General features: G+C 40.8%; 4 protein-coding genes across 4 annotated transcripts; all 4 read right to left on the minus strand.

Moving 5' to 3' along the window:
* Window positions 1-2986: 2986 nt before the first annotated feature.
* Window positions 2987-16724, minus strand: stra6l (STRA6-like). Its single transcript, XM_034238575.1, has 18 exons — window positions 16528-16724; window positions 10444-10516; window positions 9924-10024; window positions 9587-9717; window positions 9212-9332; window positions 9002-9047; window positions 8749-8871; window positions 8437-8510; window positions 8111-8219; window positions 7844-7997; window positions 7589-7664; window positions 7426-7507; window positions 7270-7318; window positions 6893-7010; window positions 6687-6806; window positions 6374-6537; window positions 5972-6115; window positions 2987-3762 (listed from the first exon to the last, which is right to left on the minus strand). Exons 1-18 carry the CDS (start codon window positions 16551-16553, stop codon window positions 3524-3526), a joined length of 1950 nt encoding a protein of 649 aa, XP_034094466.1. The 5' UTR covers window positions 16554-16724; the 3' UTR covers window positions 2987-3523.
* Window positions 16725-17029: 305 nt separating this feature from the next.
* spink4 (serine peptidase inhibitor, Kazal type 4) lies at window positions 17030-21490 on the minus strand. Its single transcript, XM_034238576.1, has 4 exons — window positions 21253-21490; window positions 20705-20736; window positions 19851-19963; window positions 17030-17293 (listed from the first exon to the last, which is right to left on the minus strand). The coding sequence occupies exons 1-4, from the start codon at window positions 21302-21304 to the stop codon at window positions 17248-17250; spliced, it is 243 nt and encodes an 80-aa protein (XP_034094467.1). The 5' UTR covers window positions 21305-21490; the 3' UTR covers window positions 17030-17247.
* Window positions 21491-21651: 161 nt separating this feature from the next.
* Window positions 21652-63554, minus strand: LOC117561276 (phospholipid-transporting ATPase ABCA1-like). The gene is given in 50 exon segments (XM_034238574.1): window positions 21652-24309; window positions 24403-24646; window positions 24761-24853; window positions 24964-25067; window positions 25198-25332; window positions 25510-25651; window positions 25874-25980; window positions 26161-26344; window positions 26479-26608; window positions 26721-26844; window positions 26958-27102; window positions 27212-27327; window positions 27434-27611; window positions 27734-27903; window positions 28406-28480; window positions 28746-28851; window positions 28958-28990; window positions 29080-29174; window positions 29290-29479; window positions 29602-29700; window positions 30168-30292; window positions 30444-30592; window positions 30821-30925; window positions 31021-31072; window positions 31193-31395; window positions 31510-31543; window positions 31545-31583; window positions 31697-31926; window positions 32036-32173; window positions 32297-32436; window positions 32526-32657; window positions 32751-32922; window positions 33104-33217; window positions 33349-33553; window positions 33661-33882; window positions 34061-34283; window positions 34376-34552; window positions 34651-34859; window positions 36219-36413; window positions 37519-37635; window positions 37730-37869; window positions 37984-38227; window positions 46186-46275; window positions 47772-47963; window positions 49548-49669; window positions 56060-56178; window positions 56401-56542; window positions 57606-57699; window positions 58971-59079; window positions 63389-63554. Coding segments are annotated over 49 exon segments (6804 nt in total). The 5' UTR covers window positions 59037-59079; window positions 63389-63554; the 3' UTR covers window positions 21652-24165.
* A 33406-nt stretch (window positions 63555-96960) lies between these two features.
* LOC117561293 (galactosylceramide sulfotransferase-like) lies at window positions 96961-101473 on the minus strand. Its single transcript, XM_034238589.1, has 2 exons — window positions 101349-101473; window positions 96961-98107 (listed from the first exon to the last, which is right to left on the minus strand). The coding sequence occupies exons 1-2, from the start codon at window positions 101471-101473 to the stop codon at window positions 96961-96963; spliced, it is 1272 nt and encodes a 423-aa protein (XP_034094480.1).
* Between the last annotated feature and the right edge of the window lie 42706 nt (window positions 101474-144179).

Consider the following 144179-nt stretch of genomic DNA (forward strand, 5'->3'; position numbering starts at 1 on the left):
TCCATTGAACGACAGGTTGAGATTTGTACCATTACCGGGGCCAGTTTTGCAATGCTCTCCCCCGAAGGTGCTCTTTAAGAGAGGTTTTGAAGGTAAGTATAGTTTTACTTTCCTTTACAGTTGTGGGAAGAGCGTTCCACCTTGATGTGGCATAATTGCGAAACGTGTATTCCCCCTTTTTTGTGCCAAATCTGGGTTTCACATGATTTGTGGAGCTCCCTCTGGTGTTATGATCATGGTATTCCTTGACCTTTGGGGAGAATTTTGACATGTACATGGGTACCATAGAGGTGTAGTGGATCTTGTAGACCAGGCCCATTGCAAGTAGCTGTACTCTGTCGTCTACTCTAAGCCATCCTAGGTTGTCAAAGTGGGCAGAGGTGAGGTGGGTTCTTGATGAAAGGTCAAGCAGTAGTCTGACCAGTTTATTTTGCGATGTTTGAAGTTTTATTTTTAGCGCCTTGGAGGTGCTATGGTACCATGACGTGCAAGCATAGTCATAGTACCCTTGAATGAGTGCTCCTGCCAGAGTTTTCAGGGTGTTTTTGTTTACCAGAGAGGAGATCCGGTATAGGAATCTAGTTCTTTGATTGACTTTTTTTATTACATTGGATGCCATTTTGTCACAGGAGAGGTTTGCCTCAAGAATAGATCCTAGGTATGTAATTTCCTTCTTACTTGTGACAATAATGTCGCCCACTGCAACTGAGAAGTCGTCGGATTTTCTGAGATTATGTTTCGAACCGAAGAGAATGGACTCTGTTTACCCAGGTGTAATGATAATTTATTATCGGCGAGCCAGGTGCAGATTCTGCCGAGCTCGGAGCTGAGGGTTTTTTCAACCTGCAACCTGTTCCTGTCAGAGACCAGCAGGGCTGAGTCGTCCGCGAACAGGAACAAGTTGCAGTCACATGCTGATGACATGTCATTTACATAAATTAGGAACAGTAACGGACCTAATATGCTTCCTTGTGGAACACCACAGCTCACTGGGAGGGGGGGACAGAGTACCGTTTACCTCCACCATCTGTTCTCTCCCCTCCAGGTAGGATTGCATCCAGCTCACCGATAGTTTATCAAAACCAATTGCTTTTAGCTTGTCAATCAGAATGGGGTGATTGACAGTGTCGAAAGCCTTTTGTAGGTCCAGCATCACCATGCCGCAGTACTTGCCCTCGTCCACCTCTTGTTTGATGTGGTCGCTCAAATAAAGAAGGCATGTGTCAGTGGAGTGGGATGTTCTAAAGCCAGATTGAAATTCATAGATTAGTTTATTTTCCGCGAGGTACTTTTCGACCTGTTCATATACTATTTTTTCCATGACTTTCGAGATGGAGGTAAGTATAGAAACAGGGCGGTAGTTGCCTGGGTCCAATTTGCTGCCCTTTTTGTGCAGGGGGGTTACTCTTGCAATTTTGAAGTCTTTGGGTACTTTTCCCTGTTTTATGGAGAGGTTAATTATGTGAGCTATGACTGGTGAGATGGCGGTTGCTGTGTCTCTGAGGAATTTGGAGGGGATATTGTCGTGGCCAGTGGCCTTGTTAGGTTGGAGGGCGCTCAGTTTAATGAGTACCTCTGCTGTTGTTACCCTTGCTAGACTGAAATCATCTTTGCGTACCCCTAGGTTTTTGTAGTAGGTCATGATGTGATCTACTCCAAAAAGCCCTGAGTGGGAGGGTAATTTATTTACAAGAGTTGTGGCTATGTTTGTGAAAAAAATGTTCAAGTACTTGGCCACATCCAGTTTGTCTGCGATGAGCCTGTTATCTGTCTTTATGTTTAAGTTAGAAAATCTCGTTTTGAGTTTTTTACTGCAGCCAAGCTGGTTATTCTGGTTATCTTCGTAATAACAAGCAAACTAAAGATCATGTGCATCCACTGCACACATAATCTGAAATAACAACTCATATTTCTCGCATCAAATGACATCAAAATGCATTTTAATGGCCAAACTAACTTTAAAATAGGCATTTTATACCGAGAATAAAACGAAGTTCGGCCATGTTTTTTTTTTCTGCAGGGAGAAATTAGAAGATCACGTGACATAGACGCCTACCATTGGAATGAATGGTGAAAAAAACGTAGGGATCTTACAATTTCAGAGGCGTTTTTGTAGAAATACTACGTCCTACGTTGTGGACCAACGAAGTTATTACACGTTTTTTTGTGAGACTGGGTTGGAATGCACCTGCCAATTACCTGAGCAAGTTAGATGCTGCGTATCACAGTGCACTGAGATTTTTGACAAATTGTAAAGCACTTACGCATCACTGTACCCTGTATACCAAGGCGGGTATGCCATCACTTACTGTACGGAGGCTCAGTCACTGGTACTTTTTCATTTACAAAGCCATGTTGGATAAACTACCATCTTATATCTGCTCCTTGATCTCTCTGCGAATTGAAAGTACTTATTGCCTGAGATCGCATGCTGTGGTTTTATTAAATGTGCCAAGTGCTAGGACTGTCTTAGGGAAGACAGCTTTTAGATGTGCAGCTCCACTAACATGGAACAGTCTGCAAAAAGAATGGAAAATTACCAAGCTAGTACCACTACATGTTTTTAAAGCTCGGTTGGATGCTACAAAATCAGATGCTGTTGGTACCTGTACATGTGGTTAAATATGTAAATTGTAATCCCTGTACATTTTGCTGTATGATGTCCTTTTGTTGTTCTGTTGTTTATGTTTTTATGTCTTCTTGTGGAACCTACTGCTGCAGGTCTCCCTTGAAAAAGAGATCATTGATCTCAATGGGATTTTACCTGGATAAATAAAGGTTTTGAATTGAATTGAATTGAATTGATATTATGTGTTTGAACAAGAATTAGTATCTCTAGGGCTCTGGCTAAATGTAGAAAGTATGCTGCTTTTAAGTACCGTGGGAAATCTTAGGATTCAATGTTAGGACAGTGAATTCAACAATAAAGGTAGCAACCTGAATGTTTCTCAACATAAATTAAAGTACTTTAATCATCATCAACATGCATGGTTCACAATTAGTTTTTTATTTCCAACTCAAAACTTTTGTTTGTACAGTAACCAAATATTTACAACCACAGAATCAGTATACAGTACAGAGGCTATGCAAAAACATTTAAAAACATTTCGTATGACACTTGGTAATATTATATTATATAAATATAGTGTACGTTATTAGGATATTAACACAAATATTAGACAGAAATACTGTACAGCAGTTCAAAGCTGAGCTTCACTTAAAAACACTCAATCTCTGTATAGGTTTTCGATAAATCCAACATGAGTAAATCCTTAAGAATGAAGACTCCTTCTGTGCTGATAGAAAAGTTGACCTAATCTAATTTAGTAATATTAACAAAATTAACATGCTTTCTAAACAAAAGCTTTTGAAAATGACCATTTGAAAACACCACAGAATTACTTCTAGAACTTGTGGATCCACCATTAAACTTATCTTAATTTAAAATGATATAAACAACATTGTTTGACTGATACATGTGTATTTTTTAAATATGATACTAATCTATAGAATTGTTCCTTCATCAGTCCTCTGTTGGTGTGACTATGACCACTGGTGGTGACTGTGACTCTGCTTGGCAGCTCTTTGATTGAGAAGCCATGACGCAAGCCTGCACCACCATGTCTGAGTGTGGAGATGATGATGTGTGCACTGATGAAGATGAGCAGAGGTGGTGTTTTCTTAGCAGAATTAAATGAGGGTTCCTCAGTAAGGTATAAAACAATATCCAACGCCTCCTGGCCCGGCTGTTCACAGGGGATTCTAGAAAAAAATAATGAAAAGTTAATGAACTGGAAAGAAGAAGGAAATTAAGTAATGATGAAACAAAACGGAAAAAGATCAATATTGCTAAAACATGTGAATATGTGCACACAAAAACAGTGAATTTTAAAGGTAATTTGAAGAACATAGGCTAGTTTAGTCTGTTACGACCCTGGGTCGTTAGGTCATGTGTGTGGACATTTTTCCCTCCTGTGTCTGTGAGTGTGTGTGTGTGTGTGTGAGCAACAGGTGGTGCCCGTTAAGCTGATTAGCTACCTTCAGCCTGCTGATTGGTCCACCTGAAGAAGAGAGGATATTTAACTGCAGCCGTGCAGTTCCCCCCGGCCTCTCTCCTATTAGACTAGACTTCTCCTACTCCCAACACACATCTGCGCTGCGATGTCTGTCCTGTTACACTGATTGCTTATTTATACCGTATGCCGGTCCTTTCTCTCGTGTTGTGAGACTGTGTAGAAAAGCTACTAAACCTGTCTTTGTTAGACACGCTTTATTTATTTTGCTTAGGAGTGCAAAACTCTTTCTTTTTTTTCCTTCTGGATAATTTGTTTTCTCCTGTTTTTTGCATTAGAGTAGGTATGATTTTTGTACGTTTATTTTTCTCATTTGATAGGTAAGATTTTGTGTTAAAAGTAGTGATGGCGAGATGAAGCCTTATGAAGCTTTGAAGCTTTCCAGCCAATTGGTTCGCAAAAGGGTTCATCTCATGAGGCTTCATCATGGGCTTCATTTGAACACAAACCCCCTGTTGGTCAAAGTGTGTAAAACAGGCAGATTGGACATCTCAACAGTGTGCTCTATCTCATACCGAGTTCCCAATGAGTAAAGCCTTAGAATACATCTAAACAACGAACATAACATCATATTTTCATGTTAACACTATTGTTTTTATTCCAGTTGAATGATTGTGATTGAAAAGCCTAAGGAGGCTGGTAAACATTACAAATAGGGATTTGTATTCCTTAATAATATTCATAAACGTAACCATGTTGTAGCCTGAGAAAGGCTAAACCATATCAAAGAATACATTTATTAACTACATTATCTCATTTAGCTGTAGCTTTTATAAACAACAAAAAAGACATATTGACGAGTCGTTGAACCAGGAACCCTGCGATCGTGAGTCAACTGCTTTCCAGCTGAGCCACAGCACACACGCTGAATCTCCCTGAAAATACTGTAACATATTTATTCCTGTATTTATTCATTCATGTTTTTTTTCCTACATTTATTTATGCTTGTATCTATTTATACTTATGACATGTTCCGACCTCTATATAGGTGAGGTTTTGAGCTCTTTTAATTCCATCGTGTCACCAGCGGGCCCGGGTACAGGAGGGGTAATATGGTTCTTATTATACATCCATGGGTATTATGAGCGTTGTGGTTCAACGGTTCAACCGATCTGAATCGCTTCGTGAAGCAGTCACGTGGTATCGACAGGCAGCGAGGCTTCGTTTGTCATCGATGACGTCACTGGCCCAAAACGATACAAGCCTCGATACATGCTTCACAAAAAGCTTCGGGGATTACTCGACACACGCTCCGAAGCCTCGGCGCAATACGTAACATCACTAGTTAAAAGCTTTCTTTGTTTTGTGGTTTTGCTACTCCGGTGTGTAATAATTTTGGGTAAATACATTTACTAAACTCTTTCTCTGTTTTGGCGTTCTTGGGAGTGGGGAGAGTGCATTTTATGCTGCGCCTAGGTTCCCCTAGGTCTGGGCGTAACATAATTGGGGGCTCGTTCATCCGGTCTTTCTGTTCTTGTCATCGGGTCGGGTAAGCATAGCTATTTCCTATTCTCGTACATTCTATGTTTCTGGTTGACAGTTTGTCTGTTTGAAATTCACAATGGAGTCAATTACAATTGTTTACTCTGGAACCTTCCATTGAGATGCTAGATAACTGCACAGTAGCAGATTTAGTGTTAATTGCACAGTACTATGATGTGTTTGTGCCTACAAAAACAGGAGTTAAAAGACCTGTTGTATGCAAAACTAGTCGAAAAGGGTGTGTTTGGCGTCCGTGTTCTTGGGAGTGGGGAGAGTGCATTTTATGCTGCGCCTAGGTTCCCCTAGGTCTTGGCGTAACAAGTCACTTGTTGCATTCTAGTTTTCAGACAGATGGAGATAGTGGTTTATATATAATATACTTGTTTATACAAGAACTACACGCTCACACTACTGACCTGATTGCACGTTGCTGAATGTGGAGTATGCAGACGCAGTGTGTCTCTCCCATGTGTTGGAGACCAGCAGCTGGCAGAAACACACCATGACTGGATTGTTATGATAGTGGTCAGCAAAGATCATCCCAATCCAAGTAGCATAGCCTGAAACATGCAAGAAATACTGTCATCTCTACACACCATAATGAGAGATAAACAATATATGCTTTGTGAAATTCTACCATCTACTGAAATAAATAAACCCCACCCCCAAGTAATGTCAAAGTTACAGTTGTGGTTCTCACCTACCATAGTGTATAAACAAATAGAACTTTAGCTGTGATGTTTTATTGTAAAAAAATAAACTTACACTAACATTGTACTTTTGTCTCACACACGTATCTCTGTTGAACTTAAGCTTACCGGGATCCATGGTTTCATATCCTCTCTGCATAATGGTTCGGTCTATGCGGGACACCAGCCATGTTCCCACCACAATGCTGCACAGCAGCCTCATAATGCAGTTACCGATCCCCATCACCACGTTGTAGAAAAAGAAGAAGTAGTTGAAGCAATGGAACGCCTTTCTGAAGAGGGGGTAGAGAAACTGGAACTTCAAGCTACAGATTTACTTTTGAAGTATGCCAAAAATATAAGTCCATAAATGCTCATTTCTAACAGTCAGGGTTTTCTGGCAAATAAAAGACTTGATGTTCTTATATTAAAATATACTCACCTGTTATTGATAGCTAGAGGTTTTTGTTTATCAGTTGGAGACATTTTGTCCTGAAGGAAGAAGATCTGAACCAGAACTACCTGGAGAATGACCAGGGAGATGACCAGACTCATGGTCAGACTGAAGGACACACGAAAAATCAATCAACCAATGTGTCCATTCAAAAGCCACCACATATCCACAACCACAGGGAAAACATGCCTTACACTATAATTCCCAGGTTGTGGAGCATGCTCAGTGCTCTTCCGTGCATTAGAGGAAGAATCAGCCCATAGACCAAAAGCAGAGCAAACAGGAAGTGGACAAAATGGACAATCACGTAGCCTGGAGAGAAAATACGAATGAGACATTCAAATATTTCACATAATCTCTTCACACACATGTTGATTATGTTCTTATTAAGCTCATAAAGAAGGACTATGTTATTGTTACACGCTACTGTTGTTTTATTAGGTTTCTAGGTTGTCTAAGGCTTTGCTGGGATGTAGGTTTTCATTTTGGGTTCAGTCGTACATCAAAATAGCCTATGTAATTGCTGTTGATTTTGTTTTGAAAGCATTTAGTGATGAGGTGAAAAAGTTACCCCACAGTGTAAATGCTATTTGCCAACCAGAGTATCTTGCAATGGAAGCCTGTAAACAAATTGAAACAGAAAAATGTGTCGATAGCACACTTTGACATTCACATTGTGACCTGAAACAGATTAACAGCCAATGTTAAACTTGTGTGTGTTACTTACGACGCTGACAGCAGAGCTAGGGTTGTGAAACTTTTCAGGAAGAAAACCCTTCTGCCCTTTCCACAGCCTCTTCAAGTGTTTCCTATGATGAATCATGTCAATTATTGTTTATCATAACTTAAAATACATTTTCATATTTAGTTTTTTTTTTTAGGTCTCTTACCTGTAACATGCCAAGACATGGAGACAGTAGGCTACAGAGTTGAGACTAGCAAAGATGTTGGTGGCCAACCAAGCCTCTGGAATTAAAGAAATAACAACAACTTTACTCTGTTTAATTGATCAGGCCACAGTGTATCAATGTGGAGCTGTTTTTTTTTTCCTTTTCTTAAACCAGAACTATGAAGAAGTAAGGAAGCAATGCATATTTAGTGTAAATGTACCCATATATGGCATTAATAACAGTTAAATAACTCACTCCTAGACACGTCAATGAACTCTTCCAGCTGTGTTATCATGAATCCTAGAGCTTCAGTGTCATTACAAGAAATAACCAGGTGTTTAAGTGTATCCTTCCACCTGCCAACTTGGTCAAAAGCCAAATCACTGACACTGTAGTCTGCCAGAGTCATCTAGAGAAAAATTAAGCGGATGCACAGATGAGGTGCTTTGTGTTTCCATAACAAAGTTTGTAGATGAGAGAAGTTGTTTTCCATAATTAAACATGAGAGCTGTCCTGCTGTACCATGTATAGGCCTATAAGAGATATAATGACGGTGCCGATGATCCTGTTGGGGAACTTGAAGTAAGGGTCCCACTCATACACTCTTCTCTGGAACCAGCTGAGAGGCTTACTGCAAAAGAGAGACTACTATGTTATTGAAATGTTGAATAGTGAGAAGCTGACATTTTTAAAAATGTGTAAAAAGTGTTTTTGAAAACGGTTGACATTTCCGAGATCTCGTTTTTTTTTTGGAAAACTGGTTCAAACAGCAGAACTAGTAAATCCCATTTGTTCAGGGTCCGCTTGACAGTAGCACCAGTGCAGGTGTGCGTTGATGTGTGTTCTACCTGTGAACAGGTGTTTTGCACAACAGTCTTTTAACATGCTGCACCTGGTGTTGCTCAGTCAGCTCCTCAGTGCCCTGGCAACAGATTCAGAGTATGTCACACAGAGTTTATTATACATAATGTTCAGAAAAAAACTGATAATCACTGCAGACATAACTGTGAAGGAGAATAGAATACAGCATAGAATACAATTATATACCATTATTTTAATAAATGTGACAATAAAATCACATAAGCTGTAGATTACTATTAGCTTATGGAAAATACACAGCAAAAATAAGATCAAAGGTTTTATTCATGAGGGATACTGACCTGTTCCACTTGCAGGTGTATACGAACTGCTTTTACTAGTATGTAGACAAATCGTCCCAAGAGGAAGATGAGGGAAAGGATGCAGGGCCACTGGATAATTAACTTCTGGTATTTACCCAAGATCTTTAAAACCACACACAAAAAGCGAGTTATTTCAACAAACCAACAGGAAACACTGTTTGGGAAGGGACTGGATCCTTGGTGAAAGCCAGACTGCAACATAGCTTTTATAATGGATCTAGTACTCACTTACCATGCCATCTGGACAGGTGAATGTATCCCAGAGTGTGACCATTATCCTAAAAACCAAGCATCAAGACATGATTACATACTTATGACATCATTAATTTGTCTAACAGGCCAACTTGTTGGATGCTTTTACAATGTTGAGTAACATAAAAAACACACCAGTGAAAGAAACCCTTTGCTGTACTAATCCACATTTTGAGACATAGATATTTACCAGGACAGAGAGTAGAGTATTCCCAGCACTGCACCAGTTGTTCTGAAGGGTGTGGATAGACAGGCAAAGAAAGGAAAATAGACCAGGCCCACCTCTAAAGCTCCAACCAGATACACTATAGCTGAGGAGAAGAATCAGAAAACATCACATCAATCAACGTCATTTTTTAAAGTTGTGTCTAGATGGTTACCTCAAAGCTGTGAAGATTTAGCATGGGTAAGGTTTGGCATTGTACTTGAATGGTATAGACTGCTGGGCAGCAACTCTTCCAATAGTTTTCTGGGGTCAACACCTAGAAAATCTTTATTTCCTTTAGTAGCAAAGTAAATAGGTTTAAAATTAAGCCTGGATAAAAATATCAAACAGTGGGAGTACCTCTGGCCCAGGAAGGCACACTGAAAGGGATGTAACTTTCAGAGAAGAGTAGCATGACGCTCGAGGACACAGCACCAAATGCAAACCCATAGGACCAGCGATTGCTCAGGCTTCCTATAGTATCCAAAGGCCTAGGACACAATAGTGACAGAAACACAAATTAATATTGCTGATTTGGCTGCTTAAATTAACCTGTTTAGTGTCTAAAAAATATGGGTACATGTTAAATAACTCTGTTGCCTATAACATCCATGGTGCTATATGTTAAATACTTTAGTTGTGATATTGAAACATTGCTTCTAACTTATTTTCATCCTAGTTGTTGTTGTTGACTTACACCACAATAGCAAAACGTCCCCCCAGAAAGGGCAGTCTGTGATCAATGGCCAGTCTGTGGGCCCTCTTCTGGAGGAATGACAGCACCCCTGCAATCAACACCTAGAAGACAATAAATCAATACATTATACACTTTGGTTTTGAACAATATGCTTAAGTATCTGCTTATTCATTGGATGTAGTAATGGTACTAAAGATTTCACTATTTAATTTGGTTATTCTGGTTTCCTAGAAATTCTCCATTTGTTTATATGGTGAACGCATAACAAGGCCAACTCTTTAATTGTAAAAGCAAGTACTACAAGATCTCTGTTCTCATCCTGTGAAATCATGTATCTCCATATTTGTGATATATGATTTTTCATGGTTACATGTTTCTCACAAGACGGCCACCCGAAAAAAAAGACAAAATAAATAATTGGATTGGTAGTAAGCTATGGAAAGTGTATTAGTATGTCACCCTCTCTGGAGAAATAAAGCAAACATATTGATATTTGGGGCTAAATAGATTGACAACTTACTGCTGGTATGAGTGAAAGATGCAGGAAGATCTCCATAGAGATTCCATTTTGACAATCCTGCACTGTGGAGAGCCTGGAGAAACAGTGACAGCACAAACAGAGTGTAGCAGGATTGAGTAGAGGGAAACACAATGAAACCAAACAGAAATAAATAACTCAAGTGTTGGAAACAGGATGACAGGATCCTTTTGATGTATTTAGCTAATGAACCTGGGTGTGGACAGGCCTAAAGGACATTACAACTACAAGAGACCATCAACCCCTGAGGTGATCCTCTGGTGACTCTTCTGTTCTGGGATGTCACCGACACATTTCAACATTTTTACAATTGACTCATCAGTTTGTCTTGTGCGGTGTTGGTCATTGTTCATATGTATTTCTTTAAACGTACTTAAGGAGCAACACAAATAAATAATAATTTCCTAATTTATGTACACAAACCTGGCCAATAAAGTTGAGTCTACTTCCTATCAGAGGTGGGACCAAGTCATTGTTTTGTAAGTCCGAGTCAAGTCTCAAGTCTTTGCGCTCAAGTCAGAGTCAAGTCTCAAGTCTTTGCGCTCAAGTCCAAGTCAAGTCAGGATGGGCAAGTTCAATTTAAGTCCAAGTCCTAAACTTTGACAAAACGAGTCTTAAACAAGTCATTATATGCTTTTCATCAAATGTAATGACATCGATCAACAGAATAATACTTAATTATCAAACTGCTCTTTATTAGTCACATTAATAATTTAATAATCCATTTTCTCTCTGCTGGTAAAGTAACGTGGGTTTTTCTAATTTAAGAGGGATCAGTAAGGTAAGGCTACCGTGATGGTTTGATTCAGAAGGAGTTTAATTGATAAGATCGCTGATGTTGAGGTAACCAGAATGTTTATTTCCACTGTGTACATGTTATAATGGACCCACAATCTATCTGTATGCAAGGGATAATGTGCAGCGAGGCGGTCTCTATGGGGAAGAGAACACCTGCATCTAGATCCCTCTGCAGGTGGTACTTTAACTATGTTTTGATGCTAATACTTTTCTACTTTTACTTGTAAAATTTTGAATGCAGGACTTTTTATTGTACAGTGTTCCTGCAGGTTTCGCCAACTCAAATGTAAGACTTTTTAACACCTTTTTAAGACCACTTTGAATAGAATTTAAGACCTATTTCACGGCAATAAAGTATGAAGGAAAATTGATATGAAAGAAGAAATACGTCCCATAATCACTTACAAAGTAAATGTATTCATGTTCAACATAAGAACAGTGACTGAACATAACAGCATAACAGTACAGAACTGTGTTAGCGTGTTAGACAAAAAGTGTGTATGTGTGTGTGTGTGTGTGTTAGGGCTGTGCAATTAATCATATTTTAATCGTAATTACGATTTTGGCCTGCCACAATTACGAAAACAACATAATCGAAAAAAACGATTATTTTGCTTTGCTAGGTTGTGACAGTGCACTACAACATATTTGATCTAATTAATTTTTTAGTAATGTATCATTTATTTAATTAATTTTTGTATTGGTTTTTCAGTTGAATTATACGTTCAGGGTGATCAGCAGTTAAAAAGATACTGTTCAAATGGTTATTTGTTTTAAAGTTCAATAAATGGATGTTTTCAAAGTCAATGAATAATCGTATTTAATAATCGTGATATTAATTATTGACCAACATAATCTTGATTATTGCCATAATCGAGCAGCCCTAGTGTGAGAGAGAGAGAGAGAGAGAGAGAGAGAGAGAGAGAGAGAGAGAGAGAGAGAGAGAGAGAGAGAGAGAGAGAGAGAGAGAGAGAGAGAGAGAGATGCCTTGGCTACACTATTTCATCGTTGCTGTTGTATGATTGGTGTTTAGCTACGGTATTTAGCGTCTACAGTACCTCCGCTTTTAGGGTTGACGTAGACCCAAACTTCGCCCGGAGGTCCCTCGGTGTTGTTGCGGGAGCTGCTGCACTAGCTAACGCTACATTAGCTGCTGCACTAGCTAACGCTACATTAGCTGCTGCTGCACTAGCTAACGCTACATTAGCAAAACAAACGCTAATTTATTTTGCAAAAGGTGCAGCGGGCTTCAAACACGTTCCCTCCACTGGTTTCAACCAAGCACTAAATTAGATGTTTTCCAACCAAATACGGTTGAACTTACACTTCCCCATATTTATTTGTAAGTAGATTCGAAGATAGGCTACATCAGAGCCATATAATAATAATGTTACCACTTCCCCCCCCCCCCCCCCCCCAACAAAAGTTGTAAATCACACAAGTGAAGTACATGCTATGTTATAAAGCCGTGGAGGGCTGGAGTTTATAAACCAAAGAGTAACCGCACAGAATAAATCTGAGGGCAGAAAAAATCTGTAAGCAGCAATATATCTGAGTGCAAGCGTACAGTTTGAGCACAAGCAGAGCACATATAAGTGCAAGCAGGCACTATTTGAGTGCGAGGACAGGGTTTGAGGGAAATAAATACATAAAGTATGCTCTCAAATTTAAATGCCACGCTCTTGAATAAAGATAGGGAATAACCCCCATATAGGAGCGGCTGCCGGCTGAAGATTCTGCTCTCCCCAACGGGAGTCTGCTCTTCTAACGGCAGCTCGCGATCGGCGTGTTGGAGACCTCTGAATTAAAGTATCAAGTCACCTTAAGTCAGAAGGCTCAAGTCCAAGTCAAGTCCCGAGTCATTGGTGTTCAAGTCCAAGTCGAGTCGCAAGTGTTTTGTGATGTTGTCAAGTCGAGTCTCAAGTCATCAAATTTGTGACTCGAGTCCAAGTCATGTGACTCGAGTCCACACCTCTGCTTCCTATTAATGGTCCTTCATAATTCCAGTAGATTTCAAAATCAAATATTACACGTTTAATTCAATAACACTTGCGTAACTAATCTAGTTGCTGTGCAGAAACAGAAGATACTATTCTTGATCCTTTTGGAGTAATTTAATAGTTGGCAGAATAGCTAGCTGCAGCGTGATATAATTATCCAAAAGTAGGAACCAATAACCAGAGGTGTGGACTCGAGTCACATGACTTGGACTCGAGTCAGACTCGAGTCACACATTTTATGACTTGAGACTCGACTTGACAACATCACAAAATACTTGCGACTCGACTTGGACTTGAACACCAATGACTCGGGACTTGACTTGGACTTGAGCCTTCTGACTTGAGGTGACTTGCTACTTTAATTCAGAGGTCTCCAACACGCCGATCGCGAGCTGCCGTTAGAAGAGCAGAATCCGGTCGGGGAAAGCAGAATCTTCAGCCGCTCCTACTCTTGCTGAGAATCCTTGCAGGCAGGGGCGGGTCTTTATTTAGCTGGGCCACCATGCGGCCAATCATATGCGAGGACACACTAGGATCATACCATTATGTGAAAGAAGGGTGGGTGCACAGCATGTGCAGAGCGACGGGGAGACGGGGAGCCGGATTTAAATGCAAGCGCGTCGGAAAAAGTCAAGAAATGAGCGAAAACCGAAAAAAGAAGCAGCCTCTGGCTGCTTTTCAATGATATTGGAGAAAGCAAAGCTGAGTGCAGGATTTGTAAAATGAAAATAACCTTCAGAGCAGGGTAAACACTCAGGATTTATTGTCAGAGGTGGGAGAAGTTCAGACAATTAAACAAAGTTACAATCAGGGTTCCCGCGGGGTCTTAACAAGTCTTAAAAAGTCTTAAATTTGATAATCAGAATTTAAGGCCTTAAAAAGGTCTTAAATATGATTCAGAAGGTCTTAAAAATTATCGGATTTGAAAGGTACTTCTGTGTTGCGATAGCGTCTAAATGTGTTTTGGGGGAAATGTCCGGGCTGCAAAGTAACCAGTACGGTAATAGCCTTTCAGTTCCCCCCAACAATTTGTATTGAATTAAATCAACATGGAACCAGTAATCACTAACTTTGTTTCCCCCGGCCCCTTATTGGAGAACACCCAGCTAGTAACCTAGCAACCAAGCTTCAGCTCATGTAGCCTATCTTCGAATCTACTTACAAATAAATATGGGGAAGTGTAAGTTCAACCGTATTTGGTTGGAAAACATCTAATTTAGTGCTTGGTTGAAACCAGTGGAGGGAACGTGTTTGAAGCCCGCTGCACCTTTTGCAAAATAAATTAGTGTTTGTTTTGCTAATGTAGCGTTAGCTAGTGGAGTGTTAGCTAGTGGAGCAGCAGCTAGTGCAGCGTTAGCTAGTGCAGCAGCAGCTAGTGCAGCGTTAGCTAGTGCAGCAGCTCCCGCAACAACACCTGGGGACCTCCGGGCGAAGTTTGGGTCTACGTCAACCCTAAAAGCGGAGGTGCTGTAGACGCTAAATACCGTAGCTAAACACCAATCATACAACAGCAACGATGAAATAGTGTAGCCAAGGCAGCAGAGCTCAGTCTGAATATAGCTCTTGTCACTCTCTCTCAGAGACACACACACACACACACACACCACACACACACACACACACACACACACACACACACACACACACACACACACACACACACACACACACACACACACACACACACACACACACACACACACACACACACACACACACACACACACACTAGGGCTGCTCGATTATGGCAATAATCAAGATTATGTTGGTCAATAATTAATATCACGATTATTAAATATGATTATTCATTGACTTTGAAAACATCCATTTATTGAACTTTAAAACAGATAATAATTTGAACAGTATCTTTTTAACTGTTGATTACCCTGAACGTATAATTCAACTGAAAAACCAATACAAAAATTAATTAAATAAATGATACATTACTAAAAAAATCATTAGATCAAATATGTTGTGGTGCACTGTCACAACCTAGCAAAGCAAAATAATCGTTTTTTCCGATTATGTTGTTTTCGTAATTGTGGCAGGCCAAAATCGTAATTGCGATTAAAATATGATTAATTGCACAGCCCTAACACACACACACACACACACACTCAAGCACACACACACACACACACACACACACACACACACACACACACACACCACACACACACCACACACACACACACACACACACACACACACACACACACGCACACACTAGGGCTGCTCGATTATGGCAATAATCAAGATTATGTTGGTCAATAATTAATATCACGATTATTAAATATGATTATTCATTGACTTTGAAAACATCCATTTATTGAACTTTAAAACAGATAATAATTTGAACAGTATCTTTTTAACTGTTGATTACCCTGAACGTATAATTCAACTGAAAAACCAATACAAAAATTAATTAAATAAATGATACATTACTAAAAAAATCATTAGATCAAATATGTTGTGGTGCACTGTCACAACCTAGCAAAGCAAAATAATCGTTTTTTCCGATTATGTTGTTTTCGTAATTGTGGCAGGCCAAAATCGTAATTGCGATTAAAATATGATTAATTGCACAGCCCTAACACACACACACACACACTCAAGCGCACACACATACACACTTTTTGTCTAACACGCTAACACAGTTCTGTACTGTTATGCTGTTGTGTTCAGTCATTGTTCTTATGTTGAACATGAATACATTTACTTTGTAAGTGATTATTGGACGTATTTCTTCTTTATATACATTTTCCTTCATACTTTATTGCCGTGAAATAGGTCTTAAATTCTATTCAAAGTGGTCTTAAAAAGGTGTTAAAAAGTCTTAAATTTGAGTTGGCGAAACCTGCAGGAACCCTGTACAATAAAAAGTCCTGCATTCAAAATGTTACAAGTAAAAGTACAAAAGTATTAGCATCAATATATACTTAAACTATATACTAACCCTAACCCTAACCCTAACCCAATAAACAAAATTAAAAGTATTAAAGTATTAAAAGTCATTTTTTGAATGTAGAACCTTTTGAAAATTATTATGTATACATTGTTAAATAGCTACATTATTTTGAGTAAAAGATCTTTAAAACTTCATAATATGAGTTCTCATTCATCATGAAGTTCAAGTGCATGTTAACTGTTACCCATCTTGATTTGGTTATATCAGGTTGTTACTCCTAAAGTCAGTGTTACATTATGACCGGCTAACAGCTGGTAGTGAAAGTAAAGAGAGGTAGCAGAGAGCAGTTGGCATACTTACAAGTCTTCCACTTGGTTTCTTATCATCCTTGATAAGTCGATTCACTGAAATCCAAAAAGCTTTGTTCCTGCTCTGCTGTAAAGATGAGGGAAGTCACTGGATTCATATCAAAACTCTTCATTTCCTGGTTTCGAGCATGTGACTCACACAGTGACCCTTGACCTCAGAATTCAATGATTTGTTTAATTATATTTTTGTGTGTGGCTTTTTGTCGATGCATCTGCTCAAACTCTCTCTGTCTTTATCATGCTTACACACACACACACGCACGCACAAACACACAAACACACGGCCAGTATTGACCTATATGTTACTCAGTATAAGGAGTGTAAACATGTGGCTCTCACAGAGATAAGCAACCGATCATTCACCTCCCGCTTTCACTATACAAAGGAATTTGGTCAGATGATATAAATCCATTATTTCTCTCCTTTACTTCACTTCCATCACGAAACACACACAAAAGAAAAATGTATAGCTTCCTCTTCTTGATTTTAGTTTTTAGCATCTGTGTTTGTCCTTCTATAAACATAATCAATAATTATTTGTGGTATAATGTATTCATAAGAAATGAACAGAAATGAGTTTAATGCTGCAATACATGTATTGGTCATTGCAATGACACAAACATTGAGGAAATGTTGTTTCCCAGATCCACAGGATGTTCCATAATCAGATCCTGATTGGTTCCCTGAGCGATGACATCATCCCCTGCTTAGTTCAGCAGCCCTCCTCTTTAGCAATCAAAATGTTCATCTTGGTTGTTCTGCAGAGAGGATCATAACAAGACATGGCTGTGAATCACTCAACTTTTGTCTGATGGGATTTAGGTACATTTCCTATCAATGTTGGTTGGAGTAAACCAAAATAGGGGTGGGATTCTGTTGGAGTGGGCGGGGGATGGGGTGTTGTGTTATTTGGAATGTAATACTGTATTTCACTGATCATTGTATCTGTTGTGTCCTTAAAACCAATAAAAATACCATGATCAAAAAAAAGAAATGTTCAACTGTTCAAAGAATCTGCTCAATTGTTTTGCCAGGATCTTTTTAACTCCAGAATAAAATATTTAATGCACGAATAATCTTTTGACTTTTGGCGTTTCTTAGAATTGTTCAGGAAAAAATAGTATCAAAAATGTACCATAGGCTTATTCCCTTTTAGGACTAAAAAGGTGAATAATAGAAAGAACTGTAAAGCTTCTCAGTCATTTTAACCAGGACCTGCTGTTATCCAATCAGGAGTCAGTACTGTGACTGCAGTCTTAACATTTCTCCACCAGCAGAGGGCGTCTCCATCACCTCCACATTCATGTTGGATGATGTGGAGTTAGTGCAGTGTTTCTCAAAGTGGGGGGTGCAGAGGCATGACAGAGCGCGAGAGACCAGGAGGAAAATTGGTTATTACAAAATATAATAAAAATAATAAAAAATCATAATTTGAAAAATTATTGATTCGAAAATAATATGATACAGTACAATTACGTCTGGGTCTCTGTGTTTCATTCAAGCTCGGCTCTGTGTGTGTGTGGAACGAGCCATTTTGTGTGCGTGCGCGCGCGCGAGAGAGAGAGAGAGAGCCGGTATCGGAGATCGTTGTTGTTAGCTTCTGGTGCTAGTGTGATAAAGCTACCTTATATTCTAACGGATATAAGGAGCTTTTTCAACAACAAGGTGGAGGAGAGTCCTCTCCTGTCAGACTGAGAGGCTCAGTGAACTAAAGGACTCTCTGAGTGTTTAGATAGTAAACTTTAGTCTAAGCAGTGGCGGTTCTAGACCATTTTGACTGGGGGGGCCAGTTATTTTCTGAGGGGGGCACAATAAATGCAGGACGAAAAAGAGAACTAGACAGTATGAAGTAATTGCGCATAAGAAAACAATGCAATACAGTTATTGGTATTTGTTTCAGTACACTTATTTATTTCAGATAGATCTTATACTGTTAACTTCAGCTTAAGTTATAGTGCAATGTTTGCACTAACACCATATTTATATAAAAATAAAGGCAATGAACAGCTACATCTCTACTTTACATAAGGGTGTCTGCACAATCTCACATTACAGCAACAAAATCCTGCGGTTTTTGGCAAACCGAGTACCAGAAAATATACATTTAGGGGGGCCACAGGGGGGTCAGAGGTCAGTGTTAGGGGGGCACTGCCCCCCCCCTAGAACCGCCCCTGACTCTAAGTTATCTCAGTGGGTGCCAAACGGTTTGGTCACCATTTAGGCCTGTAAACAATTATTTCCGAGGCACACGTTTGTATGATCATTATAGTTATAAAAAAATAAGAGAATAAATGGAAAACAGGTATGAAATACCATATGACAGTAAAAAAAGAATACAGTTTAAAAGGGTGATTTGTAAAATATCCATAAAGAAAAGGTAAATCTGTTTCCAGTTCTGTTTGAAATGGGTGTTGAGAGATGTATCCATAGATCTCTCATGTTGCTCTCAAAGTGCACCAGATTGATGCTTTTAACTTCAATATTTAAAAAAAAAATTGAAGTTTAAAAAAAAAAAATATATATATATATATGCCCACGCACCCCCCTAGAGGAGGCTAGGTCCACACACCACCTATAAAAATAGCACTTTACCCCTGCTTACACCTATATGCCTCGAGCCTTCATTGTAACTGTCACACTGTGTATGTGCGTGGGGAGTGTTGCAGTAGATAATTCCACTGTAGCGCCCGGTACATTAATGGGAAACCCTAAATGTTTGCGCACCCTCTATGAAACGTCAAGCTACCCCACAGCATCCCCTGGAGAAAATCTCTGGCGCCGCCACTGAGCCTGCAACCCCGTTTTGAAGAAATGTGCAGTACAAAACAGGCTCATTAAAGCCACTAATGATAAGACACACTTTTTTGCCAAATATCAGCATTTTCTTTCTTTTCATTTTTTTGCAGAGATTGCAAAGTGGCAAAGTATTATAACTTATTGTTCTAGCAAAGGGATTGCACAATTGTATTATGTTTTTTTTTTTGACCACACAGAATTATGGAGCATTGTTTTATTATCACTGTTCAAGCAAAGTGATTTTTTTTTTTTTTGTAAAGGAATGCTCACGTTCATATTGATGGATTTGAATAAATGTTAACATGGCCCATTACGTGACTATTTGTGTTGGGGGGGCCTGACTTTTTTTTTTCTCCAAAGGGGGAGCCTGACAGAAAAAGTTTGAGAACCACTGAGTGTGAAGGCCCTGAGAGTGGAGCAGCTGTGTGTGTGTGTGTGTGTGTGTGTGTGTGTGTGTGTGTGTGTGTGTGTGTGTGTGTGTGTGTGTGTGTGTGTGTGTGTGTGTGTGTGTACACTCACTGCCTCTGGACACACAGGGTACACTCGTTGGCATAAGTGTTCCCGTCGCTGCCGCACACAGGAGCGAGGTTCAGGGGGCATGCCATGATCTCCTCCGTGTCAGGACAGGAGGGCTGGCGGGAAGAAAAACACAGGATCTGGGGTGACTTGCTGCAGAGAAAACTTGACCTTCACGTGTTAAAACATGTTTTGTCACTTAATGTATCTATATTTATTTAGATGTTATGTTTTATTAATGTATTCTTATTATGTATTGTATAGTGTTTAATGGTAAAGTGATGCTTTGTTTATATTCCTTTAACAATCTAATAAATCATTTTTTCACTGCATTCTTCTTTTATTTGTCTTGTTTATGTCTGTTCATATATGATAATGTTTCTTGAACATCAAATAAATAAAGTGTGAACATATGCACATTTTTAACTCCATTATTATTATTTTATCTGATACATATTTTTATTTATAATCTAATACAAAACGTAGGAAAAACTAAGGCCATTACTTTTTTATCTTGCGCATGTTTGAATATTGACACAGTTATGCTTCATTTGCACACACACACACACACACACACACACACACACCACACACACACAACACACACACACACACACACACACACACACAAAACACACAACACACACAACACACACACACACATCACACCCCACAACACACACACACAACACACACACACACACACACACACACACACACACACACACAAAAACACACACACACACACACACACACCACACACACACACACACCACACACACACACACACACACACACACCACACACACACACACACACACACACACACACACCACACACACACACACACACACCACCTTTCTCAGGAGTCCATAGTCCTCCTCAGCATCTGTAAAGAAGGAAATAATTGACTGCATTTGTGATAAATACCTGTGCAAAAGCAAGTTCATAAACAACTCACAAAGCATAAAAAAGATCGATAGCATGTAGAATGACACCAATAGACTATAAATGACATGAATTTATGTTGGAATGAAGAAAGCGTAGTATTCTACCTGTGAAGAATTGTAACATAGCTAATGTTAATGATATTACAGTATAGAGTAGAGTATATTCTTGGGTAACTATTTTACTATACTGTAAAGTGGCTATAAACAGTCTGCAAAGTATTTTTTATTTTATATTTCTCTCATTTTTACTTAAATATCTGTTTTCTCTTTGACAACAATATGTCGTTTTTGTAGTTGTTCAATGTAAAAAAACTACTTTAATTTAAAGCTTTTAATCCTTTTATTTTTCATTCTTTGCTATTCAAACCAAAATCCCTCTGTGAGGACATAAAGATTCATCTAGAACATCCTTCAAATGCAAATAATACCTCAAATAATGTGTTTCTCTCTGTTACCTGCAGCCACGCAGATGAGCAGGAGTCCCAGAAAAACAAGTCTTCCAATCATGATGCTGGTCGATGTATAAAGAGTGACAGAAACTTCTGAACCTGTCGCTGTTTTACTGGCAACATAATTGTGTGTGGGAACACAGCAGGTGCAAATACACACACACAAACACACTCTAGAAACATACAGTGATCCACACACACACACACACACACACACACACACACACACACACACACACACACACACACACACACACACACACACACACACACACACACACACACACACACACACACACACACACACACACACACACACACACACACACACACACACACACACACACACAAGCTTTTTGTGAGAGCGCACACAGATCAGACAAACAAAATGCAAAACAATCAGGATTTTTTTCAAAATGTATGAATTTTTTATTTCACAATGTAAAGAGTAACTATACACAATGCGTAACAGACTCAAACAGCTGTTTAATACTTAAAAATGTAAACAAATAATAATATTGAGCACGAGAAGAGAAAAATCACCACTGTAGTTTTGTCATGCTTGTCTCTACTCTGCGTTTCGCTGTTCCACTTATATTCTCATTAACATATAAGCCTTCGTTCTCGATTTCAAGTTTCAAACTAAATGTTCCTAATGCAGTGGTGTAGCATCATTGCGTCTGGATTATACCTGTGTTCCAGTTCAGAGATTTGTTTTAAAATGCCTAATTTAACATACCCAAATCCCTACTTTTACATCTTTGACAAAACAGGCTATGAAGTCTATAAAGTGCTCACATTTAGATGAGGATTTTGGTACGTTCCGAGATTTGTATATGACACAGATGACCCGTAATGACAATCTGTCATTAATGGAAACCCTGGATACGATTTTTTTTTGGACTATAAAGCATTACAAGCACAACTCTAACTCACATGGTCCCTGTTTATGTGTAGCCTGGCTTCTTTAATATAGCATTGGAAACAACATTTGTTTGAAGTAGCTCAACCTCAAGCCTGAACATTTGAGTTGTTGACAGTACAGTAATAGCAGTGTGGCAGCTTATTAATGAGGACAGTTTAGAATTTGGCAACATGACGAATAGATAGAAAAACGGATAGAGTTGTACGATGGAGCACACATTGGACATAATATGTGCTTTCTGTATCGAGCTGCTGACAATGGATAGAGAACTTAAATCAAAGCACAACTTAATCTTTACAAAATAGTCGCATCCTCCATGTTATGCTGGTTGATCAAAGATATATATATATATATATATATATATATATATATATATATATATATATATATATATATAGCTCCATTTGGCACAGATACTGTTTGTTCACTCCACTGGTAAAACATTTTTCTGACTTGACATCACAAAGTTGCTTCTGTACATAATATCCACATCGGTGCTGGCTCAGGTCTGAAATGCTGCCATGCTGCCGTCACACAGACAAGCATGAAAGCCTCAGTTACCATCTTTAGATCTTAGACAAGTCGAGTAGCAGTGAAGCCACATTTTGATACAGACTTTTCTATTTCTCTTTTACAACAGATTTTTGGATTCAGACTCTATATGTGCCAGTAATCTCACAACAATGAAGCACAATTCAGTTGTTACCCGTCCATTTACAAGCTGATCCCACAACATGCTCCGGCACACACACAGAAGTACTGATAGTCTAGTGTGTGGCCCAGTGGAAAGCATGCAGTATAATATTTCCAAGGAACTTTCCATAACCAGTTCACATTTCCTTTCAACTTTCTCTTGAACTGCAAGTTTGTGATGGTCATCTTGCATCGACTCTGTTTAGCATTCAGTTCTTTCGAAGAGAGCAGGGCGAGTAAAAACAAGCCAGTGCAGCAGACTGCACATCTTGTACAGACATTAAGCAACCACATTATATTTTTTGTTTTTGAACAGTCAAGCATCATTCATCATCTTCACAAAAAGCCCCTTTTTTGTGCATCGATGCCTGTTGGTATCGGTCTTATACATTCCTGGGCAGTCTACATACATTGTTGTTGTTGTTGTTGTTGTTTTAATGGAGTGCTCAGATTTCTCTCTCCACCATGGTACAGTATAGGCACTGTTCTGGACAATGTCAAGGACACAAATTAAAACAAATTAAAAAGACAACTTGGTTATCAATCTTAATTATTATCCAAGAAAGGTTACATTTGTCTATTAGAATTACATTATTTTCAATAACAGAATTAGCAAAAATGTATATGATTGAAAGTAATTGGATTGTGATTTTTTTCCCATAATTTTCAAGATAAAAACAACTGCACTTGGTAATAAAGAGAGACCGAGAGAGCTTTGACCCTGAATATAAAAATAGTCATTCCGTCTTTTTAGCCGTTGGCAGTGAATGATCTGAAATTTGTTTTTTGTCGTGTATTCATGACAGCGTTAAACGGCACATACACACAGTTCCACGGACTACTGCTAACAACTTTTAGGAACGGAGATACAAAACCTAGAGATATTTCCTTCCTTCATCCCACATGCCGTGTCCACTGAGGGACCAGCGTGGCTCCAAGCCTTCAGTCCTGCGCAGCATTTCAATCCTGCTGTCGCTTCAAGTGTTTCTTTCTGTCCATCTAGTGAAGGAGAAGCACCGGTCTCCGACCCTCACAGGAATATCTTCTTAAATATATTCATATATATTTCTTGCATTGATTTGCATTGTTTCAGTGTCACAATACCTGCAGTCTCTGCCTTTGTTAAGAGGCTGTGCGCTGAAGTGCAGGTCCACTGAGAATTGATAACAATTAAAAAAGACTAAAAAATAGAAATAAAAAATGAACAAAGTTCTCCTCCCCCCTGCAGGTTAGTGGTCAATGTTTGCTGGGAGGGGGGAGGGTGGGCAAAGCGTAGCAACTTCCCCTGATGGTATGTGGAATCAGACGCAGCTCTCCTTGGTCGTGTTGTCCTTTAGGAAAGTGTTCAGCTGTGAAATGTCCACTACCACAGCATCCCGTTTGTGTAGAAGGCCGTCTTTCAAATGGTCCTCATCACTTTGGTCCTTGGCGAAATTTACAAACACCTGCAGGAAGGAGAGAAGAGGGAGGAGAAATTAGACTCAGCCTAAACTAAAGTCACCATCCAGTTGTAGACAGAGCATTGGGTGAACTCTTACTTGGTCTAAAGTTGTCTGTGAGACGGAGTAGTCCTCTATGCTCAGGGTGTCCTTGTTCTGAGAGAGCAGGGAGAAGATGCGGGCGAGCGAGGTGAGGGAGGTGGGCAGCTGGTACTGCAGCATGTTTCTGTGTTTCTCCTTCAGATTGCTGCCTGGGAGCTCCCGCTCGATGAACTCCATCACCGGCCGGAGGTCCGGGTCTGGGCCCGCCACCCGCAGGATGATGGTGTAGCCATCCCCAAACCTGATGAGAACACAACAAAACACATTTAATTAAACTGAACTGTTTAAGTGCTAATCTTAAAAAGCTGGTATTATATTCTTAGATATGTGTTAGTCTGGCATCATGTGTTCCTACCTGTTTTTGAGATGCTGCACACTGCCCAGACAGCGGAACCTGCCGTTGACCATGATGGCCATTCTGGTGCAAAGCGCTTCACACTCCTCCATGCTGCAAAGAAACACACCAGGATGAGTTTTGTCATGTTGAGGTAAACTCACAACAACAGTATAAAGTTCACATATTTGAGAATATGTCAAATTCAGATGCTATAATCTAACCTATGAGAGGTCAGGACTACAGATCGTCCCTCCTTGACGATGTTCAGGATGGCGTTCCACAGAGCGCGCCGTGCTTTAGGATCCATGCCTGTCGTTGGTTCATCCTGTGAAAAGAAAGAAACAGATGATCAGATGCTGCTGCTGTTGAACACACACTGGCTTCAGTAACTTTGGATCACACTACTTCACTGCAAATTCATTCAGAAGTATTTTTTAGAATGAACATTTACTCACCAAAAAGACTACAGGCGGTCCTCCTATGAGAGCGATGGCAGTAGACAGTTTCCTCATGTTGCCTCCACTGTAGCTGCCTGCTGACTTGTCCACATATTTGACCAAACCCAGTTTACGGATGCCCCACTCTGCCACCTAGTGGACATAATGAAGATGTCATGAGTGTCCACCATTTTCTTTTTCTTTTGTTCAATGATGTATTATTTGATTTGAAATATATTTGAAAGTGTGATATAATTGATCAACTAATACAATATGTCATAATAAATGGAGCGGGTCCATGTGTGTTAATGACATTAGTTAGTAACTGACCTCGCAGACTTCCTTCTCGGGCACTCCCCTCAGGATGGCGTAAAACTCGAGGTGCTCTCTGCCGGTCAGCAGGTCGTTGATGGCATCAAACTGAGGACAGTAGCCCATGTTCTGATGCACCTCGTCTATCTCTGAAGTCACACTGGAGGGAGATGAGCACATAAAGAAGAGCGTTATTACGTTTCATACAAAGCATAACAAAATGTTGCCCTGTTTGGACGTTTTCTGGAAAATAAAATAAATATTCCAATTGCAAATCAAAATTAGACAAGAAAAATATGACTGTACTTTTATCCAATCAGGCTTATATACATTATAATGAAAAGGATTGGATGTGCATATTTTGAGGTTAGAGGTGTCTCACCTCTTGCCAGCCAGGTAGGCCTCTCCCCCGGTGACTGTGGAGTCTCCTGTCAGCATTTTAAAGATGCTGGTTTTCCCTGCCCCATTCACTCCTAGCAATCCAAAACACTGCAGGAAAAAAGGGAAAACTAATGTTTATTATCACAGGAATATAGAGATTTGGGAACCAAGTTTACCACATAAACATTAGAACAACACATAACTGTTTATCTGTATGTAAAGTTTTCCTGGTGGCCCTGTGTTAACATCAAGTGTGTATCAGGTGCATGCTGTCTGTCTGTGTCATACCTCTCCGGGGGGGATGCCAACACACAGCCGATCCACTGCCGGCTTCTGTTTCCTCTTGTAGATCTTGGTGAGCTCTTTGATCTCCAGGATGTCTGAATGTCCTCCTCCGTTCAGGATCCTCTGCCGCTCTCTGGCCACGTCCTCGTCTTCCTCTCCAATAGGCTTCAGATGACTGGTGGAAGACCTGCAGCACAGGAGGCAGGAAGACAAGAGGTCACACTCAGGACAGAGATATTTTAAATCCAAGTTGTTATAGAGAAACTAAAAGTTTTGTATGGACACTTTGTGAGGGTCACACGTGTTAAAGGCTTCACCCACCTGGCCTTGAAGAAGAAGTGGTACTGAATGAGGACGGTGATGGTGAAGAAGATCACTCCCTGTATAGCCATTGCAAACAAGTTCTTGCCCACCATGTCCCAGGCCAGAGGGGAGCGGAACCGGTTTTCACCTACAGAGACACAACCACAATCCATTAAAACATGTCTAAACAATGTGTATACTTATTTCTCTTGTCAGGATTCAAAAAAGGATTTAATAAAAAAAAAGTTGGCAGTAATTACCAAATCTCTCCAAAGCGTCGGCCATTGCTTGATTCTTCACCATGTCGATCAGTCCTCTGCCCAGACAGAAGTGAGGGAAGATGAGGAACACGTTCTTCAGGATGTCGTTGATGCCACCGATTTCCTTCAATAGGAAGTAAATATTAGAAGTTAGTATTGATTTTGATAGTCATTCAAAAGCCTATTTTTTCTACACAATCGTTCACTTCTTTAACTATCTGAATCAAAATGGCTTACATTGCTTCCAAATAGCTCCAGTACAAATGTGGAGACGCTGCCATTGATTCCTATCAGTATGTTCACGCTGGTCAGAACCACGTAGGCCGTGCTGGGGATCTTAAAGAAGAACGAGGCCGGGTACATCAGAGGGGTGATCGACCATCTGGAAAAGAGATACAAAGATCAGGTTAGAGGGGAGAAAAGGATACACACATTGAGAAAATAAGGAAAGAAGAAGCTAAAAGATGTATTTATTTTTAGAGTCAATGTACCCGTAGAGCAGCAGCAGCAGCGCCAGCACGGGCAGATTGGTGGAGGAGACGTAGGAGTCTTGTTGGAAACACATGAAGATAATGATGACCAGTGTCGCTGGGACGACGTAGTTACACTGCAAAAGAGAGAGAAACATATGCTTTAGTAAATTCTATCACTCTTTCCTCATTGTATTTCATCTAGATTGAGCTAATGAATCCAAGGGGTTTGAGATGTCTTACCATATCCCAGACAAAGTTGGCCAGCCAGTAAAGTAGAGGCTGCACTCCGCTGATGAACTGCATGTGCTTGGCTTTGTTGACTCTCTCTTGGATAAGGAAGACCACAAAACTGGCAGGGACAAAGGACATGGCGAAGATCACGCAGATGGAAACCAGCACGTCCACTGATGTCGTCATCCTGAGGGAGGGAGGACACAGAGACAGAAGACGTGAGAATTACAAGTGATGTCTTAGAAAGGGTCAAAGAGATGTTGATTCCCAAGTGTACTCTGGTATAGACACTTAAACAGTTGTACTCACAATGCGACCTGGGACAGCTGCTCCTTGGTGAGGTTGAGCGGGTGATTGGAGGCAGTGATGCCAAACTTAGTGGGGTCTTTGTCGGATGGCAGATTGGCCCGCAGGATGCCATTGTTCATCACATTGAGGAAAGAACCGATGCTGTGCCAGCCCTTGTTGTTGAACCAGATCTGGACATAGAGAGGCATGTTAGTGTGTGTTAGCTCAGAGTAAATAGAGAGCAGTCTGTGAGTCAATTAGAAACTTGGTGATCAGGTGAGTGCCACAAATCTGCATTGGAATAAAAATGACGGTATGTCTTGGTGACCTCAAATCTGTTTCCTTATATAGCCATCGTGTTTTTCTGTCCAAAATACTTGATCAATGAAGAGAAATACATTATGCATAATTCATACATAGGGGAAAAGAAGAACAAGAAATGTATTGAATGTGTGGAGGTGAAGCTTTAGATCTTTTATTCTGCCACAAAGCAGGAACCAATTATAGAGTAATCAAGTCACACAGAATGAATAGAGTGAAAGAAGCCCATTGTGTCTACTTTGGATAATGTGGTGAGGGAGGCTTGAAGGTAACCGGCAGGGCCACGTGTTGTTGTATAACCACTGTGTGTGTGTGTGTGTGTGTGTGTGTGTGTGTGTGTGTGTGTGTGTGTGTGTGTGTGCGTTTGCTAACCTTGACGTTGTTCTTGGTGTCCAACCCTTGCATAAAATTGGAGAGACTGTGAAAGAAACGATCCGCTGCAGTTCCCTGGAGGGTGGGAGAGGGAGGAAGTCTTCTTTAACACATGGGTAAATAGACAATGTTTAAACCTGCTAAATATATAATAGACTATACCATCTAGCTACACTACAGCCATTATTATAAAAACATACAAATTAAATGAGTCAATCTCCTCAGCAGTTAGCCTTAACTTGACTAACTAAAACAAGCTCAGTACAGTTGACCTCATTAGTGTCTACTTTGGCATGAGCTTAGTGCAGTTTATAAATAATCATAGAATTAAATCTCTTACTCTCTCCAGGCGGAAACGTCTCTTCAGCTGAGCGATCGCTTCATCAACCTGATCTGCATGGGATGAAAGCTGAGAACCCCTGGCGCCCAGCGAGAACCCACCGTATCTGTGAAGAGCACACATAATGTTAATATCAGCGAAGAGCAGAGAGGCATTCAGTTTGATATTATCGACAAATTAGCTCAAAGTGGGTCATGTCTATGACAATTTACCTGAACTCGTTGACCCAAATCTTGTTCCTTAGGCTGAAAAAGAAACAAAAGAAAAGATTAAGTTCAATGAAACATAATACAACAGGACAAGAACTAATTAAGACATGTAAGATGAGTGTTACCTCTTGCCAATGATCTGAGCGTAGGTTTTAACCAGATAGTCTGAGATGTTCCTGCCAGTCAAGTTCTGAAGAGTGTCCGTCTCACTGATCTTCATCTGGATACACAAACAGACAAAATATGTATTAACATTTGTGTAACTGGTCTTAATTTGTAATTTTACATTGGTTTACACTTCAGTTTGGACTTTCTAATGATGTGATGTCACCAACCTCTGGTGGTGGAAGCCCCCCGGCCCCAGCGGGACACTCGGGGAGCATCCTCTTGCGTCCTTCACAGCTGCACTCACACATGGGGGAGGGATTCTCCATAGACCAGTTGCCATTGTCGAACATTTCCTTCACACTTTGAGAGACCAGAGGGGCCGCCCACTCGTCCCCAACTTCAGTGCAGTGACTGTCCCTGGAGCAAAGAGAGACAATTCTTAATAAAGGCTACCATAGTTGTGTGTTACAACGCTTCTTCTGTAGATGTATGATTTGTTATTTTCTTTAATGAATGATTACATTCTTCTAAAAACTCACGGTGAGGGTTGTCCATCCATGCAACGTGTCCCAAATCCTGGCTGTTCTGTGAGAGCGCTGTGTAGTTTGTTGATGTGAGGATCTTCAGGTATGTCATTACTGCAAAAACATAGAACACATTGCCTTTAACATCACAAAGCATTTATTAACTACCTTGAAATGGAAATACATAGAACAATTATGTTGAACAAGATTGCAGTCAATAATAGATTGACATTTAAAATAGCTTTATCATCAATTTATCACACCACCACTCTTAAAACTTGTTTCTAAAGTTTCACAGAGTACTAAAATAAATACTGAACGCAATGCAGTTTTCAGCACTTATTCGTTGCCTAGCTTGTGGATTTAAAATACATAAGTTATGTAACATGCGACCCTTTGTGAACTGAGGTAACCTCTTACATATTTAATGAGTGGTGCACTTTGTAGATGGAAATACCACATTTATATAGAAAATGTGCTTTGAAAGAGAATGATTCGTTTGAGGTGAATTTAAGATTAAAAAGTGCTTTTAAAGGATGAATGTAGAACATTTTCTTCAGACATAAAGAATGGTATCTCACCTGATGAAGGTAAACTGTTCTCCATACATGCTGGAATCCAGAGATAGACTTGGGTACTTTCCAAACGGAGGGACAATCAGACTGAATATCAGGGCGATACACACAAACACGGCCGGGAGAACAATCTGAAAAATAACACCATGACAATTTATCACAACTTGCACACATGAATACTAACTAACTTCAGAACTATTGCCTAATTTGAACAGGGTGTATATTTTCTGCAGGAGAACTATTTTTGTAAACAGTAAAATATTTTAAAAAGCATTAGCGTACCTGAGCAAAGAAGCCTTTCCTGGAGCGCCGAGCGTAGAGGAATCGTTTCCAGAGGAGAGCAACAAACTGCTGTCTCTTCAGACTCCAGCCTTTAACCTGGTATGAGCCTTTTCCATCTGACCCACTGAGCCAGTCAGTCTCACGGGATTCTGGACAGAGAAGACACGATACATATAACCAACTTGTCTTGTGACCTGATTTTGTAATATTTCAAATAAGTCAGTAACCACAGAATATTTAAGATTACAATTTTACTGGCACAAAGCAATTGATCTGAATGTTTTGCAACACAAATTCAAAAACGTGTACATTTTTTTTTCTGTTAACAATAAGATTTTTGCTACCATTGAATTGAACCCTGGGTAGTGAAGGCCTACCTTCAGAGTCATTGAAATCAAAGTCGTCTTCAGTGAAGGGCTTCAGGCAGCTCTGGTGGTCTCCGAATGCATGATGGCGACGAGTCCTGGTTGGAACAACTCCATCTGAAATCACATGAGGGTCAACATGTTAATATAATAATATGGAGATATTAGGAGTGTGCATGCTGTAAATCTTGCAAATGCAACACACATCTTACCTGAAAGCTCAACAGCATCCACTCCACTGTCCTCAGCAACTTTCAAGAAAATCTGCATAGTGGAAATACACACAATTAGAACATCAGAAGAACAGAGAAATTCCATCCAGACAAAGTATATAACTGCTCTAAGTTTAATTCAGCAAACTGAGAGCTCTTCACTGCTTCTCACCTCTTCCAGGGTGGTATCAGATATTCCATAGCTGGATATTCCCAGGTCGGTGAGTCTGTCATCCAGCTCGTGGAAAAGCTCGACAAAGGCTCCGTCTTTAGCAGATTCGTAGGGCAAGACGTAGGTGATTTCGTGACCAAGGTCCTCAACCAGGCGAGCCTCTTTGACATGTTTGAATATCAGGTTGGAGATAAGCGACACATCTGTAGGGAAGAAATCAGCAGAAAAGAGTGAGATGTTTGTGAAGGGAAATGATCAAATCAACATACTATATGCCTTATTTTGCAGGAATAAACCACCATTTTGTCAGTTCTTACCAATAGTGGTGGTTTCACTCTCCGGTTCGCTGCCCTAGACCAGCATCTGAACTGCTTTCTGATACGCTGTCCTCCTTAACCAAAGACAAAAAGGTCTAAGTAAATTGTACTTAAACAATGGAAATGAGACAGCTTCTTGTGTATCTTTTTAAAAAAAACACAGGTTCTCCCAAGCAATCTTTCTTACCTTCTCGGCCTTCTTGATGTAGGACACGGTGCTGGCAGAGTTCCTGCAGGACTGAAGCGCCAGGTCGTAGTCTCTCTTGACCAGGGTCAGGTAGTAGCCCGTGCCCAGCTGGGTCTTCAGGAAGAGGGAGGAGCCTACGCAGCACAGCTTGCCGTGGGAGATGATGGCGATGCGGTCACCCAGGATGTCGGCTTCGTCCATGTGATGGGTGGAGAGGATGATGGTGCGGCCTGAGGGAGGAACACAGTGGAAAATGTAGTTTGTAAAACAGTAGTCCTTTCAGAAGTTGTTGGAAAGAATGACTGTTACTGAGTAAGCAGCAAATTCAGGTTAGTTTACCTTGTCTGTATTTGAGCAGCAGGTCCCAGATGCCCCTGCGTGCGTAGGGATCGACTCCAGCAGTAGGTTCATCTAGGATCACCACTTTTGAACCCCCAACAAAAGCCAGGGCCACTGAAAGCTTCCTCTGCATCCCTCCTGCAAAAACAACACGATGAAAAAGTCAGAATGACATCTTTAAAAAGCACTATCTAATGTAAAACCTGTCTTATAGGACTTGTGAGATGACTAAAAGAAAAATAAATTAGTGATGAAACTGACCAGACAGGGTGTGGGTGCGAGCGTTTCGTTTGTGAGGCAGTCCGACATCGTTCACAATCTGTTCCACCTCTGCCTTCACCTTTTCCTCCGACAGCCCCTTCAGACGGGCGTAGAACCAGATGTGTTCCTCGACTGTCAGCCTGAATAACAAAACAGCAAGAAATCGCACAATTAGCACAAAGAAAGCATCTTCACTATGCAAAGACTTCTTGATGCTGTGTATACGTACATGCTGAAAAGTACGTTGTGCTGCGGACAGACGCCCAGATTCTGCCTGATGGTGCTGAGTTCGCTGCGGATGTCCTTCCCGTGGATATAGGCGGTGCCAGATGTGGGTGGAAACAACCCTGTGAGGATTGACCTATCGGAAAACAGGTAGGAACATAACAGTCAATTACCATCATTTGCTTAGAGTAATGTAATCGTACAGCGGATAATCTGTGTATTATCTTACATAATGGTGGTCTTGCCAGCTCCATTGTGTCCGAGGAAGGAGGTAATCTGTCCCTTATAGAACCTCAGGGACAGCCCATCTACAGCCAGCTTGTTTCCATGGCTGTACACCTTCACCAGATTCTCGATGTAAACACCTGGCTCGATGTGGCTTGGTTCCTCCTCAATACAAACTGGATACAAATAAAGAAAAGGACAACGGTATATTAGCCATGAGGTGTTTGAAAATACACATTAAAGAAGAGATCATGTATCTGTTCTTTAGACTTAAGACAATATTTCACCGGTGGTTTTATATCTGGAAATGAATCCTTAAACAGAAATGCAATTAATTGTAAGGATAATGATTTGTACCTTCAGCGTTGCCCTTCTTTGACAGAGGGGTGGAGATGTTGGGGTTTTCTTTCTCTCCACACCAGTACGACTTAGTGAAAGGGAAATACCACGGCCTGGGGATCCCATACTGACCTGGAAGAGAATGAAATGGTTAGTTATTTAGTGCAGTCCACCGAAAGAACTCTAATTATTTAACTGTGCATTGTTGATTTAGCTCTTTACAGGAACAAATACCAAAGTTGTAAAGCATATCCATGACTCACCAGGGAACACAGCTTCAAAGTACCAGGTCATTATTCCGTAGAGCACAGCGTCAAACAGCATGAGGGAGATGGAGGTGGTCAGGTTGTAGCTGTCGTCCTCCAGGGGGCTGGCCAGCAGGTTGGACCACTGGATGCCCACCCCTTGCTCCTCAAACAGGGCGAAGTACTCACAGCCAAAACCGAACGCCACAGGAGAGAGCAGACTCTGTGAGAACAACAGAGGAGCCAGAGTTTAGATGAGAGGAAAATGCAACACTCAACAAAAAATACTTCCTGTAATAATGTACATATTTAAATTATTTTTCCACACACCACAATGAGTTTTGCTCCAAAGCCCACGTAGTCCTGCCAGGCGACACACAGCACGTAGGGTAGGTAGAGGGTGAAGTAGATGATGCCACCGCAGGCGGCTGCCAGATTGGCGCGAGAGAAGAGAGTGCTGATGAGGAAACACTGCATGATGGTAACAATGCCGAAGGATGCCAGGAAAATAAACACTACGCCTGGGTCACTGTAAGGCAGCAGGTTGCCCATCTGAAAGAAATGGAAAAATAAAGGTTTATAAAGTTTCCACCTTACAGCAGCTTGTTTTCAACATGTTCAGATATTGGAAATAGGGATCAAGGGAAACAGAGTGAATATCATCTAAATGTTAAACATCAGCCATGATCAGTGCTGACATGTATCTGTGAGTGTCTGGGATAAGTCTTACCTTCAATAACACCACCAACAAGGCGGCGCTGATCAGAAGTGGGATCAAACTGCTGATGAACCAGCTCAGCCACAGGGTTCCGTTATTCAGTCCCATGATCCTCATGGTCTCTTTGAGGCGGGCCTCCTTCTCGTAGACGACGCCCTTGATGATGATGGCCACAGAGTACATCCACGCCAGGGTCATGAAGAGAGGCATGGACCGACTCATCACCCTCAGGAACCTGAAAAAGAGGGACAATTGGTCACACATGTTTTTGATACTTATACAGTGAAAAGTGCAATGAGTGTCTTGCTTTGCACTGTGGTCCCTTACATGTCATCAACAAAGCAGGGGTAGGGCATCTGCTGGATGTAGATTCCTGTCTTCTCTTTTGTGCCAGTGATGGCTCGGATGATTCCCTGCTCGATGACGTCCTGCAGGTAAGAAAATCCGCCCCAGATGTAACGAAGGTCCTCGAAGGGGTCTGCCCTGGGACCGGGGTCCCAATAACTGCAAATCAAGATTACAGTCAGTCACTTCATAAAAACAAGTGGAAAATAATTTGCAATGGCTCTGCAATAGAATAACATTCAGAAGCAGCTTCTTACCCATCCTTGATCTTGTTGGTCCTCTCCACATTATCGATGTCCATGCGGATCTTGTAGTTGACGTTGGGAGGCAGTTCAGTGCTGTTGCTATGGGCGATGTCAGGAAACACGATTCCAGCCCAGAACTTCTGGTTATGCAGAAGACCCATGGACTTGTTGACCAGTCGCTCCTCATTGGCTACTGGCTCCAGCTTGTCCAGGTTCACACACTGAAAGGAAAAGAGAGGGCACATTTTACTCTGAGAAGCATTTCCAGAAGGTGTATGAAGACTTTAAATGGTGTTTGGAGGGATGGACAAAGAAAACAAAACATGTAATGACATTGTTTTTCAGAGGGACAGAAGAAGAACAATCTCAAGCTTTATCTAATCAAAAGCTGAATGTCAGTGATATAGGTTGTATGCCGATATACTATCTTATTTTTAACACAAATTACTGAAATTCCTGCTCACACATTCCCATGCTTTCCTCAGAGTTTGTTCAGAGGCTGATAATGACTATGAACTCAATACCCTATTACACACACTCATGTGCCTGAACACTGAGTAACCACCCCAGAGTTGTTGAGCTGACTTTATGAGACCTCCTGCAGATAAACCTCTTGCATGCTTACATAAGCTGACTTACACTTCCTCGCAACATACTGTGAGAGGCCAACGAGTTCAGAAGGCATGATGGAAATACAGCACAGGCCCTCCTAATACTAAAGGCATGACAACTTTGTATGGTTGTGTATGGCCTTGACATAGTTTTGGTTGTGACAAATTTCAGTTTACACACATGATATGACCTCCTTAAAGGGTGAGACAGTCAGTAGGTCAGTTGAGTTGTTTGCAGATATTTTTACAGTCTAAGAAATGTCATTATTATTCAATTCTGTGTTCTAAGTGGTTGCCATTAAGTTATGGTTTAACATTTGCTCATTTGATATTATTATTAATGTATATAATCTAATGTTATAAAATGTATTCAATATACATTTAAGAATGGTCAAATTCCCTGACACAGATAAGCAAGACAACTCAACAGGGCACTGATATTGATTAACATTTGGCAGGAGTTGAAGGTAGTTGTTTATCGCTAAGGCTCGGCTCTGGCATATTTCCCGATGCGCAGAGACAGACTCAGCAGAGCAATGATTACAGGAAGTGGAAGTGGAAAGAACATTTGATTTCAAGGCTTTTAATAGTCCTGCCTGGAGCTTAATGCCTTTTAAAGTGCATTTAAAAAAAAATTGAAGATACTGGAAGATTATTTAGTGTGAGGACAATTAGCATATCACCTATTTTTCCCCTTTAGGTTTTATTTGCAGCTTGACCTAAATGGAAGAAACTCGATAACAGCTGTTTACAGACAAACCTTGAAACACGTACAATTATGGATTTATTGGCCATGCCCCTAAACCCCCTTAAGGATTAAGCCATGTCGGAATATTATTTTACACGTCTGCATTTAAAATGTTATACATACTCTTCTTTATATTCTTGCCCTTAAAGCCAAAACTGAACTTTATGCACTGAATACATTTCCTGGAAAAACAGATATGGTGTGATGCATTCTGAACTAACCTCCATGAAGCGTGAGATGGTCAGAATGGCCTGGTCGGTTTCGTTGAAGACGTTTCTCCAAGTGTAGGTGGATCCTGCAGGTCTTTTGTCTTCTGAGACTTTTGACAGGAAGGCGGACAAATCTGACACACGCCACTCAGTCCCACTGAGCTGGTTGTTAAGGAATGCGGCACTGGCGCTATTCTGGAGCAGCGTCTGCAAAAAGGAAGGTTGTTATGGTTTATTATAGAGAGTTTAATGTCAAGAGACCTGTTATAAGTATATATTACAAATGTTAAAGCAGATACAGATAAACATTTACTGATGGCTCAAAGTCTTCCTGTCTGTTTGTGTGGCTTGTGACCTATTTCACTGTCTTAAATCTCCTGAAACCCTGTTCAAGGCTTTCTCAAGTTTATTATGTCTATCTTCACACCCGTTTTCCTTTTCCCACGAGATTTAAAACGATGTCATGACACAAACAGGCTGAGAATCACCAGAGAGAGCCATCTTATCAGATCCAATACAAAACTGTATCAAGCCCTATTTCAAAAACTTTTCTATTTCCATGTTTTCAAAATAAATGAAATGATTACACAGAGGACTCTTTTTACACGGTAAATGGTCTCCGGAACATTCTTCATTGTACAGTTATTTCACAGTATCACCTTTGGCCACTAGGTGGAAGTGGTGCTTATATAATTACGTTGGCAAAAAAACAAAACACATTTCATGCCAGCAGGAGGGCCATGCAACTATATACCATTAAAAAAATACTTCAATCTCAACAATATGACATTCAATGGCTCCTTCTGTTAGAGTGACTGTAATTTTATTCCCATTAATCTATTCTCTGTGCAAGAAATCTAACCCATTGTACAATATTTCCCTTGTGATTTGATCAGAGAATCAACAAAAGGTTTAAATGAGGGCAAGAATTGTTCTGCTTTATGGCTTCACACTGCTGCCAGGATCGTATTTTAATACCACGCTGTCAATGCCTCTATGCTTTGTTGATCTTGCATGTACCCAAAAGACACCAGCGAGTATGAACAGTTTACTTTTCTTGGCCTTTGTCCTACTCTCCCAGTTCCTCCTTATGAACTCACATAAGGAGTCATATGATTTTGTGACATTAAGGGTCAGATATTCTGTTAGTTTGGGTGGTGACATCTACAGAAACTTCAGAAGCTGCTTGCCCCTTTCTTTCCTTATTTGGGTCACAAAGACGCACAGTTTACCGTCTTTAAACCCACTCATGTAAACAGGAAGACGCAGCTTTGATGTGAGTACGTGTGTGATGGCGGGGCATCTCACTTACCCTGACCATATCTATTTCCTCTCCATTTTCCATGAAATTCCACACTTTGGGCCTCATCTCCTCCCACATCCCTCCGAGGTCCCTCAGCAGGCCGAGTTCCTGGAAGGTCTTATTAACCTGGAACACACAGAGATGCGTTCAGTCTCGTTCAATGAGGCTTAATTCATTATTCTGATGGGGGCTTTTCAAAGATGAGAGGGGCCTTTTGTACCTCGTGGATGATTCTCTGTGTGGCCGGAGTATCTGGGGTGTACAGGATCTTCCCCATGAGCAGAGGCTTCAGAGCTCTCCAGATCATCCTTGAAATGGGGCTGGACTCCAGGCTACGCATCATGTTGTTACAATAGGGAGCTGGAAAATAAAAACAGAGACAATTTGAGTCTTGGTTTATCTCATACGGTAAATTATTGGCAAGGAACCATACAAAAAAGTATGACATTTGCGTTTCAGGTGCTTCAGACTTACTTGAAGTGTTGTCGTAAGATGAGTGGTGGTCACTGTCACTGTCGTTGCCATGGTTTCCGAACAGGGCCTTGTAGTTGTTGTCTTCATACCAGTTGAGAGACTTGATTTTGAGGCCGCCTCCCTCGGGGTGTCCGCAGACGATACGTGACACGGCCTGGTACATCTGGTTAGGAGATCCTGTGGCGTTCACAGTTAGATACAAGATCTCCTTACGCATGTCCTTCCAACTCTTCATACTGGCAAGCTGGACGGAGAGACACAAACAGAAATATAAGCATGATGATAAACATATCAATTCCAACCGTTGACAGGCTAGGGGATACAAATACACAGAGAGACATCTACCAGACCCGTAAAGCTCAACTCAGATGAGAAAAAATTGAATTTAAACATCATACAATCTGATATTCTAATGGATGTGTGGCAGAAAATGGCTTTTACTGTGATTTTAAGTACATACGACACGATACGATAATACTTTAATGGTCAGATCAAGTCTGAAATTCAACATGCATCACAGCAGCTCTATTTGCAACATCAACATGGACAAATATCAAGACAGAATACATGAATAATGATAGACTGAAGGGCTCCTTTTTTCTCCAAAAAGAACTCTGTGAAAAATGATCTAAGTCTGGGAAATATCTGTGCAATATATACCTGGCTGCCAAATCCTCAGAACTGTGTATGTGTATCTTGTAAAATGTGTAACTTTCTTTATTATAATTGTTTGTATCTTTAATATTTTGTATGCATGCTTTAGTAACATTAAGCTGTCTTTGGCTCTTTTCTGCATTAACAATGTACATGTCCCCTCTGAGGGACTAATAAAGGTATTCTGATTCTGAAATATAGAGATCCATGTCTTTGAAAAGATCACATGACATCAGCTTCAGGTCTCACTTTAATGTTATTTTATTTGTTGAATCTACTGCATGCCACATACGACTGATGCGTCATCTGTGTTTAAACCTGCTGTGCTCATGTTTCTCCTTCAGGGTGTCTCACATGTCTCATTTACTGTAGCTAAGGAAAGTGAAATGGATATGTCTACATGTACATTTGAAAAGCTATCCCCTTTCACAACAGACAGGATATATGAACCAGTTGTTTTTGATGCTGCAGGTTTGAAGTTAGTAATGCTTATCAACTGCACTCTGAGTGGTATTCTAGACATGTGAGTGCTGCACAGTGGAGTGGAGACACTTAGCATTAGCCGTCTGCCTGACTAAGATAAATGTAACTGCTGTGCCCAGTCCTAATTTCCCTCCCCCTGTGTGCCTGTGTGCGTGTGTCTCTTTACAGGAAAGGTCAGACAGCTTATATCATGTAATTGAGCGTGTTAATTAAATGATAGACAGTTTTTTTAATAAAAACAACTAAGATGAAGGTTCACTGAGTTTATTCAGGAAGTTTTGTCCTGTATTCACTAGTGTTAATAGGTTTACATTCTAAATGCTGAAGGCTTAGGGGCAGCACAGTATTGTTGCCTCATTATCACATTGTAAAATACTTGCTTCTCAGCTACTTTTAACAGCCCTATTATAGTCGGTCATTTTAGAAATAAAGGTCCACAGAAAGTCCACAGAGAAACTGTTCTTAATCGACGATCGACATCAGCTTAAAGTCAGTGAGACTTCAGGCTGAAATTTCAGCCTGAAGTCTCACTGACTTTAGTGTGGTTCACACAGGGGTTACTGCAGGTCATCAGACAAGTCACCACAAGTTCCCTGTTCATGTTTGCAAACTGGTCAAATCCTGATTCAATGTCACTTCCTCGTGATCGGCAAGCACTGAAAGGAGGGGTTTTGTGTTTTCCGTGTGAGCAAAACAAAGAAAGAGCAGACGAAGAGGGGAGCTTTTGTTTCCTAAGTGTGAACCGCAGGAGGCGACTTGGACTTCAAATAAGCTTGAGCTCTGAGAGTGTGAGGGATGGAGGCTTAGGAAATCACACCTTTTCCTGAGGTGAATATTGGCGCGTTTCCACTGCAGGCCTCGCTCGGTTTGGTTAGGCCTTATTAGGCCCGGCTCACTTTAATGCTGCGCTTCCATTACAGTTTAGGAACTGGGGTAGTTACTATAGTAACGCAGTGTAGGCGGAGCCGTGACGTGATCTTCAATGAGAGCCCCAGAAAAACAACACAGCCGTTAGCTCTTAGCACTCAGAGCTCACAGCTCTTCATATCTGTTCAGAAACTAGACAAAAGTTAAACAAGTACAAACCACAGACTGCCTGTGTCATGGCGAATACAGTCGCTGCTTTATTTATGTCTGTATAGGCCGTTGTAGTGAGTGTGGACGGTCGGAGCATATATAACGTTAGCTTAGCCAAGCTCCATTTAGAAAACACGCATTTTAAAACGGTTTTTCGCCTGCCGTCTGTCTGCAGACTTGTCAAAGCATTAATTCATGGTTTTTACTAACCGGTATCAGTATGTTGTTACTTCGGCATCATTTTGAAACGTGTATTACAATTAAATCACGGTCAAATATGTTCATCTTGTTGTAGTTGTAGCCCCCTTGCCAGCGATTCTCTCTCTAGTTTAGCATACTCAGCCCGACTCAGCCTGGTTGTTCCTGGCCCTAGAACCACGATTTTATGGGGCCAGAAAAACTGTGAATTAGGACCCGCTAGCCGGTACTAGGCCAAGTGGAAACGCAACCAAAAACGGGCCCCGCACGGCTCGGCACGCTTAAAGCGAGCTACCCGCTGCAGTGGAAACGCGCCAATGTGAGGAGGTCAGAGATAAGTGAAAGAAACTCAGAGACAAAAAAGAAATTAAGAAGGAAAGATAGAAAGAGAGAAGGAAAATAAGAAAGAAAGAAAGAAAATGGGTTGTTGCAGTAGAGCACGAGGTGGAAATTAGTGCAGAAGGCGAGAGAACAAAGAGGTTACTATCGGTCGTTTTCCTAACAAGCAAACCTCCGCAGGCTCCCGAGGCAGAGTGCTATTATACTGACGATTCTTACTGAGGACACACTCGTATGCAAACACAAACACATTAACAGATTGCACTTTTCACTGTATGTTCGTATGACAAATAAAGAACCTTGAGACAGAGAGAACTGTTGGGTCTCAGGTCGCTGACACACAAACACGACACAACACACACAACAAAAAAACACTGCTGAGATCGTTATGCATGTGGTTGTGTTGCAGCTGGGCCCGCAGCGATAACAAACCATCAACTTCCTGCTCAGTCACACGCAAATAACTGGGTCCAGTAAGGTGTGTGTGTGTAAGTGTGTGTGTTACATAATGTACTTCAAAATGTGTGTCTTCATCTTTTCGTAGCCACAGGCTACAGTAGCTGCAACACACACATTATCCTCGGAAGTATGTTTTTGTTCGACGACAGTGTGCAAGGTTTTGTGTGACGTCATTTAAAGATGATGCCAATATGAACTTGTTGTGACAATAGGAAAAACACACAAACAAGGACACACACACCCACACAGACGGGCAGCAGAACAGGATCGTCTCAGAGTTGCCTCGTGGTAGCTGAGTCTGTGTGAGGTTACTAAAGTTCAGATTTCCACCCCAGCACACAGCTATTTGAATCAGAGCGTAGGCCAATGCTTAATGATTTGTTACCAAGCAAAGATTTAACACCTTAACCAGGGTGACCTGAATATTATAAGACTCATGTTATCAGACTGTAGAGTAGGATTAGTTTGTCTGTAGGTTACTGGAGTCCAATCCTGCTAATCTAATTAATAATTCAGAAAATTACCTAGCACCGATAAAAAAATCGTAATATTTAATTGGAAATGTTCGGGGTCTGATGAAGTTAAAATGACATATATTTGTATTTAAACCATATGAACTTTATATATGCAAGAAGTTCAGTTGAAGATAGATTGAAGTAGATTTTTCTGTGATGACGGTGGTAATGTCTTGAAACAGAGAGGTTACTGGAGTTTATCCTCACACTCTCTAACTCTTTGCTAAGCAACCGCTTAAGCTAGTTAGAGAACACAACACAAAGAAGATAAATACCACTAATGTTTCTGAGAAGCATGTCGGTTTAAATTAGAATAAATGATTAAAAAGAATATTCATTTGTGAGGATTATAAGGGGAGACATTTAATAAATGTTTTCCCTTCATTACCACAACTCATAATAAAGGGTTTTGTACATCTGAGTAAAGTCTGAGTATGAGTGAGTGCAGATTATTAGGAATTAAAATCACCACACTGCCAGCTCTCTGAGCTAAAAAAAAAACTTCTGAGAAAAGGTCAAGGAGAATGACGCAACAAATTACCCTTTAAAAAACATCAATCAAGAGCATTGACGACTGTAAATGAAGAAAAATAATGAAATCTGCCACTTGAGCTAACCTATCCTTGACATTCACCCTGTAAAAACATGCTTACAATTCCCAAAACAGGTCTGTCATAGTGCATGCAAAGTTGCATTTTTAACAAATTCTCTCCAATATCAGAAATGTCTTTTAAGTCTCTTAACACGATTCACTATGTGCAGGGGCGGATCTAGACAAATATTCATGGGGTGGCAAGAGGGTGGCAGGAGATTTTGAGGGGTGGCATCCCCTGGCAGAAGTATATGCTGATTTAAATCGCAATCATATCAATCAATTAGGGGTGTAACGGTACACGTACCCGTACTGAAATTATTCGGTACGGGCCCTTCGGTTCGGTACACGTGTGTACCGAACGAATATAGCGTTAAACGTAAAAAATTGAGAACATGAAAAACTTTCTGGAAGTAATCTCAGTTATATATCATAGAGCGAGCAAGTCATTTAATTGGACGAGAGGCATACTATGAGAGCTGGTCACAGGGATGCGTTCAAATGTAGTCAGTAATTTGAGGAACTGTCGAAATGGCGAACGCAGATAAAGTTGAGCTCGAAAATCCTCCAGCATCATTGAAGTCTCCGGTTTGGGAACATTTTGGTTTTGCAGTTACGTACAAGGATGACGGACAAAGACAGGTGGACCGAACCAAAGCTGTTAGTCGGCATTGTTCAACTAAAATTTGTTACGCGGCTGGCAATACATCAAACTTGCACACTCATTTGAAAAGGCATCACCCGAACGTGAATATCACCGGTACCAAAAGAAAAAAGACTGAAGTGCAAACCCAACTCCCACTAGCATTTAAGCCTCCAACACTCGCAACAAGTTCAGACCGAGCCAAAGCTATTACAAACGCCAAGTATCCTTATGTTGCCATGTTAGCAAAGCGCTACCTGTATCTGCTGCCACTGTCCCTAGCGAGAGGGTGTTCTCCACAGCAGGAGACATTGTTAGTGCCAGCAGATCTGCCCTTTCAGCAAGCAATGTGGACAAGTTCATCTTTCTTTAGAACAACATGAAAATACAATGACAAGCAAGTCCTAATGTCAAGCTGGCTGCTTAGGTACAGTACAGTTCAAATACAGATTATTTCAGTTAATCGAAATGCTGCACCTCAATGTTTATTTTATTATATTTTGTATTTATTTGAGTGAATACATTATTCACAGTTTAATAATAATTTAAAAAACCCAAAAAATAGTTTATGTTTTGTGATAATTTTTTCTGCTGTACCGAAAACGTACCGAACCGAACCGTGACCTAAAAACCGAGGTACGTACCGAACTGAAATGTTTGTGAACCGTTACACCCCTACAATCAATGTTAACTTGGAAAGCCACAATATTAATATTTTAACTCAATGACATAGGTGATATTATTGTGGCACATCAGTAAAGCCTTACATATACATATATAAGGTGGCAGACATCATTTAATGAATTTTAACTGAACAATAACTGAATGAGTTTGTCTCACTCTTAGACCAGCAGGGGTACCAAATCTATGAAGACTGTTGCAATAAGTACATTAATTAACTGTCTCATCGATGTTTGTCTGAATGAATATGATACTATTAACAATCATATTATTCCTATCAGCTGTCAATCACTGTTAATAAATAATAATAATAATAATAGATTTAATTTGTTAGCGTTTTTACAGGTGCTCAAAGACGCTTTACAGATATAGTGAAGAACTGTTATGATTCACATATTCATTTATTATTGAATAAACTATATTTTTTGGAGGAGTTAATGATGAATGTTCATCAAGATGCTTGCTCACCCTCCTTCAAATTTGAAAAACTAACTATTATACTAATTAACTAATTATATCATTATTGATATACAGTTACAACCTTGACTTTACATCAGAAAGAACAAATACTAAAGAAGTGACTAACTCTATCAGTTAGGGTTAAAAAACGTGTATTCAGCTAAAACATAAACATCGCTGCAGTTATGATCCAGTGGAAAGCCCTTACCTACTGGCCTAGTTAAATCAAAGTGGTTACTTTTTTTTGTCTGGGCAGTGTAGTTTTACACACCGTCTTATTTGACTTTCTCAGGACTTAAAACTGTTTTTTGGGGGCAGACCCCCACAAAGAAAAAAAGATATACACGCATACAAGGTCATCATCTTAACAGTTTGTTATTCTCATCGAGTCATCCGTGAGCAGAGCATCAAGTTGGCATGTCTATTACAGCTGAATGCGGCGATTACTATTTTGTTCAGCAAAACGCCTCACAAACGTATTAAGATCAACAGCTGTAGTGCGTTTTGATTAAATGCTGAGTACAGCCAAACTTGACATTCTCTTCTCTGTCATTGTAGACCGCAACTACCTCATTCCTTCAGTGCTTGGGTCCGAAAGGCTTCTCGTTTTGCGCCGTCCCGTTCAAGTGAATTCGCCACCAATCATATTTCCACTCTCGCGCCAGGGCCGGGGAGGGGTTACAAGACTCGCGTCTTGTGCTGCATTCACTTGCACTCGGACATTAGAGATTTTCTCTCATAAATGTCCGATGAGCCACAACTTTTCTTTCAAAACAAAGATGCCAACTGGGGTGGCAAGGCTATTGTTTAGGGTGGCAGTTGCCACCCCATGCCACCCCGGTAGATCCGCCCCTGATTATGTGCAAATGAGCTTTATTTTTTATCTCTAACTAGGGTTGAGACACGGTTTCATGATGATCACTGGTAAGGACGGTTACATGAGTGTTTTTCTCCATTCAGCCAGACGCTTACGTCATCCATCAGCCTGCTAAGAAAACCACCATAATCTGTTGTTCACATATCACACCTAAAGTACCAACAGTAAAATAAGCAGTGTATTTTGGTTAACACTTTTAAACTTGTGTCCTTCTTAAAATGTTACGTGTGTATATAAAAACAAAACATTTTAAGAGATAAAAAGATTGATGAATGTTGCATGATAGTGGTTGAGAACAGAAGAAAAGACTGCAGGCTCATTGATGTAATTACAGCCGCATAGACAGGAAGCACACACACACACACACACACACACACACGAATATTTATGTTTTGCATACTCAGCAGCCTGAGAGCAGGGGGGGGGGGGGGGGGTTGTGCGCATTTTTACACCAGCGACTGCAGCAGCCCCCTCCTTTACATTCCAGCAGCTCAAACTGGGTTACATGAGTTTAGGTCCGGCATGTGAGTGTGTGTAATCCTATACTGTGTGTGTGTGTTTGCGAGACAGTAAAAAACCGGGCACCTGGTGGTTGGCTGAGTAAGGCTTTCGTGCCACCATCTACAAGAACAGCATGTTCTTATTTAAGGCTGAGAGAAAGATATTTTGCTGACTTTTTATGATGTCATTTTAGACTGTATTATCTATTGTCTTCATTCAAATAGGTAATCTGAGGTGGAGCTTCAGAAAAAGAGGAATGGTATCCACAGAAAATCTCAGCCCACTGTGGTAGAACCAAGCCGGTATGCGTCGGTGTTGTTTTTTTATCATGAAACCGTGTTAGAAACGTTTCTAAAACATTTTTTTACGATGAGGCAGTCTGTCTTGATTCCCCTAAGAAAAACACTTTTCTTCTTCTAGTTTACACCATGCACTTATTCATCAGAACCACCTGTTTTGCTCTCTGCACAAGTTAAACACATATTTCATGACTCCATGAAACAGTGGGTGTATGCATACAGATGTGTCAATACAACCCTGACCCAACTGCCACGGTTTGTATCACCACAATTGACCTGTGTGTAGCAAGTTGACAAAATTGATTGGATTTGCAAACATTTCTACAGAAGATTGCACTTTGGAAGTAAATATTTCGGAAGCCCTGATGTTAAATGTCATAACATGAGTGGGTTGTGTTATCAGTGTGTAAACGTGGTGTATGTACCTCCGTGGCCAATGCTCCCAGGCTCTCCAGAAGACTGTCGGTCGCTGCTGCGACTTCCTGGACCACTTTAGGGTCCGACCTCACATCCTTCTGTAAGAGAGAGAGGGCATCTTTACTACGTTGCAGGGATTTTAGACTGTACATTTGGTGTGTACAAACAATCAATACATCCTTGAAAAACACCAATCAATTCATGTGCAGCCACGGCAGCTTATAAACCTTTTCTGCTTAACAACAAAACATGTAGAAACAGTAGAACATTACAAATGCAACCAGTTTAAAAACGAATGTGTATTATGAAGAAAAAGTATAATTTGTGACAGTTGCTTGTTGGGTGCATATTGTCTTGATCTGTGTATTTTTCATAGATTTCAAATATATGATTTGCTTTCCGTTCACCACATTTTGAATCATTCACCATGTTTTTGAACATGAATATTTGTATTAACATGTATGTTTACTTCCATTTGAAAAAAAGTATTAATATTTATTCAGTTTAAAGCTAAAGATACAATTGAGAAAGTGACTAAATGTTGTTGTGACAGAGGAATGAGAGAGAAAGTCTGGGAGCAACATTGGGGTCAAAGGTGTGGAGAGGAGGGAAATATAGGAAAGAACAATAGGTCAGCAGAGCTGTGAACTCCCATGTTCCCGTCTGTCAAACTGAGTGTGTGTGCGTGTGTGTGTCGACTATCACACTAAGCTGTCAGCTGCTGAAAAGCCTGACACTCAAAGCACAGGTGCTGATGAAGAAAGGACAGCAGTCTGAAGAGATAAAGCTTTTATCCGAACAGTAGAGATCGCAGAGAAGACGAGAAGTAGAGAGAGAGAGAGAGAGAGAGAGAGAGAGAGAGAGACTGAGAGCAAGATAGCGTCTCTAGCAGTATGAGATATCGCGTATCCTCTCATCTAGCTGTATCGCGCTCGCTTAGTATAGATCTCTCGTCTACTACTATCTCTCTCGCTCTCTCTCTCTCTCTCTCTCTCTCTCTCTCTCTCTCTCTCTCTCTCTCTCTTACATACACCCACATGCAGAGGAACTATGGGCAAATGTTGGGTTATGCAAGAAGTTCTTGTTCCCACTTTTTGCACAATGTTATCACGTGTGAAAAGTCATTTCCATTATTGCATCAACATTTTGGACATTGAGTTCTCGAAAAGGGGGGGGATTGTGTTTTTGGGTGAAAGGTCCAAGGTTTGCCAGTAGATGATTTCATCCTCATATCATATGGAGAGAAGAGAGTAACTCTTTAATCACTTCAACAGCTCAGCAATCAGCGAAAGCCTCTAGGTTACTGAGAATGGCTGACTTGATCATGATACCCTGTCTCTCTTCCTTTGTTTGTTTCTCCCCCTACAGATAAGTACAGCAGAACACAATGTTTCCTCCGACTCTTGCCCCCCTTCACCATCGTGACTCACATTTAGGTCACGGGTTTTTACGGGAAAGGGGCCGGCTGTTTGTTAAGAAACAGGCGGAGGAGAGTTGGAGGGAAAAACTAGTAAAGGAAACAAGCTAAGCACAAAGCTTTATCGGAACTGTTAAACCACGCATTTCCGCTGTGTGACTCAAAGGACAAACTCACCCGAATGGGTTTGAAGAAGTCCAAGTTGGACAGGAAGTGGCTCTGGGCCTGGTCAAGCCAATCGCTGGTGGAATTGCAGATACTTTCTTGAATCTGACGGGACAGGTTGTGATCAGCAATGTGGACAAATTCCTCCAGGGACGTTGTGTTACAGAGGTCTCTGAGATGGAAGCCAAAACCTTTAGTCAGCACCTGGATGGGAAAAATAGGCAGAGTGGTTCAGAAAGAGTACAATATTATGATCACATGTGTGCTAGATACAATGAGAGAGTAGAGGTGGAGAGAAATGTATCAAAATATAAAATCCATCAAATATATTCACTATTTAGTTTTGGCACAAATGCTAATGTAACAACATAGTGGAGCAACAGACTGATCTCCATATGTGGTGAGTATCACTGTTTGTGATAAAACAAAGAGAACCCTTTGTGGTTTGTCCTGGCTTTTTAAAGATCGTTATGTATCGGAATAGTTAGATTCCTAAAACCTGACATTAAGAACAAAACAATGAAGCTCACAGAAAGATATCGCCAAGCAACGATGAGGGAACAACATTTTATACATCTCAAAGCTGGGGCCTGCCAAGGACAATAAAAGTTATCCAGATAAAACTCTACCACCAGCTATGTATCTGGTGATGATACTGTCTGTGTCATTTAAGAACATGCTTATCCTTTATCTTGTTAATATGATTCAACCCATTATTTGGAAGAGGCAGTACAGCTTCACCTATGCAGGTGTAGTAACAGAACATTCTTTCCTTTGACATTGGAGCATTTAAGGACAGAGGCTCTGTTTTCTCTGAAGAAGACTCAAGATATTCGGATGCTATGTCTTTGTGAGAGTGACTATTATGTCAAGATGTCCTTGAATAGTCTGCTTTGTGCCAACTGTACACATACCACAGCTGGTCATATTTTCATTGGAAAAAACACAAGGGCTTAGAGCAGCAAGTTTGGACGAGTGGGAATCTCATACTTATTGTCTGAAAATAACTCAAAACAAATATTTCCCATGGGGGATTTCCATCTTTGTGTGTTAGACTCGTGCACTTAATTGATGTTTTGACAATTGACAAAATGACCTTCATTGCATATAACTAAAAGCATAGCATTAACTAGCTTTCCTCAATTTCCCCTCCTCTCCTTAAATAATGTTCCTAATGACCGTATAGACTAATGGAGAGTCATCTCCTTTGATCAATAGTTGCCCGGGAAAAAAGTAGAAGAGAATCCGATGGTGTAACGTGAGTTTGTTTTTGAGCCTGTGTCTGCACGTGAGCAGAACTAGGGGGAAGGGAAGCTGGGAGAGCAGTGGTCATGTGACATGAGCCATCCAATTGCAAAGCAGGGATGATGTGGTGGGCCGGGCTGGGAGCTGTTGTTATGGGGGCTCTATAGGAAGCAGAATCTGTTAATGTACGTTTAATTGATTTAAATGGGAGAGCTTTGTGGGGGATACACTAGAAAAAAATAATCAATGTTCAGTCTTCAAAAGAAAAATTACCCGCAGTGATTATTCTGGAGGGCATTAAGGGCTTAGCTGTGCAGTAGTACAGTATCCTGTTGTCAAGCCAAGGTTATTGGATGTATGCATGTACTACGTCCAGGACAGTATGATCAGCTTATGTGAAAAGAACTTCACAAAATAGCTGTACACAAAACATACTGCACTTTTGACCGCTATGGGCAATATGGGAATCATTAGTGAAATGGAAAAATCATCATTTACTGAAGGAGGTTTTATTATTAAACTTTTCAATGGTATATATTCTACCTTCTCCAAGTTGACGTCAGCCTCCACTATCTGCTTCAGCGCGTAACGAGGAAGGGAGGCGTTGTTGTGAAGGAAGTGGGAAAGGGTCTCATTGTCTTGCAAAAAGTCCTTCAGCTTGAAACCTAGAAAAGAAACACAAAAATAGGGTTCATTTGGTGGCTATTGAAACCAGGATTCACAGCAATGTTGGCAGAGAGATGTACAATAACGTTAAATCAAATGTGTATAAATAATAATATAAGAGTCGATGTTATAAGCTAAGGCTCAGCCTATACACGTTTGGTCACGAGAGACTTACTATTGTTAAGATGGAATAAACCAAAAAAAGAAAATACTGTTTATTATGCTTCTTAACATTTTTATATTTCAGACATTGTTTAAACAGTGGAAACCCCAGTGCAAGAGGTCCATGACAAACAAACTGAGAACATACAAAAACACACCAATGAATTCAACTCAAAATGACTCCAAATCTAATCATACATATGAATGGTGATCATTTCACAAGCAAAGAAACACACTGTCCTCTCTGCACTTTGAGAGCGTTTTGTACTTTTGCTGCATTCCAAAGAAGTCAAACCATTTCTCAAACTGGCCTGAGTCAGCTGTGTGGTTGAGAACACACTCACAGGCACAAACACACACTTCCCTTTTATACTCAGCTATGAATTGTATGCAGCGGGGTTACTTTAGGGCGCTCTACTTTGGTCCACATTGGTCCACATTCTGCCTACCAATTGTCCTGTTCCTCTCTTGCTCTCTTCCTCAAAGTCTCTGTGTTCACCTTTCACCCACTTTGTTTTAGTCTTTACTAATTTCTCTGCAAACACTCAGTAGTTGTCATTGTTGTTGTCGTTGTTGTTGATGTTAGGTGACAGCATTTAAAAGAGATCATGCAAGGAAAACAGGAAAAAGTCCTGCAGCCCCCGGCTCTTATTTTGGTTATTACCAGCGCTGTCTCTAAAGTGTTGTGTAACTGATAAACTAAGCATGGCTTAATGCATAAAACTAAGAATGATATTATCCTATTGGGGTTTGATACATTTTGGCAAATCATTTATGATGACTTCTCTCCACTAGTCTGTTCAAATTACTACTTGAACTACAACATTTGAATCATCAGTTCTTCCTAATTTTCCTCAATTGTTCATATTTGGCGAATGGTTAGGTGGTGCGATAGTCTGTAGTGAAGGAGCACGCTGAGCTCTACTCCGCAGCAAACGGCTGTTTGCTTTTCACCCAACAACGACAACCGCCGCACGAAACGCTATGTTTTAGGGTAATTAACGAAACAATTTAAATTGCTTGTCAAAATACCAATACCACAGGACAATGTGATTTGATGTCTTACTGTTTTTTTTAAAGCGATATTTTTATTGACACACACACACACACACACACACACACACACACACACACACACACACACACACACACACACACACACACACACACACACACACACACACACTTTGCTTTGCCTGAACTTCCCCTGGGAGGAAGTGAGAGAGAACAGTGTGTTTCTGTATGTACTTTTTGGAGGTCACGCTCTTTTTCTGCCTCCATATATGTGCACCAGAGAGTGTCTTATGTGATTTAAAGTGAGTGTGTGTTAATCAAACATCCCTACCGTCCCTGCTCTGTGCATTTTTTTTGTGTGTGTGTGTTATTGTGTACCTGTGCATCTAATTGCATGTGAGTGACCTCAACTCTCAGGGGTGAACAACACGGGAGTGCTAATAAGGTCTAATCTGTGTCCCAGTTGGAAGTCATATCTCCCATGGTGCATTGCATTCAAAGGTCCTTGAGGAGAGACCAGACTTGATAGAAAGCCTATCAAGTCATCAAAGGACCTTGTGTGTCTGTATTCAATCTACGTGTTTTATCTTATCTGTGAGTCTTTGCTTGCGCTGCCTAAGTCGTTTACCCCCTCCCCGTAATCAGGGGCAAAGACGTCTTTGGAAGTGTGACAACGTAAAAAGTAACAATCCTTATTTGTGTTTGTTTTTCCTACATTAGGACCTGCTGTAAAAGGGTGTGCATAAAATGACCACCGACACAAGTCTGTGCTTGCTCCTGCCGCTCCCTCGTTTATTTCATATTTAATAATAGTGGCATAGCACACCTAGTTTTGCTAACAAGCATTAAGGCACATTCCTGAATGCCAGGTGATTTTTCTAGTTTGAGCAAGAAAAGGTGGATGGATGAAGGAAATTATGACTGCTATGAAACTCACAAAAGAGCTGCACAATAGGTGGAATGTAAATTACTATGTTGATGTTGGAAAATAAATAACATGTTGGATAGTATCTGAGCATGTCTGACTTTGTTTGTGAGAGCCAATCAGAGATTTACACGTCCTAAAGGACATTTCTGTGAGGGGATTATATTTCTCACCTCCTCAAGGACATATTTTAAATGTGGGATATGGTTTTAACACGATTGGATAAACAAAGGGAAAGCTTAAAATAAGGGTTGAGCGAGACATGCATGGACTGATTTAAAGGCGAGGAAAGTAATGAATTCTCCAGTATTACAATCATTCAAGGCGGAACACTGTCCATTTGAAAAGATCAGGCTCAGACACATTGAGCCTTTAAATGAAATGGAGTCAGCAAGATAAAACATGAAGGAAGTGAAAGCCTACAAACGCAAGGTTAGTATGCGAATCCAACTCAGGCTTCACTTTTGCTAGGAATGGTACACAGGTGAGAAAAAAAGCCTGATCAATCTACATGGTATGAAGAACACCTTTCTCGTCTCAAAAATGTTGAATAAATGTTCAAATGTCTGTTGATTTTCTCTCTTTCATTGATCTGCCATGTCATTCTGTCTTCTCTCCTAAAGCAGGAATGCGTCAGACCTCATCAGACAGAGCGTATGCTGTGTGATTTATCTAGTTGTCCTCCAGGAAAAAGCTCATCCCTCTCCCTGACCCTTCACGGCGCTCCTTCCCTGTCAGTGTAAATCTCATTTGCTGACCCCCGCCGGTTTCTCAATTATTAACCGACACGTGGGTCTCCACACTCTTTGATCCCTGCTCTTATTCCTATAACATCCCTCTGCAGTTGCATTCCCTCACGTGGATTAAAGGCACATGCAATGTAATATGCGATAGAGCATGAGGCAGTGAATTTAAAAATCAATGTTGGTGAAGTGCACAGATGTGCTGTTAAAATAAAAAGAGCCAAACAAATCCAGTTAAAATGCATGACCTTTAGTTATTAGAAACAATGAAAATCTATCTGTAGATCCAATAAACCTAACATGCAAATGTAGAGATTTTCTACAATACATTTTTTTTGTAGAACTGAATTTCTTCTCATTTGCTCTGTAATCCCTGTCCTTTTTTCAGGCCATGCTTTGCTTTGTAGGGACTTTATATAACTGCTTGTAAATCAGACTGTAGCCACAACAACGACCTTGATTGTTCTGTTTCGTTGCATAATTTCTGACGACACTCTGCTCTATATACCCTTACATTAGGGTCGGAGTGAAACCAGGCTAATACCCCCTTTATTCATAGCATCTAACTGTGTCTCAGAGAAATATCGCAGTATCAAAGCTACACTAATGGAACAGACAAAAGGACCTCGTCCAATTAGACTCCCTCGTTTCACTACAGCAATTAACGGAGGACAGTACTTACGTCACTGATGTTTACTGTTATTGTTCTCTGTCCTGTGTAAGTATCCTCCATTTTATACTGTCTTAATGTTTTCCATTTCTTCCTGCTTGTCTTTGCACACAAGGTCGAATGTTAAAAAAAATCTAGATTGCTTTTATCATGCCTCCCATGTCAGAGTAATGGGTACTGAATTAAAACGTTTTTTTTACACGGAGCAAAGATAAAGTGCATTTTATGACTTTTATTCAAGTGAGGATTTAAAACACTTTGCCATTTGCAGGTTACTTCGACTCAGCACAGTGAAGTCATAAACAAGATGCTATTTTAGAAAGATGTCCTTTTTTAATCTCAGAGCTGCCATGGTCATGGTAAAACAAACTTGCGAACCTTAGCATTAAAATGTAAGATTACGATTACATTTTCAGGTTTAAACTGAGACCAGAGATAGCTAAATGTCATAACAGGAAGCAGAGACATTCCAGTCCAACTTGACATGTTCTACCAGATCTGGGTAGGGATTTTATAATGATTGTCAGGGTGGTGCAATTTCCTGTCTAGTGCCATCACTCTGCTCACTCATTAAAAGAGAAGTTACACCCACTCAGGGACGTGCACAGACATTTGGAGGGGCTATTGCTCTAAACTAGAAACAGGGCCCTGCCCCACCGAAAAAAACACAAGACCTTTTGAATTTGTTTCTAAATGAAATCCAGGGAAATCTTTTGTTTTGCGGTCCATATCTCATTAAAATATCTAATGTTACTAACTATTAAAGAAAAAATGGGGACAATTCTGTTTTAATGTAGGTTAGTTTGACCATTGTAACTTCTGTGCAGACATACTGATAAAATAGGGCTTCTAAGTAATTTTCTTAAATAAACTCACTAATAAATTAAACCAGTTCAATACGCATTGTTCTTATTGCTATTCTTATCATTCTTTATGAGCGCAGTAATGGTAAGGTAACTAATTACTTATTTATTTAGTATTCCATAACTTAATAAAGGGGTTGTTGAACTAAAGTGGTAGAGACATGGCAAAAATCCTACAATGAAGCGGGACATTGAACTGTTCTCCCGTGAGAGGGCGATCAAGAAAAGAGAGCGAGCGGCCCCGTTGGGGGAGTTTACGGAGCAGATGAGAAGACACAGAAAGACAGAAGCACAATAACAAGTATAGCCTATTTAGATTTTTTGGTGTAAATAACCGACGGTGTCAAGAGGAATTAAAGTCCCCTGGTTTGTCCCCTACCCTAACTGCCATGAGAAAACTCAAAATCAATTTAAGCATATTTAAAAACGGGGACATTTCCGGGGACAGATTGACCCGGGGATTTGCCACCAAAGCCAGGCGGGCATTTGGTATGATCATCACCATAGCCATATGAGGCCGGGGGGCTGTCCTTTGCTTTCAGCTGTCAGATTGTAAACAAAGTCACGTGACTGGGGGCAGATGACAGCGCTGACAAGGTGTGTTTTATCGCAGCGAGACGCTACAATACTAATTGTAGGTTTATCATGTTTATTCGGCCACAACAGAAAAAACATAAACCTCTTGCTCTCTCCAGAGGGGCAGACACAAATGGCAAAAGGACCATTGCCTGGGCAACATTAGCCCGTACCTGTGCCCATCCCTGCACCCACTGGCTTTAAGGAGAGGGGCCTCAGCGTCTGGCAGGCAGTGATAAGGATGTTCCATAGAGGACTTCAATCAGCTGTTACACTGCGAGGGGAACTTGAGCAGTAACTTCATTTAGTTTTAACATCAGCAATGTGTGAAGGAACTATAGGTGTGAGCAGAGTTGGGTGTAACGCAATATTATTACAGTAACGCGTTACAAAGTAACGCGTTACTGTAATAATATTACTTTTGTCGGTAACGGAGTAGTGTAACGCGTTACTTTTATAATTTAGTAATCACACTACAGTTACTAACATTGCCCCGACACGCGTTACTTCGTTACTTTTATAAAATAATCACACTCACTGACAGACAAGAGGGGTTTCCGCCGCAGGTTTATTTACATGTAGGCCTATGTAATCTGCGCGACTTGCGAGACCACATCTCCACGTGCAGTGCTGCATAAACATGGCTGAGTCTTCTCATCTGTAAACTCCCTCAACGGGGCCGCTCGCTCTCTTTTCTTGATCGCCCTCTCACGGGTGAACAGTTCAATGTCCCGCTTCATTGTAGGAATTCTGTCTCTACCACTTTAGTTTGACCATCTCTGTTACTAAGTTATGGAATACTAAATACATAAGTAATTAGATACCTTACCGTTACTGCGCTCATAAAGAATGATAAGAATAATGCGTCTTGAACTGGTTTCATTAATTAGTGTCTTGACGTTTCACAGACTGTTAGCTTGTTGTGTGGCTGGTAGCCTATTTGAGAGCATATAAAAAGAAAGACTTGTGTTATGTCTTCCTTAATGCAATAGTAATTGGGGGTGCAAGTGGAGTCTCGCAGAGGCAAAACTGTGGCGCGCTTACACTGTAGGTGCGCCGCAGTCTGCGTGATCTGCCTGTAGGGAGGGGCGGGCCGGCCCTGCGAGTAAAGTAACGAGTAAAGTAACGAGTAAAGTAACGAGTAAAGTAACTAGTTACTTTATGTAGCGAGTAACGAAGTAGTGTAATATATTACTTTTTTTAAAAGTAATATGTAATATGTAATATATGACTTTTTTTTAGTAACGACCCCATCTCTGGGTGTGAGTCACTGACTCCAATCATGACTGGATGTGAGGTCATGTAGGAGCTCTCATTTGAATGATGATACAGGCAGCAGAAATGACTGATTGTGAATGGGTGGGTGACTTGGTAATCAATGAGGTCGTCATTCAATAACTGTAACAAATAAATAAAACAAAAAGGTATGTACTTACGAGCAGTGTTCTCCTGCATCTTTCTGAGAGCCCTTAGCAGTCCCGTGTAGCCTTCGTAGCTTTTATCCTTCTGACTGTAGAGCAGGATTTTCTGGGCATCAGTGAACAAACGGGAGATTCTGGGGATGTTACAGAACGAGACAAAATCAGACACATCTTCATCTCGAGAATTCAAAGCCTGAGTATTTATTTTAAAGGCACATTATACATTCATATATTGATTAAAAGATTGAATAATATAGATACAAAATGATACAAAAACGCATTGCGTACATATTTTGGATTATTCAAAGTATTGCACTGCCTGAGCTATAAATCAGCCACAGGGCCACCGTACTCACATAGAATCATTGAAGTTTCCCACCACCCCGGGACTCTCGCCTGGGGTGGGATTACGGAAGCAGGGGTTGTTGGCGTTACAGATGATGCCTTGTACCCATGGCAACGTACCCGCCGAGGGCATGGCCTTGTTAGGGAAATGGCCTGGAAAGGAAAGGAAAATAATTCAATTTATATGATGTGTTTTTGAAATGTGGATCACTGGAGAAAACTGATAACCAGTAGGATATTTTTCATCCTTGCCAATCAATCAGGTAAAGTCTTTCATTTTAAGTGTCCCATTCACTTCCATTTTTCCACTACTCTCCAACATATAAAACTACCCGTACTACTAAATGTCCAACTCATTGAACTTAGGCTAACTATAACGTGTCACTCATTGCTACTTACATTATCTTTACAATTGTTTGTACACTTATCAGCTAACTTAACTGCTACTGCTGCATTACTGAGGTTAAATAGCTATTATGTCGAAAAGATAAGTAGAGGATGAAAGGGGGTCAGCAGGCTGGGTAAATGGGATTGGACATACTTGTAATACACTGTCATTAGATATCGATGATTTTGTTCCAAATAAGGGAACTTGTTTAGTGTACACTAAACACAAGTAAACACTATCGATTACAGAGCTACACTTCATTCATCCTAAAACAGTAATCTATAATTGTGTTACAAGCTTGAAACTGCATAAAATGTTCAAAGATGCACAGAATGAAGGTGTCAAAGCCATCTCAGTAATTTGTATGTTTTCCTTCCCTAAGTGAATAAAGCGACTTGGAAATGCTAAAAGGTCCTTTTTTGTTTGTGCTCTAGAGTCTAGACCATGATATTTTTTGGAGTCAAACATGGTCAACGTTGTGAAACTAACTTTTCCAGGAGCTTAAGGTCATAAAGGTCCACACAGTGCAAACAATTCCGAACAATCCTACTGTGACAATTACGCGGAAACCTTGATTGACTAATATGTTGATCACTAAGATACAAATATTGACAATGTCTTACAAAAACCTACACCATTGTTTTTGAAGTAATTTGAAAAATAACCAATCAACATGGGAAATCTGAATGTACCTGAGGTTTCATTCATCTTAAATTCAACTATATATTTTAATACTACAACAAAATCAATGAAGCTTAATTTTGTTATATATGTGAATGAAATAAAAAATGAATGTGTATATCTCTCCCTGTCTTAATGTGTGCTTACATTCATGCTGCTCGTAGGGTGGATAATGAATTCGGACAGAGATCAGGATGAGGAAGATAAACAGAGGCCAGATGATCTCAATCAGCAGCTGGACCTAAGAAAATAAGACAAAAGGAGGATGATATGTGTTAATCAAATGAATAAAAGAAAGCATTTTGGGAAACAAAAATGTGCCAAAACAAATAAGTTAATCATCTTTTAGTATACTATCATCTACTGACAAGTTTTCATCAGTTTTGGGGTGTTTCAGTTCAACTAAGGTCATTTCTGCTTCTTTAGAACATGATGAGTTTGTGAGTGTATCTCTGTGCCCTCTAAAATATCTATATTTAGAGGTGGCTGTTGGCCTTTGTACACAGTAATCCATCCCACAATGAGTCTGGGGTGGTATATGGGTTAATAAGGGGTGACAGAGCGAGACAGAGGGAGGTCTGCAGGGTTTAAGGAACTATGTCCATCTGCTCCATATGGCCCCTCTACTTCAGCTGCCAGTGTCTCAGCTTGAAACAGCATGTCAGACAAGCAGCACAGGGATAAAGAATAAAGACACTGTCTTAGAGTACACACTGTATCCTTTTGTTGGAAATAAGTGGACTTATGTCCAGCCGGCTCAATTGTATGCAGATGAGCCTCCTCATGTATAAAGATCCACTGTGCTACTGCTTGGAAGTGAATTTGATTTACATGACTTTGAGTATGTGGGCACCAACCAGAACATGATGGTAACTGGACATACTGTATATGTCATCATTACATCATTAATGACTCACAGTGATCTGTAAACTGTGATGCGTTCAGAACGAGTGGCTATGAAGTCCACTGAGACAAATGTAACATTTGTGATATTGGGCTATATAAATAAACATTGATTGATTGATTGATTGATTGATTGATTGAGAGGAGAATTACATCATTTGGACTGCTTAGTTATGAGGGAAGACATCTAGAAAGTATTTGTACTGCCCTTATGACTAGTCATGTGGTACTGGGAAAATCATCTCCCAGTCAAGTGCATTGTAAATGTGACTGGGACAAAGCACTCAGGGGACATTTCTCAAAAGAACAGATATCCCTCCATTTTGCTTTTTAGTCTTTTTCTAAGGGACTGACCTAAAACTGTGCCTGATTGTATTATAAATAGAGCTAACTTCAAAGAAGACACAATGCAAGTGATACTGAGACCAGTATAACACTAACAAATATATAAAAAGCTTTATGTGTTTAACATAAATAAAATAAAATTCACAAAATAACAGCAAGGATTAGTGAAAACCTCTGGTTTGGGAAATAATCATATGGAATGGAAAATATCTATATTTTTCAATTAATACAAATATGTCAGTAATGTAAAGCCCTTCTACTTACAGTCTGTCTCCGTCTGTAGGTGAAGTTTTTCCAAAGCAGTAAACCCAGTTGAGTGGAGACAGTCATGATGACGTCTTCCCAACCTCACTGAGCACGCTCCAGCTCCTCACTGGGACCCAAAAAGACAAAGAAAGAGGGTCAGACAATGCAAACGTTGACCAGACAAACAAAAGACACTTTCCTTTCTGTTAAAATGACACAGTCTGCTAACTAAAACCTCAACAGCTGCTTTGTTCCTGTGGAAAAAGACAACAAAAGAAAAAATTCATACATCCCAAATGGACGTATGAAAACCAATATGAATACAGAACAGAAAGTCCTGACATCAGCAATCCGTAACCTAGCGCATGCTTATACCAAACATAGCTGTGCCGACCTGTAAATCGTGCCACGATAAGAAATAGATCTTCTATCAAAAATAAATACCATATCAGGAACACAACAGATATTACCTGGTTGCTTAATAATGCTAAATGCTAAATGCTAAAACTAAACTACAGCTGCCATCAGAAACAAAAAAGCCTTACTCAAAGACAAAAGCCTTTCTAATGGATTTACCTATAGAACTAAACAGTTCTGACACGCAGACCAGACAAAAGTACAGCAGCACTCAGCAAACCAAGTCACCTGATGACTGAGGAACTACTGCAGCTTCACTACATGTAGAGTCATCCGTCCAAAGGTCAGCCTCCAACAGGATGAGTGCGTGGTGGGAAGTTTTTAAGTGGTCAAAGTTGTCGGACATTTTTTTAATCATCAATGTTTTTACCCCTTAACACCTCCGAATCACATGATAAGCTGCATTATATGTAAATGTTACAAGACAGCATCACCAACCCCCCTCTGTTCAAACGACCCACTGACGAAACCAAAGCAGTTGGTCTACTCAACTAATGGAAAAAGCTGATACACATTTTCACTGTTTTGCAAGGAACTGGGCTTTGTCAGATGTACTAAATGGCACATTGTTTATCTCATATATAAAAAAAACCTCTCTGGGGCAAAACAGTTTACATGCCTATTTGTTTATTCTATTTGCAGATTCAAAAGTCCTTGGATCGGTGCCCGGACTTGTTATTGACTCCAGAAAGAAGACCGTAATACTGAAAATATTCAGGAGTTATCAAACTATTTTTTTAATGCTGCTTTTCGATCCTGTATGTTGGGATCAGATCAGATCAGCCACTCAAGACTGAGATACTTAGCTTATTTATTAATGTCATCATGCTTTTGTACGTGTCTTAACAATGCTTTACATAACATGAGGCTCAGGACTTAAAAACAAAGGTTTGTGTAGAGTTGACCATTGTGTTATGATGAACACTATATTTGTAGATGTAGCACCCAGAAAAGTTCACAAAAAGCTGATCAAGACGATGAGTCTTGTCACTTGTCTGTCTAAAGTCTATATAAAATCAAAACAAGTGCGACTTAACCTAAGGCTGTTGCCTCATTTTTGTGGCCATTTCTTTAGGTTGTTGGTAAAACTCAAGTTTGAAAAGGATTAAAGCAATCCTGTTTATCTTATTGAATGCCCTTTAGACAGAATAAAGCTGGTTGTCGTAGAAAGTGGAACAACAGCAAAACAACATCAAGGACACATCAATCATTTGCTTGTGGGTTGAGAAAAAGTCCTGCCCTGATTAAACAATTAATTTAGACTTCTATGGTTTTACACCACATTTTCTCGAACGCAATCATAATAACAACATAGTCTAACCACTTCCCTAGCAGTCTCGGCCTACTTACAGGGTGAAACTAATGTGTACCATCACTTGGAGAATGATCTAATTGCCAGTGCAGATGGCAAAAAGACAACATGAGAGATGATAAATACAGATGACAAAAACATCTGTTTATATTCCAGTACGTTGGCACTATTGCATAAATGTTCGCAGGATACATGGACATGGCTGAATTAAGTAAATCCGCCGGATTGTATGAAATTTCGCAAGAAAAATCAACAGGACCTTTGGGATGCCCAAACAACACAGCGGCCTACGTTGAGTATCTGCTGAACTGGTACATCTGTTTTCTCTATGAGTCACCTGATTAAATGGCAGCAGTGACGGCACACACAGCTTTATCGGAAAGATTCCTGCCGAAGACTTACTTAAACAAAAATATATGAGGAATTCATGCTCTTGCTGTAACAATTAGACAACCAATAGACTATATTGATAATCAAACCATCGTTATGGTAGTATTTTATGCAAATATTCAGTTTTTCAGCCTTTAAAATACGGGGATTTTCTGCTTTGCTCTGTTTTCTATCATATATAAACAACATGTATTTGACTTTAGGACTGACAAAACAAAATGTAAGACATCAACTTAGACTTTGATAAACTGGATTTGACATTTTTCTCTATTTTATGATATTTGATACACCCAATCAACGGATAACAAATACAAAATACACAACTGCCCCTTTGATTTAACACATGATTGCAAAGCAAGTGATTAAACAAGGGCAACATATACAGTAAAACTTGAACCAGAAACAACTTGAATGCCTATATTGTAGTTGGCGTAAAGCTCAACACATCAGTACAGGTTTGAAATCACATGTTAAGATTTTCGTGGCAAATATGGATATTGCAATACACTAGTGCACATCTCAAACAAAATGAGTGAGGGGAACACATTAGTGGTCTGCAATGTGTAGGAGGACAACTACACTTTCCCCACATTTGATGGACATTTAATGTTATTTTCTTCTCTCCTTTTATCTTTGGTTTTAACAAGAGGTTTCATATGAGTTTGATTTATTTGATCATCATTGCAAATTAAGAGTCTCCCTCAATTAATGTATTGAATCTTATATAAAGGTTTGAATGAATGAATACATCATATACATTTATGGCTATCATTTCTAACCACTGAAATAAATGGTGTCACTAAAACTCTCCCACCTCCATTTGGGGATCGATATGTTTACATAACGATGATACCCATTATGAAACCTGATATTTATAGAACTTGGATCAGCTTGATGTTACTGATGTTTTCCACAGTCAAACTATCTGAGAATCTTCAGAGTTAACCTTTCAAGAATCGTCTGCTTTTGGTAAACATGGTGGTGAAAACACATCGCATGCCGAAATAAGAAGATATGTGGAGCTGAGTGTTGAGCAGAACAAATGGTGCAGAGCCATGGCGCCTCTAGTGGCACACACTGAAACCATCCTTCTTTATAATACTTGTTTACATCAACTCTCGCTCACGTGTCATACCTCATTGATACAGGATGTTTTTCTCAACCCTCATTGTCTTCAATTTTTTCCGAAAAAACTTGACATGTATTTAAAAAATGAAAAACTGTTCAAATCAAAGCAATTTTGCCCAAAAAGATGATAATAGATCGTCGATTCTATGCATTTCTTCTTTAAACCACTAACGAAAACATAGCAAATGTATGTCGTCGACATTGCACCAACACTGCAGACATGCACTTTGATAAAATCACTAAAAACAAGACATAATTTAGCTGACCCAGCACACATTATGAAGAAAAAAACATTGTAACGTGAAAGAAAGAAAATCAGGCTACTGTTAATTGTTATACAGTGACATATTTTTCACTATGACCAAATGTCAAAAGGATGATAACATGCCAAAATTAATCGAGTGACTGATTTATTATATGCTATTTGTGATACTTTTGTTTCATTGTTCTAGTAGTGGATTAAGGTTACTGTCGGTCATTCAGCTTCGCGATACTGACCCAAATTCAAAAGTCAATTTAGCCACAATGAGACAGGAAGTACGGTGAATGTGCTTTCAGAGTAAAGCTGCAACACATGTAACTTGAATATATTTCCCACTAAACAGTAACGTTACAATTAAAAGTGCAGTCAATAAAAAAATGTGAAAAGGTGCCTTAAGTTTCTCTTATAGATTCAGGTTTTGTAATAAATAAATTCGTTTCCACAATGAGGCTTTTATTTTTTTTAATGCCTTATCGGAAGTACTGATTCTAACAATAGCTATCTTGACACTGGTCCTACTCACAGAGGAGGATACTGAGACAAAAACAAGATAAAAGAGCGAAAAACAGCAAAGACAATGCTTGTCATTTCACTCAAACGACGGTATTGCCATGTACATTTGAAGTCCATTCATCTCATAGCAGGTATTGACTATCTTTGCGACGTTGAAACGAAGAAAAATAAAAAAACAACAGAATTTGGCATTCAACAGCCAATCCAATCTTTGTTTTGTTATCGTCGCTTAATTATACAAAGCCAAAAGTAGTAGCTGACAACATATGAAGAAATCATAGTTTAAGGAGAACATAAATCTTAACTTGTACACCGTGGCATGTACGTATCTCTTTGTTGGTCCAACAAAGAAACTCATAAAGCCCCCCCCCCCCCCCAAATGTACAGCCCCCCAACAAAAAAAACAGAACTCACCGTCCTTAATCCCGAGCGACGTGAATATCCACTCTTTCTCCTTTCATATATTGCAATCCTTCTTGGAGAACAACTTATGGTGAATCAGCTGCTCTCTGTGATGGTCCTCTGTGTCTCAGTGTCTGGAGAAGCTGTTGTCCTCTCCTCCGGCAGGGTTTTATATCGCTGCTTGATGCAGAGCAGAGGTAACTATCGGTCACCGTTTGATGCGGCTCCCTTATAAGGCAAGCACGTGCAGAGTCAAAACATCTCTTAAAGGACCAGCGACACCTCAACACTTAATCAATGCTCAGTGGGGACTTTTCAATTAGTGCCAAGCTCAAGAAGGTTGTATGAACATATTAAATTACTGCTAATGCTACTCCTAGGATTGACTAACTGCCACAAATAATATGAAAATACTCATTATAACCGTTATAAATGTATCACTTCTTTAATGCATTTGCACTATAAGATATACGAATTTAAGAAATAATGTGAACACTGAGCAGAAGAGGTTAGAATCTGAGACTGGTTATTAAAGTACTCCCCCTATTAAATATCAAAGTTCCAAGACTTTGCAGTAATACGAGTACAATTTAGATAAAAATGTATGTTTGCTAAATAATTTGTAATATAAAAATGAAGACAGTGTTCTTTTGTTCAATAATTCCTTTTTTAAATAAAACATACTTGACAAAAGGCAGTTTATTTGTAATAGTTAAGATGCATTACTATGATATACATTTTCAGATTGTGTTTAACCATAATGCAGATGATGAAAGTAGTAATGAAAATAGGTTGTTGAGAGAAGAGAAAGGTCTTTGAATTCAAATATTGATTAAGGTATAAAGCCCGACAATGGGGCAGATAACAAGTTCTCAGTGTCTTGTGAAAAATGACTGTATTCTAAGGAAGACATAACAATCTCAGGAAAGCACAAGGCAAGTCATGAGTAGTCATAATACAGCATGGTATATTATCACCATCATATTTCTTAGGAGAGGAGCAGAAGAGTTGCATCCTTGAGCGGAATTTAACACTTTCAAAAAAGTATTTGGGATTAGGAAAATCTTGGTAAGTTAAGTGGGACATATGGGGGCCTAAGCAATATTACAATTTAAGATATGAGGATGCAATTAGCGTTGAGAGTTAAAACATAGGAATGATTATTCAATGAACACACTCCACTCTAGATACCAGTTGATTTCAGGGTCTTGTTGCAGACTGGTATGTTATTTCTAAATCATTATACTTCATCATTCTTTTATTTTTGTTACAAAATATTATGATTTTTTATTGGAAAGGAGTTTTAAAGAAATATTAATTAAAAAAAAACATATACAGTATATGGAACTTTGTGTACAACATGAAGCAAAATCTATTTGACGATGTCATCATTTTTTATTATTATTCCCACTTAAGCATATACAAGATAACACTGAGCAATGCAGTTCAATAAATATACTTGTTATACTTTGAGATATTTTTTGAGGTACTTATTCAGCTTTGCTGTTTACTGGAGTTATTCATGCTACAGAGCAAAGTGTGAAATATACACATGTACCACTTGATGTTTAAATTAAAAACACAATAAATAAAGCAGGGAATCTGAAATACGATAACAAAACTTTTCATACTCTAAACTGTAACTTTTTGTTTTATCTTCGAGTCTCCATGTAAACCTCTCTGAAGGTTTCCCTCACTGACATCCTTCTCCTCTTTCTTCTTCTTAAATTGAATTTCCTTAAGTGAGTCTGTCTGTATGTGCTGGTCCCGTGGCAAATGGGCAAACCTGATGTACCCCGCTGCCTCTCGCCCTGTTCTGCTGCTGCCTCAGCCCTCTGTGACCCTGACAGGATAAGCTGTTTAGGAAATGGATGGGTGGATGTTAACTGGCCATTGATTCATCTGCAGTTGCTGTAACAACATCAAACCTGGACTCAGATCACATGAGAAAAGCAGGCACCTTGCAGCAGAGCACAACATACCTGCAGTGTATCCTATTATTTTACACTTGTTACAATATAACCCAATTTAAGATTCTGATTGCTGTTTCTGCTGCCACATGTGGAGATAACATCTTCCAATTCACTCTTTACACGTTTTCTTGCTAGTTTATGTGTGTTTCCAATATCTCTAGAATGATTAATGCAAAGCTATTGATTTTCAATGGTTTTCTGTCTAAGTCAGAAACAATATGTCCCTGTAATCAAGAAGATATTGATCTGATGTTATCAGTGTATATTACTGTACCATAAAAGGGTCTTCTTCCTGGTCAAAAGGCAGTGCGAGAATACAACTGAAACACAGTTAGAAAGTGCACTGGCATTCTTCCACCATAGTTTTTTTTTGTCAGTTTATTGAACATGTCAGAAACAAAAACATACAACAATAATATATATATATTCTCTTTTTTTCTTCTCACTCAAATTAATAATTATAACAAAGTACAAAAAACAAATAATAACAAAAAAACAAAACAATAATAATTCTCAGATAGTCTGTCATGTTCAACAGGGGCAAGAAGAAGCTTAAACAAACTTTTCTGGTCCTACCCCCTCTAGCATATATTTTTCTTATAAATAAAATATTAGGTCATCGTCATCAGCGACATGTTTGTCTTGTTAATTTGTTTGCTTTTAGTTTTTTTTACAAAACAATCAGAAATAAATTACTTTTACAATTACAAGAAATAACAACAAATGGTATTTTACAGGTCCTGTTCATAACCATTAATGATTTGGCTCCTAAATAATACTTTCAGTTTAGATAGACTTGTACAATATTTCAGTGCATCATTACAGTTATTCCACAGACTAACACCTTTTGATGAGATGCAATGAAGTTTGGCATTTGTTCGTATGGGTGGTTTTTTGAAAATGCAGTTTCCTCTCAACATGTGCATGCTTTCTCTCCGTGTGAAAAGTCCCTGGATATTATGAGGTAATTGTTGATTTGAACATAATTTGAATAGTTTTATAGTCAACCAGGTCTTGTAGTTTTAGTGTTTTTAGTTTGATGAATAATGTATTTGTTGGTTCTCTGTACGTAGCTTTATGTATAACTCGTATGGCTCTTTTTTGCAGGATGAAGATAGGATGTGTATTTTTTTCAGTTCAGTGTTTGTTGGTCTGTTTATCCACAGTTTAATGGAAGAAAAACTTCAGACCATATTCTTATGATACTTGGTGGAGGGTTAAAGCATGCTACGAGGAAGAACCCATTGAATGTTGTCCAAATCAAGGGGTGGACCCACATTCTTTTTCACTGAAGGAAACTTTCTTGGCTACATGTCGAACCTTGTGATGCTGCTGTGACTCATGGAAGTCCTGCAGGATAAACTGCTGATACAATAATCCTACTCGGATACTTCAATTCAAAGCAACTCATTTGAAACATAAAGCCTTTCATATTTAAGTACAATTCTGAGATTTGGGAGTGGGACTGGTTGTCACTCCTGGCTTTGTGGTTTTCAATTTGACAATTGCTTTCACTTTGATCAGGGAATTTACCTGAGGCCAGAAAAGACATGTTCATTTCTGTATTCTCCATATACTTTATGTCTTGCAAGACATGCATGAACATGAAGACATGCTAAATGTAGCCTTTTTACGTTTTTTTATATTATGTGTTCTTTTATCCAGATTTGCAGTGTATTTTTCTGGGTCAAGTTAAAATGGACTGCAGTCTCTACTGTCTTGTTGCATGCTCAGTGAGCGGTCTGATAAACCTTTCCACCCCACTGATTTTGGCTATACAATGGCAGACTGTGTTGAACATGGCCACTGGATAACTGCAGGCTGCACCCTATGGCCAAAAAACGTTCTGTTCAGCCGCAACTGTAAACACCTCACATGTCATCACACAATGTCTGGCTGGTTTGTGTTTGTCCTGGCTGTGTGGCTGCCTGTCACACAAACCAGAATAAACACATCTGAAGATTGCTCTAAGTGAGGACCTTGTTAGCTTGTATTATCTTACACTTTAACACTTTAGAAGGATTCTATTCTATTCTAACAACATCTTCTGTTTATTCCTCATGCTTAACTGTAATTCAAAATAACTAACAGTAGGATGTCCCACCGTTGTTAAAAACACATTACAGTAGTGACCCGACATTTTGTAAGAAGAAACAGCCTTACAAAAATAAAAGTCATCAACAGCTGCTTCTTAGCTTTGCAGGATGAGCTTGCTGACTGGTAATTTATGCTGGAAATGTTGAACAGAGACATGGAAAAATGTTACATGCAATTTTGGAGCGAAACTTTGTTTTGTAATTTAGCTAAAAAGTAATAGAATACATAGTGGTAAGGTCGGTGGTACCTGAATTACAAAGACAATGCCGACTGTAGGACAAAACAGAATATGAAAAATGATTTTGCAGCAATAAAGAGAGGTTATGGTGGTGGTTGACTAACTTATCCTTAGATTATGAATAATTACATCTTCTCCAGGTGACAACAAATAGAATCAGGTTTGAAATAGAATAGCCTACATGTTAATTAGAGTCAATGATTAGGGAGAGGACTTTAGGCTGGAGCCACACGGAGATGAAACGGGTCGTATCCGCTACAGTTCTCTATCTTATAGACGGTTCGTCCACACGAGGCCGACAGGGAAACGCGGATAACGATAACAATAACGAGTCCCAAGGTGGGTAGATCTGCAGACGAAACACTCTGGGGGGCCTAACGGCTCCGTGTATGTCCTATACGATAATTTCCTGATAACGATGAAGCCATAGCCCCACCTCTCCCCACCTCTGCTGCTCACTGCACTACAGATGTTAGTGCAACATCTACAGCTCCTCTACCACAACCATCAGCAACAAGTGGACATGGAAAACTACATGAACTACATATTGCTACTGTAAATCCACCACGCAGAATAAACAGAAGGGCAATCAGGCAACCATGCTCGGGGGGGGGGGTCTTCTTCACTGCTTTTGGTGTATTTTGTGGCGGAAGTACAGCGCCACTTATAGGCCCGGCATATGTACTACAGCGTAGTGATGTGTCGGTCGCAAACTGAAGGACGGGAGCCGGTTCGCGCCTACGAACGAGCCGTTTTAGTTTTAGTTTTGTTAAATAGGCCTAATTCAAGACAGAATGATATGATGATCTCCGTGCTACGGGTGCTCCGTGCATGCATGCAGTGACATGTAATATCCAAGGATTAGAGACTGTTGGATGCTGCTGTTTTGAGCATTGCAATATATTTATTTGTATTATTTTATTTATTTATGATTATTTTGAGCGTGGTTCTACAATCAGAGAGTTACAAGGGTCTGTAAATGCAATGAAAACAATTGGCCACAGCAAATAATTTATATTTTAAATGTTTACTTTTTATTTATTTTTATTTAATTTTATTAGGATCCCCATTAGCTGGTGCATAACAACAGCTAATCTTCCTGGGGTCCACAAATAACATAAAACATGACATTCGACAGTACATTACAAGACAATGATACAAATCGTGTACGGCGTCAATTTCCCTTCAAACAGTGACTTTCATATCAACCATCACATACAGCTTATTTTCTTATTCCCCATTTCCTTGGAAAGAAAAAAAAAAAAAAAAAATAATAATAGTGATTTTCCAAATGTCTCCCTTCGCTTCTTTTAGAGTAAAACAAACTAAACAAATACAATCCTCATCATAACTGTGAAAGGCTGTGTGTGTGTCTATGTTAGCGAAAGTACCATATTCCTGCATGTGTTTAAAAAAACCTATATGAATCGGTGTGCTGCTGTATGTTTACCATAACCTGTCTGCCGCTTGTGTAATTTACAATCTTTGGGCTTCTAGATGCCTCTTCAATCGTCTTTTGAAGCTTGCTTTAGTTGTTTCTTTAGAAATCTGATCTTTTGAATACTTCAGTACAAAGGATGTATTGTAGAGCCGATGAACGGGAGTCAGAGGCAGGGCATTCAGAATGGATTTCCACACTTTATTATTATTAATCCAGACAACGTGAGTACATGACCTGCTCTGTGTAACCAGCTAGCATGAATGAACTCTCACCCCGGTACCCTCACTAACGGGTCCGGGTTGCAACACACACTATAAACCACAGTGAATTATGTCCCGTAACTGTCACCACAGTATTGAATAATTTAAGTGTTATATGTGTACACATATAAATCATTAGTCAAAACAGGGCTACATTTGATTGAATTATGAAAAGTACATTTCGCAGATAAACCTATTAACCCCCTTAAAAAAAACGGCTCTTTTGAATGGCTCTCGCAAAGAAACAGAGCCATAAGATCCGGCTCCCTTCAAAGAGCCATAATTTCCATCACTACTACAGCATCTCCAGCAGGTCGAGCGGTCTCGTGTGGGCGGACACGTTTCTTGAGCCGATACCGTGTGGACGGAAGACTTTTTTGATATCGAATTCGGTTAGTATTCGTTTTCATCTCCGTGTAGATGCAGCCTTAGTAGGTCATAGGACAGCAATCTTGCTCATGGTGTTGATGAAACACTTTGATGATATGTATTGCTGTAACTGCTAAGTGCTCATTCTTTTCTTTTTTTGATTATGTGAATCCCCTGCCTAATTCTGGTAATTTTACAGCAATGTTTATTCTTTTTGTTAGAATTTAGAAACATTACAACACCAAATCAACCAAAGGAGACTCCAAACTACCACTATCATGCACTTGAAGTTTCCTAATACAGAAAAGGTGGAATCTGGGTGATACAAATCTGCTGAAATATATTCCTTCTAAAAACATCTAAAACCTGTTAAATAGCAATAACTAACTCTTACTTGATGAATCCACAACAAGTAGAGCTTAAAATATTTTTATTATTTTTATACTTTATACAAAGCTTATTTGTATAGGAATGTCACTGGTGTTACCAGGAAGAAGAGTAACACCAGTGACGGTAACACCAGTGACAATTTGGAGAAAACTACCATTTTACCAAATATGGCTTCAGTCAATATCAAAATCGTTTAACTCTTCAATACAATACGTTTTCCCATTCAAATGTTCACCCCTAGGGCTATGCAATGAGTAACACTAATGACAGACTTGAAAGACGCATGTAACATTTGAAGATAAAATGACACCTTTAACAAACAAAGTGACTTTCCTTATGTCTTTGTCCACTGCACTGCCTCAAATGATCTCTTGTTACAGGAGGCACTTCAGAGACAGTACATTATTTCAAAAATAAAAGCGTTTTGTGTAGCAGTAACACCAATGACGTAATTTTGGGTGACTGACATTTATTTGATATTATTAATAATAATTTGCGTTTTTTTTTACCATTTCAGTGTTATATTTAATGTATGTAATGTTATGTAAATATAAATTAGATTTATTTATTGAATTATTTATTTTTTAAATTAAAACTATAGGCTCCACTTCCATGTATGATCAAAGTGACAAGGCAGTTCCTTGAACTTCACATTTTAAATAAATTGCAATTTACGTATAAAACCATTTTTTATTTATTTTATATTTAGTACCATTGCAAAGACAATCTCTAATTATTCAACATATATAATGAATGTGAGTATTAGGTCAATGTCATGTATTTTGGTGTCTGCAAAAGTAAGTGACAGCACTTCCACCTTTTCTGTAGAATGACCCACCTGCTGGGTGCACTGTCCTGCGAGATACCGGGACCTGGCTCGAAACACTCGGAAAACTGTTGTTGGCGAAACACATCAGCAATGACGGGTGACACGGGGGTGAGCAGGAGAGGTGGGGAGAGGCGGGGCTATTGCGTCATTGTTATCAGAAATGATCGTTTTTTAGGGCGTAGACACGGAGCCGTTTGGCCCCCCAGAGCGTTTCGTCCGCAGATCTACCCACCTTGGGACCCGTTATCGTTGTCGTTATCTGCGTTTCCCTGTCGGCCTCGTGTGGCCGAACCGTCTATATGATAGAGAACTGTAGCGGATACGACCGTTACCGTTCTCGTGTAAACATAACACGGCCGACGGTGGACAGCTGCATCGTTCTTTATCCATTTCCTCTGTCCATGTTGGACATAAACACTTTTCCGATTTGTATTTATTTGGTTGAATGTCTTTTTACTCAGAGAGACTTAATCAAATATTGTCCGACTTCCCTAAAACAATCTATTACAAGTAGAATGTGTTCTTCTTAAAGGTCCCATGTCATGGCCATTTCTACTGATCATAATTCCATTGTTGAGGTCTACTAAAATAGATTTATACATAAAACATAGGTTTGAAAAATAAATGTTCCAATATAAAATCAATTACTCAATATAATTGACTCTGCCCAGGGGCGGATCTAGACAAATATTCATGGGGTGGCAAGAGGGTGGCAGGAGATTTTGAGGGGTGGCATCCCCTGGCAGAAGTATATGCTGATTTAAATCGCAATTATATCACGTACTGAAATTATTCGGTACGGGCCCTTCGGTTCGGTACACGTGTGTACCGAACGAATATAGCGTTATACGTAAAAAATTGAGAACATGAAAAACTTTCTGGAAGTAATCTCAGTTATATATCATAGAGCGAGCAAGTCATTTAATTGGACGAGAGGCATACTATGAGAGCTGGTCACAGGGATGCGTTCAAATGTAGTCAGTAATTTGAGGAACTGTCGAAATGGCGAACGCAGATAAAGTTGAGCTCGAAAATCCTCCAGCATCATTGAAGTCTCCGGTTTGGGAACATTTTGGTTTTGCAGTTACGTACAAGGATGACGGACAAAGACAGGTGGACCGAACCAAAGCTGTTAGTCGGCATTGTTCAACTAAAATTTGTTACGCGGCTGGCAATACATCAAACTTGCACACTCATTTGAAAAGGCATCACCCGAACGTGAATATCACCGGTACCAAAAGAAAAAAGACTGAAGTGCAAACCCAACTCCCACTAGCATTTAAGCCTCCACCACTCGCAACAAGTTCAGACCGAGCCAAAGCTATTACAAACGCCAAGTATCCTTATGTTGCCATGTTAGCAAAGCGCTACCTGTATCTGCTGCCACTGTCCCTAGCGAGAGGGTGTTCTCCACAGCAGGAGACATTGTTAGTGCCAGCAGATCTGCCCTTTCAGCAAGCAATGTGGACAAGTTCATCTTTCTTTAGAACAACATGAAAATACAATGACAAGCAAGTCCTAATGTCAAGCTGGCTGCTTAGGTACAGTACAGTTCAAATACAGATTATTTCAGTTCATCGAAATGCTGCACCTCAATGTTTATTTTATTATATTTTGTATTTATTTGAGTGAATACATTATTCACAGTTTAATAATAATTTAAAAAACCCAAAAAATAGTTTATGTTTTGTGATAATTTTTTCTGCTGTACCGAAAACGTACCGAACCGAACCGTGACCTAAAAACCGAGGTACGTACCGAACTGAAATGTTTGTGAACCGTTACACCCCTACAATCAATGTTAACTTGGAAAGCCACAATATTAATATTTTAACTCAATGACATAGGTGATATTATTGTGGCACATCAGTAAAGCCTTACATATACATATATAAGGTGGCAGACATCATTTAATGAATTTTAACTGAACAATAACTGAATGAGTTTGTCTCACTCTTAGACCAGCAGGGGTACCAAATCTATGAAGACTGTTGCAATAAGTACATTAATTAACTGTCTCATCGATGTTTGTCTGAATGAATATGATACTATTAACAATCATATTATTCCTATCAGCTGTCAATCACTGTTAATAAATAATAATAATAATAATATATTTAATTTGTTAGCGTTTTTACAGGTGCTCAAAGACGCTTTACAGATATAGTGAAGAACTGTTATGATTCACATATTCATTTATTATTGAATAAACTATATTTTTTGGAGGAGTTAATGATGAATGTTCATCAAGATGCTTGCTCACCCTCCTTCAAATTTGAAAAACTAACTATTATACTAATTAACTAATTATATCATTATTGATATACAGTTACAACCTTGACTTTACATCAGAAAGAACAAATACTAAAGAAGTGACTAACTGCATCAGTTAGGGTTAAAAAACGTGTATTCAGCTAAAACATAAACATCGCTGCAGTTATGATCCAGTGGAAAGCCCTTACCTACTGGCCTAGTTAAATCAAATGGTTACTTTCTGTTGGCTGGGCAGTGTAGTTTTACACACCGTCTTATTTGACTTTCTCAGGACTTAAAACTGTTTTTTGGGGGCAGACCCCCACAAAGAAAAAAAGATATACACGCATACAAGGTCATCATCTTAACAGTTTGTTATTCTCATCGAGTCATCCGTGAGCAGAGCATCAAGTTGGCATGTCTATTACAGCTGAATGCGGCGATTACTATTTTGTTCAGCAAAACGCCTCACAAACGTATTAAGATCAACAGCTGTAGTGCGTTTTGATTAAATGCTGAGTACAGCCAAACTGACATTCTCTTCTCTGTCATTGTAGACCGCAACTACCTCATTCCTTCAGTGCTTGGGTCCGAAAGGCTTCTCGTTTTGCGCCGTCCCCCCGTTCAAGTGAATTCGCCACCAATCATATTTCCACTCTCGCGCCAGGGCCGGGGAGGGGTTACAAGACTCGCGTCTTGTGCTGCATTCACTTGCACTCGGACATTAGAGATTTTCTCTCATAAATGTCCGATGAGCCACAATTTTTCTTTCAAAACAAAGATGCCAACTGGGGTGGCAAGGCTATTGTTTAGGGTGGCAGTTGCCACCCCATGCCACCCCGGTAGATCCGCCCCTGACTCTGCCCTCCCTTTTCTTACATATGTCACATAAGAAATAATAACGTAGGAGTCCATTTAAGCATGGTATAGTTTACAATCTATTAATCGAGAAGACTCAGTATCACCTGTGTGCAGCTCACAAAAAACAATTGTGAGAAACATATATTATGCAGGAAATGTATACCTTTGTTGGAAAACAAAGCATATCTGATTCGGGAGGAAAAGCTTCATCCCCCTAACATCTGAGTTACTACTGATGGCATAGCATGAATGATAGTGGGTGTCTGAGGGTGTCACTACTGAGAAACGTCAAACAAAATCAAAACCTTACATTTGAAAACAGGTTTGCATTCCTCCACTTAAGGTGACGTTATCATTGGAAACAATAAAAGCTAATTGTTTCGATGCAGAATCTATCAATTGAATCGTTAGAGCAGAACAGAATGGTTGTATTGTAGCCTGAGTTTCGTGCAGAGTTTAGTTTGACTAGGTGGAAACATTGTCCATATAATGTGAATACATGAAGAACTAGACATTAAAAGACCCCTGACATCAGGCCTATTTGAAACAATAGTAGGGGCTTTTAACAGCTTGCCAACTTACAGACATCCCCTGCATAGCAGTATGAATAGCCTTAAAAGAAAAACAACCCACTCTGTGGTAACGAGAGTCATATGAACCAAATGCCCTAAGTGAAGCCGTTAGTTCCATCTGACTGACCCAAGGGTTGGTGCTGGTGTGACAGGGAGGCTTCCAAGTGTTCAAAGCAGATGTCAAGCTTTCAGTTCATGGCTCGGTGGGGGGGGGAGCAGACCCACGTGAGACAGTATCAACGGCTGTAATGTTCAGTTTGAGGAGTGTCATTCTCTCTGGGAGCAGGAAATGGTGTCCATTCTCGGATCAGACCATTAATGTCATTTCATGTAGAGCAGCCATAGCATCTCTGTGACTGCACACAGCCGGACTGTAGAACTGGGTAGAACTGGGTGACTTTCAGTGAAGCCGTCCAAGGCCATAGACAAAATGGAACCACGTACCAACAAAAGGGACACAAGGTTATCAATGTCTCTCTTTACCTTTGGCCCAATTGTAAAACAAATTAGTGGGAAAAATGTGGAACACTAATCCATCATCAGGTGAAATTTTGAGTTAATTTAAATAATTACTTATGGGTTGAAGTCAAATTAACATTAACATTAGAACTAAAGTCAGTCAAACTTGGACTTCTAAGCAATACACAATTTTCCCAGCTCTGTAATGAAAAGGATAACAAGATTAGGTACATTACGGGAGTGTTAAAACACCCAAACATGCACACGTATCTTATTCTAGTTAGATACCTTGTTTGTTTTAAACATCATAAATACACAAACAACAATGAATACTTACAGGTTGTGTACCCGAATCTACAAAGTAGGAACAGCATCGTTCTTCAGTGCCCTACGCATATCCCGCATGAATCGCTGAAAGGTTTGGGAAGCTTTGTTTCGTGAAATGCTGGCAGAGGGTGTGGCCTCTGGGTATTCCCACGTCAGAGTACCCAGGAAGTAAATGAGAAATCTCCAACGAGGCATTTTGGGGAGGTATTTTCTGTGTTAGAGTTTTACTCGCTATATAGGGTGTACTTTGAGGGTTTTTGACTCTGCAGACCGTACATGCATAAAAACCTTCATAACACACAAGGGGACGGGTAATAACCGGAAAAGCATGACATGGGCCCTTTAAGTACCACACATGTTCTTTGATACGTTGTGGTGACTGCAGACTCCGTCATAACCCTTGTATCTTATACAACTGATTCTGTTTGGGAAAATAAGTGAACATGATGACCACAATACAACTGTTTTGGTACAGTAAGTCCTGACAAGCAGAACAAAGTTAAGTTTAAACTGTAGGAAAAGGTAAATGTGCCCTTTTCTTCTGTACTTGTAGATGGGGTATGGTGAGGTCTCCCACTATGGGGTCTCATTAAAACAGGATCCTGGATCAGAGTGATTAGTCGGGTAATCCAACAAAGACGCTCCAGAACTGTCTGAATGGATGATGATCATTCAAGATGACTGAGTCATACAATAGCTCATTATAAAAATCTTTATTCAGGACAACTGAGGAACATTAGTGGTGCCAAAGTGTTGAATCAGAGAATAATGATTTTTTCTTTTTAATGAATGATTTAGAAGTTGTAACCTAAACAAATATCCTTAACAACCCACATTTAAAAAATAATAATATATATCAGGTCGGGAGAGTAGACTGTGAAGTTTCGCTGCTCTCTCTACCCTCCCTCCCTCCCTTCCACGTCTCGCGCACAGCGGTGCGGAGTGCGGACATCGGCAGTCCCTTCAGACAGACAGACGCAGCACCTCCCACTTTACTGTCCCACATTATGCCGGCTTTTCTTTGCTTATTTTGAAGGTGAGTGGTGATGAACAAATGACTAAGCTGCCGGTGCCTCGAGTTTACAGCTAATTAGCCAAAAGACAAACAAATATATAGGGTATAGCTACTAGCTAATGGATAAGTTGTTAGCTCAAGGTTTAGCTAAGGCAATTTATCATGGGCATACAGGCTAATGTACTGTACTTAAGGGGAGACACTAGAGTTGAATACAGTAAAATGTGTGTCTAATAATGTCATCACAATCACCACATTGATATGCAAATTGCGCGTTAACTAGGCCTAATTAAAATGCGCTAATTTGCATGCAATATTACAAGTAGGCCTACATGAAAAAACGATCTTTTTGCCTGCAATGTCCTGCCTTAAACAGTAGTTTCATAATTTTGATTGATGGCTGCTCATTTAATAACTATTGTTTGTACTAGTTTGTTGTATGCTGATAGATCTTAATCATTACATGATACAGCGACCCACCCTCATGTGAAAGGAGGGCATTTATAGGTACACTGAAATTAAGTCCTTGAACAGTTATGTTTCGTTATGTGTGCGTTAAGTGTAATAATAATAATAACAATGTATTGGATCATTAATGTATTCAGGAAATTCAGTATTATATTGCTTGGCTATAGAAGCTGAAGGTTAACTTACTTGTGAAACAAAAGTTAATTGAACCAATTATTGTAATCACTTCTGCAGCACAATGCCAAAAAAAGAAAGAATTCAGAAAAAGAAGGAGAAGGAGCACCAGGAAACAGCCAAGAGTCGCACATCTCTAAATGCATGGTTAAAACCAAGTACCAGCAGCAACACACAAGAGAGAACAGATAACTCAAATGTTGAAAGTGTTACACCTGAGAAAGCAGTAGAGATCTCACAAGCAACATTGGAGAGACAAGGGGAGGCTTTAGAGGCAACACCTGACACAGAGCGGAAAGATAATCAGGAAATCCCTGTCAGTGTGGAAGAGGAAGAGGCCACAGGAGGGGAAACGGTGGATAATGTTGAGTTTGAGGAAGCCATAGAAGAGGGTGATGTTGAGGAAACTGTCAGTAGTGTAGAAGAGGTCATAAAAAAAATTGCATCCTTAAAGTATCCAACATATCCCGCCCACAACCAAGCTTTTGATCTCAAATGTAATGTCAGCTATGTGAAAATGTGTGTTGTAAGAGGACCATGCCAACCTATCCTTAGATTTCCCTAAAACACTGAAGGCCGATCATTTCAAAAGATGTGGTATGAAAATAAGCCATGGTTGGAGTATTCACCCGAAAAGGACAGTATGTACTGCTTCAGCTGTCGGCTTTTCTCAATGAACAAAAGTACAGTAACAAGAGTGCTTGGAGAGTGGCTGGTGTAAACAACTGGAAAAGGGGACTTGATAAAATGCAAGAACATGCAGACTCAGAGGCCCATTTAACAAGCATGGTGCGATGGAACACATACAAAAAGAATGCTTTACAAGCAGCTTTTGAGGTATCAGATGTTCAAGGAAAGGCAATAAGAGAGCAAGAGATACAAAGAAACAAAGAAATCTTGACCCGATTAATTGACATAACTTTATATCTTGCACGACAGGGGAAGGCTTTCAGGGGTGACGACGAGTCTGCCACTAGCTCAAACCAGGGCAACTTCCTTGAACTTGTTAAAATGTTTAGCCAGTACGATAGTGTACTCAGGCTACATTTGGATAATGTCAATGACCAGAAAATGGGTAAGAACAGATGTCAAGTTTCACTCCTCTCAAACAGAACACAAAATGATATCATAAAAGCCCTTGTCACATTCACAAAAAGAGAGATAAGGAAAGAAATAGAGGAGGCTAATATATATTCAGTACTCATAGATGAAACCACTGATGTATCTCATTGCGAGCAGGCAGGGCCGCCCCTCCCTACAGGCCAATCACGCAGGCTGCATGGGGCCCCGCCTTGCGCAGGGGGCCCCGCCCAGAGGGCCTCAGCTGCTGTGTGCAGTTCTCCGCTCAGTTCTCGGCGCACCCCCCGCGAGAGTGAGAGGTGAGACAAGGGGAGCACGTTTGTAACCCGACACCGTTGAAATGAATCGACATCTGACCAATCACGACTTTGATACGGCCACTAGTGCAGGTCAGAGCCCTAGAGAGATAAGTATTAGTATCTCTAGGGCTCTGGTGCAGGTGAAGAGATGTCGGTGAAAAGACAGTTTCAGTCCGGCGCAAGCAAGAGGGGAAAAAAACAAAACATGAAGAAACTAGAGCATCACTCGAAGGTGGGCTATTGTATGAGTCAAATGTACAACTTGCGAATGTTGTATAAGTCAAATTGCCAATTCCCATATTAAAACATCAGCTGCAATTCACGACATGAAGAAGGCAGTCTCTGCATAGCATGGAGATGCAGTTATTTCCAGCATTCTTTATTTACCATTCATTCAAGTATGTTATGCCTTTTATCTGCTAATGCACAGGAGGAAGAGTGATCAACTGTCTGTCTAGTTGGCTTACATAACAGTTAAAGTTTACAGCTTAAAAAACATGGAGCATTTTTTTCCCTTTTATTCATTTTTATGTCAATTTGCACATTTCATAGTGATGCTCAGCCTCTCCCCTTAACTCCTAACAGTCATCATCATGTCAACCACAACACAGAGAAATACTGATAGAAATGTGTGTGTAGTTGTTGATACATTGCTGACAGAGGGAACTAGAATACAGATTTAAGAAATATCAGTTTTTGAGCATGTCATAAGCATGTTTTGTCTTGACTATATTACAACTATATTATAATAAAATAATATAGTATTTATATTATTGAATTGATTATGATTATTATTATTATTATTATTATTATTAGTAGAAGTAATTTATTTGCATTAATTATATTTTAATCTTTTTGAGGCTAGTATTTGGCAGGAAATGCAGACGTATTCACCTGTAAACGCATACTGAACGACATACATGCACATTTACCATTTACCTCACTGTATACATAAGTAACTGTGTTGATAATAATAATAAACAGGAATTATATTTGCAAAGTAGCCGACTTTGTTTCCAAATATTTTTTTTTCACTCCTGTCGGTTGGGGGGGGGGGGGGGGGGGGGGGGGGGGGGGGGGGGGGGGGCTCATCTCACAATGTCGCTTGGGGCCCCAAGTTGGCCAGGGGCGGCCCTGCGAGCAGGTCTCTTTTGTTGTGTGTATGAAATGGAAGTCAATGAGCGCTTCCTCCAGGTCTGCAATGTGTCAAAAACAACAGGTGAGGAGATGGAGAAAACAGTTCTTGACTTGCTAAAGAACAATGACCTACAGATCCAAAACATGCGTGGTCAAGGCTATGATGGCGGTGCCAATATAAGTGGTCAATACAGAGGACTGCCGTCAAGAATACTGAAACACAATAACAAAGCTCTGTATGTGCATTGCCAAGCTCACTGCTTAAATTTGGTCTTAGTTGAAAGTGCAAAATCAAGCCTCCACTTCATTGCCTTTTTCAACCTGGTAGAGAAGCTCTAGATGTGTTTTTTACCGGCTCTACAAAAAGACACACTGCATTTGTGAAATGCCAAGAGGCCCTGCACCCTGGAGAGTGTGTAATTCAACTGCAGAAGCTCTCTGACACACGTTGGGCATGCAGAGAAAAAGCCCTGAAGGCCCTCCTTAAAGTGATGAGTACTGTGGTCAAGGTCCTCACTGACATGACAGAGCAGGAGCCTGCAGATACTGCTGCTGGAGATGCCAATATGTACCTTAAAGCCATAGACTTTGAGTTTTTCCTTTGCCTTGAGATCGCCACTCCAGTCTTTGAGGTCACTGCACTTGCCTCTGATGCTCTACAGAACTGTGACATTGATCTGTCCACAGCATATACTGTTGTTGATGGAGGGATGGACACCTTGTCCAACCTCAGGACAGAAGAACAGTTTGGAAAACTGTTTAAGAGTGCCACTGAAAAGGCAGAAGCCGCTGGGATCAGCATCCCCACAGTCCCCCCAGGACAGCAAAGGCAGAGGAGGGTGCCTGCAAAGTATTGGCAAAGTACTAATGTAGCCACAGAGAGCCATTCCTTCCAGTCAGTAGAAGACTACTATAGAGGGAATGTGTACTACTCATTCGTAGATGTTCTTTCTCAGGAACTACAAAGAAGATTTAGGGGAGAAGGCGAGACAGAGTCCAGTAAAATACTGAATGCACTCCACACTTTGACCAAGGCCAACAACTGGATAGGCAAAGATGCAATGGGTCCTGACTCCCTTGATGCCGTTCACATGTTTTGTGAGTTCTATGGAGGAGAGGAGCAGAAGTTGAAAACAGAGTTCAGGGTTTTTCATGCCTCTTTCCCAAACACATGCTCCATGAAGGGGATATTAAAAACACTAAGAGACAACAGTGGACAGAATATATTTCCAACACTGGTGGAAATGATAAGAACCTATGCAACAATTCCAGTGTCAACAGCAAAAGTGGAGAGGTCCTTCTCCAAGCTCAAGCTGGTGAAAGACACACTCAGAAGCCAATGCACAGAAGAGAGGCTTTCTGATCTCCTCCTCCTCGTTATTGAGAAGGACATTCCTGTTATCCACAGTGAAGTAATAAACATCTACAGGGACATGGTCCCCAGAAGGTTGCTGCTGTAAGGGAGGCAGGAGAGACAACATGTGAAGACACGAAAAAAGATTTAACAACTTCCAAGTGCAAAGAAAGATGCAAGATACAAAGAAAGTTAGTAACAAAATAAGTTAATAACAAAATATTTGATTTCAGATTTCAAGACCTTGTTAAATAATTTCAGTAAAGTTGCAGTATTTTTGCATGTTCTTATTAAATATTTTTAAACAGTTTTTTCAGCATTTTGATGTGTTTTGTCCAATTAAATTAAGTAAATGAGTAGGAGAGCAGAATCCACTAAGCGTAATTGTTGCAACTAAACTTAGCCCTACTTGTAGTTTGGAGTGTAGGTTGGTTTGCATATTTATGTAGAATGAATGAAAACTTTATTACAGACTCAGGGTCCATGATTGATAGAGAACAGTCTTTTTCAGTTTTGTGTGAAGATTTGTTGATTTTGAAGTGTTATTTATTTTAATACCACAAAAATTATTCAAAGGACTTAATGTTATGCTAAAATAAACTAATTATTATAGCAATTAACTAGTAGCATAGAAAACATGCACATTGTGGCATAGTTTCATTTGTTGATGTCTGCTCTTGTGCGTAGTGAATACTAAAGAAGACCATTGTCTCTGTGTTAACTGATTATTTTTGTAGAATTCTGTTGAGTATTAAACAATTGCGTGAGTCAGAGATACAACTATATATATTTATTTTTTTGTTAATTATTTTTCTTTTTTATAAATGATTATGGGAAGTGCCCTTTTCCTCACTTGAGCCCCCCAAAATGTCTGTGCACGTCCCTGGGTTTAAGTATAAGTTTTGTATTCTTTTTGGAATATTCATCAAGGGCCAGACCACTAGGAGTTTCCGAGAATAACTAGACATTCTCAGTAAATCTACTGCAGCGGGTAGCTCGCTTTAAGCGTGCCGAGCCGTGCGGGGCCCGTTCTTGGTTGCGTTTCCACTTGGCCTAGTACCGGCTAGCGGGTCCTAATTCACAGTTTTTCTGGCCCCATAAAATCGTGGTTCTAGGGCCAGAAACAACCAGGCTGAGTCGGGCTGAGTATGCTAAACTAGAGAGAGAATCGCTGGCAAGGGGGCTGCAACTACAACAAGATGAACATATTTGACCGTGATTTAATTGTAATACACGTTTCAAAATGATGCCGAAGTAACAACATACTGATACCGGTTAGTAAAAACCATGAATTAATGCTTTGATAAGTCTGCAGACAGACGGCAGGCGAAAAACACTTTTAAAATGCGTGTTTTCTAATGGCGCGTTTCCACTGCAGCGGGTAGCCCCGTTTAAACGTCCTTAACCGTCCTCAAGCGGCCAGGCCGGTTTTTGGTGGCGTTTCCATATAGCCTAGTACCGGCCAGCGGGTACTTTTTCCCTCTTTTTCCGGCCTCATAAAATCGTGGTTCCCTCAGACCAGGGCCAGGGCTGAACTAGTGACGTCAACACTCTCGACTGCTGATTGGTCAGAGAGAATCGTCACAAGATCGCGCGCGAGTTCATCCCTAGCGTCGCATATATATTTAGAAGCAAGCTTGCAGCATTTTTATAAACAGCATTTTGTAAACGGATGAGCTACAAAAATGGCTACGTCTAATAAGAAAAGCACACCGTGGTCGACCGAGGAGGTGACGACGTTCCTACATCTCATTGGGGATGATCAAATCCAGCGGGAGCTCGACGGAACAACTCGAAATGTGAACAAAAACAAAGCCGATCGCCCCGCCTACACTGCGTTGCTACCCCAAGTCCTAAACTGTAATGGAAATGCGCCACGGCCTGGGCCGGCCAGCGAGGCAGCCCGAGGCCAGAGCGAGGACGCTTAGGGACGCTTAAACGGGGCTACCCCGCTGCAGTGGAAACGCGCCATAAATGGAGCTTGGCTAAGCTAACGTTATATGCTCCGACCGTCCACACTGACAACAACGGCCGATACAGACATAAATAAAGCAGCGACTGTATTCGCCATGACACAGGCAGTCTGTGGTTTGTACTTGTTTAACTTTTGTCTAGTTTCTGAACAGATATGAAGAGCTGTGAGCTCTGAGTGCTAAGAGCTAACGGCTGTGTTGTTTTTCTGGGGCGCTCATTGAAGATGACGTCACGGCTCCGCCTACACTGCGTTACTATAGTAACTACCCCGGTTCATAAACTGTAATGGAAGCGCAGCATTAACGTGAGCCGGGCCTAACCAAACCGAGCGAGGCCTGCAGTGGAAACGCGCTATAACATGCACCCTGAAAGGACCAAGACAAATTGTTCACAAGTTCAAGTTGTTCACCACTGTCAGCCCAGTATGAAAGCGGGATATGAAGCATTACAGCAACAGTTGTCCAATTTCATCTAATTCCACTGGAGGCAGAGAAAAATGTGTCGTGTTGAAATGGACAAAAATATATTTTTTTGTGGCGAGTTCAGCAGTTCATATCTCATTCACTGTGACTATGAGTAGTGAGCTGTCAGGTATAGTTATTCCCACTTGCTGGAGAACAATGGTTTGTTATGGCTGGCCCAGCGTGAGGCCGCTTCCACACTCAGGACTGATGGGATCACTGGACTATAACCCACTTAGGATGTTAAAACCCTCTGGGGATGTCATGCCATGGGGTTGTGGCAGCAAAGGTATGACAATTAATTAATTAAGCTGCTTCGGTTGAAAAGCGTCAGGGAAATGAATGCAAGTCTTGGCTTCTTCTGTCAGGAGCAAGCAAACAATGTTCTACCACAGGGTGCATGTCTCCTTGGAAGACAAAACTGCTTCTGTGCACATTAAGACAAGTCCCGAAGACTCTGCCCGAAGGACAATATGTTCAGTAGTGTAATATAATGAGGACGTTGTTGTCTATGACCAATGAAACAGTTGTCCATTGATGCATCAGTCTTTGAATTAGTCTGAGAAAAAATCACAGGTTTCAAAGTAAATATTTTATGGGAATAGTAGATCAATTATCTACTGTATAATGTGAGCTTGTTATTAAAGGTAGGGTATGTACATTTGAGAAACCGGCTCGAGATCGCTAGAATTTGAAAATACACAACCGGAGAAAATCTGCCACTTGCTTATAGAGCCCCACCTCCAACACACACGAACACGCACATGGCCAATGAGGGCATCAGATAAGTCTGTGCACAGATGGAAGGCTGACAGGCAGGTAGGCCATCCAGTTATTTTAGCCGGGCCGGCTAAAATGATTGGTCGTGCTTTTTACAGCACTACGGCTTCCACAGATGACATTTTTTTTTTAATGGATTTTTTGTCAAAGCACTTAAGATATTCATTGCGGGATGTTAAGAGCATTCCATGGAATATAACAAAAAGTGTATCTCGAGCCGGTTTCTCAAACTTACATACCCCACCTTTAAGACATCATCAACAGCTTCACAATCTTGAGAAAACAAATAGATTTTGTGTATACATCTCACAATATTGCCATGTGATGATGTACATTTGAGAGCGAACATTTTGTGATTTTGTGCTTAATGTGAAAGAAGGCAGTAGAACTGGATCATGGGGAAACAGTGAACAAAATGTAGCAACCATGGTGATGTCAACTTCCAAAGAACTTAAAAGAATCTTCAAATTATACAGGAAATCATAGCTTGCTCAAAAGCTACCAGAGGCATCAAAAGTGACCGATGTATTGCATGTGTTGCAGTGATTGAGTCAGCCAGCTGAATATAAACTCTTAACCTGCCAGTCAAACAGGGTAATTATATCCAAAGAGACTTTAATAATGCAGAATTGTTAGCTACCATACACTGAAAAGTAGACATGCAACTAGAGGGCTGCTTTACTTCTATTCAACAAACTCCATATTTGAACCTATGGCCTATTTGATGTTTTTATAACACTTCCAGGGGATAAATAAAGCTATCTGTTTAACTCTCTTTGTTTTGCTGTGGACACACTACACCCAAATCCAGAGCCCTGAGGAGCTTTTAACTGAGAGCCATGTCTGTGCTTAATAAAGGTGAAGGTAAAAATGGGGCACAGTGGAAAGTGTAATCTCTCTCGAAGAGACTGGGCTTCTGTATCTTAGAATGACTTGCTCTTTGTTTTCTAATGATAACACGTTTGTTAGATGTTGTGTTCAGAGCAAACACACTTGTTCTCTTCTGAAATATACAAGCCTGTAGAATCACATGGTGGAAGATGTGAATACTAACTACTACTACATCCTTTATTGGTTAGTAAAAGGAAGCATTAACCTGGTGTGCATTATGTAAATGTTTTCCGGTTTCCTAAAAAAATAAAAGGAAGCAGAGATGGAAAAAGTGCATCAGCTTCCTCATTTTGACTTTAACCGAAAGTAACCCCGGGATAGATCTGCAGCTGATAACCAGTGTTAGTTGTAGGTGTCAATCCAACTGCAACATGTCTCAACATCTCTCCAGTTAGTTCCTCTGTAGAGCTGATGACATTGCTTGCTGCTCTTACATATCACCACCCTCCCTCTGATAAATAAGCACAACTAAGTATACAGGCATGTATGCATAAACGCTTGCAGGAGCAGACAAGCAGGATGAGAGGGGGGGGTGGAAGGTTTGTCCGATAGTAACCTCAGGACAGAGAATGAAGGAGCAGAGGAGGTTTGTCCGATAGTAACCCCGGCACAAAGCCGGATAGGAGGGGGTGGTGTAGGATACGGACTGCCTATATTTATATTTGGACTGCAAAATGTGTCTGCCCGGTATCTGAAGGCAAAGAACAAATGCTTGCCCTTAAAATGCATCTGTTTTGGTAACATCAACCTTTCCGTATGCGGAAATAACTGCGCGATTTGAATCTGTAATAGGCTATATTTTCTTTGGCAAAAAACATCGAATGAAATGAATATACGATGGGAAACATTTCTCGAAAATGTCATAAAACACGATAAGCACAACGACCTCGGCAGCAAGAATTATGTGTTAGATAAATATTGTTTTTGGCGTTCTACTCCAGCTTGCAACGTCGGCACTTATGTGGCTTTCAAGTACTGTCGGGAATATTGTAAACGAACACGAAGCTGCAAAAGCAAATCAATATATAACAGACAATCAACTGCTAGCTTGACATAACAATGTAAAGGGTTACGTCATGTGATTGACGATCACTTTGGCAATCAGTTGTCAAGTAGCCTAGTTTAATTGTTTTAAATAAATGCATACATTTATGCAACTTTCTCAAGTGGAATGGCAAAGACACACTTAATTGTTAGTATACTTGCCTTTTTCATATTTGTAGAATGATCATAAAGTGCTTTTTTTTCATGCACATGTACACATTAAAATATGTGTCTGTCTTTATCAAAACACTTTGAATCTGTGTAAGTTGTAGAAGTCTTTGTTTTAACTGATTCACTGTTCACCGTCTAACTCAACTAAGACCCCTCTCTGTGTGAGTTTTTTTGTAAGAAGCTGACATCCACTAAAAAAAAAGTAATCTCACGTTTCAATTACTTTCATTCGATTTTTCGACCAAGTGAAATGTAATTGTTTTACAGAAATTACACTGACAATTACGATTAACGAGTTCTTGAACAGTACTTGAACGCACCGTCGTTTGACCGCTTGTTACCTCGTGCTGCAGTCATCAGAGAACTGGGTGAAAGGGGAATGATGATGTCACTGCCTGGCTCTGGAGGAATGAGGAGAAGAATTACGACTTTGGAGCTACTGGAAATGGTTACTGGGCAGAAATAGAGCAGCAAAGAAGCTGATTATTGGGAATGTATTTCCTTGTAAGTGTTTTATGTTTGAGAGCAGCTTTTCAATGGATCTTCCATCACGTGAAATGATGTAATGTAGCAGATAGTTTTGGAGGAACTGTATTTCAGATTCTCCTATTACATCACCATTAAAACACTGATGTTTCCTTTGACTTGTGTTAATCCACAGTGATTTCATATTTAAAAGGATTGGTTTGTATCATACAGAGGTATCGAGTATATTTTCAGATGATCTAGAAGAAGAAGTAGAAAGACAGATCCCTTGGTAATCTATATTTTAAACAGGCTTTACTACTTCATAGTTAAATATATTTTTAGTGATTTTAAAAACAACATTAATACAGGGGCCCATGTCAACAACACTACTGTAAATCTTGTTGGACTCCCATGAAAAATGTTGAAAAACACTGCCTTGGCTGAGTCTAATCGCTGACCTTTGGTTAGGATGTTCATGACTTTCCCTCCTTCATGCATTCTTCATTTTATGGGTGACTTTGAAGGTAATAGTATAACCTATCACATTACCCAGGCCTCTTTATGTAAAACAATCTTATTTAGCACGACTTCCGGGAAAAGTACAACATTATTTGACAGACACTAGTTTAAACCTATTCAATCCGTTATTCAGTTTTGATGCAACTCTTATATACAATCTATACAGTCACATATTGTGCTCTAAACATTTCACGGGTTATATTAAGCCTATTTAGTGCTCTTTAACAAGGGAAATGCACAATAGATACAAATAATCTTATAGTTTTGAAAATGTATGTAACTGTTCCTTGTGACCAAGCAGCTCCTAAACAGACAGGGGCTGCAGTCGAATAGTCCAAAAATCAGCTCCTAAGTTCTGACCCTATCGTCTATTCCTTGACCTCTGAGTGAAACGTCACGGGGTTAAGGAATAGTGGATATGAGAATTCAAAAGGATTTAGGAGAAGAGACTGCGGTACTTTAGAGAATCCGACTGCACTTTCACTATCCGACGTGTTTATGATGCGCCAGTGGACGTCATAAATGTGCGTCTGCTGCTGCTGTGGGGAAACTATTAGGGGTGGGCGATACCACAAAATCTGGATTCGATCCGATACCAAGTATTTCAGGGCCAGTATCGCCGATACCGATATCGATACCGATACTTTTTTAATGAAAAGCGTCTTATGTACTTTCATATAGGGGAGAGCTGCATGACATGATTTTTGAGCTGAAATCATCATAAATAGACTAAATCTGAATTCATTTTCATGAATAAAGACAGGACAGTTTTTATAGACAAATACACGTTTTACTTTTGCAAATTTAAAGTGCAAACATGAAAAATAACAATACAAAGTGGCCAAAGTAGCGAACTGTCTTCTTGCACACATCACAGTTCGCTAAGTTTTAATTGCCAGTTGTGAAATTGCTCCACACAACGCTGCTCTTTCTCTCAGCCACCATGCGCGTGTGTGTGTTGCACTCGCGAGTCGCTGGCTGCTGCTGTCCTGCCCTGCTGGCTGCTGTCAGTCAGCTTGATAATCGGCGTTCAGGCAGGGAGCCTCGAGGAGAAGAGGACAGCAGTGGAGAGAGAAGAAAAGAGCATATACTTGTGTTCGTCTGCACATAGTTTTTTGAAGAAATTGACGAGTAGAGGAGACGAGAAAAAAAGTATAACAGTATCGATCCTATTGGCTCTAGTATCGATATTTTGAAACGTAACGTAATATCGGAGGTATCGATATTTTGGGATCGATCCGCCCACCCCTAGAAACTATGGAAACTACAGTTTTCTATACAGCGGACTACAACATGGATGTTCAATAAGAACGACGGCCCATGTAAACTCATCTAGAGACTCTGCACCGTGCTCTGATGCTGTTGTTTTATGCTTTATGAACGGGGACAACAGAGAAACATATTCTTCATGACCAAAGTTGGAATTGAAATAAAAAAGGAAAGTGAAACAAACTTATGCTCGTCAGTCACCGGCTGAAGTCGAATAGTCCATTTAGCTTAGGAACCTTCCTAACGGAGTGAAATGACCCGGAAGTCCCTCAGTGGCAGCCATGATAAGTGCCGTTCGAATTCTCTAGATGATAGGAAAGGAGGTTTCAAACTTCCTTTATAACCTCCTTTAGCTTAGGAACCACTGGCCCTCCCTAACCGAAAGGAGAGGAGAAAATGCTGCCCCACAATGCCTTGCAGCCGCAGCATTTGCCGTCACACAACAGTCGTCCGTTCACGGAAACAACCGATTATGACCGAGAAATTATATCATGAAAGTTACGGTGCTTATTAAGCTTTTTAAAACGTAGGTGGCAACTTGCCAAAGTGCTTTGTTTTGAACAGTATTATAATGAAAAAGAGAAATATGAACGTTAGTTTTTACTGAAATGATCAAATAAAGTTAGCATTTCACAGTCTTTACCGAGCTGTGTGGGGTTTGTTCAACTTTTAAAATATGTTTGAATGGTGATATACACAGTGATAGATGTTAAGGACTAACGTTTATAATAAATACATTTGTATTGATTTTAAGATCTTTTCATAGTTCATACAATCTTTGGGATCATTTGTATTAATGTGGACCGGAGGGAGAGGGTGACGAGCATAAGTTTCACTTTCATTTTTTATTTCAATTCAAACTTTGGTCATGAAGAATATGTTTCTCTGTTGTCCACGTTCATAAAGCATAAAACAACAGCATCAGAGCACGGTGCAGAGTGTCTAGATGAGTTTACAGTAGTCCCTCGTTCTTATAGAGTGGCAAAGTCACGCACGTATACTTCCGCCCCATGGGACCTTATTTCTGAAAAAATATGTATTGAAGTCAATGGGGAGAGAAAGATTATCTTTCGATCCCGTTTGAATTGTGCCACGAATTACACATATGATGTTTGTCAATCTTAAAAAATCATTTCCATGTCAAAAAAGTCACAGTTTGTCTTAAAGCTGTTGAAATACAAGACTATGAAAAATAGGCAACTAGAAAGACTACAAATCCCTGTAAGTGAATTTAGCTAGCTGACATTAACGTTACACATTACACTCGTGTTACTCACCGAAACCTTGTAAAGCCGGTCCCGCATGCTGGAACCGACTAACTCCCCTTTTGTGTATGTACACAAATATGTGCTCCTCTCGAGCTCTGCTCCTCTCGAGCTCTTGCTCCTCTCGAGCTCTGTTCCTAAATATCTATAGACCACCCAAATACTGTGCAAGCTTTTTTGATGACTTTACTGAACTGCTGTCTATAGTGTGTATTGACTTTGACCGTCTAGTCATTGTTGGTGATTTTAACATCCATGTTGACAACCCCCAGGACAGAGGGGCTAAAGAACTGTTTTATGTTCTTGATAGCTATGGACTGACTCAGCATGTGACGGAGCCCACGCACAATAAGGGGCACACTCTGGACTTAATTATCTCAAAGGGTCTGAATATCTCTAAGGTTGTGGTGACTGATGTTGCACTCTCTGACCATTCCTGTGTTTTCCTTGAGAGCTCTATTTCTGTTCACACAAATGTTCAAAAAGAGGTAACCACAAAGCGATATTTAACTGAAAACACTAGGGAAATGTTTACTCAGAATTGTTCTTCCACACTTGCCCCTGCCAACATCTCAGTAAATGAGCTAGTAGATCATTTTAATTCAAAAATTAAAAATGTTATAGATGCCATTGCTCCAACTAAGGTAAAGGAAGTGTCTGGCAAGACAATATCTCCATGGAGAAAGGCCATGAGCGTGAAAACAGAAAAAAGAGAATGTCGAAAAGCTGAACGCAGGTGGCGAAAAACAAATCTCCAGGTTCACTTTGAAATCTATAAAAAGAGACTTGGCCTTTATAATTTGGAATTGAAAAACACACGACAATCGTTCTTCTCTGACATCATTACCAAAAACAAAAACAACGCACGTGCCTTGTTTGCTACCGTCGACAGACTAACTAACCCCCCAGTGTCAGTAGCCTCTGCATTTCTATCCACCAGGGCGTGCAATGATTTTGCCTCCATTTTCACTGACAAAATTCAGAAAATCAGACAAGCAGTCAGTGCCTCTGCATCAGGAACAGCAAATGTGTTGTCTCTGTGTCCACTTAACATCAATTCAAACACCATGACACAATTCCATCAGATTAATGATAAAAACTTAGAGGACATTATACAACTTCTGAAATCCTCCTCTTGCTGCCTTGATATTATTCCAACAGGATTTTTCAAAGATGTTTTGCCTTGCATGGCCTCAGATCTACTTCATATAGTAAACAAATCTCTTCACTCAGGTATTTTTCCACAGGCCCTGAAAACTGCAGTCATTAAACCGCTCTTAAAAAAGAATAATCTAGATGCTTCAGTGATGAACAATTACAGGCCCATATCAAACCTGCCATTTCTAGGTAAAATCATTGAAAAAGTTGTTTTTCAACAGTTGAGTAATTTCTTGCATTTAAATTTAAATGTTGTTACTCAGAGGTTGACCATTTATGACAAGAACTCTTCTGTGATGTTCTGTGATGAACTTTTTTCCATGAAAACACGTTCATAACTTTTATTTGTTGTGTTAAAACACAACCAAAAGCCCTGCAAGAAAAACATCTTTACCACATACATTGCTGCAAAAAGAGAAAACATACAGAAAAATACAGTGATATGAAGTTGTTGTTAAACCAAATGTAAAATAAATGAACATAACTCTGTTTTTTATCTGGCCATTTCATTGAAAATAACTAACTATCTCTTTTATTCTGCAGTTTCTTTGTGTATTGCACAATGTGCTTGATTTGTGCCAGCTAAAAGGAATAGGAAGCTGTGTGTATCCAAAGTGAAGCAATGTAGAAATGACTATTTGCAACATCAGTGGTGTTCTTGGAATTGGAATGAGTAAAGGATACAAAAACACAATTTACAGGCAGGGAGAGACTGGGTGAGGGCCTGTTGGCAGGAGGCATTACTGTACATTACATTATATTGTGTGTGTGGACTTCAAGGTATTTTTTAACAGCTTTATATTTGAACTCTACACTGTTTTTGCTTCATTGTGCTCCACCATTTTGGACCAAATTTGAACCTTACGAGATCTTTGTTCACATTTCAGAACATTTTTTCATGTTTAAAAACCTGTTGCTGCATGTCAGAAACATATTTTAAGTGGACTTGAACATTAAATCGGTGTTACCAAACCCGGAGAAAAAACTGTTTTTTACTTTCAATCTCTTCCTGTCTTCCATTCTTTGCATCTGTCTTTAATTTATATGTCAACTTTCAGCCATCTTGGGATCTCTGGTCTGTGTTTAGAGGGGAAACGCTGGGTTGCTGTGTTTGTCAAATGACTCCTTCCCTCTTTACTCTGCTCCATAGTTGTCCCATATTTTTCTTTCTCTATTTCTGCTGCCGTGGTTGTTTTCTCTTGTCCTGGGCCCAGTTTGATTCTGCTGATTAAACTATATGTTTAAGTCCCATGCAAGTTATTCACGCACGCACGCACGCACGCACGCACGCACGCACGCACGCACGCACGCACGCACGCACGCACGCACGCACGCACACACGCACGCACGCACACACACACACACACACACACACACACACACACACACACACACACACACACACACACACACACACACACGAGAGGTCATGTCATGCTCAGAAATCACTGGGAGCATTTAGGAAATCTAAATGTGATAACAATTGAATTGCTCTGTCAGTCCGTCACTCTTGTTTCTCACTTGACCTCAAAGGATTAATCTTCCAAATGTGTGAGTGTGTCTCTGGACGGCAAAAGAGCGCTGAGTTCTCAACAGAGGAAAAACAACCAGGTTAAACATCTTATTAAAAGTTTTAAAACATAAACAAATGAAAGAATTACACATGCTCGTACAGTACATCCTAATGAACACAGCATTTTCTTGTAGGAATGTATTGGATACACCGACACACACACACAGATTATACTGCAAAGCTCTGCTGTAGTTCCCAAAGGAGAATGCATGGCTATTTTCGACACTGTGGAGGACTTAATACCCTGTGAGAGAGAGACAGTTTATTGACGTGTAGAATAACACAGACAATTTTCTCTGGACTGATGGAGATGATGGGATGTTGCTGGTAGGATCCTTTGCATGGTGACAGGGCAAGACAAATCAAATATTAAGGAACATTTTATGAAATAGCTTTGACAGGAAAATTGATGCAACTCATGTCTTTTTACACATTTTTTGTTTCAGTGTGCAGCTTAAAGATGTGAGTGCAGGTAGAACAGCTGGCCTGAATCTTTCCAAATGTAAATACAATCTGCCGACTAGCACAGTTTATCTTATCTTGTTGGTTCAATCTGTACAAAAGTGTTAAAAATAGAAATAAATAAATAAGCTCTTACACAAGACTGGTATGGATTTGCTCAAACATTCTCACCAAGAAAGCGAATGAAACTATTCCTCTATGGTTAAATGAGATTATACTACAAAGCAGCACATGAACATTTGTTCCATTATGGAAGAAAATTATTTTAGGAATGAAAAAGAGTATGGCAAGGGTATTCAAATGCAAATACAGAGCCAAACGATCCATGAGCTTCCTGCAGTGATTTTGAAGGCGAAAAAATAGAGATACACAGAAGAAAAGCGTGACAAATGAGAAAAAAGTGCGAGAGTGTATGTATCATAAAGGTGAAAAGGGATAAAAAAGGGGGAGCAAAGCAGCTGGTATGGTGATTTTTTGGTCATGTGAGTTTGGGTTGACACAAATCTGTCATGTCATAGTTATGTCCAGGGAAGAGGTCAAGTTCAAGCTTAAATGCAAATTAAATAAACTCACCAGGGATCATTTGTATTCTGCAGCCACATCATGTTTTTTTGTATCATAAAAAAGTATGAAAGTGGATGAAATTCAATGGATGTCTAGACTAAAAATATGCATTTGCTAATACACGTTGTGTCTCAAAAGTCAAATATCTTTGGAATTGGAAATAAAAAGATTGGCAGCAGTCTGACAGTGACTCATAACCTCAACAGTCATGCAAGCACTTATTTTAACGGGAGTAGGCCTTTGCTCTTAGGAAGTGGCCGATGTCTCATTGTGAAACCTGTTCAGACCAGATTGAAAGAAAATGTAAGAAATACAAGATATAAGTTTTGTTTTTGATGTGATCTCACATTCAGTGTCAGAAATCACAGATACCTCTTAGTACTTTAAGTGTTATTGTCAGCTGCTTATCTGAAACCACAAGTGTTAGCTATCACATTCATGACTATCACATTAATGAAGGCTCTGCTGTATCTAATTGTGCCTGTGAGCAATGATTGGATCAGCTAAAAGGAATTCAGCCATCAAGATTTTGATTGTTTTTACCTCTGATTGTCCTATGTGAGAACATTGAGTGAGTTGAATTTAAATTTCAAATTATTAAATGAAATCTTTTTTTGCATCTGAACTATGGCTTCTACATATTTATAAAATGTTGTTCCCCTCCAGTATATCACATGTATTGCTGACAGCGTTTCCTGTGATTACTCATTACATGTAAGGGCCACAGCTTCTTTGTCTCATCTGGTCTGTCTGGTCTGAAAGATAATGTTAAAATGTAAGACTTTTTAAGACTTTGTATGTGTTCTACCTGGTAAGCCAACTTCTGTGCGTTTTTGTTTTATTTGTGGGTGTACACAAGTATGTGTTTCTGTGTACCCTTGGTCAATTTTTTCTTATATAATGAATTATTTCCAAAGTCACCAGGGTCTCTGACTGCAAAGTGACTCATCCTCTCCTCGTGGACAGTAGCAGCAGAAAGCTGGACTCCAGCGCCATCTCCTGTACAGTCTGTGGAAGAGCAATTCTGAAAGACAAAAATTAACACTTTTTATTTTTTTTTATTAACTTGGTTTGTTTGTTTGTTTGTGTTTTATATCTTTTTATTACGTGTATGTTATATGCTGTTCTTTTTCATCTGCAGATCCATGTAACTTTTCCTTAAACTTGAATGTATGAAGGGAAAGTTGCCACTGCATTGAAATATGGGAAAATTTGGTTCATAATTCTCAGCCCCTGCAATTTAACCATTCAAATGTTCTACATACAAATCCTCAGTATCTTCAACGGACATGCTGAGTCAAAACAATGCTGCTAAAAACAAAATACACACAAATGTGACCCGCAAAACTCTAAATATTCTGCTGAAATGTTTTCTCAAGTTTCTGTAAACACATGCCAATGTCATACATACAATATATCACTGCAACATTAATTCATGTATAGCAGGGGTGCCCAACCTTTTTGGAACCGAGAGTTACTTTTAAAGTTGCCAGTCTGCCGAGATCTACCAGTCCAAATAGAGAGGCGTAGCCATTACTGACAGCCTACTACCAGGTACTTCTACTTGTATAAAACTGACCTTTGTACGATTAATACTTCATAAAATACTGCAGATCCTTTATCTTACCTCTTTCTAATCTACACGCATACAAGTATTTAACTGAAGTTACACAACAGTGTTGTTGACACAGAGTTGGAGTTTATTCATACGTCACTACAGTGGGTAATGTTTTCAAGAAACATTGAACAGTGCTGCCACATATGACACAGGGAAAAAAAAAAAGACTCTGAACCCTTTCTTTGCCATTATATAAAAATAGTGTTGCTACAAAAGTATGAATTATCTGAAGCTACTCAGGAATCTGCTGCCAAAGTGCAATTAAAGAGACACAATTAATAGAATCAAAATGTTGCATTTTAGTAGAGTATAAAAATAAATGCCTTTTAAAATAGGATGCAAGCAACACTAGTTTCTTAACCTGTATTGATAATAGACTATAATCAATTTAAACAGAACAGATCCTAATGTTTACATTCTTATACCATTTTGTACAATACTTATAATGAATAAGTTCAAACAAACTAAAACTTACAGCTGATTAATAACGGTATCTAACTTGAGTTTTTATTATATCAAAAACCTGTTGAAATGCTTCTGTTATTTTTACTGTCCACCAAAAGCGCGTCGGCAGCGTCCAGGAATGCTTCTTTCACAACTTCGCCGTCTTTGAATATAATAGATAATAAATAGAATAAACCATCTGTCAATCATTTACGAGGGCCTGTCAATGACAAACTGATGGTGTTCCACCTTTGTCAGGTAGATTGGAGATGGGAGGACTGTAATTATGAATCAGGAGTGCAGCAGTTAAACACAAATACGGACAACAGAGGAGTTCCCTTTACCATCAGATAGCAGATCCAACCTGCAGTCTGATTGGATTGTGCCCGAGCCTAAAACCACTGTAAACAGGGCACATTTAATTAAAGTCGGGCCAAAGACTTTATAAATAAAGAGTGGGACTGTTGGCAGGCAAAGACTATGTGTAAAGGTAGGATGTATCCGTTGTGTTATGGCAAACTTTCAGGGAAGTTTTTTTTCTATGTTATACAAACAATAACCAAAAAGGTAAAACAAAATAGGGTAAATTCTAGCTTTCAAAATGTACAAAAATGCAACACAAATATAATTGACAAGAAGCAGAAAACTAACAAACCAGCAGACAACAATCTTATTCAAAACTTTTCAATAAATGAAAAATAATATTTGAGAACAGGAAAACAAAAGAATACATAATATACAAGAAATGTACATGTTGAATGTGTTCACCTTTGAAAACAGGCTGTGTTGATAATGGAGAAAAAGTCAAGAACATATTCTCATATATTTATTGTATGACGTAAATATTATTTATAAATATATATTAATGTCATACACAAAACAAATGCTCAGTTTTCTGTATCGTGAAACACTTGTGAATATTTTAAAATGATCAAATCTCACAAATAATTTTGGCAGCAAATACAGTTTATGAACATTTGAGGGGTACACCAAAGAATAATGTTTTTTCAATGTCCCTTTGTTACTTACTGCCAAGTTGTGCAGTATTTGTGACTGATACACCAGCACATCCGTTTCTTATTCTTTTGAAAAGTTGTCAGTTGTAGGTTTTTCAGAGGTCTCTTAAAGAAGATATACTTATTATTGAAATTCTGTATAGTTTAAGTCAGCATTGGAAATAATTCTATGATAAAATAACAAAAGTAGATATATCTAGACGTGAACATTCGGAGGATGAAATTCGAGGCCTTATGTGTAAAGTGAGTTCTGGTTAAGTGCAATAAAGTTTTACAAAATTCTATCTCAATATTCTATAATATCTGTCTCATCACCACTTTATGACTTTCCTCACACGTCCCCACAGCTTAGTGAGCCACAGGTTTACCCCCAAGTCTGTCAGATATTGAATTTCCGGGGTTAACATCTTTCGGCACAACTTCTCATAGGCTTTATCTACATTTCTGTTCAAATTGTATCCTTCAATAGACTTCTCTCCAACGGGCTGCCACGGCTGCATGGCAGCATCATGAATACTTCCAGCCTCCACAGAGTGGCCTCCCTCGATGCAGATCTTCACCAGTTCTGCGTTCCTCCTCCTGAGCTCTTCAACATCCTCTTCCATTTGTTTTCTACCGTAAGCCTCTACCTTCTCCCAAAAGGTCAGGTTAAAATGTTTATAGAGCTTCCAGTCTATGCTGTTCCACTGCAGGGCCTTTTCCCTGAGCTCAGGAGTTAGTTTAGGTACAGTGGATTTTATACGGGAGTTGAGCTTGAAGAAGAGTATGTCATCCATCTCCCAGCAGAGGGCATCTTTAAGCAGGATAAGGGACTCCTCAAAGTGCTCCATCAGCATGACTAAGTCAAAACGCTCAGCGATGACCCTGATGCTGTCCTCTACTCGTTGGTCATCTGCATCCAGAGTGTTGTCCTGCCCAAAGTCAAAGAACAACAGGTTCTTCAAGTAGAAGGAGCTAAATCCGCCCGGGCTGAAGTATTGTTTAGGATCACGCAGGAACTTGGCCATCTTATCCTCCCCTGGTATCCACCAGGTCAGAGGAACAACATGACCAAAGTAATGAAAGGAGGACTCAAAGAGCTCTGCAGGATCTCGCAGGATCGTCGTGTAGAAAGTGTCACGAGGGAGCACTTTTGCCACCTCAGGTGCATTGAATCGCATATGGTTACACATGATGTTAAAACACCTTCCAGATTGGTAGCCCTGAACGTACGTGTGCTGAAAAGATGAGGGGTAGTAGAAATCGTTCCGGCTGTTTGGGAAGGCAAATTTGAGATTGTGCTTCTCTCCAAAGCGTAACAAGATGTTGATGAAGGTGCTGCTGGCAGTTTTATGGGTCTTCATAAACATGATATCTACTTTAGGAGCACAGACGGTATTGTCTTGCTGCGAGCTGTTTGTGTTTTCCCTGCTGCTGCTCTGGCCCGTTCGTGAAGAACAGGAGAGAGGCACTGGGAACCTGGATAAAATCAACATGGGGAAATTATTAAGTGTCACAATAATGTATCACAGCTCATTTATAGAGATGCACTGACAACTAGAATATAAACCTCTGGGAAGTGAGGATTCATCAATGCTTTCATATTCATAAACTTCTCTTAAGAGTACATAACTGAATGGGAAATCTGTAATAAGAAAGAAAGAGATATTGTTTCCATTATTATTCATCACTGTTTATTTTGTCCAATATTTATGTGCCATATACTGAACATTTTTGTATTACACATCTTGCAGCCAGTTCAAAAAAATCGTATTTTTACAGTCGTTTGTTTTCCTTTTTGTTTGCATTTACATCAATAATGATTACTTTAGTGATTAGTGAATAGTAGCAACAAATCAAATATTAGGTAATGATTATAATATAATTATCATTAGCTAAAGCAGACCGTAACATTCTTCTTCAGATTGCTTTGGGGCAACCACAGTTTTGTCAAGATAACAAACATTTATGTGGACTTTGATTCCAACTTTATCATTAGGAATATGGTCTGTCATTAATGATATTATGACCAATATGGTGAGTTCATTTAATGATGTTTTGCTTTTTTGAAAGCTTTTTTTTCATTTTTTCAGAAAATATTAAATGGAGCGCCAGCTACCTCAATGTCGGTCTTTTGGAGTTTAATAGCAAATCATTTGAGTAGATCATTTAAAACAAAAAATGAGGGTGAACTTTAAGGTTAGCATACCGCCTCACCTATCCCCATGGGATATTGGTTCCTACTGTCTGTAGATGTCCAGTTTAACAAGATTGAAATAATATCAAATCAATTTCAGCCATATATCCAGCCAGTGATACAAAATATCCTATTTTGGCAGTGGTATGTTTCCTTTTTGTTTGCATTTAAATCAACAGTGATTACTTTAGTAGTTATTGATTAGTATTAATTATCCTAATTAGATAAGGAGGCAGTAACATTCTTCAGATGATCTGTTTGGTATTTCGAGTCAAACACTTTGGAGACCTATAATATATTGATGAAAAACAGTATAATAGGTGACCTTTAAGGTTACCGCTTTTCATATCACCTTATATATTGGTTTGAAAAAACTGAGATTAAATACATTTTTCTGTCAGTTTCCCAGACAGAGCTATATTAACAGTACCCATATGTGTTATGGTCACTGTTTAGATCTCGGAAAGAGTTAGGACCCAAAATGCAGACTACAAAAAGATAAAGATCTATAAACAAAAGCAAGCTTTATTCTTAAATAAGCCGATCAACAAAACACATGGCAAGGATAATCCATAGGTCACACGAGGAAGATAACATACCCAAAAAATGATCGTGACCAACATGAAGGGAGAAAGGGAAAACAAACAATGAACCGACACCGAACACAGGAAGACCCAAGACTAAATACAGGGAGGGGTAATCACGAGACGAGAAACAGCCGGGCAGGGAAGGAGAAACACAAGGGCAACAGGTGAACACAATCAGACAATCAGACACACCAGGGAAACTAATGACAGGGAGGAAAACACAGGGAGAAGGACCAGACAAGAAACAAGGAGGAAAACATGACAGGGAGAACAGAACAGCAAAATAACCCCACAACAAGACACAACAAAACTCAAACCCTGACACATATGAATGTTATCTATAGATAAAGGCACCTGTAAATTATAGGTAAGGTGCTGAAACTAGACTATAATGCCTTGCCTACAAGGTATAGATAAAAGATCAACATGTTTGAAGTTCAAATGAGAAATGTATCAACCTTTGCAACTTCTCTTCATCGGCTCAACTGCCAACAGTTAAAGGTGGGGTATGTAATTTATTTCAGAAACACTTTTTGTTATATTCCATGGAATGCTCTTAACATCCCGATAGCAATGCATATATTAAATGCTTTGACAATAAATACATAAAAAAATGTCATCTGTGGAAGCCGTGGCGCTGTAAAAAGCACGACCAATCATTTTAGCCGGCCCGGCTAAAATAACTGGATGGCCTACCTGCCTGTCAGCCTTCCATCTGTGCACAAACTTATCTCGTGCCCTCATTGGTCAAGTGCGCGTTCGTGCGTGTTGGAGGAGGGGCTCTCTAAGGAAGTCTGAAGAAAGAGGCAGATTTTTTCCAGTTGTTTACTTTCAAATTCTAGCGCACTCGAGCTGGTTTCTCCAAAATTACACACCCCACCTCATTTGACTTGTGCCTTATTTTCTTTATACCAATTAATAGACTGTATTTTTCTAACACCTTCTCGTGTTTATGAAAGTTCTGTTTTATTTGCTGCCTGAAAGTCTTAGGCGGTGTTTACATTACATTACATTACATTACATTACATTACATTACATTACTTTGCATTTAGCTGACGCTTTTATCCAAAGCGACTTACAATAAGTGCAGAAAACAAAATCATATAGGCCTAAGTAGCCTTCATCAGGTTTCATAGAGCCAAAACATTTCAAGTGCTACTCAACTGGCTTTAGATAAGCCAGTCCTTTATTAGTAAATAATTGCTTTGTTTAGAAAAATGTTGTTAGGAATTCTATCGCTCGAAGTGGAGTCGAGAACAAAACGGGTTGTATCTGCTACTTTTCTCTCGTGTATAGCCCGTTCGTTCACACGAGGCCGTAACGGAACCACGTAAACGGACCCCGCAAACAATAACGGGTCCCAAGGTGGATAGATCTGCAAATGGAATGCTCTGGGGGGCCAAATGGCTCAGTGTGTACGCCCTATACAATCATTTCCTGATAACGATGAAGCCATAGCCCCAACTTTGCTGCTCACTGCTGTAGCATGGTCAGTAGCTACTGCTAGGGCTACTGCTACTGACTATGCTACAGATGTTAGTGCAAAAATCTACAGCTCCTCTAGCACAACCATCAACAAGTGGACATGGAGAACTACATGAACTACATGTTGCTAAATCTACCACAGGGCATAAACAGAAGGGCAACCATGGCAACCATGCTGGGGGGTCTTCTTCGCTGCTTTTGGTGTATTTTGTGGCAGAAGTACAGCGCCACTTACAGGCTCGGCATATGTACTACAGCATCTCCAGCGCTTACGAGCAGTCTCGTGCGGAAGTACAGCGCCACTTACAGGCCCGGTATATGCACTACAGTGTTTCCAGTGGTCTCGTGTGAACGGACAAGTTAAATGAGCCGAATGCGTGTGAACGGAAGACTTTTTTGATAATGAATTCGGTCCGTTTGCATTTGCGCTCCCGTGTAAATGGGGTCTTACTCTGTAGTGTTGAAGTTGATCTGTATTGTTGAAAGAACGTAGAACAGAGGGATACTGATGAGGCAGCCCACAGCGACACGTTTGACCCCGAGCTGCCACCGCTGCTTCTTTTGTTTTTGGAGCATGGTGACCAGAGACGGAAAGAGAATGCCTAATGACAAAGTACAGCATGTCAGACTTCCCCTTCACAAATCACACACATCAACTCAGTTTATTTTAAATGGTTCCTCCACTGAATTAATCAGTAAAGATTAACAGGTAAATGCATGCTTGACTTTCACTTTGCTTTTAAATGAAGGAAAAAATATAACAATCCACGTGGGGAATTCTATACATAAAATTACATTTAAAAAAAGTGGATTTTGGTATAACAAAGACATAAAAAATGTTTCAGCATATTTCCATTGCAGCACACGCCTATGCCGAAAACAAGTAAGTATTTTATAAGTACATTTTATTAGTTTATTAGTATTATGGTTAAAAAGATAAAGAAAATAAATAGAATATATTATTTTTCAAATGTTTGTTTATTATTACATTATTTTTCAAATTCAAGAAATGTGTGAGATTATAGAATAAAATAGGCCACATTAGGTTAAGCAATTGTATATAATGCTACAGAGCAAACTCTCAGGGATCAAAGATGAGTTTTAACACTGTGAAAGCAAACAGAACTGAAACTGTTTTTAAATAATGGGTATTAATAAATGTTTAAATGTTAGGTTAGGTTTAGGGTTAGGGATTAGTTTCATTCCTCACATTGAACACCAGGAAGTGTGTGGAATATTTTGTCTTCGATTGAATTCGATATATTCTATTATATTTTATTGTTGTCTGGTCTAGGTTAGTCTTTATTTTTTCATTTAGCTTTACTGACTGCATTGGCTATCATTTTGCTCAGCCCTATGCCGAAGAACCACAAACATGCAATATCTAAAAAACTTCAGTTTAATTTTGATGACTTTGTTTGTTTCTTTGACAATAAGTAATTAGACGTTGGAAATTTGAATCAATATATTATAAAACATCACTTACTATTTATGTAGCATGTCAGTCCATGGACTTTCTTCCTATCTTCCTCTCTTCCTCTCTTTCTCCTGCCATGACGGTTATTTCATATCTTATCTGTTTATGGCCTTGTTTATTGTACTGTGGATGGTACTGCGAGCTCGTACGTTGTTATCTCCATAGAAACTAAATCTGTCCTGTTTTGTGTTCCAATTGTGGAGTAGCGAAGGAAAAGGCAGAAAGCAGGAATCCCAGTTCTCACGACGAACTGCAGTATCCTTCCTGCCCAATACCAACCTGCCCCTACAGTGACCTCCGACTGTAGAGACTCGTTTTATAAAGTGTGGGTGTAAACACATTGGCAAGCATCGAGGCAAACTTCCTTCTCTCTGGCAGAAAAAGGAACTGTCCTACATAACTAGAGATTATGCACCACTCTACAAAGAAAGACACACAATTCAGTGATATCACTTTCACATTTAGTCATAAAACACTTCTGCATGTTTGTAAGTGAAACAAACACATAAAGAAACACTTCCACACACTAGAGTCCTTTATTCTCTATTAAATCAGGCTGCCAGGGCAACAGACATTACAGTAATTCACCCGAGTGCAAAACATCTATGTCATTCTGATAAGATCACATGGTTTACTGTAGCCCCATAGCATGCATGGACTTCAAACAATTGACTATTAAAATAATATAATTTACGTTCATCACAACTTCTTTTTGTTCAAACTTTAGTTTACGACATGCAGCTGCCAGTGAATTCATTTGAATGACACTGCAGATGCAAACATTATATGGTATTTGTTAGAAATCACAAGTCTCTCCCCTCTCAACCTGCATCACTACCTCTGTCAATCAAGTGTAGACCACTCCCCCACCAAAGTCTTTAAAGCTCCGCCCTTCAGGCCGGTCACTGACTTCCTTCCCACCAGAGACTGTAGATTAGAACAAAGGAACTATCCGCCTTCTAGATTCCCTTTGACCCATACCTATGTTGAAAGAAAATAGTTTAATCCTGTTGATGCATGAAATGATGTAAGTGGAATACTGAACCTTATTTATCATCATCATTATTATTGTGGTTATTATAAGACTACTAATAGTTTGTAAATATTCCTTTTTATTTAGATAAAATCATCCAAAGCAGCAAAATCTTTGTCAACCATCATTTGAGAATAAAACGTTAAACAACCTGCTGGATCAAGTGTTTAAAAATGTTCACACCACATGGGATGTTCGATGAACCACCGCTCCAACAAATGATAGTTTCTTCAGTATTTTTTTATAGAGTACTTTGAATAATACATGAGGGAGTAAACTGCATGGGGCAGAATTCAACTTTGTTACATTTGAGAGTTTTGTCTATTCCTCACACACTATGCTGCCCAAGCCAGGTGGCCAAATAACTGCTGCTTGTACAGATGGAGAAACATCAACTAAAGCAGGGACAGAAGGATAATTAATAGAAGGAGACTAGTTAAATAATTCTCTGTTAGAAATAAGAGGCTTTTAGATTGAGTATGTACACAACTGGTGGGCTGGTGTTGTTATTTAGACCGTTTTCAGATGATTCTCAGAGCAAAAACCAGAAATAAAGAGATTTGGTTCAGCAAGACACAATTTATCTATTTATGGTGCATTATGAGGGCAATGTCAAAAACATTTCTTCAATTGCGGCCAAGACTTGCAGCTTTTCCCTCTAAACTCCATTACCAATTGTTTTCAGGCACGGTACTGTTTAGGTTCCCCTAAAATATTTGAGCTGTTTAGTCAAATGTAAAATGAGGTATGGTCCAACTTGTAAACATTATGTTTCATAAAAAACTAAAACAAAACTCGTCTTAAAAACATACTGCAGGATAATTAAGAGTTTCACAAATGTATCTGAAGCAGGTAGAAGCTATTCTCTATTTCAAAAAGATAACATAAAGACAGCATATCATTACATTACATTGGGTTTAATTTGAATTAAAAGAAATGTGTGACGAAAAACATTCATCTAAAGTAATGAATCTGTGTTCTGAGCAGATGATCACATACATTTATTATGTGTAATTGTTATTTAACGCTTGACAATGAAATTATTCTAGGGAAATCAAACATATGTTAGAGTTTCATTTGATGGATGTAATAATAATAATACATTTGATTTATATAGCACACTTTAAAGACAACGTCATCTCAAGGTGCTTCACAAAGCTATAAGGCAAAAAAATATATATCTAAAGGAGCATATTGGATAAAATATGGCAATATAAAAAATAAAAATAAAAGGTTAAGAGCATAAAAGGTTTACAAATAAATAAATAAAGTAAAGGACAGTCAGTAAAATGTGGTGTGGAACAGGTGGGTCTTGAGGCATTTCCTAAAAACTGAGAGCGATGCCGAGGTCCGTATGTTCTCTGGAAGCTGATTCCACACACGTGGACCCAGTGTCAAGGAGAGACTCTGAGGCATGAACTCAATTGCACGACACAGATAGTGTTCTCAAAAAATAAAGACTTTACTGGAATTTTGCACAGTAATCAAAACAAGGAAAACAAATATACTCTTTCGAGGAAAACTAGCAAGTGATCAATGAGGTAGATCCGTGGGAAGTCCGTGAGGTAATCAGGAACGTGGGTCATAGTAAGACACCGAACTGACAATGAACAGGAGGAAGCTACCACAATATATACACAGGTAAAGGGGACACAGGTGGAAACAATCAGGGCGGGGAAAACAATCAAGGACGCAGGAGACAGAAGGGGGCGGGGAGCGTGGAGGCCTGAAATGAGAGGGATGATTAATTAAGGGAATAAACATAAAGCACAGGGCAAAGGGACATGACAAAACTAACATAAAGAATACACTTTCACTATTAGTTTCCTAGACATGACAGTACCCCCCCGTCTAGGGACGGCTCCTGACGGCCCAGGCTCCTCTGAGTTGAGGCGGTCAAAATCCTCAATGAGGCTTTTATCTATGACGAAGCGGGAAGGAATCCATATCCGCTCCTCAGGACCATAACCCTTCCAGTCAACCAGTAGCCTCTACCCCTTTTCCGACTAGCCAATATCTTCTTGACGGTGTAAACCGGACCTCCATCAATCATCCGGGGGGGCGGGGGGGGGGGTTTGGCGGTGGGAACCATAGCGCTCTCCTTCAAGGGTTTTAGTTTCCCTACATGGAAGGTGGGATGTACCTTCATGGACCTGGGAAGCCGTAGTCTCACTGAAACCGGGTTGATGACCTTGGTGACGGGAAAAGGACCCACAAACCGGGGAGCCAATTTACGGGAGAGTACGTGGAGGGGAAGGTCTCGTGTAGAAAGCCAGACTTTTTGGCCTGGCTGGTATACAGGAGCTGGTCGGCGTTTTCGGTCTGCTGCTCTTTTCACCAGTTGTGAATTCCTGCAGAGGATCTTCCTAGCCGCAGCCCACACGCGCCGGCAACGCCTGACCAGCGCGTGGGCAGACGGGACCGTGACCTCTCTCTCCGTGGCTGGGAACAGTGGCGGCTGGTAGCCATAAACACAGTGAAACGGGGACAGGCCCGTGGCAGAAGTAGGGAGGATGTTGTGCGCATACTCAACCCAGGTGAGGTGCTCGCTCCAGGAGGATGGATTCCGGGACACCAAGCAGCGCAAACAGGTCTCCAGTTCTTGATAGGCGCTCTGTCTGGCCGTTAGACTCCGGATGGTATCCTGACGAGAGACTGACCGTGGCACCGATGAGGCGGCAGAACTCCTTCCAGAAGCGTGACACAAACTGGGGGCCCCGGTCGGAGACAATATCCTTTGGGAAACCATGAAGCCGAAACACATTATGCATCATGACCTCAGCCGTTTCCTTCGCTGAGGGCATCTTGGGCAAAGCAATGAAATGTGTCATTTTAGAAAAACGGTCCACTACCGTAAGAACTGTGGTTTTACCTCTAGAGAGGGGCAGGCCAGTGACGAAGTCCATGGAGATCTCTGACCAGGGTCTGTTGGGAATAGGGAGTGGTTGTAATAGTCCTATTCGCGCCCTGGAAGAGGTCTTGTTTCGAGCACAGACAGGGCACGCCTCCACATACTCCTTCACCTCCTTCTCCATGGATGTCCACCAGAAACGTTGTTTTATGATGAACATAGTTCTCTTGACTCCAGGGTGACAGGTGAGCAGCGAAGTGTGAGCCCAGTGGATCACCTGTGGTCGCTCGGCCTCCTGAACGAAAAGCCGGTTAGGCGGGCAACCCCTTGGTGCAGGAGCTCCAGCATTGGCTCGTATTACCCTCCTTCTCTACTGACCAAGTCAGCGCTCCTACCACCCGGTTTAATGGGATGATGGGTTCCGGCTCCTTGACTGCAGGCACAGGGTCAAACAGACGGGACAGAGCGTCAGGCTTGACATTCTGAGACCCCGGCCTGAAGGAAAGAACAAAGTCAAAACGGTTGAAAAACAAGGTCCACCTAGCCTGGCGGGAGTTCAGTCTTTTGGCCTTTCTTATATATTCCAAGTTTTTGTGATCGGTCCAAACCACGAAAGGATGCTCGGCTCCCTCCAACCAATGCCTCCACTCTTCCAGTGCCAGCTTCACGGCCAGCAACTCACGGTTTCCCACGTCGTAATTTCTCTCTGCTGGGGAGAGCTTCCTGGACAGGAAAGCGCAGGGGTGAAGTTTGTTGTCCTTCTGTAGTCGCTGGGAGAGGACCGCTCCCACCCCTTCGTTGGAGGCATCCACTTCTACCACAAACTGACGAGTGGTGTCCGGCAAGGTGAGTATGGGAGCAGAGGTGAACATTCCTTTAAGCCGAGAAAAAGCCTCCTCAGCCTGAGGAGACCACAAAAAAGGCACTTGAGTGGACGTGAGGACATGAAGAGGGGCTGCAATAGCACTGAACCTCCGCACAAAACGTCTGTAAAAATTTGCAAAGCCTAAAAAACTGCTGCACTTTCTTACGAGAGTCAGGGGTAGGCCAACAAGCTATTGCGCTAACCTTCTCTGGGTCCATCCTAACCTGACCTGGCGAAATGATGAAGCCCAAGAAAGTGACTGTCTCTACATGGAATTCGCATTTTTCTGCTTTGACAAACAACCTATTCTTGAGCAGCTCTTGTAGAACCTGGCGGACATGTTGTTTATGGGTGTCAAGGTCAGGGGAGTAGATCAGAATGTCGTCCAGATATACAAAAACGAAACGGTTCAGAAACTCCCTCAACACGTCGTTGATCATAGCCTGGAATACAGCAGGAGCGTTTGATAATCCAAATGGCATTACACGGTATTCATAGTGGCCTGAAGGGGTGTTGAAACCCGTCTTCCATTCATCACCCTCCCTGATCCTGACTAAATGATAAGCATTACGCAGGTCTAACTTGGTGAAAACCTTGGCTCCCTGAAGCTGCTCGAAGGCTGACGAGATGAGAGGAAGGGGGTACCGGTTTTTAACCGTAATGTCATTGAGATGCGAGTAGTCAATACAGGGCCTAAGAGACCCATCCTTTTTCCCAACAAAAAAAACCCCCGCTCCTGCTGGTGATGAGGAAGGGCGAATAAGGCCTGTTTTGAGGGAGGCATCAATATAGTCCTTCATGGCCTCTTTCTCAGGTCCTGAATAGCATATAGTCGACCCTTAGGAATTGTAGACCCAGCAATCAGGTTGATAGCACAGTCATAGGGGCGGTGAGGCGGAAGAGTCAGAGCCTTGGATTTACTGAATACTTCACTTAAATCGTGGTAGCAGGAAGGGACTGAAAGAGCATCAGGAAAATATATTTCTGGGATAGTTCCCTGCCTAACCCTCCCAGTGTTACCTCTTCTGTCAATCTCCGCTACCTGCTTAACACAGTGATCTCTGCAATTATTTCCCCACCCCTCCACCCTCCCAGATTGCCAATCAATGTGAGGGTTATGAAGTTTCAACCAGGGAAACCCCAAAATGAGTGGATGTTGGGCTGAATTAAACAAGTGAAATGACATTGTCTCGTGATGGTTATCATCACATCTTATTTCTAAAGGCTCTGTTGGTGAGTCACTTTAAACAACAGCCGCCCATCGAGAGCACTCGCTTCAAGAGGCTGGGGTAGAGGTTTAGTTTTTATGTCCAGTTTTTTAACTAAACCCCAATCCATCAGACTTTCGTCTGCCCCTGAGTCAATGAGTGCACCATGAGTAACCACATTGTCTCTGATGTTTACCTGGATGCGGGTCAGGGTGCGAGGAGGAAAGTCAGAGGAAGAGATCCGGCTCACCAACGTACTCCTCTTTATTGGTGAGCCTCCTTTTTTACCGGACAAGCCGCTTGTGGATGTCCGCGCTGCCCGCAGTAGAAGCACAGACCCTCCTTTAATCGACGCTGACGTTCTGCCATCGAAAGCTTGGCGCGGCCCAACTGCATTGGCTCCTCCACGGAGCCAGGGGGCGCTGTTGTCCGGAACGCCGGTGAGGGGTGACGGGGCCTCCAAGAAGAAGTAGTATCCAGCGGCGAGCGTCTCCTCTGGGGAGGCGGATCAACCGCATCCTTGGATTTATTCCTTCTCCTCTCCGTCAAACGATTGTCTATCCGTATTGCCATGGATATGACAGAGTCCAAGTCAGCGGGCAGATCGAGAGGCGCCAGCTGGTCTTGTAGGGGAATTCGAGAGACCGCTGACGAAAGCGTCAAACAATGCAGCGGAGTTCCAGCCGCTATCGGCTGCCATAGTCCGGAACTCGATGGCGTAGTCAGCCACACTCCGCTGATGTTGTTTCAGCTTAATCAGAGCCCGAGCTGCTTCCCTGCCCGGCGTGGTTTGATTGAAGATCTTTCTCATAGTGTCTATGAAGTTTTCCAGAGACCCGCAGATGGGGGAGCCTCGGGACCACTCTGCCGTAGCCCACGCTGCTGCTCGGCCGGAGAGATGGGAGATCATGAAAGCCACTTTGGAATTGTCCGTGGGAAAAGCAGCCGGTTGGTGGTGATAGTGTAACTCACACTGCACAATGAACGTCCGGCAGCCCTCCGAGTCTCCGGAGTATTTTTCGGGTGGAGCCAGACGCATGGAAGTACTGTGCGGCTCAGTAGACCGGTTGGGATCAGAACCGGTCGCCGCCGGAACCGGGGGAGTCGTGGGAGGAGAAGCAGCCTTCAGGTGAGTGAGCACACGCTGGACCTCAGCTGCCAGCAGATTCACCTGGGTTGTCACCGATGATTGTAGTTCCCCGTGGCTGTTGGATAGGTGCTGCACTCCGTGCTGTATGGCGGCCATCTGCTCTTCTTGTTGCCCAAGACGTTGGCCCTGAGAGCGGATGGCGTTCTTTAGCTGGTCTGAGTCGGCTGAGTTCATTTTAATGGTCAGTTCGTACTGTCAAGGAGAGACTCTGAGGCATGAACTCAATTGCACGACACAGATAGTGTTCTCAAAAAATAAAGACTTTACTGGAATTTTGCACAGTAATCAAAACAAGGAAAACAAATATACTCTTTCGAGGAAAACTAGCAAGTGATCAATGAGGTAGATCCGTGGGAAGTCCGTGAGGTAATCAGGAACGTGGGTCATAGTAAGACACCGAACTGACAATGAACAGGAGGAAGCTACCACAATATATACACAGGTAAAGGGGACACAGGTGGAAACAATCAGGGCGGGGAAAACAATCAAGGACGCAGGAGACAGAAGGGGGCGGGGAGCGTGGAGGCCTGAAATGAGAGGGATGATTAATTAAGGGAATAAACATAAAGCACAGGGCAAAGGGACATGACAAAACTAACATAAAGAATACACTTTCACTATTAGTTTCCTAGACATGACACCCAGGGAGGAGAAAGCACCAGTTTTGTCCGCGGAACAGCCAGAAGATTGGAGATGTCTGACCTGAGTGTGCGTGAGGTATGGGAATGTTTTCTGGTTAGCAGTTCATGTAGGTAGGTGGGGCCAGTGTGGTTGATAGTGTTGAATAACAGTATGAGGACTTTGTAGTTGATCCAGTGGGTTACAGGGAGCCAGTAGAGTGAGTGAAGGATGGGGGTGATGTGCTCTGATTTGCGTGTTTTTGTGAGTATCCGGGCGGCACAGTTTTGAACATATTGTAGTCTCTGAGTGGTTTTTGCTGGAATGCCTGCAAGCAGAGAATTGCAGTAATCAATGCGGGAGGTGATGAAGCCATGGACCAGTTTTTCTGCGTCCGGTTTGGTGAGGGAGTGTCGCATTTTGGAGATGTTCCTCAGGTGGTAGTATGAGGCTTGGCAGACCGTCTTAATGTGTGCTTGGAATTAAAGGGATGAGTCCAGTTTCACACCTAGGCTCGTTACAAGTGGGGAGAGGGGAATGGAGTGGCCATTGATGCTGATATGAGGGATATCAGTTTTTTGTATTTGATGTGGTGTTCCAATCAGACTGGCCTCTGATTTGCTGCTATTAAGTTGGAGGGAGTTGTTGCTCATCCAGTGGTGTATGTGTTCCAGGCATCTTGAGACATTTGAAAGTGCCAGATGTTTATCCGGGGCAGTTTGTAAATAAATCTGTGTGTCATCGGCATATGTGTGGAAGCTGATGTTATGGCTCCTCAGTATTTGTTCCAGGGGCAACATGTAAATTAAAAAGAGCAGTGGCCCAAGGACTGACCCTTGGGGGTCATTGTGTGTGTCGGAGATGCTTTTTCCAAGACGGACATATTCCTGTCTTCCTGTGAGGTACGAGTGGAAAAAGTCCAGAGCCTTTTCAGTGATTCCCACCTCCTGGAGTCGCCGACACATGATGCGATGGCCAACAGTGTCAAATGCTGCACTTAAGTCCAGCAAGATGAGTAGGCTTGGGGAACCAGAGTAAGCCGCCATCAGGAGGTCATTTAGAACCCTGACCAGAGCTGTTTCAGTGCTGTGAGCTGGTCTGAAACCAGACTGGAAGGTTTCATAGAGCTCATGAGTATGGATATGTTCGTGAAGCTGAAGGGCAACAACTTTTTCTAGAACTTTTGCTCGAAAAGGCAGGTTTGAGATGGAGCGGTAGTTTGTGAGTAACTCGGGATCCAGGTTGTGCTTCTTCTGGACAGCTTGAGGGAGGGGGGGGACCTCACCACTCAACAAGGATTGTTGGTCATTGCTGAGATGATTTTTGAAAGCTCAGCTTGTGTGACCTCCGTGAAGCAGTTTAGGGTTGGTGCATTTGATGGAGCAAGTACAGGATGTTGGGGAGAGACAGATTGGTTTGAGGAGGCTTTGGCGATGTTAAGCCTGATGTTTTAAAAAAAATGTAAACTTCCATAAAGCTGTTGCAGTCATCAGTTGTAGGAGTGGTTGATGAGGGATCACTGGGCTTGAGCAACCGATGTATTGTGGAGAATAGGTGCTTGGGTTTGTTACGATTTGTCTCAATCAGATTGGAGTAGTAGGCTGACCTGGTTGCTCTCAATGCAGAGGAATAGGCCTTCTGGTGATCTCTAAAAGAGAGCAGGTGGACAGTTAGGCCAGTTTTCCTATATCTGCGCTCAATCTTCCGACCCTCAGATTTTTGCGCTCTGAGCTGGTCAGTGTACCATGGGGCAGAGCGATGGAAAGACACCACTCGGGTTATTTCAGGTGCCAGCCTGTCTAGGCACTCATGCAGGGTGTTATTATAACGGTGCACATGCTCTTCAAGTGAGAGTGCAGCATGGGGCCTGGATAGGGAAGAGGGCAGACGTTAGCTGACTATGGTCTATGTCCTTGGTCTTACGGAAGGTTATGGTACGTTTTTTGCCAGGATCCAATGGGTGAGACATGACATCCAGCAGCACCATCCGGTGGTCTGACATGCCAAGCTCAAGAGTGTGGGTTTTGGTAACCGTGACATCACCAGTGATGGCAAGATCAAGGGTGTGGCCCAAGCGGCAAACTCTGGGGAAGAGCCGGGACGCCAATACGGAAGTGCCACACACTGTAGTTCATATATTGGCCGATAGGCGATGACTGCAGAAAGGAGCAATTTCCATAGACCCCCATGTTAAAATGCCCAATTTTACAGCAGAAAAAACATGTTTCTACCCCTGGCTGCAATACATATCATTATGCATATAGTTAGATTCCACCTTCATTATTATGGATCTGTGAGTGAATTGTTTTCTAACGTGACCCTTTTATTTATATTAGGTCTTAAAGTGTTTGCATATATTAGGGCGTGGTTACATTGAGTGACGGCTCTGTCAAGTGACTGCTGCTGCTAGCTTCTGGTCTCTCTGCTAGCTGCTCCGTGAAGCTACTGGGACTCTGCCTGCTCAGTTCATCCAGGGAACACAACTTGAAGCCGGCCGTGTTTGTTTGTTCTTCATGCTTATATATCGGACTATTGTGACTCGCTCTGCGGTTAAAACAGACGGTGCATGAATGCGGTTTTGCGGTAAGTGAAATTCGAGTACTTTATTTATGTGTTAATGATTTTAATCAGCTACGTAATGAATGTTAAGGCTTGGGTTAGCGTGTAAGCGAGTGGTAGCTACATCGGTGCTAACGATGCTAATAGTAGGCTGATCCTCTTGCTGTAGTCCTGTGTCTTGGATCCTCTATCCCGAGTTCTGGATTAAGTCGTGGACGTTTCGGGTCGTGGCTGAACCTGTCTCTGCGATCCTGCCTTGGGTCTCGCCATGCTGCTTCCCTGATGGCTTCCTCAGGATTGTAGCTGACATCCTCGTGGATTCATCTTCTTATTACAGACACATGCATTTCCTAACATTCGGTCTATATGCTGTAAAATGTATTATCTCTTCGATTTACACACGGCATCTATTGCACGTCTGTCCGTCCTGGAAGAGGGATCCCTCCTCTGTTGCTCTCCCTGAGGTTTCTCCCATTTTTTCCCCTTAAACTGTGGGTTTTCTCTGGAAGTTTTTCCTTGTACGATGTGAGGGTCTAAGGACAGAGGGTGTCGTTTTTCTCATACTGATATTCTGAACAATCTGTGCTGTTGTATTTGCTGTAAAGTGTCTCTACTGTAGGCTAATTTTATTATATGTACAGCACTTTGGCTCGACCAAAAATCGTTTATAAATGTGCTATATAAATAAAACTTGATTTGATTGATTTGATTTGAGTAGCCTCCAAGTTAAAATCGTAGACTATATATATATAAAGGTTAAAACGAAATAGACAAATGTTAAGCGTTAAGTGGGATAATACTGTACAACAAACGGCTTCTGTTTGAGGTTGATAAAATAAGGTCATCCTTGTAACTTAGAGAGATATTTTATTATGTAGATAGGAAGTTAGGAACTGTATGCATCGCTAAGGTTAAGGCATCAAATCCCTCCATAACCCACCCCTTACCCACATCGATTCCTGTCTGACAGCTATTAAAACTTGGATGCAACATAACCTCCTCAAACTGAACAGCAACAAAACAGAACTCCTCCTAATCGGCTCAAAATCCACCCTCAGCAAGGTCACTAACATAACTCTCACCATTGATGGCACCATTGTTTCCCCCTCCAATCAGGCACGCAACCTTGGCGTAATCTTTGACCCCACCCTCTCCCTCGAACCTCACATCCGCCAAACAGTCAAAACCTCATTTTTCCACCTCCGCAATATTGCAAAAATCCTACCCTCTCTCACCCGCCCCGCAGCCAAACGAATAATCCATGCCTTCATTTCCTCCCGCCTTGACTACTGCAACTCACTTCTTTACGGCATCAGCACTACATCCCTCAACAGACTCCAACGGGTTCAAAATACAGCTGCACGTCTCCTCACGCATACCAAATCATGGCATCACATCACCCCAGTCCTCAAAGACCTCCACCGGCTTCCTGTCTCCCATCGCATCAACTACAGAATTCTGGTCCTCACCTACAAAGCACTCCACCATCTGGCCCCCCCTTATCTCACAAACCTTCTCACTCCTTATCAACCCCCACGGTCCCTCAGATCCACCGCAGCCGGACTCCTATCCATTCCCACATCCACACTCTGCAGCTTTGGGGACAGAGCCTTCTCAGTGGCAGCTCCTAGGCTCTGGAATTCCCTCCCCCAAGATCTCCATGACTCTGAGTCCCTCACAGTCTTTCAGTCCCGCCTCAAAACACATCTTTTCAACTCTGTCTACCCATAAGCCCCCCCTCTCAATCAACTTCCTCTTGACTGCCTTTTTATTTTTTACTTACTTGTTTGCCTGTCCTTGTTTGTCTCCCCTCTCTCATACTGTAAAGCGTCTTTGAGTTGTGAAAAGCGCTATATAAATAAAATGCATTATTATTATTAAGGTTAATTTAAATTGGCTATGCTCAAGTATGTAGACAAGCTAATGTCGAAGTAGTGTTGAATAGCAGCGTAGTGTATGTGAAATCAACCTCACAATAAGATGTGTGTATATTACAATTATTAATGTCATATTTCAAGATGATTACTTAGATATTACAATATGGTTGGTTGAGCTGGAGTTCATTATTGAGCTTACACGTTAACGTCACAGTCATCTGAAGAACGAACCCAAACCTTGTTGTTTTTATTAATTGCATTACCAAATGGGTATCAAATAAACAGTAAGCATTGGTAACACAACTTCCAAAGTTACAGTAAAATAAAAAGGACCCTGATTCGGACAATACACAATCCAACATGTTCAACCGAAGAGAATCAGTTATATTGTTTGTACACATTGTACTTTATATATATATATATATATATATATATATATATATATTATATATATATATATATATCTGTTTGTTTAAGGTGTCCAGGTGATGCAGACAGGCTGGACCAGAGAGTGAGAAACAGAACTGGACTCCTCACAGCAGTGAACTTCAGCACAGGTACAAAGACTCTATTTTTCATATTGTACAAAGAATCAAGAAAGATATTGGTTTAAACTTTAAATAAATGAAGTATTGACTTGAATACACTGATATACATTCCATTAAATAATACTAAATACTAGATCACCTACACATCAGTGAAGTTGAGGGTTTTTTCCATGCAAATTTTGATATTTAGCAATATGACTGTCAGCTTTCTAATTTAATGTATTGAAGGCAAAGATATTTAACACATAGTGAGAACTGTCTGCTACTATTTATCTCTCAATATTGTCTGGTAAAAACGTGGTAAAAGTTAAAACAACAGAGCAAGCTTCTACAGTTACACTACGTTTTGATAACAGTTAAATATTATTTTGATAATAACATATATTTCAATGTTGATGAACTTCATAGTGTTCATTCATAATCTGATTGTCTTTGTAGCTCAGTTGAAGAAAATAATGATATCTACAGCCCCTAAACACACAAACACACCGCTTTCATAAATAACACACTTGTTCTGCAATAATATGTTTTATGTTTCCTGTAATTTTTGTTAGGAAAGGACATGCCTGAAGACACAACATTTTCTCCTTCTCTGAGGGTCAAGAAGAACATCCAAGAGGAACATTAAAAGCCGATGTTATGAGATTTTAAGACCAGTACAGGACATTCACTAAGAAACTACTTTTATTGTGAAAACACAGTCAGCTGATCGAATGCAGCTATTTCCACATCTACACTCCATCAGCTGATTATTTCTATTTGCCTCACTTTATGAGCTTCAAATCACTTGTGCCTTGTACCGCAGAGTTTGCAACATCACAAATAAATGGGGCCAATCTTCAGTCAGATGTGAATGTGTAATCTAACATTTTCAGTAAGAATAATGGACGAAAGGAGTGCAAATACAATTTATTGAAATGTGAACCAAAAGTTAATCAAACATGTTTTAAATAAAAAGCACATATGGACAGAAGGTGTAAAACTATTAAATGTATAAGTAAACACATTTAGTCAGTTGTGCAGTTGGTATCAGCTTTGCCCAGCATGGGCTCCTCCATCAGGCCTGGTCCTCCTCGCTGAGGAAAGACCCTCAGTCCTCTCCAAACTAACAGACAGGACATCCATCACATGGAGGTTTCTCCCTGAAGCAGTGGCGGCGCCAGAGATTTTCTCTAGGGGGTGCTGTGGGGTAGCTTGACGTTTCATAGAGGGTGCTCAAACATTATGGCCCAATCCCAAACCACTCCCTCGACCCTACCCCTCTGTGATGGAGTGAACTTCGTCTGTAGCCACACTCGCAGCTCAACGAGGCTCCCTCCTGTCAGATGGAGGGAGTAAATACAGCAGCAAGCTTTGTGACGGCCTCCCCTCTCTCCGGCAGAAACAGGAAATGCCGTAACTGTATGTAACAACGGTTTAAAATCAGCATCTCTTAGACAAAAAGTTTAAATGCTTATACTTATATGATTCTGTTTTCTTCAAGGTTGTGTCTTCCTGGTCGAATGTACTTATTGTAAGTCGCTTTGGATAAAAGCGTCAGCTAAATGCAATGTAATGTAATGTAAAAATGAATAACTCAAATAAAACTCCAAACATCTTTCATTGTGTTTCAAAGCTCTTTTAGTTTTAAACCTGATGTTTATAAGCTTCTTAGTTTTTGCAACGGTCTGTAAATATACACAACTTTATAATAAAATGCACACATTTACCTTTTTCTAGACTAAACACAGGTATGATCCTAAGTTAAAAACATATGAGGTTATCATGAGGTTGTTAACATCGCAATTTATCAGTGGATGTTTGCTGGAACTACTTGTAAACAGCGTGTTTCCTGACGGACACACACAACGTGACTCCGGTCAGGTAGAGACCGGTCTCAAGTCAGCACCGCTGCAGACCATGGATGTATAATAAGAACTATAGGTTACTTACGTAACCCCAGTTCTCAGAGTAACATGAAGTGAGATGTCTCACTATGGGATGCGCCTCATCGCGGAGCAAACAGAAGCATCAATCTCATTACGCCAATCCTGATTGGCTGGAGATCTTGACGTCAGCGTCAGGGAAATCACCCCCTATAAGTAGCTTGCGCCACAACGCATGCGCCATTCAAAATAAGCACCTCTTCTCGCTTCACCATAGCAAGGAGGGCCGTCTGGTGAGACATCTCACTTCATGTTACTCTGAGAACTGGGGTTACGTAAGTAACCTATAGTTCTCATTCATAACACTCCGTTCGATGTATCACTATGGGAAATTGTAGCTCCCGTATTGCCAGACGAGCTTATCTCGAAAATCACCAAACCAACCAGAACTTAACAGGTAGAGCTTTGACTCAACCAGGTGCCCAGCACTGCTTGAGTCACACTGGGAGCAGAACGTCCAGCCTGTTAGGAGGCAGACAAAAGTGAGCGGCGAGGACCAGCTCGCCGCTGCACCAATGTCATTGATGGGAGACATCCTGGACAGAGTCCAGAATGCAGCCAGACTCTGAGTCGAAAGAGCTCGCGGACCCGAGGGTGCCTGCGAACTCTGACTCGTATGAGCCCCAAAGCAATTGCTTCCACAGACCAGTGGGAGAGCCGTTGCTTAGTAACAGGCTTGCCCTTATAAGGGTTAGCCCAGGACACAAGGGGTTGGTCATTATGACAAAGCACCCTTGATCTGTCCCTGTACGTGCGTGAAGCACGGGCTGGACACGGCAAATCCGGCCGCTGTTCCCCGGAGGAATACAGTGGCGGGAAGGATGCCTTAATGTCAAATGTGGTACCCGAACCGACCGCCTTAAGATAAAGGCAGGGTCAGGCTTCAACCACACTCTGTTTGCCCTGGGGCAAACTGAGTGCATGAAAACTGTACAGATAGTGCATGAGTGCCACTGGCTCGCTTGGCAGCTGCCAGGGTCAGCGTCATGTCACACTGTATTTAGATTGTACCACTCACGGGCCAGGCCCATAGAGCCAAGCGCTCTGGGTGTGGGTGAAAGATCGCCCCCCCCGCTTGGGACAGTATGTCCCTGCGTAGTGGGAGCTGCCATGGCTGCCCGCACAGCAGCTGATATATCTCCGCTAGCCAGTACATAGCTGGCCAGTGCGGAGCTATCAGGATAAGTGTGTGGCGTTGCTCTCTCACTCTGGCCAGAGTTGGGGGTATCAGAGCCAGGGGTGGGAACGCGTACAGAAGGCCCGGGGGCCAATTGTGCGCGAGTGCATCCACGCCTAACGGTGCATTTAGATCGCGCATCGAAAAGAACAGCTGACACTGAGCGTTGTCTTTCGATGCGAACAGATCCACCGCGGCTCTGCCGTAACGCACCCACAGCTGGCTCACAATCCTTGGATGTAGAGTCCAGTCTGCATAAAGTGGTATACCTCTGGACAGTAGATCTGCCCCGAGGTTCCTCACTCCCGGTACGTGCGTCGCTCTCAGAGAGATGAGACGCCTACCGCTCCATATGATAAGTTTGCGCGCCAGTGTGTGTAACTGGAGAGAACGCAAACCCCCTTGGCGGTTAATATACGATATTGTGGTCGTATTGTCTGTCCTCACGAGGACGTGATGTCTCCTGAGGAAAGGCAGAAAGCGTTTTAGGGTGAGAAACACCGCTAAAAGCTCCAGGTAATTTATGTGCGCCCGCTGGAGGTCTCTGCTCCAGAGACCCCTCACCGGGCGACCTTCATAAATACCTCCCCAACCTGTCAGACATGCGTCCGTGGTGACCACTTTCCGTGAAAGGACAGCACCCATAGGCACACCTCGTACTAGAAAAGTCGGGGTGCAGCCAGTGGCGCAGTGCCATTACGCATTTCACAGTAACCATCACTCATGGCGCGCGGGGTTTAGTTTTAGGGCGGCCACCCAGCGCTGAAACTCCCTCATGTGTAAGCGTCCCAGTCGTACGACCAGGATGGCTGACGCCATGAGCCCCAGCAATCGCAGGCATGATCTGAAGAGAACATGTTTGCGCAGCTGGAAAAGAGCGAGACAAGCTCTGAAAGCTTTCACTCTATCCGCTGACAAGCGAGCTGAAAAGGGCACCGAGTTCAGGTGTAAACCCAGGAAGAGTATAGTCTGCGCGGAGCACAACATGCTCTTCTCTGTGTTTATTATGAAACCCAGGTTGAGCAGGTGCTTTACGAGGACATTTGTCTGCGTAACAGCCTCCTGCTCCGACTGTGCGAGAAGCAGCCAGTCGTCCAGGTAGGTCGCCAGGCGAATACCCTGTTGTCTTAACGGGGCTATCGCGGCTTCCGTACATCGTACAAACACCCTTGGACTGAGAGACAGACCGAAGGGGAGTACTCTGTATTCATAACAGATCCCCTGAAATGCGAATCTTCAGATATTTCCTGTGTGGGTAATATACTGGGATGTGAAAATACGCATCTTTCAGGTCGACTGATGTGAACCAGTCGCCTTGTCGCACGAGCCGCAGCAGAGATGTGTGAGTGAGCATTCTGAACTTATATCTTCTTAGATATTTGTTCAGAGCCCTCAAATCAAGTATTGGCCGAATTCCGTTCCCTCCCCGTTTGGGAACGAGGAAGTACTTGGAATAGAAGCCGCCCTGACTCTGCTCGGCGGGTACAATAGATATAGCCCTCTTTTCTAGGAGAGAGAGAATCTCTTTCTCCAGAATATGGGCTGACTCTCCTCGGGCCTGCGAGTACAGAATGCCCGAGAAGCGAGGGGGGTGACAGCGAATTGGAGTCTGTAGCCCCGTGTTACTGTCTTGAAAACCCAAGCAGATGATGTGAGCATCTTCCACTGCATGCTCCTTAGAGCCAGTGGAAATGTCACGTCTCTTCCCCTCTGAGTCTCTATTTGTTGTGTTATGGGGCCCTCTAGTGTCTGAACACAGTGGTGCCCCCTTTCGACAATCCCCACCGACACTGCGCATGCGCATGACGGTGGTGCCTTCACAACCCCAGCCGGCACTGCGCATGCGCGTGGCGGTGGTGCTTTTAAAACCCCAGCCTGTGTAAATAATAAAACACAAAAGTCTTCATTCTGTCAGATGCAACAGTCTTCATTCTGTAATAAAACACAAAAGTCTTCATTCTGTCAGATGCAAAAGTCTTCATTCTGTAATAAAACACAAAAGTCTTCATTCTGTCAGATGCAAAAGTCTTCATTCTGTCAGATGCAATGCAAATCACCGTTTGTCACATGTAAAAACTCTGCAAATCACCGTTTGTCACATGTAAAAACTCGCGAATGCGCAATGCATATTTTGTCACATGTAAAAACTTGCGAATGGTTCAGACGGTCTAGATGTCAATGTTGTCCTACTTGAGTTGCCGTCCGGCGTTGTCCAATATGGCGGACCATCTCGCACATGCGCACAGCAGATCGGGCAGAGCTGCAGATCGGGTAGTGACACTGACACCGGGGCTGCTTCTCAGGTCGATTAATTGAAATCCTTGCTTCCCTCACTTGCGTCGTTTCCCTGCGTTTAGTCCCTCCCACCAGGGAAGCATGGAGAGACGCAAGGAAACCACGAGAAGCAGGGAAATTAGTTTTAAGAGCAATGGGACGTCCTTTCCTCCGGAGCGTCACGTGAAGCGACGTCCGTTTGTGATGACGCTGCACAGCTGATCGTCTGACAGCAGCTCTGTCCCCGTTATTTCCACACAACCCCCCGCCTCTGTTAGTACACATTTACTGACACAAACATTTGTATCATCTGTTGTAGACCCCAATAAATAAAATAAGAACTAATTCTCAAAAAAGATAAACGCCATTCTTAAAATTTATAAACGAACAATAGTTTGATTAATATTGATTAGAGTGCACAATAGAAATAAAATAATTGAGAGAAGAAAAAGAGATATGTTATCTATCAAAACCCAGTTGGATTAACATTCATTGGATTGCACACTTTGTGTGTTTGTGTGGATATGTAGCATATTAACATTTTAATAGCACTTAATGACTGACTGAATGGAAATGACAATAAATGAAAATGTAAAACGAATAAAGCGATCATGAAAATGTTTCCAAAAAATGAATTAAATTATTTTTGACCACTTTGTTGTTCAGATATATCACATATTTGTAACTAAATGATACATGAATTGAAACAAAACACGGTATAAACTGAGGAGTGACTCCCGTGAGGTTCATGTATTTTCTTCACTCTGCTCAGTGCTCTCATGTCAAGAACAACCTGATCTCATCAGAATGCGTGACTCCACCACGCAACCTTAACACCACATTGCGTGGTGGAGTCACGCATTCTGCTACATTTGCGTGTCGGCACCACGCAAAAAACCCCAATGTAAAGTGAATGAGGCTCTTTTGTCGTGGTGCACACACGCATTTCTACAACGTCCCGCAGTGAGCTTTTATTCTATAAAACGTTTTTAAAATCTACTTTATAGCTTGTAGTAACTCACGGGAGGCTTCTTTTATTGTATTTGTATTCATAATAATTTGTATTTGTCGTCAGAATGTATTATGGTGGATTAGTTACGAATTTTTGTTCTCAAAAAACAGTGCATTGTGTGTAATACAACTGTGATTTTTATTAAATTAGTTAGTTTTTAAGGAAGGCCAGAGCTTCAGCTGTGTCAATAGATTGTTCCCTTTAGTTAACGTTATTTAAAAGATAATGATCATGTCCCCTTTATTGTATTACGAGCGTCCATTCCCATTGGATAACGGAGAATTTTACACCCGGAAGTGAGTATTCTCTTTACTGTCGATTGATTTTACAGTGATATCTGAACTACTCATCAACTCAAAAACACCAGATTATCCTTGTTAATTACACAACATTGATTGGTTTAAATTGTGTACAATGCTTTTGTATTTTCCCCTTCGATTCGGAGAAACGAATATTTGTTCGGAGTTTTTGGATGGCAGAAGACACTACACTACCCAGAATCCTCAGCTATCGTTTGGGACTACACCATGTGCTTAGCTTGACAAACCCCGTGATCAGTCCCAAGCTCTGTGATTGGATGTTGGAGTGGCAGTGCGCGAAGTTTACACGGAGCGTCAAAAAGCACCTTGAAATGGAATGAAACCCATCGACGGCACACTATTCAAAACAGGAATCGAACGTGTCCTATCCCCCCCCCCCCCTTAGGTTGCAGGCTCCTCCAACAGTGCAACACAATAAAACAGATACACAGAAAAAATAGTGAAATAGTGCAATAAGAGTCTATATACAAGATTGATTGGAATCTTTTTTAATTTTTATTTAACCTTTATTTAACCAGATAAAAGCATTGAGATACAATCTCATTTTCAATGCTGACCTGGCCAAGAAGTTAGCAACGTTACACATAACACATAACACACACATATAAAAGAGAACATAACTAAGAAAACAAAAGACAAAAAAGCAGTCACTACATTGTGAATATGATATATTAGATAAATAATTTCTAAGTAGCAGCCAGATGAATGTTATGGATGTTGTTTCTAAGTTCAGGTCTTTCATAGTCTTATGGCCTGTGGGATGAAGCTGTCCCTGAGTCTGATGGTTTTAGTCCGGATGCTGCGGTACCGCCTGCCAGACGGCAGCAGACAGAACAGTTTGTGGCTGGGGTGATGGGGTCTTTTATAATCCTGAGGGCTTTCTTTAAGGTTAACGTGGTGTTTTTACTCCACTACATTTATTTTAGTTACTTTACAGATTTGGATTAATGATGTGAAATATAAACAACCCTTAAATCAGACTTTAGTTACACCTGAGTAAAATTCAGGGAAGGTGATTGTCAAGTGCCAACAATCAGGAGAGATATTTGATAGTTGGTGCTCGAGAAGACTAAACATTTATCTGCAGATCCGTATAAAGCATATTCATTACTCGTTATTCTCTAATCGTTCATTAAAGACTGCATATAATTGATATTTTGCACATCCCTTTCAAGATTTCAAGATTTTCAAAGGTTTATTGACATATCATATACACAACTACGGTGTAGTTATGCAATGAATGAAAAACTTGGGTCACAGGTTGCTCAACAGTGCATTACAAGACATCTATCAATATGTGTGTACCTCCACCATTAAACTGTCATATTCTGCACATTTCTTATACTATCTACATAAGAGTATAATTAATGTGTATAATATCAGTTAAAATAAATGCTTCAACATAGTTAACATTGCAGGAAAGTTGATTGTCAAGTTCCAAAACAAACCATGCAATATATTAGACGTTAAGCACTTTGTCAGGCTTAATATGTATCTGTAGATAGATACCCCCAAAGCTTTTTTCTTATTTAAAAGAAGACCTTAGCCTAAAGTATTCTTTAATGTTTAAATAAAGCCTTATTAGTTTGTCTGTTTTGCACATCCTCCTATCAGGCACTAAACTGTTTTGTTGTAGATATTCTTTACAGTATCTTCTTGATATTTTCTATTCTATATTTATATCATTGACCTTCTACTTTCCCACTATTTTGTATGTACTCTTAATATTTAAATGTTTTCATCAAATATAACACATTCAAAAGTGCTTTACAAAAATGAAAGACATTAAGAAAAATGCATTTTAAACAGTCATTAAAAAGCAACATAATCTTCCTGCATTGCAATTACTCCAAACGTGTAATAACGTGCTTTAACCAGTAGGAGGTGCGGGTTAAAAAACTGTCAAGTTTAAAGTGTTAACAAAATAAAATATATTGCTGTTTCTGGTTTAGTTTACGACGGATATATGTTGTTATTGTTTTGATATTTGTAACAAAAGCGATGGAAAAAACCCACAGTAACACAGAAAAGATGGTCTTAACATGACCCAGCGGTCTAGTAGTTAATAAAAAACAATAATATCAAAACAGATTATTACTACTAACTTTATTGTGAAATTAAAACAGAACGGTAAAAGAATAGTTTCCGGTCTATTCTGATGCCCGATCTCTGTAGATAAATAAAGAACTACGATAGATGTGTAATATTTAATGCAGCCAAACCATTTATTACAATGCATTAATGTGATGACTTTCAAAGAGTAAAGCAAGCACTGCTGAATAAAGTATGATTTTATCTTTTACGAAACGTTTTTTTTCATATGGAATGCAGTTGGAGGTCAACCAATCACAGAGCTTGAGGACTGATCACGGGGTTTGTCAAACAGAGCACATGGTGTAGTCCCAAACGATAGCTGAGGATTCTGGGTAGTGTAGTGTCTTCTGCCATCCAAAAACTCCGAACAAATATTTGTTTCTCCGAATCGAAGGGGAAAATACAAAAGCATTGTACACAATTTAAACCAATCAATGTTGTGTAATTAACAAGGATAATCTGGTGTTTTTGAGTTGATGAGTAGTTCAGATATCACTGTAAAATCAATCGACAGTAAGGAGAATACTTACTTCCGGGTGTAAAATTCTCCGTTATCCAATGGGAATGGATGCTCGTAATACAATAAAGGGGACATGATCATTATCTTTTAAATAACGTTAACTAAAGGGAACAATCTATTGACACAGCTGAAGCTCTGGCCTTCCTTAAAAACTAACTAATTTAATAAAAATCACAGTTGTATTACACACAATGCACTGTTTTTTGAGAAACAAAATGTGTGACTAATGCACCATAATACATTCTGACGACAAATACAAATTATTATGAATACAAATAAAATAAAAGAAGCCTCCTGTGAGTTACTACAAGCTATAAAGTAGATTTACATTTTTATAGAATAAAAGCTCACTGCGGGACGTTGTAGAAATGCGTGTGTGCACCACGACAAAAGAGCCTCATTCACTTTACATTGGGGTTTTTTGCGTGGTGCCGACACGTAAATGTAGCAGAATGCGTGACTCCACCACGCAATGCGGTGTTAAGGTTGCGTGGTGGAGTCACGCATTCTGGTGAGATCAGGTTGGTCAAGAAGCATCAGATCAGTGCATGCACTGCATCGTCCAATCAGTGAGCGATACACATTAAGGGGGCAGGGTGAGTATCTGAGGATTTCATCGGAGGATGGTCTGGTGGTTCCTCGGTTATCGCTCCTCCATAATCGCTCCTCGCTCCTCGATCCTCCGGCAGAAATAAGAGCCATGGGACGGTACTCAAGATGGCGCAGGCAAATCAACTTCCGGTGAGACCGAGGACCGAGGAGCGAGGAAATGAAAATAGTCGACCTGAGAAGCAGCCCGGGCCTGGCAACCAAACGGAAGTGTAGTACCGCCGTTTGGCCAGCACGAATATTTTCATCTGAGTCCGGCGCACTTCCTGGGGGCTTGCTGCAGACTCGCGGTATGAGGGCTTGATATCCCACTCCCCCTCCACACCGCTCCACACTCGTTGCTTTGGAACAGCCCTCAATATGGCGGTCCCTCCGCGTGAACGCACAAACAGAGGGGTAGTGGGTAGGGTGTAGAGGGCGGTTTGGGAATGGGCCTAAGGGTTTCCCATTAATGCACCAGCGCTACAGTTGAATTTTCTACTGCAACACTCCCCACACACACACACACACAGTGCACCCGCGACTGTAACAATGAAGGCTCGATAATCAGCTCACGGCATATAGGTGTAAGCAGGGGTAAAGTGCTATTTTTACAAGTGGGGAGTGGACCTCACGTCCTCTAGGAGGGTGTGACGACCCCTGCCTTGTTATCTCTAGTGTGTGTATGTTCCTTTAAGGTTTTCCCTTTGGTCTATCAGCTGGGATTGAGGACACCTGGCGGCCGGTACCAGAGGGTTAAAGGGCCTGAGTGAGACCTGCAATCTCTCTCTGGCAGGAGGACACAACGCGGAGAGCAGCCACGACCAGCTGACCTCTTGTTTCGTCGTTTGTTTCGCCTGTTTGTGTCCTTCAGCAGCAGTGAATAAACGCTCTTTTTCTATTCACGCCCTCGTTTTCTGTCGCGCGTTTGTTGTGGCTGAGAGCCAAGCCATGACAGCTGGGGGCTCGTCCACTTCTTTGTATCTGTGATACAGCAACGGATATAGGTGAGATTTGTGTTGGGAGTTGGTGCGCGTGTATGAAGTTTGTTGGTGCGTTGCATGTGGAGCAGTGCGGAATTGTGCGGAGTTTCCCCTGGTAGGTTGTAGCCAGGGGCGGACTGGCCATCTGTAGAATCTGGAGAACCACAGAACGGCCGGTCGTGAAGAGCCGTTGACGGCCGGCCGGCCCTTTAAAGAAAAATTGTTTAACGCCATCTATTAAGTTGCGCTGACGGCCGACAGAGGGCGACAGCGGCCGCTAATGCAGTTGTGTGGTTCTTATATGTCAAATAATAACACACGAAGAAGAAAAAAGACCGGCCACACGAAGAGAAGGGATTAGACGCCGCGGCAGACAGGGAGAATGAAAAAACATGGATACAAATCAAAGAAAACGAAAAGAAAAAGGTGGGCCGAGAAGGCAAGAGAAAAAAAGGTGAAGTCACTCGCAGGTGAAGCATATAAATGTCGCAAATTGACAGACCTTTTTGGCAGCTACAAGCACTATCAGCAGCAGCTTAGAACAAATGCAAGATGATGAAGAGAATGATGAGGGCGCGAGTTCAGATATACAGCCAGCCTCCTGCGTTCATGATGAGGGACAGAGTTGAGCTGCTGGAAGAACCAGCTCAACTGGCACACGTGCAGGGCAAGAGCAAGAGGTGGGTGAGAATTATCCCCTGAACTCAGTGGCGTTTTCTCCTGGAGAACAAGGGAAGCCAGGCTTCCCCTGTTTTTTGGATTGTAGTTATAATATTAATAAATAAATAAAAACACTTAGTTTCGGTAATTATTCTGCCGGCCCGTCTCTCCCCCATTCTCATTGAGTATTTTACAAAGAGTGAAACAGCGCCCCTCTAGATGTTATGGTGAAACAGTAGATTGCACTCTCTGTTGCGAGAGGAGTCTAGCCAAAATGGGCTTCCCTTGGTGAAAAAAAATGGAGGGATTGACCAATCAGATGACGCTCACGTCATGCCTCAATCAAATCACATCAACTTCAGTTCGTACTGTATCACCGCCCTTAAAAAGTAGCAAGCAACTGAAGCAAGTGCAATTGTGGAGGGTGGAGATTTGGAGTATTTCATCAAACATAATTGTACTAAACTTCCGCTACAGCAGCAACTAAAAATGAAATCTGATGACAGGTCAATGCCCAAACTGGAGCTGTGTACAGAGAGGAAAAAAGGAGTGAATCGGACGTAAAACTTTAAATAATAAACAGCGGATTTCTAACATTTGACATTTCATGTGGCTGGACTGGGTCAGTTTCCAGGGCTGAATTGTAGTCCCAGTCCGCCCCTGGTTGTAGCGACGGTTCCCTTGGGATCGTTGAGCGGGGTGTGTAGTGTTGCGGAGAAAGTGGTTGAAGCTTTGGCTTGGGAGCATGGCCGTGGTCTCAGTAGTGTTACTAGTTTGCTAGTCGCTTTGCTGGATTAGCGGTCTCCAGTGCATAAATACCCACCACAAGTAACTGCATGAAGACTAGGGAGGAGATTAGTCAGTGGGATGGTGAGTTAGTGGGGAAACTCCAATCAAAAAATGTGTTCCACTTTGGACGCGTAATAAACGTGGTGGTATCTGTCCGGTTTGTTTTTGTTGTTGTGTTTTTGTGTTTTGTTCTCTTCTTTCGGTTTAAAGCTCCGGTTTTGTGTTCCGGTGAGGGGTCGGTGTAAATTAAGATGGCTGACGTAGAGGCATTTATTGAAGCTCCGTCTCAGGAGTCTCTTGCCACTTTCTGAAGAGAGCAGCTGCTCTTAATTGCTGAGCATTTCTCTGTGTCTATTGTCGGTGATGGAAGGGTGAAAGACAACGTAAAAGACTCTATAGTGTCGACCAGAGACGTGCACACATAGACTCTAGGTAGTGCTTGAGCACCTGCCCGTTTTGCCCTCTTGACTGCAATGTGCCCTTTTGAAAGTTCGTTTTTTACAGTTTTTTATTTTATTTAGTTTTTACAGTGTACTGTATGTGGCTCATGGTAACATCGATCAATTCTGGATTAAAAACTTCTAATATATACAACAATGCCCCAAATGCGCGTTGTAATTTTGTCAGACATCCCCACACGTGCCCCGCGGCACTCCCGTACGTGCTCTGGCTGCAACCCCTCCCTTCCCTGCTCTCAACGTGAACGCGCAGCGCGCAGAGCTGACAGTCAGTCAGTCAGGCCACGGCGGGTGTGTGGTGCAGCAGCACGCAGCAACACGATTAAAAGTGCCCTAGTGACGACCAAGTAAGTAACCACCAGGTAACAAATACAATGAGTGTATTGTTTAATCCCCTAAATCAGATGCCAAACTAAACTATACAGGGTTCGTACGGTCATTGAAAACCTGGAAAAGTCATGGAAATTCAAAATGCAAATTCCAGGCCCTGGAAAAGTTATGGAAAACAATATTTTTCCCAAAGTTTTGGAAAAGTCATGGAAATGTAACTAAAGTTGCGTCAAATATAATTTACATTTTATCTAATCGCCGAAATAATCTGCGGTCGCGAGCTGTTATGTGCCATCATGACGCGCATGGTGTTATTTTTTAATATATGAAGCGCGAGCTGTGTGCTCGAGTCTTCTTGCCTGTCGGGCCGGCTGAACTCTGCTGCTCCGGGATGAGGGTCAGCTACATTATCTACGGTGTGTTCGTTAACTGTGCGGAGTCACTGTGGCACAGACTGAGCCGCTGGTGAACAGCTGTTAGAACGGGCCGTTCAGGTGTTCAGAGCAGAGCGGCAGAGCGTGATGTGAACTGGAACGTTTTTCTGTCGCAATATCATTGTCACTATCTGCTAACGTTAGCTTTAGCCTTCGTTTTCTAATAGTTTTTTTCATAGGCTATAAACAGAGGTGGTATAAGTATAGAGATTGTAGGCTACTAGAGTAAAAGTAGAAGTATACTCAGATCTTGTAGCCTACTTTAGTAGAAGTACTCAGATCTTGTACTTGAGTAAAAGTAGAAGTACCAGAGTGTAGGAATACTCTGTTACAGTAAAAGTCCTGCATTCAAAATGTTCCTCAAGTGAAAGTAGAAAAGTATTATAAAAATACTAAGGCATGAAAATACATTTTCAAAATGCTCAACAGTGCTGCCAAAATTATAAACTGACTGCTACACAATTAAAATAAATGCTTTTATATATTTCTATTAGATGTAACTCTTTGGCGTTTCTGTTATTATTACCTGCTGCTTTAGTTGTTCTGACTGCTAACATCCTGTTATTCCTAATTTTAAAGCCGAAATTCCGTGGGGTCGGGGGGCTCGGATCCTTGTCACCTTTTTCATACCTGATGAGTTTGCATCCCTGACTACAGTTGCTTTAGCGTGTAGAAGCTAGTAAGCCTACTATCTGATTTGTTTTAGATAGGCATCTGCATCAGACAGCATATGGTTATTGAAATAAATATATATGCAATTACGACATACAAGATGTGCCTTTAATAAATCTCACACTACTAAGGCAGCCGGCGGTTCCACCAGGGGCGTCAATCCCGGGGGGGGGGGGGAGATTTCGTCCCCCCCTTAGCTTCAGATTGGACCCCCCTAAGTCATTTAGAATAATACAAATAAATGTTAAAATAATTAATTTTTTGATAATAAATCAGTAAAATCAGGCAAAAATAAGAATTAAATAACATAACCCTAACCTAACACCAAAATAAAGTAACCAAAAACCGAAAATAAACTAACATAATCCGCCATTATCCGGCAAATTTTTGCGCACAATTTCGGAGCGCACAATTTCGGCGCGACCGCCACGACGACTCAGAAGGTGCCCTTTTTTTTCTCTTGAGCACCTGCCCCTATAAATGTCTGTGCACGCCACTGGTGTCGACATTAAGTGAGACAGGAGTGTTTGCTGCAAAGTGCGGAAGTTTATGAAGAGTATTATGCGGAAGATGTGATGCAGCATATTTTTGGTATAGTCATTTTAATCTCACCAATATATAAGAGGTGTATTGCATCATGTTATCCCTAAATATATGTGTGGGTATATACATTCCTGTGTATTAATAGTTGAAGGAACAAAATACATTTTTCCTCTTAAATATAGAGGTTTTTTATAGATTCCTGAAACAATGTTCCCTTTTTCTTTAAAGTAGATTAGCGCAATAGTCTTTTTCTTTCACTTTTACCCTTTTCATCAAAAGGGTGCTTTAGGCTATTTGAGGGGTAAAATGCAGAATTACTTGTGAGTTCTGTTTTGAGTGAAAAGATTACCCTTTTGAGTGTTTTTCTTGGTTAACCATTAGATATAGTGGCTAAATTCGTTCTAAGTTAATTATGCGCATCCTGCAGGCCTTGAGAATTTAGTCACACAGTTAAGAGAGACAATGGTCCTTTTAGACTAAGGGTGAGCTTACTTCGGGTGAATAAAAGTTCAGAGATGATTGGGGGGGTATGAAGACAGTTAGGCGTTGTTGGTGAGCTAGTTCTGAGGATGTCATGGGATAATGACTGTTTTATTCCTAACAAGTATGGCTTTCATAAAGAAACACATGACTTGGGTGATAAGATGTGTTTTGTTGTAAAATGGGCCCGTTTGGTTTTCTGCTGGCCAGCGCTGGGTCACTGTGACAAAGCATATTTTGCGTCTGCCAATGAGAGGACCTGAAAAGATGACCAGCTGACCTCACCCCTTCCTTCTGTCTTCTGGTATATGTTCTGTCGATTCCTGAGTTCGGCCTCTCTTCACATGCTGTCAGGACAGAAGGATCTCCGCAGCACGCAAACAGGGCAGAAGTGGGCCGGCTACTTCTTAAAACATTACAATATGATTTTAGTATATTGTATTATATGGTATTGTAATGTATTATAGTGCATTGCATTATTACCTTTGATAATTAAAACAGATTGTTTAAACTGGTATCTGGGTGTTCTCTGTCTGATTTCCTTCCTGTTATGATTTTAAGCAGGACTCGTCAAAACGACACGCGGAGCCGAGTGGGGTTGTAAAAACCTCAAAACTCCAACAAAGTGGTGACCCAGACGTTTACGAGTGGGCGTTCAGCGGGAGTCACATCAGCAGCCAGCGGACGAAGCTGTCCAGGGGTGACACCTTGAAATACTTTCTGACAACTAAAAACAGAGCTCTATACAAAATATCAGGTAAGCACGGATACCCGTTACACTCAAAATCTGTGATTTGGCTATATTCCAATTTTTTAGAGTTGTCAGGAATATTTCTCAGTGTCTAGTCTTCACGCTAAAGATAATGCAATGCATATTTTAGCATAGGTAGGTAACTAACTAATAATAATAAGATTAATAAAGCAACGGTTAGGAACCTCGTGGATTTTTTCAGAATCGCACGACTAACTCGTTAGCTCCACGTGAAGCGATGAGGACTGTAAGATGAAGGTGAAAGGCCCCGTGCGTTTTTTTCAGAAATTGATACGGCTAACCCATCGGGGGAGTTCAGTGGTTTCTAATGATTCCATCCAGAACTAAATTGAATAATGTTTTCCAGTCTCATAGGAGCTGCAGTTGCATTATAAGTAAATCCAAGGGGAGATACGCACATTTCAAATAACCATTTTGAAAGGACCGGAAGCTCGTTCTCTTGTTCTGTGGGGTTAATCTATCTGGCCAAACGTGACGATAAAGAGATTATGTTATCTGTTGAAATAAACATCGCACCATAAAGCTGGATAGACTGTATGGGGAATAATTTTCTGTGAATAATTACTAATAGATAAGGGAGAAAAGTCAGATAAAGAAATGCGTGGTCACCAGGGGTTAAAGAAAGCCCCCCTTTTTCTTCACAGCTTTCCTCTAATTGCTGAAGCAGCAGCCCGAAGTGTGACTGCTTCTCAAAATGCTTCAAAAATGGCTGCTGAGCATTGAATTTAAAACAAGGAGTGAATAATCAACGACTGGTCTGAAGTTGGAGTGAATAACATTGACAATTAATAGATCAATGTGTCGTAGATATTTAAATAAATAAGAAACTATAATTTGTCGTTTTTAGCATAGTTTTTGTGGGATGCAGTTACGTCACATTGTGGTTTTCATGAGAAGTTTTGAGAACTGATTGTTACTATTGCATTGCATTGTGAATTTTGTGCTATTTGTCATTAGGGAGTTTTTGTAATATCATTAGTAGACATTAATTGTGTTTTTGAGTTTATGAAGAAAGAGTAGAAAGTAAACAGGAGGGATCTGTTCATGTTTAAACATGACAGAGGTGCTGCACGAGGCTAAAAGCCATCTCACACTGTTGGCTAAACACAGAGAGGTGATTGATGAGAGAAGCTTGTGCAGGAGCAGGCAGCTGCAGGGCACAGAGAGAGAGAGAGACAGGAGAACTAGATGTTTGGAAGTTCAGAGAGAGTACAACTTATATAAAGTTGACTACTAGTCTGAAGAATGTCATATTGTTTTGTGAGTGAACATGAAGTAAAAATATATTTACTAGATAGAAAACAACATGCTTATCTAGGTTGACAGAAAGCTGCTATTAACCAGTTTCAGCAGCTACTGTCCTATCTGTGTTCCAAAGAGAACATACGTTGCATTTACAATTCATATTAAGAAAGTTCACAATTGATACCATTAAAGATCGTTTTGGATTAATAGGCCGTGTCTGTCATAAACATTCGTGCTCAGATGGAATAAAGTGTTGAGATGTTCTCAAGAGTGGGAGTTTTCACAATGCTTTTTAGTTTGTATTGAAACAATTAAGTGGTAAGGACAGAAAAACTGTTCCGTGATGATTTCTTTAGGTTTTAGCTTTGGTAATGGAGATTACATTTTGTGAGGAAACTTTTCCACCAATAATAACTGTTCAAAATATATATTCATTAACTGTAATCAGATTACTTGTTTTTCAAATATAGCCCTAAATACAGTTAGTTTTGTGTTCTGTTACAAATCTAACCTGCTTGTAACACAAGTTAGATAAACAATTAAAAAAATAATATAATAAGCAAGTGGTTAAGGAGGTTTTCCTGTTTGGCTCATTTGATTTAGAACTGAAGTAAGGAAGAATAGTGTTTTATGAGAACTGTCATTCCTCATGGTTTTTAAAGATAAATCATCAGTTTGTTTGGACTTTGATGTAGAAATAGGATCATGGTGGAGAAGGAAGACCTTTTTTGGTTTCAAATTAAAGAAGATTTTAAAGATGAAGTTTATTTTATTTTTTTCTGACTAGAATTTTAGAAGCAGGACTTCAACTAGACAAGATATTTTACAATGTGGTTTTACTACTTTTAATGGAGTAAATAATCTGGGTAGACTACTGCCATTGGTTTGTTTTAACATTCACATGTTTCAGCATTCCTGACCATATGGACACTCAGCCGTTTTATTTTGTAACCCTTTGGGGGAGAGATTTAAATTGAATTTTTCTCCAGTTGCTGATTTGCTGTGATTATAGCAGCACTGGATAGATGTGCGCCACCTATGGGTTGTACTCTGAATCAGTGTGTTGGTGAAGAGTTGCTCACTACAGAAACAGAAGAACTGGGCAAAGAACGCATCTCTGAGGAGGGTTTGACATTTTGCTTGGGCCTTGTTGCCGAGGCAACGGTGGTGTGAAGAGGAACTGCAGTTTTTGGGGATTCCTGCTGTGCAGAGGACAACGTGTGTCTGCTGATTGTACCACATTGATCCAGAGGTTCCTTCCCCCTCAGGACATCCCAGTGCAAAACAAGAGTTTCATTGATCCAATTCACTACAGCTGCAGAAGACAACGCATCACTGACTGTTCACATTATGACCGGGCTTGTCTCAGATCGTTCAGACTCTGAAGAAATTATGCGATGATTTTACAGCATAACTGTGCAAGAGTTTTCCAGAGGGTGGTGTACAACAATAGGTTTAGTGTTTGAGAAGGGAGGCTGATTGTTTAAACGATGGTCTGGAATACTGAAAAGATTAAAGTTTAATATCCTTGTTTAGCAAACAACACATCTGATTATTAGGTCACACCTAATAATCTTGACATATAAACTAACTATGAATAAAAAGATGAATGGATTTTATATCCTAGAGAGGGTTAGTTATGTGGCGAATACTTCACAAGGTATTTGCTAATGTATTTTGAAGAACAAATAACAAGGACACAAGTCCAATTTTGTTTTGTTTTTAGGTTAAGTTGTCCATTACCAAAACTGTTCACCTTATGTCTAGATTTGGACTTTGATGGTAAGGGAGTATTTAGGCTTATTTTTATACATCTGACATTTTCAAATATGTTGGCTATTCACTAGATAGACATTGGTTAAGAACTTTTCTGAAGATTGAATATTTGTTCCATTTCTAAATATTCCTATTTAAAAAGTAATTTTAGAGTAAAGAAGACTGATGCTGTAATTGGACATAATGTGAGGCCTTCAATCACCCATTGTAATGGTGCATATTATTGACGACTAATAGGGAGGAGGGGTCACTCGACCCACCCTGCAGTGGTTTTTAAAATCTTATGCAGCTTCACAGGAAGCGCACGGCACCAGATTATGAGTTTGGAAGACTAGCGTCACCACCTCCTAATGGACATTAATTTAGTTAGTAATTAACTGACATTTAGAGATGTTAAAGAGTAAAAACATACCTACCATAAGTGATAATTCCTAAATTTAGCTACAAACCATTGATGAAATGACTTCTGTTTTTAGAATCCTTGATAAAGGAAGGAGTGATTGTTACATATTCGGACACCCAAGGTTCCACGCACTGTTAAAGAGGTTAACATTGTTTTTTAAGTGGAACGGATTTGAAGATAGATGAATATGAGTTATGAAATACATAGCAGAGCTTTACAGATCATAGTAATGGTTTGACTCAAGATAATAATTATATGCACAAGTTTCTGAAATATATCTATTAGACATTTTAATATGGATTAGGTGTTGATAAACTGCAGTAGTAGTACAATAAGGAAGTGACATTTTTTGGCTAAACACTTTTCGGGGAATGTGGGAAGCAGCTGTCTCAATGAAAAGTTAGAGATATCTTGAACATTATAGTTGTAATTGTGAGTTAATAAATGATGGCGCTCCATATATACATATTTGTGTAGACAAAGGATACCGGCCTATGCTGAAATGTCAAAGTCTCTGCAGAGCACGACACATGGCCAAAAAAGACTGAGACCAACTGACCTTTGACCCTGACCGACAGTGTAACTTGACAAGGCACTGTGAATGACTGACTCTGGGGTGGACCTGACCAAACTTGACTTTACAACCTGACAGTGTGAGTGTGAATGTGAGTGTATGTCTGCATGTGATCAGTGCAACTGCATGATTTAAAACAATGACTAATCAAGCATGTTTTTGGACTAACACATTTTTCTGGGCCTCAATAACATTCCACAGAATTGGAAAACCGCACTTGTGCACTCCCACACGAGGTGGCAGTTTGCAGAATGTGGAACTCAAACTAAAACATGAAGATTCTGTTTCTTTTAGGACTGAAGGATGGAGAGAAACACTTCATTTCACTGGAGTGTTTACTGTGGAAATGATGGATGTACATTTGGGAATTTTTTTTTGATATTTTCTTATAATCCATTATTACCTGAAGGTTTTCTTCCCATACAGGATTTTGGTTACACATGAGTCATGTGTAAAAAGGGGGAGTGTACGGCTGCCCCAACTCGATTGTTCAATCTGACCATTGATTGACGGTTTTAGAATTGACCTGCTCCATATCTGGGGATAAGATACTGTTTGATGAATGTTGACATGTTTCTAATATTGGTTGAGTTATAACCGGTAACACAGATGCAGAATCAGTGGCCAAGGGGCTACTGTGAGAGATGTGATTCCAGAATGGAATACTGAAGAAGTTGACCTGTGAGTAATGTTTCAACAGGTATTAAAGTAACTGAGCTTTGAAATGTAGAAAGAACATAATACAGTTAAAACTAAAACATAGTAATGTAATGAGACATAATTTAATTTAGACAACATCATGTAACTAGCCTGGTAAAGAAGTAAAAGCCATAGACTTTATTGTTTAGGTTATTATGGGGATATACATTTCATCTAAATTTATAATAGAAAGACATTTGATGACAGTTTGTTGGAATTCTGTATTCATTTTTTCAGCGTGATAATATCTAAGCACTGACAGGTAAAAGCAGTATCACCAGGAAATCATTCACTTTGTTAGTATCATGATTTTGGTTGTTTTTTAATCCATAACATTAGTGTGTTTCTTTACCAGAAACATTAGCAGTTCATATTATATTTGGATTTTAAATAGGATCTCAAGGATTTCATTTAAAAATAAACACAGATGCTTGTCAGAAATTCAGAGCTATTGAAATATGTTATTTAGTTTACCTAAAGATGTTGAGGTTCTTATTTAGTTGGCACAATCCAAGTATTAAGATTCTGAAGCTGTACTGGCAGATAGGAGGTCTACAATTAATTTAGAAAACCTGTTCACAGACGGCTGTTGTTTCAAGACACCCCACCAACAGGCTCCAAGTGGGTCAAAACAGCTGAGCGTAGGCTTGAGGGAGTTGTATCAGATTTCTCCACACAGGTTGCTGGCGCCAAAAGGGGGACCCGAGAAGCACGAGGCCGACACAGCGGTGTTCGTCTGGCTGAAAGTCATCAGGACAAAGTGGCTCAACCCCAGGCTCTCCGGCCCCGACCGAGTGACCCAGAGGACATCCCATGCCGTCCGCCTAGAAGGAAAGGGGGACAACTGGTACCACTGGAGCCAGTGTGCGGTCGGGAAAACACCTGCGAGGACCCTAGACGACATCAGGACAGACCTGGCCCTCGTCAAGGCAGTCGACCCGGGAGGCATCATCAGCGGGCCGGAGAAGGAGAATCGGGAAGACATCTCTCCAGCATCGACCCGGAAGCCGCCATCAGCGGGCCGGAGGAAGACATCTCTCTAGCAGGCAGCCCAGAAGCTGCCGTCAGCGGATCGGGGGGACAAAGACACGGCAAGCCAGGACGGCACAGGGGACTTGTCGAGGCAGCAGAGGAGTCTACTTCTCTCTGATCAGTTCCACCCGTGAAGGGCTAGCAGCATCTCCCCTCCCTATCAGCTGCCCATTGTTGGCGTATTCCTCTGAGGGGGGGGGGGGGGCTGATGATTCACCACACAAGGAGACTGCACTAGCACCCAGCTGCCCCCTCATGGTTCCTTCACTGCCATGGAAAGTGGTGTTCTGTCTCCATGAAGGTTTCAAGTACTCTAAATACCAGCTTCGGATGGATTTATACAATGTTTGGGGGACGGACACAGTAGAAAAGAATGACAGTGGGTATATGTTTCAAGTGCCTTGTGTAAATTGCACTCTTTTAAAAGAGTGCAAAAGGGGGAATTGCGGAAGTTTATGAAGAGTATTATGCGGAAGATGTGATGCAGCATATTTTTGGTATAGTCATTTTAATCTCACCAATATATAAGAGGTGTATTGCATCATGTTATCCCTAAATATATGTGTGGGTATATACATTCCTGTGTATTAATAGTTGAAGGAACAAAATACATTTTTCCTCTTAAATATAGAGAGGTTTTTTTATAGATTCCTGAAACAATGTTCCCTTTTTCTTTAAAGTAGATTAGCGCAATAGTCTTTTTCTTTCACTTTTACCCTTTTCATCAAAAGGGTGCTTTAGGCTATTTTTGAGGGGTAAAATGCAGAATTACTTGTGAGTTCTGTTTTGAGTGAAAAGATTACCCTTTTGAGTGTTTTTCTTGGTTAACCATTAGATATAGTGGCTAAATTCGTTCTAAGTTAATTATGCGCATCCTGCAGGCCTTGAGAATTTAGTCACACAGTTAAGAGAGACAATGGTCCTTTTAGACTAAGGGTGAGCTTACTTCGGGTGAATAAAAGTTCAGAGATGATTGGGGGGGTATGAAGACAGTTAGGCGTTGTTGGTGAGCTAGTTCTGAGGATGTCATGGGATAATGACTGTTTTATTCCTAACAAGTATGGCTTTCATAAAGAAACACATGACTTGGGTGATAAGATGTGTTTTGTTGTAAAATGGGCCCGTTTGGTTTTCTGCTGGCCAGCGCTGGGTCACTGTGACAAAGCATATTTTGCGTCTGCCAATGAGAGGACCTGAAAAGATGACCAGCTGACCTCACCCCTTCCTTCTGTCTTCTGGTATATGTTCTGTCGATTCCTGAGTTCGGCCTCTCTTCACATGCTGTCAGGACAGAAGGATCTCCGCAGCACACAAACAGGGCAGAAGTGGGCCGGCTACTTCTTAAAACATTACAATATGATTTTAGTATATTGTATTATATGGTATTGTAATGTATTATAGTGCATTGCATTATTACCTTTGATAATTAAAACAGATTGTTTAAACTGGTATCTGGGTGTTCTCTGTCTGATTTCCTTCCTGTTATGATTTTAAGCAGGACTCGTCAAAACGACACGCGGAGCCGAGTGGGGTTGTAAAAACCTCAAAACTCCAACAAAAGGAAGAGGGGGTTTTGGTAAAACCTCTTTTTCAGGCTAGTGCACTTTCTTTTGAGCAGCAGAAGGAAATGTTGTTGTTGCAGCTGGAACATGACAGAGTAAAGTATGCGTTGGAAATTGAAAAGGAAATCACAGTGGAGCGGATACGACAAGAAACTGAGAAAGCCAAGATAGAGTTGGAGGGACATCGTCTGTCTGTTCTTGGCGCATTGTCCGGTGAGGGGCAGGGTGAACAGGTGCCCAGGTCTCATCGTTTTGATGTTAATAACCTGCGCTTGCTGCCTCACTTTAATGAAAGGGATCCCGACACGTTTTTTAAATTATTTGAACGTGTAGCTAGGGCTAGAGATTGGCCTGATGCGGACTGTGCTCTGATGCTTCAGTGTGTTCTCACAGGAAGAGCGCAGTCAGCATATTCCTCCTTATGTCTTGAGGATAGCTCTAGCTATAGTAAAATAAAATCGGCGGTGCTTAGAGCATATGAACTGGTGCCAGAGGCCTATCGACAGCGTTTTAGGTCCTTTGAGCAAAAACAAGATCAAACATATGTGGAGATGGCGAGGGATTTGTCTGTTCATTTTAAGCGTTGGTTAACTGCTCTTGACGTCACTACTTTTGACTATTTGTGTGAGCTCATGACTTTAGAACAGTTCAAAAATATTCTTCCAGACAAGATTGCTACTTACATAACAGAACACAGGGTCACTTCTGCGGCTGAAGCTGCTGTGGCAGCTGATGAGTTTGTGTTGCTTCATAAGAGCAGGTTCGGAGGGCGCTCTGGGGCCCTGGCTGTTTTTGAGGGAAGTAGAAAGGTTGGTTCATTTGGGATGGAGCCAAGGAAATTGGGTTTGGTCAAATCTGAGGGGGATAATAATGATATTTGCCACTACTGTCGCGAAAAAGGCCATTGGAAGGCAGACTGTCCTGCACTTAGAGCAAAATCTGAGGGAGGAAGATATTTTGTTGGGCCTGTTGCGTTGGCTGCTCCTGTGAAAAGCTGCTGTGTTGCCGATGTGCTTACATCCCACTTAGGTGGATCTGAGGTTTTGGCATCTTATGCTCCATTTATACGAGACGGCTTGGTGTCATTGGTAGGTAGTAATGTCAGAGTTCCAATCAAAATCTTGCGAGACACAGGGGCTTTTGACTCCTATATTGTTGACTCTGTTTTGCCTCTGTCTTATCAAAGTGACACTGGTGACACCCTTCTGAGTTGGGGAATGGGATTAAAAGTGCTTTCTATTCCTGTTCATAGGATGTATATTGACTATGGTCTTGTTAAGGGTGAGGTGGCTGTTGGTGTACGTCAAGCTTTGCCAATCGAGGGGATACAGTTCATCCTGGGCAACGGTTTGGCAGGTAGCAGAGTCTGGACTGATGTTCCCCCTGTGCTTTTAGTGACGGGCGGTCCGATTGAGTCAAGGTCTGAGGAGAGCTCTACAGTGTTGGCAGACGTCACGTCCTCTTGTGTGATCACTCGTGCTATGGACAAAAACATGTTTAGAAAACTGGTCAAAGTGGTCGTGGCGGCGGTGGCGTTGATGGTGGTCGTGGTGGGGGCAGCGTTGATGGTGGTCGTGGCAGCGGCAGCAGGGGTCGAGGAAGAGGCAAGGAAATGTCCTGCTATCGGTGTGGAGACCAAGGACACATGGCTCGTGACTGTGGGCATGCCAACTACCGGAAGTGCTATTCCTGCGGTGGGCTTGGTCACATCCAGAGACGTTGCAGTAGGGTGAAATGTAACAGGTGTGGCGACATTGGCCACGTGGCGGTACATTACAGTAAAGCCAGTGAAACTAACTGCTACAACTGAGGAAACATGGGCCGTGACGGTAATGTATTGTCTGTCATACTGTTTAATAAATCGTTCTCGCTCTGCCCATCCTTTTAAAGTGTGCTTCTCAGGTTGCTTACCTGTGTTGCTAAAGATATGGCTGGGTGTGGGAGGAGCGGTTGGCAGTGTGAGGGTTGTCTGTTTCAATTGTTGGTTTTGTTGGAAGTGGGGTGCCGTATGTCTTGTATTTTTGTTGTTCATTACTGGTGTTTTTTTTGTTTTGTCAGGGTTGGTGTGCCGGTGGTCCTGGGGACACCGACTTTAAGGGGGTGGGTGTGACGACGGTTTTGATTGAGTGTCCACACATGGACGTTTAAGGACTGTTAGCAAATCATTTGGCGCTCTAGCTAACAGGAAGTCACTCAAGTGTCACAAAGTAATTTAGCCTATGGGTAGGTAAAAAATCGAATGGGTGCTGGCCATTGGCCTAATCATATCACCTGTGTTGGCTTTATGTTTTTGGTCAAACATTTGTTTGTTTCACATTTGCATTGATGTAATCAATAATTTTTCTAATTTAATAAAAATAATAATAATAATTTTCCAAAAAAACAACACATATTTCTTGGGGGTGCTTTGGCAATCCTGGGGAGTGCTTCAGCATGTACCTTAGTTTGACTTAAATGTATTAAACGTATAGTTAAGTGATATCAAAATATAAATAACTAATGTCATGCAAACATATTAATATTTGCTTGATTCCAGTGTTGAATTTAGCACAATTGCATACAAACGTTAAGGGATTTTAAGATTCTGAAGTATTATGCTAAAAACTCAATAACTTAGATTATTATTTCTAGTTTTGCTGAATAGATTCATGTCCGCTTACCTTAGAAACGTAAAATGCGACGGCAGTGTGCAGATGGGGAGCAATGAGCAGACGTTTTCCTGTTGTTTTGTATTATTGCAGCTATCGGATGGAATCAATACATGGGCTACATGTGGCCATCACAAGTAAAATCATAACGAAAACTACGCTGGTAAAATATGCGTGTAGAAAACGGCTTAGGCCTATGCCACAATATGATTGCAACAAGTAGTCAAGATAGTCTGATTAGCTAACATCACCTGTAGAATGCCAGATAAACGTTCATAACAGCGTTGTGATGCCAAACAGCTTTCAAACTAAAACACATTCACTTATGGGGATGGGGGATATTTATCAGCTGCTTGTGACAGTCAGACAATGAAAACTTTACAGCGGCCGCTGCCGTGAGTTAACGGGAGAGTAACTCCGATAGACGAGCAGCAGGCAGCTGAACCACATTAATAAACAATGCACCACGGCACTCTGGAGAAAGGTATAAGGTTGGAGAAGTAGTTCTTTAATTTAATCTGGCTTCGTATAATTAAAAACTACCAGACGCAGTTCTCTATTGATGTTGTTGTGAGCGGTGTTGCGGAGAAAATTAGCGACGTAAAACGCTGTGTGGGTCATAAGAAGGCACGTAAACGGTTACGTCATGACGTAAACGATGACGTAATGACGCAATAATTCACCTATGAACCTGCATCTGTAACAATGAGTGGACCAAAGAAAAGAAAAGTCAACATTGAGTGCCGAGTGTATAATGAGGAGTGGACAGCTAAATATTTTTTCACCGATCTGCTACTGGCCCGGCCCGTCTGTCAAATTTTAAAACTCATAGTGGCCCCCGAGCCAAAAAGTTTGCCCACCCCTGGTCTATGGTGTGGCCATGTTTATGAGTAGGCTCTTGTATATGTTGGGTAAGAGGGAGACACTCCAGGAGGTTGAGGAAGTTTTATTTGCCTTTGGTGGTCTATAGATAGAGACGATTAGTAGGGGTTCTGGAGCTAGGCATTTAGCAGCTAGACACTCAAATGATGGCAGATCAGGAACCCAACACGCCCAGAGTTGTGTGCTTTCTCAAAGTATTTATATCCTGGAGGTGTAGCCTCATTTAAGGAGAGATAGTCACCATTTTGATGCCAAGTTTCACTAAGACATGGTCAATGTTATTATCTCCAAAGAATTCATTTGAAACAAGTGATTTGTTTGTGAGAGACTGTATGTTTAGGGAGGCAAGTTTGACAGGCTTCAGTTATATATGTATACAATTATACATGCTGTGTTGTACACACACACACACACACACACACACACACACACACACACACACACACACACACACACACACGAAAGTTTGCATTGAAATCTTGTATAATAATACATTTTAATACTGTTCATTTACAGCCAATTCTTATTTTTTTCCGATAGACTTTACTGTAGTAATCCAATGCAGAGGCAATAATGTAATATAATACATTATTTTATATATATTAAATATTTATATATGTATTTTTATATAGTCTTAAAGTTACAACCGGCCCTTTGAGTGCAACCATAATGTGAATGTGGCCCGTGATGAAATTTAGTTTGACACCCCTGCTGTAGCGAGTAAAACTCTAACACAGAAAATACCTGTCTATGCTGCCCCAGAACGCCTCGTTGGAGATCTTTCTTTTTCCATTGTTGTCTGCCTGGTCACTGTGACATAAGGGTCACTGTGACGTAAGGGTCACTGTGACGTAACGACCAATCTACGGACTTCCACACACACACACACACACACACACACACACACACACACACACACACACACACACACACACACACACACACCCTTATCTTTTCTCAGCTGCAGTGTGCAATGATTATTTGTGTCATTTTCTGGCTGCGAACGCCATTGTAACACATAATCACTGATGTTCCGCTGTAACGGTGGTGGACTCATCAGAACAGAGTGGGCGAGCTGACCAATCAGAGCACAGTGGGCTCATAGGGAGGGGGGGGGCAGGAGCTCCAACAAGCCGTTTAGGACAGAGAGTGAATACACATACTATACAGAGATGCTGTATGAGAAACCAATGTGATTTTGGAACATTGAACAATGTAAATCTATTCTAGCAGACCTCAACAAAGGAATTATGATCGGTAGAAATGACCATGTCATGGGACCTTTAAAGTTACGTAAACACATGAGTTGCAGAGGCAAAAAAGAGCTGTTGGATGAACCCCTCCCATTTGAGCATATAATGCAAGATAACACATACACATGTTCATGCTCCCTCATGCACAGCCCTCATGTATGGGATGCACATGAATTATTCATGATCCACATGTAGGTTTTGTGAAAGCCATTTTTATGATTTCACAGATTCGTATATGCAAAGTCATGTTTGGTTAGCCACAATTCTATTTCATTTTCTGCTGCAATATTTTCATTTCCAATGCAGCGTAACTCTGATACAGGAAAACCTAAACAACAGAATGTCACACAATATAATATCTTACCTACTCGGCTCCATATCAGCCAAAGCTACACTGAAGTTTTATGAGAGTAACAACACAGTTATTCCTCACGACCTCTTCTCAGCTTTCTACAGCGCTCTGCTTTACTCTATGCCTGCAGCTGTTGGTTTGCAAGACACCAGAGCACATGAGATACTGAGGTAAATATTGGTTTGCTGGAACCCTCAGGGCACTTGTTTGTCCATAAAACACAGTTTACACTGCACAAGCTGTTTGTAGAAATTTGATGGAAATTGAATGCGTTTTGTGGAGCTGTAAAAACATCCTGGCTGTAATACACAGGAGGTCACTGAGGTGCTGAAACTCCATATAAAAGGAAGATGAGGTGATTTGGCACCGGAAAACTTTGGTTGGTGAAAGGAAGAACACCAAACAAAAGAGAACTGCGGCCAGACAGCAAGCTACCAACTTCTCCCTTCCAACTTACTGCAATGAATTGCATTTTTAACTTCTCATCCCCCCCCTCACTGGAACCTACCACAAATTCGTTTTCAACTCATCAAAAAGTAGTAGTAGCGCTCCCCAGGTTGCAGAACGACTGTAGTAATGTTATCTGTGGAAACACTACCTGGCAAAGGGGACCGGTTGACGGAGAAGGCCGAAGAGGAA

The sequence above is a fragment of the Gymnodraco acuticeps genome, unplaced genomic scaffold (genome assembly GCF_902827175.1).
Source record: "Gymnodraco acuticeps unplaced genomic scaffold, fGymAcu1.1, whole genome shotgun sequence".
NCBI classification, from domain to species: domain Eukaryota; kingdom Metazoa; phylum Chordata; class Actinopteri; order Perciformes; family Bathydraconidae; genus Gymnodraco; species Gymnodraco acuticeps.

Excerpts from the sequence above, each read along its gene's own strand:
- stra6l (XM_034238575.1), bottom strand. The coding sequence starts at position 16,553 with ATGATAAGAAACCAAGTGGAAGACTT. Across the intron at positions 8,511-8,748 it reads TACACCTGCAAGTGGAACAG|GGCACTGAGGAGCTGACTGA; the intron begins GTCAGTATCCCT and ends ATCTGTTGCCAG. Across the intron at positions 7,011-7,269 it reads AATAGCATTTACACTGTGGG|GCTACGTGATTGTCCATTTT; the intron begins GTAACTTTTTCA and ends TTTTCTCTCCAG.
- spink4 (XM_034238576.1), bottom strand. The coding sequence starts at position 21,304 with ATGATTGGAAGACTTGTTTTTCTGGGACTCCTGCTCATCTGCGTGGCT. Across the intron at positions 19,964-20,704 it reads ACTATGGACTCCTGAGAAAG|CCCTCCTGTCCTGACACGGA; the intron begins GTGGTGTGTGTG and ends TCTTCCCGCCAG. Across the intron at positions 17,294-19,850 it reads ACCCTGTGTGTCCAGAGGCA|AACAACCAAGATGAACATTT; the intron begins GTGAGTGTACAC and ends TCCTCTCTGCAG.
- LOC117561293 (XM_034238589.1), bottom strand. The coding sequence starts at position 101,473 with ATGCTCCAAAAACAAAAGAAGCAGCGGTGGCAGCTCGGGGTCAAACGT. Across the intron at positions 98,108-101,348 it reads ATCAACTTCAACACTACAGA|GTTCCCAGTGCCTCTCTCCT; the intron begins GTAAGACCCCAT and ends GATTTTATCCAG.